This window comes from Cajanus cajan, chromosome 6, assembly GCF_000230855.2.
Source record: "Cajanus cajan strain Asha chromosome 6, NIPB_CcT2T_4, whole genome shotgun sequence".
NCBI lineage: Eukaryota > Viridiplantae > Streptophyta > Magnoliopsida > Fabales > Fabaceae > Cajanus > Cajanus cajan.
This window is the reverse complement of record NC_138522.1, coordinates 42,443,787-42,587,965: the sequence shown is the minus strand read 5'-3', so window position 1 is coordinate 42,587,965 and position 144,179 is coordinate 42,443,787. Positions and strand designations below refer to the sequence as shown.

Sequence of the window (144,179 nt, the reverse complement as noted above, 5' to 3'; positions counted from 1 at the left end):
TTTTCTTCTATTTCCTCTATTCCTTAGGAATTTGTGGAATCTTTTTACAAAGAGATTGAAATCTTCATCATCATCATCATCTTCCTCAATGTTGTCATCTTTTTCATTTTCTTCATGAGAGGATGAAGATGCTTTAAGTGCTATACTTTTCTTCTTTTTGTCACTATTTTCTTTTTGACTTAGTCTCATCAATTCCATTTCATGCTCTTGAAGTTTTCCAAATAGAGATGCAAGAGACATGGTTGTTAGATCTTTTGATTTCGCATTTGCAGTCACTTTCGGTTGCCATTCCCTACTCAAACATCTTAAAATTTTGTTAATAAGATCTTCGTTAGGAAACACTTTTCCTAGAGATGCAAGATGATTAATTACATGTGTAAATCTCTTTTGCATGTCTTGTATGCTTTCATTTTGATTCATTCTAAATAATTCATATTCATGAGTGAGAGTGTTTATCCTAGATCTTTTCACATCATTAGTGCCTTCATGTGTTACTTCAAGTGTATCCCACATTGATGGAAGAGCATGGGCCAAAGGCCCAACCACTAGAGCTATGGCCAGGAGATTACTTGAAGACTTGTCTGCTTCAGAGCTTAGTGGGCCCAATGGGCTTGGTGGGCCTAGGGTGCTTATCACTTGGACCTTGATTGATTAAACACCATGTTTTATTTCATTTTCTTAGTATAGGAAGTTACTTTGATGTTGGTCTTGTATTTTGACCATAGATTAGGGTTTAGGCTTTTTGGGCTTATATTTGGGCTTCATGGGCTTTGGGTTTTTGATACCCAATATTAGGCTCATTCTTCTTCTTATATTTTTTCCTATTCATTGTATTCATTAGACCAATGTATTTCGGTCAATAGCATAGGATTATATGAAGTATACATTAATAGGAGAAATAGGTTTCATTTAAGTATCATTTAGAAGTAATTTGATTTGAATTTGAGTCACATGGATGGCATGGAGTGGATCCGGCCATGTGAGCTTCAAATTCACTCCAAATCACTCCTAAATGACACCTAAATGAAGGTAGCAACCAGATTAAGCTTGTAGGATGCCAAAGTTTGAATTTCGAATTCAAATTTGAAATTCAAACTTGGCGCCAACTTTGCTAGTCTAAGTTGCCGCCAATCTTAACCTAGTTTCCCTCCTATATATGTAACACTTCCCTCCATTGTAAAACACTTTTGATATATGATAATTCTGAATTGATTTCAGCCATCAAGAGTCACCGAAAATTCCAAGAGAGAGAGCCATTAAGAATGCCTTCAAAACCCTTAGGAAATCCTAGTTTCCTTATCTTTGAAGTGTGCAATCCATTGAGTTCTTGAGCTTGGATACTTCCATCCAAGGCTTGAGCCTTATCTTCATCCGTGAATCCTTCATCTTCTTTACTTGAGTTTCGGAGTTCATCTCTTTGAGGAAGATCCGTGCACAAGGAGAGCTAAGGAGAAGAACATCAATCTCTCCTCCTAATCATTCCATCACACATTTCTTTAGCATTTTTACAATTTGAAATTCTAAAATATTCATCAATTCCTAAAGCAGAAGTGATTATATTTTTGGCTTTTAAGTTATATTGAACCTTTCTTCTATCATCTTCATTCCATTGATCTTTGGGCAAATTTTTAATTTCATTGCCTACTACTATAGAGGGAATGAAAGGACCATTTTCAATAGCATCCCATATGTTTAAATCTATGGCTTCTATAAAAATTTGCATCCTAGATTTCCAATAATGATAACCTTCACCATTGAATATAGGGGGGTCTATAAATAGAGTTACCCTCGGGAAATAAAAAATTTGATGAGGCCATTTCAATTCTTGAAGCTTTTAAGCCTTCTACAAGAAACCTGCTCTTGATACCACTTGTTGGATCGAGCGCTTACCACTAGGCCAAAAGCTATAGCTGATAGTCAGGGCGCAACTCTTTTTACTTAAGAGCGTAGGAGCCCAAGCGCCATGATTCGACAGTGACTTGGCCCACCTAGCCTCCGCCACGGGACAATTGATGCAACCCACAACAATTTTAAAAAATTTTAGCTAATAAAAATTATATTTAAGATATATAATTGAGATTATTATTTTAATTAATATAAATATCTTTTTTACTATCCGTACTGTGAAGCCGGGCTCCGACCTCGGTACCACAGCACGAGCCGACCTCGGGCACGCGCTGCGTGACGTCAGCTCGGCACTTAAATAAATCATAACCGATCTCAGGAAATCTCGGTCCAGACGAGATCCTCTACGTAATCAGATCACCACTATTCTCGGGCCCAAGGCCCAACGCAACCCCAATTTACACTAAGGTACGTGCATTATTTATAGGAGATTCATACTCATACAAACCCTAACTTTAGCATCGGAGTCTCTTTTGCAGGTACCACCCTCATCTTGGAGCACCAGCGTACCAGTGAAGGAGGCTCACCGATCTTACCTGGCGGATCATCTCCACAGCAGATCTCCGGTAAGAACATTTGGCGCCCACCATGGGGCCGATCAAGACAGCTCTTATCGGTCACGCTTATGGTTTGCACCAAAAGTCATAGCAGACGCGCAATAGACGACCTAGATCATCCATCTACCATGGATAACGAAGCAGCATTGAGGAGGTTGATCGATCAGGTCGAACAGATGCAGCAACAACACGACGCCGATCTGCAGAATATGCGTGCCAAGCACGATACTGACCTAGCTACAATGCAGACCGCTAATGAGGCTGACCTAGCGGTGCTACGCGCTGAAAACGAGCGGATTCGCGCTCAACTCCCTCGGCGACACTCTGATCATCCTCCTCATACGAGCAACCACAATGAGGAGGAGGAGCACTCAGTCTCTCAACCCCAGACCGCGACTAGGGCATCGACTCAACGACCTTCCACGCACCGGTCTCATGCACCGACGCACAAGTCGGCTCATGAAGTCAGCAAGGCCCCTACTCATGTCACAGGGGATCAGGCAACCTTCCGCCGCCACCCTTTTTTGGATGGCATCATGGAGACACCACTCCCTCATGGGTGGAAGCCTCCCCACCTCGATCGCTATGATGGCACGACGGACCCAGATGAGCACATCGACCTGTATACGACACAGGTTAACCTCTACATTAACAATGACGCTATTTTGTGTAGAGTTTTTCCAACTTCGCTCAAGGGGGTCGTGCTCAACTAGTACACCCAACTACCTGTCGAGTCCATTGACATCTTCGACACCCTAGTCAGAAGGTTCACAGCGCAGTATGCGACGAGCCGACCTTACCATGTCACTTCAGCCGCTCTAGCCAGTCTCAGGCAAAACGACGACGAACCACTACAGGCGTTCATAGAACGATTTGCCACCACCTCGGTTAAGATCAGAAATCTGAACCCCGAGGTTGCCCTGCATGCCATGCTTATGGCACTCAAGCCCGGGCCATTCGTCGACAGCCTATGTCGTGAGTCTCCTCGCGACATGGACGAGCTTCGCGCTCGCGCAACGGGCTACATCCAAATGGAGGAACACTCCGCTTTCTGTGACCAGGTTCGTGGAAAAGGACCAACGAAGCCAGAACAGGGGCACAAGGATAAAATCAAAGTCAACAATGACAGCCAGTTCAAGAAGTCGACTAGGGCAAACAGAGGGGGGAGATATGACTTCTACACTCCCCTGAACGCACCCAAAGTCCACATCCTGGAGGAGGCTAGCAACAACAACCTACTCACCCTTCCATCACCAGGTCACACTCCCAACAGTGCCGACAAGTCCAAGCACTGTCGATACCACAGGAACCACGGTCACACCACTGAGGAGTGTCGCACGCTCCGAGACCGTATTGAAGAACTCATTCAGGCAGGCCACCTCGGCCAATACGTCCAGCGACAGCAGGGTCACCGAGGGGGCTATGGTGGACGAGGATGAGGCAGAGGTCGTGGTTCGGGAGCTCGCACGGACCAACCCTCGGGCTCCCAACAAAATGCCAGCGGCGCAGTACAAGCCGAGATAAGCCAGGAGACAAGATCAGCTCCCTTACGGGGAGTAATCAACACAATTGCAGGTAGTTTTACTGGGGGAGGCGCTAGCAGCTCAGTCCGGAAGAGACACCTGCGAAATATCAACTACGTCCACTCTACCACCTCGGCTTCGCACCAGAGCTCACCGCCGATCTCTTTCGCTGACGAGGACTACGCTGGCGTCAGCCCTAACCAAGATGATCCCATGGTCATCGTCGTGGAAGTAGCCAACTAGGAGGTTCAAAAGACACTTATCGACCAAGGGAGTTCGGCCGACGTCCTGTATTGGCCAACGTTCCTCAAGTTAGACGTTCCTCATTCTCTGATCCAACCTCACACAGAGCCCCTAGTCAGTTTTGCAGGAGAACGAGTGCAAACTTGAGGATACGTGGACCTACTGACCACCTTTGGAACATCCCCAGATACAAGGAGAATCATGGTTCGATACCTCCTTGTGGAGGCCAACACCTCCTATAACATCATCATTGGGAGGCCGACATTGAATCATCTTGGAGCAGTGGTGTCCACTCCACACCTCACCATGAAGTTCCCAAGAGGTGACGGTAAAATCATCTCCGTCAAAGCAAATCAGAAGACGGCTCGGCAGTGCTACACCGAGAGTCTGAAAATCTCCTCGTCCAACAAGCAAAGCAAGGGGGATCCCCCCACCGTGGCTCACATCACCCGCGGGGAGGCCACTGACCTTGGCCCGAGGACCGATCCCCGTAATGAAAGACGGAGCCCCGCTAGCGGGCCTGGAGACAAAGCTCTAGAAGCCTGCGCTCTTCGACTACAAGAACACGGCGAAAAACCAATACAGCGAACTTAGAATGCTACGCACCTCAAGTTTTTTTTCAGCTAAATTTTTGTACGAACGAGCTGTGCACTCTTTTCCCGCCTCAGTCTTTTGTCCCAAGAAATAGAAAAATGGGTTTTGGCTGAGAGAGTTTTTAACGAGGCACACTAACATAATCAATAAAATGACTCATTCGCTTAAATTCACATTCTCTTCGCATTATTTTATGTTTTATGCCAAACCGAGGTCGAGTTCGAACCTCGACATGATCAACTCGAGGTCGAGTTCGAACCTTTACAAGAGTTAAATAACGAAAAACTGAGGTCGAGTTTGAACCTCGACATGATCAACTCGAGGTCGAATTCGAACCTTTACAAGAGTTAAATAACGAAAAACCGAGGTCGAGTTCGAACCTCGACACAATCAACTCGAGGTCGAGTACGAACCTTTACAGTTAAATAACGAAAACCGAGGTCGAGTTCGAACCTCGACACGATCAACTCGAGGTCGAGTTCGAACCTTTACAAGAGTTAAATAACGAAAAATCGAGGTCGAGTTCGAACCTCGACATGATCAACTCGAGGTCGAATTCAAACCTTTACAAGAGTTAAATAACGAAAAATCGAGGTCGAGTTCGAACCTCGACATGATCCACTCGAGGTCAAATTCGAACCTTTACAAGAGTTAAATAACGAAAAACCGAGGTCGAGTTCGAACCTCGACACGATCAACTCAAGGTCGAGTTCGAACCTTTACAAGAGTTAAATAACGAAAAACCGAGGTCGAATACGAACCTCGACATGATCAACTCGAGGAGGTCAAGTTCCAACCTTTACAAGAGTTAAATAACGAAAAACTGAGGTCGAGTTCGAACCTCGACATGATCAACTCGAGGTCGAGTTCGAACCTTTACAAGAGTTAAATAACGAAAAACCGAGGTCGAATTCGAACCTCGACATGATCAACTCGAGGTCGAGTTTGAACCTTTACAAGAGTTAAATAACGAAAAACTGAGGTCAAATTCGAACCTCGACATGATCAACTCAAACGAAAAACCGAGGTCGAGTTCGAACCTTGACATGATCAACTCGAGGTCGAGTTCAAACCTTTACAAGAGTTAAATAACGAAAAATCGAGGTCGAGTTTGAACCTCGACATGATCAACTCGAGGTTGAATTCGAACATTTACAAGAGTTAAATAACGAAAAATCGAGGTCGAGTTCGAACCTCGACATGATCAACTCGAGGTCAAATTCGAACCTTTACAAGAGTTAAATAACGAAAAATCGAGGTCGAGTTCGAACCTTGAAACGATCAACTCAAGGTCGAGTTCGAACCTTTACAAGAGTTAAATAACGAAAAACCAAGGTCAAATTCGAACCTCGACATGATCAACTCGAGGTCGAGTACGAACCTTTACAAGAGTTAAATAACGAAAAACTGAGGTCGAGTTCGAACCTCGACATGGTCAACTCAAGGTCGAGTTCGAACCTTTACAAGAGTTAAATAATGAAAAACTGAGGTCGAATTCGAACCTCGACATGATCAATTCGAAGTCGAGTTCGAACCTTTACTAGAGTTAAATAACGAAAAATCGAGGTCGAATTCGAACCTCGACATGATCAACTCGAGATCGAGTTCGAACCTTTACAAGAGTTAAATAACGAAAAACCGAGGTCGAGTTCGAACCTCGACATGATCAACTCGAGGTCGAATTCGAACCTTTACAAGAGTTAAATAACGAAAAACCGAGGTCGAGTTCGAACTTCGACACGATCAACTCAAGGTCAAATACGAACCTTTACAAGAGTTAAATAACGAAAAACCGAGGTCAAATTCGAACCTCGACATGATCAACTCGAGGTCGAGTACGAACCTTTACAAGAGTTAAATAACGAAAAATCGAGGTCGAGTTCGAACCTCGACATGGTCAACTCGAGGTCGAGTACGAACCTTTACGAGAATCACTTAACAAAAGCCTGAGGTCGAGTACGAACCTCGACATGATTAAATCAAGGTAAAGTATCACCAAGTATAAAAGAATACAACAGACATCGAATGTGTGTCTCACAGCGCAAATAACAAAAATCAAGCCTAAACACAAAGGCAAAGGAAAACGCAAACGCAAATAGACAAAGAAAAATATACATACACAATCAATATTTCCAGAGTTCTACACTTGAATTCCAAATAGAAAAATAAAGCAGGAGAAAAGTTAACTAAGCTACGACAAAATTGGCCTACGCAGAGGCGTTCTCACTAGAGTTGTCCTCGAAGTCGTCCTCCCTTACCAGCTTCCCAAAACAGACTACTTTCTCCACGTGCATGGCAGAGAAGTCGATCCCCGGGCAAGAAGCCTTGCCTGGCGAACTGCCTTGAGGAAACCCTGCTTGTGTTCAACCACGATAGCTCGTTCGATTTCCTCCAGCTTCTTCTCCAGCACCGCCCTCTCCACCTCCTGCCTTGCCAGCTCCACTTTCAAGGCGGCAACCTCCTCCTCTTTTCCGCCAAGGACGACCTCATCACAGAGGCGTTTCTCAACCACAGCCACCAGATCACCCTTCAAGGAGGTCACCTCATCCTCCAGGGAGCAAACTCGACCACGAGAAGACATCACCTCGTCTTCCAAGAAACGCACCCGATCTCGGGAGGCGGCGGCAAGCCCTTACAGCTCGCCCACCTGGGAGGCGTAGTTCTCGTTCAAGCGCAAGGCGATCTCCAGCGACTTCTGCACCCTCGCAAGATCCCCCCTCGCGGCTCGAAGCTTGGTACCCTGCAATTTTGCCTCACCGAGAGCAGCACTAAGGACCTTGTTCTCCTCCTTCAGGACCTTGTTTTCGTCCCTCAGGGGTCGAACTCGGCCCCTTAGTCTAACCAGATCCTCCTACTGCTTGGACCACCTATGCTTCCAGTGATCTATAATGGTCGTAGCCCTATGCAGAAGGACCTGAGCAGCATCAAAGCTCTCCACGGGCCCGACCTCCTCAATCATCTCTTGATCCTCCGAGCTCAGCGAGCCCTTGGGGAAGAACCTCTCGGCGGTCACCCCCTCACTCCACAACGAGTTCATATCGGCGGAGGCACTTACGTGGTCCAGGCACACATCAGAGCGATCCTTCCCGAAGCGGTGAGCAATATATCGGCTCCGGGAGGCCCCCTATAACGGACCTGATGACGGTGCAGAGGCGGTAAGCGTCGCCGTAGGGACCTCGGAACTTGGCCCCTTGCCCCGAACCTCGGCAGTAGCGGACGCGACAGCCGACGCCCCCTACTCAGCAACAGGGGCACCTGCCTCGGGCACCGCCGAGCTCGGAGCTGCCGAGGCCTCAACAGCATCTTCCACCTACAAACGAACAGCATATCAGAGGAGAAAAGAACAACATAAGAAGTACCAGAAAAACGAAAAACGAGGTACTCACCGCGGAGGCCTGGGCGACTTGCTCAGCAGCACGAGCCCCCACCTCGGCAGCTACCCCTGCCTGCAAAGAGCAACAACACCTCAACAAACCAAGCCTAATCAACATAGAAGATAAATTAAAGCAAACAAGACACTTACCTCGGCGGAGGGAACAACTTGCTCGACAATCCCCGCAGCAACCATTTGGGGAACCTCCCCAAGCGAAGGGCTCCCAGTAAGGTCGACGGCGTCGGCATCTGCAGCCTTAGAAGACATCTCCTCCGTGCTGCGAGGGACAGAGGTTCCCCCGACCTCTTTCCCGCCCCTCTTTCCTTTTCGGTTAACCTTAGGGGGGACATCTCCTCCTCCTGAGGCTCGGGAACCTCAAGCTCAGCAACGTTATAGCGATGTTTTAGCTCACGCCACTTACTTTTGCCCATTATGCCTACAAGCACAAAAAACGAAGCACATCAGAAAAAGGAGTTTTCACAAACCCTAACAATCTAAAGAAGACGAAATACTCACTCTCTAGGCCCCGCTCCTTGTACGCCGAATTCGCAAGCGACAAGACGAGCTTGCAATCCAGCGGGCGAGGAAGCGCAGCAAGGTCCTCAATGGCGGCCGTCTCCGCAGCCGTCAATTTCACTTGACCTACCCCATGAAACCTAGACAGTTTGGGGCACTAGTAGAAAGGGAACTTCGGCAAACCGCCGAAGTAAAACGCCCCATCCTCCAAGGGATCAACATCCACAAGGGCGACCCGGAAGAACTCTTGTTTGTAATTTTTGTACGACTGGGAGTAGAGAGTAAATAAACCCCCATCCCTACTCCCACTCAAGGACAGCACGCCATACGGCGGAACGCCTATTTTCAGTTGATAGAAATGAAGAAAGATAGGAAGAGACACCCCTATTCCTAAGACCGAACACAGGACTTGAAAATCCCTCAAGAAACCCCAACTGTTGGGGTGCAACTGGCAAGGAGCCGAGTTGACAAAATTCAAAAAGTCACACTCAAATTGTGTGAAGGGAAGGCAAACACCCAAATCCCTAAAGAAGCATAGGTAAACATAGAAATGGGGAGGGTCAGTAGACTTCCCCATATACACGCCCTCACCGGCCTGACAAGGTTCAAGCCGGATCATCCGGGAAATGGAAGGGTCACAAACCCTGTACGATCTCAATATCGCATTAACTTCAAGAAAGGACCGGAAAACACTTTGGGCCTCCGCCATCTCACACCGAACCCAGTCGTACCCAGGAATGCCTGGAACGAGGTTCGCTGGCGACGTCACCTCCTTCTTTTTCCTGGCGGCGGCCGTGCCGGCAGCCGCCGCCTTGCCCGGCGCCTTACCCTTACCCTTGGAAGGCGCGGAGGAACCAGCACCACTCCCTCCAGCCATGGAAAAAACAAGAAAGACTCGAAGAAGATTGGGGAAGAAGGAGAAACAAAACTGTAGAAAGGAAGTACCTGGTACTCTTCCTCAGAAAACAACTGTAAGACCCCGTTCATATATTCTTTCTCCCTTCTCCCTACTCACTTCACTCTTCTCATTTTCTCCCTCTCAACTCACTTTCTCTCAATTCTCCTTTACTCTATCTTTTCCTTGTTTCCTTTTTCCTCTGATCTTGGGTGGTAGTGGTGATCTTAGGAGCTGAGTAATGGTGTTGGATTGCTAGCTGAACCGTGCGGAGCTCCTCTTCAAGCTTCTTCTTCTCCCTTCTCTTCCCGGAGCTCGGAATCGTCTCACCGAGGTAAGGGAAGTTAGTTTTACTGCGTTTTTGGTTGAAATGAGTCTAGGAACTCATTGTGATTGCTGATGATTGATGGTTCTTGGCTGATTTGGTGAAAAAGGGGTTTTTAGGGAATTTTGGGGTTTGAAGAAATTTTGGGGTTTTTAATGAATTGTGTTTGCATGTTGGAAATGAGGCATTTTTATTGATATTTGATGAGAATGGAAGCTTTTGGATAGTTTGCATGTTGGATTCCTGGTGTTTTCTGCAGGTTTTGATGAGATTTTCGAAGTAGGTAAGGGTTCCTGTTTGAATTTGCGCCGGGCGCAGTTCTTCGCGCCGGGCTCGAATTGAAAAGGGGAATCTCTGGGTGAATCGCGCCGGGCGCGGGTAGAACCACGCTGGGCGCAATAGACATCTGTAGGTCTCTGGTTGGGAATTGCGCCGGGCTCTATTTTTAACGCGCCGGGCGAGCATTTGATTTTCAGAATTTGACTTTATATTCTTCATGAAAGTTGTAGCCTTGGATGTTAGATTTCCAATGGCGCTGGAATCACTCAAAAAGGAGTTTTAGAACTGTAGATATGGCTGTTTTAGTGAAGAGGGGTCGAGCTGCTAGCTTTGTTTATAGTTGTTGCGTTTTTATCATTTGTAACATGGTAGATGAAGGAATTAAAACTTGGTGTCTTCAGGAGAGTTGTAGGAAATTTGATTATCTTTCATATGAGATAAGGATGAGCATGGTAGGAGTAGTATAACTTCTGATGCGCTATTTGCTGTGATAGTTGCCATTTCACATTTAGTGATTTGGTTAAGTTGAAAGTTGTTTTAGATGCTTAGGTGTACTCTTGTTGTTTGGGTGAGTAATTTGACAAGATAGATGAGTTGTAAACAAGATGGTTGGGTCGCATTAGGTGTTGATCATGTTGTTTTAAGCTGTTAGTGATGAATGATTATTGAGCTGAATGATGATATTGATGTGCTGCGCTGAGCGCGGCCTTTGTCGCGCTGGGCGTGAGACTCCTTGGGAGTCTCTGCCTCGAGGGCTCTGGGCGCAATTGGATATTGCACCGGGCGCGAGAGAGCTTTGGACTCTCTGGCTAAGTCTCGTCGGGCGCAGGCACGCTTGCGCTGGGCGCGCTGGCCCCTGAAGCCCTCTGGTTGTGCCACTCCAGGCGCAACCATGAGTGCGCCGGGCGCGTGTGAGGATGTGAAGTTATATGCTGAATTTGATGATAATATTGTTTTATGCTGAACTAAGCCGAAATTGATGAATATGATGTGATGACTAGTTAAAATTGTTGTTTGATGATGTTGAGCTGTGTTAGGTGTATATTGTTGTAAGATGCTTAGATGTGCTGTAAGACGATAGGCTGTGCTATTAAGCTGAGTTGTGTTGTGTGATGCTAATGCTGAACTTTATTGTTTGAGTCGAGCTAAATCATATGCTGATAGTTGTTGAATTATGCTGTAATGGCTGAGCTGAGATGTAATTGATGAATATGTTGTGCTGACTAGATGTAAATGCTGAAAAATGATGTTAAGCTGTAATGGATGTATATCGTTGTGCTGAGCTGGGCTGTTATTTATGATTTAAATGCTGATATATAATATGGTTGTGCTCTAGAATGATGAGCTGAGTTGTGAGTAGTAAGCTGTGCTGAATACTACTTAGCTGTGCTGTATGCTGATTTTATTGTGCTGTTTTGCTGTGCTGTTTATTGCTGAGCTGTATGCTGTGTTTAGCCACTATTGTGGTGCTGTTATAGCCGCTAAGTCAGTGCTGTGCTCCGTGCTGACAGGAGCTGTTGTAGGCCGAAAAGCTGAGCTGTTGTAGGAGATCTCCGAGCTGATATGCGTGACGACGCATTGTGTGTTTACTACTATTTATCGATGTGTACTGTTGTTATTGTTGAATGATGTGAGATGTGTGTTGTTATATATATATATATATATATATATATATATAGCTGATGTTGTTAAGCTAATTGATGTTCTGATAGCTGTAGCTGTTTACTATTCTTAAATTTATGTATATGTATGTTGTTTCTTTCACTAGCTTATCCTTGTTATTTCCATGTGGTTTGGACTGCGATGATCATATACTATGTATGGGAGCAGGCAGGGATAGGTTGGTGGCTTGTGGCAGGTCTGTAGCTGGCAGATAGAGCTTACTTCTTATGGATGTTTTGGTGTTTTTGCTACTTGGTGTAGTAGCTCTAGATGTATTTTTGTACATTTTGAATCTAGTCAGACTTGGACATGTATATATGTATATTCTAGACACTATATGTATACACTTGTTCTTTTCTGTCCGGTTTCAGGTGTACGGTGTGGTGTGTAGTGACCAGCCGGGTCGTTACAACAACCCTAACAGTGACGGGGTTACCGGAAACGGCGACGGAAACTGTGAAAACGAAGACGGGGAACGAACAGAAACGAGAAGGCAAAGAGAACTATCGTACTCAGAAAGCCAAAGTGCGAAAAAAGAGTAAAGTGAAAAGAGGAAGAGGCGCGAGGGAGAGAAAAGGTTTTCTCCCAAATTTAAAACGGTCAGCCACGTGTCAACCAAGGGGCACGTCTGACGACGCATTAATGAAGAACCATTATGACAAACACAAACCATCATTACACAACTGTCACTCCCATCAGCGTGCCACTTGCACGTTTTCGGAAGTGACCGGTTATGACACGTGGCATCTCAGCAAGCAGACGCACGCGAAGAATCACAGCCACTTGACGAGCCCGGTCTTAACTCCTCGACCCACGGTCTTCAGAGCTCGGGGGGCTAGTGTACTATCCGTACTGTGAAGCCGGGCTCCGACCTCGGTACCACAGCATGAGCCGACCTCGGGCACGCGCTGCGTGACGTCAGCTCGGCACTTAAATAGATCATAACCGATCTCAGGAAATCTCGATCCAGACGAGATCCTCTACCTAATCAGATCACCACTATTCTCAGACCCAAGGCCCAACGCAACCCCAATTTACACTAAGGTACGTGCATTATTTATAGGAGATTCGTACTCATACAAACCCTAACTTTAGCATCGGGGTCTTTTTTGCAAGTATCACCCCCATCTTGGAACACCAGCGTACCAGTGAAGGAGGCTCACCGATCTTACCTGGCGGATCATCTCTACAGCAGATCTCCGGTAAGAACATCTTCAATTAAGAAATTTTCACAATATATAAAATGAATACTTTATGGTATAAATAAATAAATTATGTACGAAACGCACACACTAAGATTAAGTCTAGTAAATAATGTAAGATTTTAATATCTTAGCAAGAGACATGTAACTTATTATTAGGAGACTAACAAATAAATAAATAGTTAAAAATTAAATTATAAATAAGTTAAAATGGAATAGTTTTTAAAGGTAATTGTTATTTGGTTAAAGTTAGGGTTTTAAAAAATGTTAATTCAATTCATTTGATTCGACCTAAAAATTTATTTATTTTAAGTGAATTGATTCGATTTATTCTATAAAATTTAATATTTAAAATCTTTTAATTTAGTCCGGCCCATCACGGATTGGTGAACTAAACAGGCCGGTCCACCGACTCACTTATCTTTTTTTAAAAAAGTTCATTTAAAATAATTATAATTTAAAATAAACTTCAATAAAAAATAACCTCTAGTTTAAATTTTAAAAAAATGTATAACTTTAAATAATCAAAATAAAAAAATAAAGAATTCTCGTCATCGGAGTAGTTGTCCATCAATATTAAATTTCGTTGGATGTTTAAGTAGATAAATCTATAATAATTTCATGCTGCTAACATCTACTTTATCTTCTCCTACAAAAAAAATGGTACTTTATTAAAATAATACATATATAACAATATAAATAGTTAAGTGAATCATTGGTAGGTTGTGTTGATAAAATGTGTAAGTGAATTGGGTAAGCAGTTTGACCCACCATTAGTTTAGCCTAGATGAGTTAGGTCAAAAGTAACTCGAATTGAATTTTTTGACTAATTAATTTTTTTTTGACTTTTTTGCCTCGATCTAATCCATTTTTAAAGTAAATCAAGTTAACCCACAAGTTGGAATCCACTTTGATAACTTTAGTTAGAGTAGAGGTTGAAATGAGATAAATAAGATTCCTTTGTTTTTATTTATTATAAAAATATATATTTTTAACTCTAGTCCTAAATAAAAAAATAGAGCCACCATTAAGAATCAAGAAAGTAGAACCACGATTTCTCTAGTCATTAATTAAATTAAAAGATTTAGAGATTTTGTAAAATTATTGTTATGTACATAGAAAAGTACATATTATTTTTTAACATAGTGAGACTCATTTGTTTGAGATCTTTAGAAAATTGTAACTTACAAAAGAATATTAGTTTTATTTTTATTATAGTATTAGTAGAAGTATTTTTTTATTTTGTCGAAACTAATTTCTCTTAAAATCTTATCTATTTAAGATTATCTCTTTTAATATCGTTACTTTATCAAATTTAAAACTTGAATCGAGATTTTTGAAATTTGATGACCAACTATTACAAAATACCGGTTGAACCAATGAAGATTAGTAGAAATTAAATACTAATTTCTTAAAACTGTGTCTAAATTAAGAGGATGATATATGTAGAAAAATGAAAAACAATGCTCGTACAAAGCTTTCAAATAAGTCTTAACACTATCTTTTCCCAATCATATATGTGACTTTTTGGAATAGTGGGGGAGAAAAAAAGCGTATGAAGTGAAAACTTGTGGTTGGTATGAAGTATGAAAGATGAGAGATTTACCAAATTGACCTTATAGACATACGAGTTTCGAATTAGAAAACAAGAACTTTGAAGTGGGAAAGTTGAGGTAGTAAAATAAATTAAGTTAGTGGCTGGAAATGGTTCAGGTTGGCGGTGATATATAGCATAGGGTATAGGGCATAGGTTAGGGTAGGATAAAGAAGACTGATCAGGAGAATCTGTGCAGCAAACACCAGCATGTAAAACAATACGCTGGTTCCCAGAATTTGAGGTACCCTACAAGGCTTGGTTTCTTAAACAAGTCAACAACCCTGCAACCCAACAAGGCTTTTAGCTCATTAATCAAACCAAATTGGTGTAAATTATTTGTAGCGTATGACGCGGTTGGAGTTGCTGGTAGCGTGTTTCGTGGTTCAAGCACATGCAATTAAGCAACTCAGACATGCATTTTCAGTTTTTAATTACACACCAATCTGGATTATCTTCTTGTTTCCATTCGCCTCTGAGACCTTTAGCTGCAGCCGCGTGTTCCAAACAAGACAAAAATCATACATGTCATAAAATTGTGGGAACTATATGTCTATGTGTCTTATATCCATCATTAACAACTTGTAACATAAATATTTAACCTATATAAATAGAACTCCATGGAAATACGTTACAAATTAATGTATGTATCCGCCAGCATGCTTCATCGATCAGGATTTAATTCGAATGCTTAAATTTTACACATGTGATATATCCAACATTTATGCGTGAGTTAGACGCTGTAATTATTTTTTGCATAGTTATCATATCCATGCCAATTATATAATGATTTTTTTTACTTTGGTGATAGTTATTTTAAAAAGTTTTAATTGTTTGACGGTGTAACAACGTTGTTTTCTTCCTCTCTCAAAATCTCAATTTTCATTTTTTAAAAATGATTAATTTATCTGTTAAAAAATTATTAATTTTAATTTTTTTTATTCTTTCAAAATTTCGACTGTTTGTACTCTCAAATTAATTAGATAGTTTCATTTCATCTCTATATCAGATTTCAAAGAATGGTATGATATATTAGTTTATTCTTTGTTCAAGAATAAACATAACTTTTTAATACTATTTTTTCAAAAAAAAATTTGTGTTTTATTATTATGTTGTTACTTATTTTCCGAATTACTATATTATCGGTACGAATTGATTTTATTGACAACTAATTTTTGTAAAAGAATTTAACCTCTCAATTTAGTGAGAGTACTTTTTCTTGTATAAGTTCTATTCATGTATTTTCAATCACAAAATCAAGATAAAATTTTATTTGAGAGATTTGAGTTGAAGTTAAGTCATCAACATCTGGGTAATCCATCAATATATATATATACTTATATACATGTAAGTATAGGTATATACGCGCAAACCATCCAACACAAGATTTCATTGCATTTATATATCATATGAGATCGAAGTACTGAACGAATCGTTGCATGTGACTAGCTTGTAATTTGAAAGGGAACATATATTTTCACGACGAATAAACTCATAATCTTTAAAAGGGATTTGCAATACCTAACATTTCTCATAAAAAAATTTGCCATATATATATATATATATATATATATATATATATATGTATATGTATATATAAAGACAGAAAATATTGCTTTCTTTTAAAAAAAATTATCCGTAAGGAATTACAAGGTTCCAACTTAGTATCACCTATATCTATACTACTCTAACTCTCATCTAGTGGTTCAAAATCCCATTGAATATATTAATTAATTAAAAGAAATCAAAATTAAATTTACTTAATTTTAAAATATAATAACTTGATTAAATTTTTTTTGAAAAACTAAAATACACATCGTCTCAAACACTAAATAGATCAAAAAGTATAATTAATTTTTTTTTATTTGTTATGAGCATTCAATTGGCATGGGACATAGTCAATAAAATAGGTTTTTATTGTACGTGCCAAACGTAAGTTTGATGAAAGTTAATAATATAGTAATTATCCAGCAACTAGTTAACAAAGATGCATCATGCGTTAAAATAAGTATAAATGCATGCATTATTAATATCAAACTAGAAATTAAAAATGAAGCCATGGTACGCTGGCTTGCATAACATGATATTGATTAACATAGTACGAACAATAATTTGGTGAGCATCTAGTCAAATAAGCAATTAATAATAATAATAATAATAATAATAATAATAATAATAATAATAATAATAGTAATAGTATTTAGTGAGCTAGTAGTTGTACATATAGCATATAACTATACCTATATACTAGCAATGGCAGATCTTGATTTGCCTAGTTGTTCTATAGTAAAGAAGTCATCGAATCGCATAATCTACATTTTTTCTGATATATTCAAAGGAATGCCAGCTGGGTTTGGATTTTCTACATTAGATTAATAATTTAAAACTCGAATATCAAAGATTACCAGTGGAACTATATATATTAAACATTGATGGAATGACTGAAAATCTGGTTAGAACGGTAATAAACTAATACTATATGGTGTTAGAGATATTCCGCAGAAGGGAGACCCAAGAAAAAAGGGAAGGAAACCTAGAGAATGTCTATCGGTATGTGGTCAAATGGTTATTAATAGTTTGTGACAGTGTGAAACAAGTATGTCATTATTTGTAGAAATGAAATAAAATAGGATTTATCACCATAACTATTTCCGTATAATGATTTATTATCAAGTATTTTAAAAGCCTAAAATTAATTACAAGTGTTGGCTGATGTTAATATTTGAGATAGGAACTTTAATATGAATTCATGAATAATAGTTACTCTCAAGCTATAGGTTCAAAGTAAAATGGTTCTATATCGATCGGTATGGTAAAAAAATAAATATTATTGTGTTTGAGAAGTTTGGGCTTCGGAGTAGGCAATAGGCAATTCAACCAATCTCTAATCTTTATAAGGAAAAAAAGGCACGATCTCTGTTTTTTCTTAATAAATAATAAAAAAAGAGATCTTTAAAGCATGTGATTATATGATTGAAAGGTGTAGATGAATGAAATTTATACGATAATATAGCAAATGAAAGAATAAGATATAAAAGTAAAATTTGACACAAAATATGTGCTTAAAAATATCATATTTCTTTTATTATAGTTATCGATATCACTAAATTATTGTAGTAGGTAAATAATTTAATATTTATTGTTACTATGGTATAATTTTTATTAAACTAAATGTTGGAGCGTTTTTGTAGATACTCACTTATTTTTCGTGACATTTCATATTAATTAGAGCCAAAATGAACCGAGGATATTTATGATGATTTTACCATAAGGCCTTTAACTTTGGTTGGATGCAAATTCAGTGCAACACACATACCTTATTGGTTAAATAAGTTTGATGTTCCTACATTTAAGCTCCTACAAAATGGATATTGTCTTTATAATAATTTTAACATAGAAGACAATGCAATGTAATCTTGCGTCATTACAAGTGTCAAACGTTAAATAGAAAACAAATCAATATCATGTCAACATATTTACTATCTAAACGTTAGAAAAATTATGTGAGTGTGTGATATTTGCTTAAATTTTCTGGGATGTGACAAAGATATCTCAGTCAAGAATTGAAGAGCAGTAGATTTAATTAGTAAGGAACTAACTCTATAGAGAACCTAGAGAGAACTCAAGAGTGAGAGGTGTGTCAAACAATGAGGGGGAGACTTCTATATATAGGTGAGAGAACTTGAGTGTTGTCCAAAAAAATGCAAAAAAATAAGGAGAAAAATCTATAATTCCTTGATGAAACGTATCTATTTAGAATAAAATTAATCCTTATACATTAAACACGAACTTTTATCTTGTGTAAAAGTATTTTCAGAGAATTTTCTTTAATTAGAGAGTTTTTGAAGTTTTCTTAGTTTCTTATCTAGTTTGACTTTTATTTATTATAACTATTTATAAATTAAGTTTTAATATTTTAAAAATGAATTATCAATAAATAAAAATAATATTATTCTACAATAGAAGTTATTTATCATGATTCTAAAATATAATTTATAAATTTAAAAATATTTATTTATACAAATTTTAAACACGAGTTATATATTCAAACATATTATTTATTTGAAGATATAATTTATTATAAATTTTAATTATATATAATAAATATTTAACATGTATATTACACATGCTAAAATATTAGTATATATTAATTAAAGCAGAAAAAGTAACTAAAAAAATGGTCATAAATCAAATAAGCCTTATTTTAAATCAAATAAATAAAAGTAATTGACAAAATATAAGTTTTTTAGAATTTTTTTTTATGAAAGAGTTTTAAATTTTTTTTTATAATTCAATTTTTATTTATCATAATTATTTATAAATTGAATTTTAATATTTAAAATAAATTATTAATATATAAAATAATATTATGCTAGAATTATTTATCATAAATTTAAAATATAATTTATATGTTGCTGTTAAAAATATATATAATCTACATATTTAAAAATATCTATTTTCTATAACTTAAAATATCTATTTGTACAAGTTTTTTTATTTATATATTCAAATATACCATTTATTTTATATATAATTTATTATGAATTTTGGTTATATACAAATGCTTAGGTTAAAGTACTAGTTTAATATAATAAAAAATAAAACTATTTTTAAATCCCATAATTACACATGCAACGTAACACAAATCAAAGAATTTGCACTAGAACAAACTTATAAGAGTAATTTTGTTGTGCGTGAGCTCACAACTTACTATTTTCCTCTTTAAAAATGTAAAACGCATTTGAGTATAAATACTTATATTTTATTAACTCCAAGTAACATTAGATCTCATTCTTCTGAAATAGTTCGCATATAAGACGAGGGGGGAGTTTGAAAGCATTGCTCTTGAGTCTTGAGAATTAATCTCTCAAAGTTTTGCTTGTTTTACGGCATCCTTTGATTTTGACTGCTTTCAGTTTGCTACTAGCTAGGTCTATGAACTTCCTAGAGCACATACGAAAACATCTATTGTCTTCACCTTTTTCTTAGCCAGGGAAATGTTAAAAGGGGCCTATGGCAAGAGTGCATCTTTGATAATAAGATTGAGCTTGACCCAAAGGAAGGTGTCTTAAAGTAGCATCAATTTCCTACTAAATTCTTGGAGTGTATTCTCTAGCGTAAACACATGGCATCCTTTTTATGATTTCATTATTTATATTATAATTCTATTTAATTTTATAATTTTATCTTTATATCTTAAACTTGTAATATAAATTAGTTAATTACTAAAATTCACAGCAAGTAAGTGCTTTTCCGAATCGAGATACGAAATTAAAAAAAGAAGTAACAAAATTCACGTAAACAATTTATTGACATTGTATTGCATTATTTTGTGTGTTGCCAAATCCATATTCCAAATATTATACTACAATTGAAGTTTAAATATCTACTATTTACATGTAATATTAAAATAAATAAAAAAATAGTAAAACGGAGTACAGGATCATGGGAAAGGGAAAGAGAGAGGAGAATCGTGAGTGTTGATTACAGAAGGGCCCTTTCTGTTGTGTGGTCACATGGATTCCTCTGAACTCTGGAGCTTGTCCTATGCCTGAGCTAGGCTGTTTTTTTGCTGTTCTTTATTTTCATTTTCTCCCGCATTTCTTCTGTTTATGGATCTTTCTCCGAATCTCTGAGTCATCACCAGCTTTTCGTCATCTCTCTTTTTCATGTCCCAGTACCCGACCACATTATTACCAAATGAAACTAATACTGATGCCTCATCACAATACATAATAAAATACTGTATCCATTCCATTAATATTATACTACTTATATTATTATACACCTAATAGTAACGCTAGAGTGTACGTATAGTTAAAGGGAAAAAACAAAAAGAAGAAAAAATCAGTATGTACAAGAAAAATGATGTTACTGAGATTCGAATTGAATAGAAATAGGAAGAGAAATTTTTTGGTAAAGATAGGAAAGATTACAAAGATGGTCACAATGAGGATTGAACCTAGGTCTTCATGTTTTTAACTATCTTAACCCCTCCCCACCCAACTACTAGGCTAACTATAGTGGTCTAAATAGGAAGAGAAATGAATATGAAACGGTGTTTTAGACGATATTTTTTTTATGACATTGTATATTTCATCTTATATTTTTTCATTGTAAAAGACGATATTTTTTTTATGACATTGTATATTTCATCTTATATTTTTTCATTGTAAAAGTTATCGGGAAAAATTAAGAAAAAATAACGTTATTTATTAAACTGGAACAAAGTGAATAGACCACCTTGTCCCTTTGCTTGACCAAATGTATAGATGTCGACGAAGGATATGACCGTCCTCACAGTGAAACCCTGTACTGTTCACGAATTAGGTGTCTAATGTAGTAATATAAATATAAATATACATAGCAATAACATAGTTTTTCTTCCATGTCTTGGCTTGTTTGCAACAACCATTTTTTGTTGTTTCGCAAATGACATTAGAGAATTGGATTACGTGTTGTATTCAGGGATCAGCTGCATATAGTTTGATTTTTTTTTTTCCATATACAATTTAATATGGAGGAATCGCGGATAAGATTACGTTATTCACGAAAGAGATTGAAGTTTTATATTTTATATGATGCACTAACGAATAACGATTATCCATCTTCCAGCATTCCAAAATTTCATTTCCTTAAAATAAAAATAAAAAAAATCCTTAAAACGAAAATTAAGGATTTTTTTCCTTGGAAGGAAAAAAAGAAATTGGGAAGTTGTTGTGAATAATAAAAAGTAAAAACTAAAAAGAGAAGATGTTAGAAACATAGCACATTTATACAGATCGATCACAGTGACACGGCAACATTATATATATTATTTTGTTAATAGTAGTGTACTAATTATTTAGTGGACATAAAGTAATAATAGATGGGTATTATGATTGGAAAATAGAGAATAAAGAAAGCGGGCAGAGAGCAGAGAATCTGTGTGTGTATCTGTGCGTGTGTTGAGTTTACGCGATCAAGGAAGTGGTCTACAAGAAGAACAATGAAACCTCACGTGCAGGATCCTGTAGCTTTTTGTTTGTTTGAATAATGGTGTTGAAAAGGCAACGAGCTTTCTTCGTGATGCGTTGATAAAAGGGCAAGTTTGTTTGGTCCTTTGGGAATGTAATGTAGTAGTGTTTCTTCTTCCTCTCTCTTGGGCCACTACTAAATACTAATAATTAACCTCCATCACTCGCGCGAGTAATGGCACTAGAGGCTGTGGTTTTCCCACAGGATCCATTTGGATATGGTTGTAAGGACTATTTGTACTCCTTGGTTGGAGCAACAGCCAACTACGCTTTCCAAGCGCCAGAACAAGAGAAAGTGGTGTTAGGAATCATCAACAACAACAACAACAACAACAACATACAGCATCATGCAAACTGGGATTCTCATTCTCACTCCTCCCCTGAACCACCTTCTTCCTCCAGCGCCGCCGCCACCAGCACGAGCCGCCGCAAACGACGTCGCACCAAGAGCGCCAAAAACAAGGAGGAAATCGAGAACCAGAGGATGACCCACATTGCAGTGGAACGCAACCGCCGAAAACAGATGAATGAGTACTTGGCCGTGCTTCGCTCCTTGATGCCTTCTTCTTATGTTCAAAGGGTCAGTTAATGGCTAATCATTTTCATTAATTAATTAATAAAGATCCCAAATTCTAATTAATAATTATTAATTAATTTTTGTTTAAAAGCAGGGTGATCAGGCGTCTATAATTGGAGGTGCGATTAACTTTGTGAAGGAGTTGGAGCAGCTTTTGCAGTCGATGGAGGGTCAGAAGAGAAGGAAGGAGGGGCAAGTGCAGGAGGATGTTGGGCCAAATGGGTCACCCTTTGCTGAGTTTTTCACGTTTCCTCAATACACGACGCGTGGCACGCAGCTAGCAGATATTGAAGTCACCATGGTCGATAGCCATGCCAACATCAAAATCCTCTCAAAGAAACAACACGCTCACCTTATGAAGCTCGTTCTTGGTCTTCAGACTCTCAGCCTCAGTATTCTCCACCTTAATGTTACCACTCTCCACGATACGGTCCTTTACTCAATTAGCGTCAAGGTTAATACAAATAACTTCATCTTTTCTTTCTTTCTTTCTTTCTTTCTTTCTTTCTTTTTTTATTAACAAAAATGTTAATTTGTGGTTGATTAATGGAGCAGGTAGAGGAGGGGTGTCAGCTGAACACGGTGGATGAAATTGCGGGTGCAGTGAATCAACTATTACGCACAATCCAACAACTGAATTAAACTTGAAATTAGTTTTGTTTTCATTTGGAAGAGTTTCCTTTCTATATGTCCTTCTCTTGGTTGAGTATTTTGGGATATCTGTGATTGTGTCCATTGCAATTAACAATGTTGCTCTTTATTAATTACTCCACCCTCTAGCTAATATCACAAGTTGTGAAAACCGATCGACTTGAATATCCTTTTTTTAGTTCAAATTAATGCGTAAGGCTGTATGTACATCCAATTGCCTAACAAGTCTAAATGAAATACAAGTCCATTTCAATAAGCTGCTCTCGGACTCATCCTTTACATTATTATTATGCTCTACCACCTATCCTGATTTTCTCACCTTTCTTTCATGAAAATAATACAATTAAAGATTTCTCTCATCCAAAACCGACTTCTCCCACGGCCTATATGGCCCTATGCTTTAGACTACAAACAAAACAAATGTATCCTCTATGTGTAACTCTAATTTTAGCACTTGCCTAACTTTTATCACTAACATGATTGTTATCTCAATCAAGCATGCTTTATGAGTAATGACCACCCTTGTGGGTGATTTTCAACCAACATCTAAACTTTTTGTTGTACACCCTATTTCTTTTATTTCTTTTAAATTGCATTTTCTACCCCCCATGTCTTCTTTTCTTTTTATTCTTTGTCTTTTTATTTATTTATTTTATCTTTCATCCGGTTCACACCTCATAATCGTGTTAAACAAACATTATTATTTCTCAAAATAGTAAGTTGTATGCGTGGGTCCACCTCCTAAGACAAAATTAGGGATGACAACGGGCGGGTACGGGTTTCATGATACCCGTCCTCGTCCCCGCGAGCCAAACTCATCTTCGTCTCCGTACCCGTACCTGTCCGGTATGTAATTTTTATCCCCGTCTCCGTCCCTGTCGGGTATCGGGTATACCCGTACTACCCGTCAATTTTTTTATTTATTATTTTTTTTAATATATAATATTTTTAATTACTTTTTTAATTATATTATAATTATAATTAGGTTATTTCTCTATCTTATATTATAATAAATAATCACACATAAAAAAATACTAAAATTTTTTAATATAATTAAATTGAAAGTAGATATTAAATTAAAAATGGGAACGAGAACGGGTACGGGTACGGGCACGAGCGGGTAAGTATATATCTGTACCCGTACCCGTACACGTACCCGATTTAATATATCAGGTTTTACCCGTACCCGTACCCTGTCAAACCGGGTATTCCCGTCAAAGTCGGGACGGATTCGAGTATTACCCGCGGGTACGGATATATTTGTCATCCCTAAACAAAAGGAACTTTAAGAGTTCATGTTGTAATTGTTTTAATAATAATATTTTTACAAAAACTATTTAAATAAGTTTGAGATAAGAAAGAAAAAAAATTAAAAGAGCAACAAAATGAATTAATTACCGGGTTGAATGGTTATGACTTAATCAATATTTTCAAATTCGAGCCTTGATTATGTAATTATGTTAAATATAATTTTTATCATCTATAATAATTCTATTCAACTTGAGCAAAATTGTTTCTCACACAAAATACCTATAGTCTTATAAAAAGAAAAGATAAAATGTACATTCATCAAAAAGAAAAGATAAAATGTTTACTATGATAAAAAATAGAAAATATTATAATATGATATTATTTAATATATTTGGATTAATGATGTTACATTTGTTACTTTGTGAATATTTTCTGGTAAAGATTACAAAGTATCGTTTATGTGAGACTATTTTTTTGAGTCAAAATTATTAAAGCCAGGAGAAAAAAAATCCTTCAAATATTTAACATAGCTACGAGCTGAGACACTCGAAAACACTTATTGAAGTAAATAAATCTCATATAAGTTGTTTCATATGTGGTTACACTGTGAATATTAAATATTGAAGAAAAAAAACTCTTACCGTAAGAGGTATCTTTATGTTTAAAGGAAATTATTTTCTTATATAGATATTAATTCTTTAAAGTTGGAATCATCAATTACTTGTACAAAAAAATAATCAAATGACTAAAGTTTATCTCCAATCAACGATAAAGATAGGTATACTTTCGTCGCTTCTAATTAATTTGTTTTTTTTTTGTGCGTGTTATTTTTTTCTCCAAGCAATTAGAGTAATTCTTTACATAACTAAGTTTACTCCTAATGCTTTAAAAAGTTAGGATAAAAGTAGTGTTGCTCGGCTTCTCTTTGCACTTTCCACGGCACCAAAATAAAAAAATGCTATGTACCCAAAAAAATAACAATAAAGAAATGCTGCTTGAATTTATTGTTTTTAATATTCATAACAAATCAATGATTATAAATTAATGAGATTAATTATACCTTTACTTAAGTTCAATTTATATTACATTTGTTTTTCAAAACTTTCGTAATCACTATTTTTAACTTCGGAATTATTTTAAAAAAAATTGTAGATTCAGTTTTTTTTTTAAAATCAAATTTTATAATTAACCAGATCTATTTTAATATATATTTAATTATTATTTATTTACTTTTTAATCAATTATTTTAATATTATGTTTTTTTTCTTCTTTTATTTATAAGGATTAAAAAGTAAGCCAAAAGAAATTCAATAAAAAAAACACTAAAAAGAAAATAATACGAAAAGGGAAAAGATTTTACAAGATTTTTATAAGAAAATGGGTAAGAAATGGACATTATTTAAAGATATAAAAATCATTTAAATCTTTTATAAGTGGGATAATGACTTTTTTTTTTGTGTGTGTGCTAATCATACCACTTTTTACATTTAATTATGTTAATCATACCCATCATTCACCTGTTGTTATTTTCAAAATAAAAGACTGAATCGTAAACATATTTCCTCATCGGCTTATTGTGATTTCGAGATAAAAGTCTTTGATGAATGACATAAAGTATGAGTAAAAGAAGAAGAAAAAATCTGGTAAAAATTCATGATTTAACTATATATATATATATATATATATATATATATATATATATATATATATATATATATATATATATATATATATCACTAAAAAAAATTGTATTAGTAGAAAAGAAAAAAAAATAGTGTCGTGACAAAAGTTACTATTTTGAAAATAAATTCTCAGTGAACTTACAGTGCAATCCATAATAATCGGTTTACTTTCTAAGATTTACACAATGTTGTGTTCAAATTTATACACTCGAGATCAAACATATTAGAATCTGACGAATAATGCTCAAAACAACAAAGAATATGAAGAAAAATTTAGAAAATTAGATAATCATATTTCTCTTAAGACTTACTATATAAAAGAAATTATTGTGTTGACAAATAATAAATAAATACTTTTAATACCAATAATAATAAAAATAATTAATATGTCAACGGTAACATTAAGTAATCAACACTTATATGTCATTATTTACACAATTCTCCATTAATGATAGATAAGTGAAAAAGAGATAAAAACAAATTTTGGACAAGGACAGGTTATTGTGATTAAGTGTTAATGTCCATAAGATTGAATCAACACATAGTGTGAGACAACACCTTAGGTCCAAAAAGTGAATTATTTTTGAACTTAATTTTTTTTTAAGATGAAACTCTTATAACACACACTCTTACCTTTAAAAATATGATAACTCTGCAATTAAAATTTTACATAATACTTTTGATATTTATATGTATATTCACCTTAGCTTGCTCGTGAAAACTCTAGAAAGATAGTCAAAGTCTTTCATAGGAGATAACCTATATCTTCACACTTACATAGGTAGATACTTCAAGTGTGTCTCTATAACACTACCCATATCAAAGGTTATGTATCTATTAAGAGTTCATAACTCAACCTCACATCAAGCACTACCACATGTCATAAGGATGAAAAATGTAGTGCATAAGAGTATTCATAAGACTTTGTTTGATCACTAATTGTTTGTCTACTATACTTTCCTCTACTCGTGGCTTTAATCATCCCCTCGACATATCCAAGACAATTTTCCTGGGTAATCTTTTTATGAAAGGATCTACATGATTTTTTTTTTACCTTTCACACACTTGAGTGAAATATCACAATTTTTAATAAAAATTTTGACAACACCATGTCTCAATATGTCTTCTCTTATCATTATAAGCATTATTAGTCACAATAATTACAACTTATTAATCACAATGAAATGATACAAGAGATGTAGATCTCTCCCATAATAGTATATTAACCATTAAACCTCTTTAATTATGTTTATTTACCTGCATGTTCAAGTATTATGAATTTCAATTCCATTTTAAATCATGTCACACGTTTTTGTTTTGTTAATTTCTAAGAAATAGTATCACCTTCTAAAGTGAATATATATTCACTTACCTCGTCATTTTTTGAACTCCAATTTATATTATAAAAAAAAGAACTCTTCTAAAATTGTTGGAAAGTTAATAAACTCTAAAATCCAAGTCATAGTACCTTTAAATACTTTTAAAAGACATAATTTTTTTTAATAATCACCATTTAGATTATTTATTGTACTTAATCAATCTACTTACAACATATGCAATATCAATTATAAAATCAATTTATGATATACATAACATTATCAATTATTTTTGCATATTCAAATTCAGAAACATTGGTTTCCCTTTTAATGACATTGCATCATTTTTTTTATATAAAAATGAATGATACGATCATATGATGCTCTATCACATACAACATTAAAACTATTGGAATTTCTTTAATAACTTTTCAGATATAATAAGTTTGACTTATTGATAAACTATTTTTAAATTTTTTCTTCTGCATTTTAATACCTAAAATACAGAATTTTCTCTCAAGTCTTTCATCCCAAACTAGGCCTTAAAAACTCTTTAATTATGACCACCACTTTGAATTAAACATCTAATAACAACATATCATCGTATGATATCACAATTAGAATAAATCATTTTTTTCATACACACAAGAACAAATAGTGTTTATTGAACTTCTCAACCATTGCTTATGTGTTTGTTTTAAGCCATCCAATCAAAACTTACAAATCTTGTGTTATTGTCTTGATATAAAATAATCTTTTGATTTTCAATGTAACTTTTTTTATTGATCCATAATGCTTGTATTTTTGTTTAACAAATCATTTTGAAGCACTTTATATTCTATTTTAAAACAATGTAACTTTAACAAATATTAATTAAATAGGTAAGAAATAATTTAAGTGAATCGATATAAGTAATTTTGGAAAAATAGTTTAAATATTGACAAATTTAATACTCTTAACAAAATTATAATTTTTCTTAAAGAGTGTAATTTACTTAAAAGTGTCTTATAACAAGTAACATAGGTAATATAAATCATAAATGATGTATCGACACTCTTTTATTAAAAATACTCATTTGTAATAATAAATGAGACCTTAAATAAGTATTGGGTGTGTAACATGTCTTATAATGAAAATTTATAAGAATAAATAATGGTCATTAAATTATTTTTGAAATCAATACTATTGTTGCTTCCAACACTACCATCATCACCACCTCTCAATGTCGTTGTCACCGTCATTATTATTGTTACCATCATTACTATTATGTGGCGAAAATAATAATAGCAATGACAATGAAAGTAGTCACGATGATAATAGTGATGGTGGTATCAATGATCATGACATTATCACTAACACTACTATCATTGTCGCCACAACTATTACCTATTACCACCATTGTCGTCATTGCTGACATGCCATAATTAAAACATTGGTGTTGGTGGTGTTGGTGAGAACAATGAATGATGGTGATGAAGATTATCGTGGAAGTGATACTATAATCATGATTGTGATTATTTATAATTAAATTTTCATCTCAATTATTAATTATTTTTATTTTAATAGTTAATGACTATTATTTAGTCATTTCATATCTCATTATAAGACATTTTCATTGTATACTCTCTCTCTTTTTCTCTCTTTATATATTGGTTCAAGGAAAGTGAGAAAAGAGATCTTTGCAAGAGTGACAATGGTAGAGGGAGGGAATGGTTAGAATTCCTGTGTGATTGAGATGAAGAAAAGAAATAAATTTTATTAGAGGAGAGGAAAAATAAAATTGGAGGGGAAAGTTTTTCTCCCCCTCCATTTTCCTCTAATCAAACAATATATTAATAATTTTATTCATGAACCATCACTTTTTACATACCTATTTAATGTTTTTTTTATCTCTTTATTCTTATCTCAAAATATAAAATTACTAATGCATTATTACTTTTCTATTTTTTGTTTTTTCTCTTTAAGGAGACATTTGTTACACAAAATGTTTTTTTTCCTGAGATATTTAAATTAAAAATATTGATTTTTCATGTTGATAATTATTTTTTAAAAAAAATTCAAGAATATAATTTCTCGAGAATTATTTTTATCTCATTTTCTCTCTCTCTCACTCTTCTTTTTTTTCCTTTTTCCTTCTCCTTTTCTCTCTCCCCCTCTATTTCTATTTCTCGTTCTCCTTCCCCCCCTCTCTCTCCCCTCTCTTTCTCTCTTATATCTCTATTTCTCTTTTTCTTTCTTGTATTTCATTATTTCATGAATCTTTATGAATAACCAAACTTATTTTAGTTATTTTAAAAAATATGATTTCCATAATTTATAATTTTGATGAATTATGATTTTTGTATTTTGAAAATATTTCTCCCTAATCAAGCATGTCTATCAAACATCTCCTAAATGTTGACAGGCACAGGATTGTCCACAAAATATTTTCTGGCTCAGTCCTTATGATTGGCAACTGAAGCAAAGTTGATGACATGCATCCTTTGATTATCCTAGCTAAATTTCCAGGCTGCAATAAGTTCGGATACATGGTGGGTTACGCAAGCACTTCCACTGTACATTTTACTTGGAAAAGGACAAGAAAGAAAATGGAAACAAAAGTAGATTCAGATCTATATTGGGTAATTTATAAATTTCTAAATAATCAAGTACCCTAAAAAATCAATACAAATAGTTGAAAACATTCACCTTTATTGATTCATTAAATGAAATGGTAATTATATGTACACCTTCTTCATTGTCTTTCACGTGTGAATATTCTTTTAACATCTTTTCCCTTTGTCTGCTTCACAATTGCGCAATATAGATTTAAATCTAATGATGCCATGCTTTGGAATTGTTAACAACAGAATGGGAGGGTCGTGTGCTGGAAACAATAGTACAAAATAATGATCTTTTTTCTTGTTCAACTGCCCCTCACATCCGGTGAAAGTAATAGGACATACCCATCAAAGAAACAGAGCCTTGCCCAAAATTCAACGTTTTTGATCATTGTCTTGCGTTTATTACCATCGAATTCGAACCTAAAGTTTCAATAAACACCTCTAGAAATGTAAGTTGATCGAGTTGAGTCGAGTGGGGTGTAAATGAATCACTTATTCAATTAGAATAAAATTTAATGGATTAGATAAGATTAAGTTTGTATATTTTTTTTATTCAATGCAAAAATTTATCTCAATTACGAACATATATTGAATTAGATTAATTCAATCATATCAATATAATTAAATTTATGTATTATAAAAATTTAAATATTTTATAATAGATATGAACCATTTGATATCTAGATGTAATGTTATTAACGGATGAAATAAATAATGTTACAAACTAAATTTCAAAGTAAATTTTTTTATTTTTTACATTGTTATCATCTTCAACAACTAACATTAATACAAAATAAAAATTAAAATAAATATGTTGGATTATTAAAATGTTATCAATCCAAAGATACAATATCTATTATTGAGTAAAAGTAATAGAGATTATTGTTTTGAACAAGTAATTAATGGTCACATTAATTTATTATTTTTATTATATTATTATTATCATTATATATTTTTTTTGGTATTATATATGATTGAGTGGGTTGGATTACTGGTCAAAAACACAAACCCATTATTACGTAATCAAAACAGTATCAAATTTTGATTGAGTTGGGTGAAGTTTGACTCAAATACTAAAAAAAAACGATTCATATTTATTGGATTAGTTTAAATCGATTCAAGTTCGTAAGTTATCTATATCCGCATAAATCTTTAAGTATCGGATGACGTGACATATATATATATATATATATATATATATATATATATATATATTTAATGTTAATTAGGCTAAAAACCTAATTTAGTCCCTTATTATAATTATTTGTTTCAATTTAGTCTCACTTTAATTTTTGGTCTCAATTTGGTCCCTAATAAATTAAATTGTTGCAATGTCGGACTTCCGTCCAAATTATTTAAGCGGAGTTAACTGTTGGCCACGTGGATGCCACGTAGATGTATAGGTGGATGTCAAATTTCATTAATGCATCTGAAACAAGAACGGCCCGTTCTGGTTGCACATGTTGTGTGTTAATTTTAAATTTAGAACGGGCCGTTCCAGATGCAAAATTAACACACCACGAGTGCAGCAGAACGGGTCGTTCTGAATCCAGAACGGGCCATTCTGAAACCAGAACGGGCCGTTCTGGTTTTAGAACGGGCCGTTCCAAAATGCCAACTACATACATACGTTCAACAAAATACCGCAATGTGATTCAAAAATTAAAAATAAAAATTCATAACATATCATAAATTCAAAGACAAAAATATGGTTCAGAGACTGAAAACAAAAATTCATAACATAACATAACATATACTAAAAAAGTTTAAAGAAATTATTGAGAAGGGAAATCATCTGGATAACGCTGAAGGTGTCAATAATACATCTTATCCATCATATAACATTGAATGGCTGATAGGATATCAGCATTATATACCTGTACATGTAGTTGTGTGGTGAAATGTTAGTCCTGTGTATCTTCTTCCTTTACTTCAGGTTGTACCTTCTCAAGAACAGATTGTTGTTGTTGGGGTACATCGGTCAATGACTTCAAGAGGAAATACCATGTCGTTTCATCCTTGACTGTATAGTGTCAATTTGGTAGTAAGTAGTTCACTCCAGTTTGACCAACAATGAAGTAAAACTTGCTACCATTGTCCTTAGTGATACACTGCATTGTCCTTAATGATATACTGTATAGCCCAAATATTTAGCAATTGAAGTTATCAATCCCCATTGACAATATTACCAAATCAAGTGTTTGAAATGCTTTGTACCTTGGGTCTTTTTCCTTTCACGATTCACAACCGTTAACTATAATCATCGATCGTTTGTGTTTGACATTCTGGAACTAGAACGGGCCGTTCTGGTTTCAGAACGGGTCGTTCTGATTTCAGATGCATTAATAAAATTTGGCATCCACCTATGCATCTACGTGACATCCACGTGATCAACTGTTAATTTCATTTAAATAATTTGGATGGAAGTCCGACATTGCAACAATTTAATTTATTAGGGATCAAATTGAGACTAAAAATTAAAGTGAGACTAAACTGAAACAAACAATTATAATAAAAGACCAAATTAGGTTTTTAGTCATGTTAATTATCTATTTTAAATATATGATAATTTTCTTTTTACTAATAATCTCGCCTAATTGGGAAACCCCAAGCGTGTGGTTCAGCGGTAGGGGTTGATCCACGCTTAAGCAAGGTCAGGGGTTCGAATCCTGCCTTGTGTATGCAGCCGCGTTAAATCTTGGGGCCAGCTATCCCACCCTTTGAGGTGCCTCCAACGTAGCGAGGAGATTAGTCACTGCTGTCGGCGGTGGATACTCCAGGAACGAACCTAAAAAAAAAAAATCTCGCCTAATTGGGTAGACTAGAGAGACGCCCCAATTGTTCCGAAAATTTGTTACTTTTTAAGTTTGTATAGTTGTACCTTCAATTCGTCATCAACTTTTCTCCCATAACACATTCACCTAAATAGATAGTTCATCGCTTCACACGCTATTTCGTAAATCATCAAATTTATAACATGTTTTATTCATTAGAATCTTTAAAGCGAAAAACTACATGTCAGTGCAGCAGTGCTTTTGGTTGCAATTAACTTGCAATTTTTAGAGACCAATTCATGACCCGTTAAATAAAAATAAAAGAATGCTATAGATTATAAATATCTCAGTTCATCAATTATATCGCCATATGAGAAATATGGCTTCAATATTCAATCGAAAGAAACCAAAATTTCTTACCTAATAGTTTAGGAATGATGACCATTTCTGAAAGGTTCCACGGCGCGAGGATTGGTATTTGCATGATTTGCTAAGTATAGAACGTGTGGGTATACGTCCATTTCCACAAATTAAGATTTTGGATCGTTTTCTTTCATTTTCAGTGTGATATACAATGTGCTCCTCTATGCCCATAGATACAAATATATATAGCTAGAGTACTGTACATATGTAATGCTAATGTGACATGCAGAGAATGTGTCCTCGATTGCTGCTGCGGACAATTTGGATATGTGTAGACAAATCATGGTCAATAAGTCAGAAGAGGATCATTTGCAAATTTATATTTATCATTTGTGGTAAATCATGTTACGTATATTGTCTCTACGTTTTTCTTACATATGCTTTGTCCACAAAAACCACACGTGTCAAATGGTGATGTTTATAGCCAAATTAATATATAAACTTTCACATCCAAGTCATGAATGATCCATTATATTTTGTTGTCACTTTAGGGAAAAAGGAAAGAGCTATAAAGGAAGGCCTAGCGTGCCTTAAGAAGCTTTCCAAAAGGCATATATACATATATTTTCTTGTCTCATAATATATTATCCATTCCAATTCAATAATACACCACCTTTTTCTAATTGAAGCTTTATGCGCAAGCTTATTAATGGTGTACTGGTGATTTACTTCTGAATGCTCCTTTATAATATGTCAAGTAATATCATGGATAATTTCTTTTTTATTTTTAGCAACTATTATAATTAATGCATGAAAATTTAATTTCTCTAATTATTTTTTATTTTTACGATACTACATTTGAATAAAATAATTCAAGTTTATTTTAAATTATTGTTGTAATGATCCGCTCTGAGCGTCACACTAAATGGAATCATTACTAATAGCAACGAAAACTAATTTTACTAGAATTATAAAGTTTAACCAACATATATATACATAGAATATGAATATAAAAGTGTCATCATCGTACTGGTATAAGTCACATACATGTATATACAATAATCCCAAAGATATACTATATAATCTAGTGTCAATCAAATATACCTATACAAGCTACGTAGAGTATGTTAAATATATTGTAAATATATTACTGAAACAAGATAAATAGTTTCCTATTTCATAGCCTTCCGTTATAGCATATATTTGATTGCCTTCTGTTATGGCATAATTGCCTTCTGTTATGGTGCGAACCATAGTTTTTCTTCGACTGTCCAGATTTGGCAGTGTGTGAGGACCCATCATCAGTCGAAGTGGTGAGCATAGCAGACTCAGTGGCTGCTTCCTTTGCCAAACCAGCCTCCTCAAGAGTGAGCATGGACCGAGCCTTGTAAAAAGGAGGTAGAGGGTTGCTTTGGCGGATCAACGTTCCCACACCACGGTACGGAGGTGCAAGACCCCCAACCAGTTGCAATACCAAACGACTTTCAGACACCGGAGCCCCAACGTTCTTCAGCTGATCTGCTATTGATTTGAGACGTTGACAATAAGAGGAGACATTTGAGTAATTCTCCATAGAAGTGGCAGAGAATTCTTGCTCCAAGGCAACAGCACGAGAATGTTGATTATCCTGGAATATATCACGCAATCTATCCCAAGCTTCCATAGCCGTTGAATCGGGTTCGATAATGGTGTGCAGTAAGTCACTAGAAATGGTAGCATAAATCCACGAAAGAACCGTGGCGTCCAAAGTGGACCAAAGCTCCTTCTCTTCGGCAGTAGAAGGAGCCGGCGTCGTGCTGTTGGCCGGAGGAAGGATATGATCAAGCACCTTGGTTGATCGTGCGTGAATCTTGAAGAGTTCAGCCCACGTGGAATATTGAACATTTTCCATTTCAAGAATAATGGAAACATGATTCTTGATGTTTGATACAGCAAGAGCAGGATGAAAGGAGGATGTGGTGGAAGCCATGACGATAGAGAAAAGAGAGAAGGAGGGAATAAAAAAAAAACGTGGGCAAGGAACAACAGAGTTAGGGCCTGCGGAAGGAAGAGGATGATTGCGGTGGACGGCGCAATCATGGGGGTGGTCGCAAGAATGGAGGCGGAAGGTCCTCCACTGGCAGTAAAGGCGGTGGTCGGGGGCAGTTTTCTGGTGGCCAAGGACGCTTCATTTCTCCGCATTGGCAGCAGCATGACCAAAGTGGCAACCGTCCTCCGCAATGGCAGCAGCAACAACCTGTTCCATGGGGCTGGTATAATCCTACCCGGCCTATTCCTCCTTGTCCCTTTCCAACTCAAGGCTGGGCTCGCCCCAATACTCCTCCACCTCGCCAAGTCGGTATCCTTGGTCCACGACCACCTCAACAGGCTTATGTGCATCCTGCCGCATCCCCTGCACCTCTTGAGCAGTCTACTTTGTCTGCTCCCACCGATATTGAGACAGCAATGCACACTATGTCCCTTCAACAACCAGATCAGTCTTGGTACATGGACACCGGTGCTACATCTCACATGACGTCTTCTATCGGTAATCTCTCGTCTTATTTTAATTTGAGCAATCATCCACATAATCACATTATTGTTGGTAATGGTCACACGATTCCAATTCATGGATATGGTCACACGAACTTGTCTTCTCCATGTCAATCCCTCTCCCTTATAAATGTTCTTCATGCTCCTAAACTGATTAAAAATCTTGTTTCTGTTCGAAAGTTTACAAAAGATAATTCAGTGTCTGTGGAGTTTGATCCTTTTGGTTTTTCTGTGAAGGATTATCAGACTGGGATGTCAATAATGAGATGTAATAGCAGCGGCGATCTGTATCCTATGTCCTCTTCTCCCAACATTCAAGCTTCCTCCTCTACCTTTGCCGCCATCACCCCTAAGCTTTGGCATGATCGTTTGGGTCACCCAGGATCTCCTATCTTGGATGTGCTGCGAAAGAATAAAAGCATTGATTGTAATAAACTTTCTAGTTCTAGCCTTTGTGGGTCATGTGTTCTTGGGAAACATATTAAGTTGCCTTTTGTTAATTCCTCTTCCAATACTACTATGCCATTTGATATTTTACACAGTGATCTTTGGACCTCTCCAATTTTGAGTTCTTTGGGACATAAATATTACATTTTATTTCTTGATGATTTTTCAAAATATTTATGGACTTTTCCTTTGGGTCGGAAATCTGATGTGTATGAAATTTTTTTGGCGTTCAAAACTCATATTTCTACTCAATTTGAGTGTAATATAAAAAATGTGCAATGTGATAATGGTGGGGAATTTGCTAACAAGTCTTTTGGGCAGTTTTGTCAAAAACATGGCATGTCATTCCGGATGTCGTGTCCACACACTTCTTCTCAAAATGGGAAAGCCGAACGCAAGATTCGAACTATAAACAATATGTCTCGTACTCTTCTTGCTCATGCATCTCTTCCTCCATCTTTTGGCATCATGCTCTCCAAATGGCAACCTATCTTCTTAATGTACTCCCAAGTAAATTGTTGGGTAATAAGTCTCCACTAGAGGTTCTTTACAAAAAGGTTCCGTCTTATGATCATATCCGGGTTTTTGGGTGTTTGTGTTACCCCCTCATTCCATCCACCACTATTAATAAGTTACAACCACGGTCTACTCCTTGCGTCTTCCTCGGGTATCCAACCCAACATCGTGGCTACAAGTGTTATGATTTCTCCTCTGGAAAAATAATTCTTTGTCGCCATGTATTGTTTGACGAACATACTTTTCCTTTTCGTAGTATACATTCCCTCAAACCCCATACATATGATTTCCTTGACACAGGTTACTCTCCTTATGTCATTCACCATCTTCAACAATGTACTCCCACTCCTACGACTCCGCCCAACGTGCCACGTGAGCCTGTTTCCCCCATCATGCTAGGTGACTCTCATTCACCTTCCGAGTCCAATTCCTCACCTCCTGCCCAAACACATATTAATCCATCTCCTCCTAATAGTCCTATCCAACCGCATAGAGTTGTGACCCGTAGCCAGCATGGGATATATAAACCCAATCACAAATATTCCCTGCATACTACGTTTAAGAGGTCTCCGTTGCCTCGCAATCCGATTGAGGCACTTCGTGATCATAATTGGAAAATGGCCATGGATGATGAATATGATGCTCTTATTAAAAATAAGACGTGGGAGTTGGTGCCCCGTCCTCCACATGTTAATGTCATTCGTTCCATGTGGATTTTCACTCATAAAGTCAAATCTAATGGTGTTTTTGAGAGGCATAAAGCCCTTCTTGTAGGTGATGGGAAAACACAACAGGTTGGCTTTGATTGTGGTGAGACTTTTAGTCCCGTGGTGAAGCCTGCTACGATCCGAACTGTTCTTAGCCTTTCACTTTCGAAGGCATGGCCTATTCACCAATTGGATGTCAAAAATGCTTTCCTTCATGGGGAGTTAAAGGAAACAGTGTATATGCATCAACCATTGGGTTACAGGGACCGTCATCATCCAGATTATGTTTGTCTCTTACGTAAGTCATTGTATGGTCTCAAACAGGCACCCCGCGCTTGGTATAAGCGTTTTGCTGATTATGTTTTCTCTATTGGGTTCGTTAATAGCAAATGTGATACTTCTTTATTCATTTACCACAAAGGGTCGGCTGTGGCTTATATTTTATTATATGTTGATGACATTATTCTAACTGCTTCTTCTGATACACTGCGATGCTCTATCATGGATCTTCTTAGTTCTGAATTTGCTATGAAGGATCTTGGCCCTCTAAATTACTTTCTTGGCATTACGGTCACTCGCAATACAAGTGGTATGTTCCTTTCCCAGCACAAGTATGCCAAAGAAATCATCTCACGGGCAGGGATGACTTCGTGTAAGCCATCTAAAACACCAGTTGACACAAAATCCAAGGTTAGTGCTACATCTGGGTCTCCTTTTGATGATCCTACTCTCTATCGGAGTCTCGCCGGGGCTCTACAATATCTCACTTTTACACGGCCAGATATCTCTTATGCCGTGCAACAGGTGTGTCTCCATATGCATGATCCACGGATTGATCATATGTCAGCTCTCAAAAGGATTATTCGCTATGTTCAGGGTACATTGGATTACGGTCTTCATTTATATTCATCACCTACTTCTACTCTAGTCTCTTACACTGATGCAGATTGGGGTGGGTGCCCTGACACGCGACGCTCTACGTCCGGTTACTGTGTATTTTTGGGTGATAACTTGATTTCTTGGTCGTCAAAACGACAACCTACATTATCTCGTTCTAGCGCTGAGGCCGAGTATCGTGGTGTGGCGAATGTGGTCTCCGAATCATGTTGGATTCGGAACTTACTATTGGAGTTACAGTGTCCAGTTCACCAAGCCACTCTTGTGTATTGCGATAATGTGAGTGCTATTTATTTATCACGGAATCCAGTTCAACATCAACGTACCAAGCATATCGAAATGGATATCCATTTTGTTCGTGAGAAGGTTGCCCGCGGACAAGTACGAGTGCTTCATGTGCCATCACGCTATCAGATCGCGGACATTTTTACTAAAGGTCTTCCGCTAATTTTATTTGAAGATTTTCGAGCCAGTCTCAGCGTCCAAAAGCCTCCCGCTTCGACTGTGGGGGTGTGTTAAATATATTGTAAATATATTACTGAAACAAGATAAATAGTTTCCTATTTCATAGCCTTCCGTTATAGCATATATTTGATTGCCTTCTGTTATGGCATAATTGCCTTCTGTTATGGCATATGTTTAGTATATTGTTTCCTAGATTGTAGCCTAACGTGAAGGCATTTACATTGTATATATTCTGACCAAATCAATGAGAATGAGAAGAAAAAAACATTACTAATTCTAATAGAGTAGCATTGCCACCAACAAAAGATCACACTACCTGCCAGCAACAGCTCCTCATGCCTAGTCTTAATTTGCTCTCATACAATGTATGATAGTTTAAATCACAATGGAAACAGAAGGATAAATTAGAGTTCGAAAACATGTAAGTATAGAAAATAATTATATAACCTACAACATCATAGCAACACATACATGAAAGTCAAACACCCCAAAGAAAACATGTATCTCATCCACACCATGTCAAGCAAGACATTCAACAATGCACATGATCACCCCATGACTAACATACATACATCATATGCAAACATCTCAACCAATATGTTATCACACATTTACTTACATAGATCTCCTACCAAGATGAACAGTCTAAGTGACTTCACCTTACCGAACCAACCTAATCATTTTTGCACCCAAAGCGTCGACTCAACCACAGCAAAATAGGATATCAATTCCTTCTTTGCAGGTTTCTTAGGTCTTGTCACTTATACTAGGAAAGTCTAGTTTTACCGTTATGAATAGTACAATTAGGTATAGACTTACCACAACTTTGACATGCATTACCAAGTTACATATGAAATTTGAGCATTGATTATCCCCAAGAAAGCACACAACCTTTCAAAGTGCTTGATTAATGGTTTTAGCCCTCGATCTCCTACCTTACTCAACCACCAACTAAGGACTTGGAGGAGATATCAACACACCTCAAAACCCATTCCAAGAGACACATTTACTAAGGAGGGTTTTCCAAAAGTGGCCTACCCAATCACCACTCCTAGGTCCCCTATGTGGTATCTTTAGTTTTCAAAACATTTTTCTCTCTTTAAGTCCTAAGTTAACCAACATGCTTTAAAGCCATACCACATTCTTAGCATTCACACCTCAACACACATCATCTACATGCATCACATCCAATTAATACCCATAGAGATCAACAACATCATATATATATACAACATACATATGCTCATCGTCATCCAACACCACACAGACATTTACATATGCCATATCCAAGCAACATATATAAAACAATCCTCAAACAACATGCAACATGCAATAGAATAACAAAATCTACTCATGTTCACCATACAAGTTCACCAAAACACCAACATATCATCTAGGCATCCCGCATTAGACGCAACATACCACATGCCCGGTGCCATCGTGGTAGGGAGCTACCTCACTCATGTTTGGTGCCATCCAAATCGAAATTGACATGATTGAGGTGGAAATCCCCTGGGGCCTCACGCTCAGTGTGGAAAAATCCACATTCGATCTCTTATAAAGCAGAAAGTCTTTGCTTGACTCACGTTTGACATTACCTCAATGGCACCCAATAATGCCAAGTTAAAGACTTCCCACACTTTTATGTCCAATGCTATTCTAGCCATGTCCAACACCATCCCAACTTGAGACGAGTCTCTCTCCTCACATTCGATGCGACCAATCCTACGCTCGGCATGACCGAGGCAAAGCTCTTTGGTTGAAACTAGGATCGATGTCACAAAAGCAAGCTCGACGTGATTGTAATTTCTACATAATGCAGATCACAAAAATCACCCTTAACTCCTGAAGAATAGAAGATTCAAGACATGCAAAATATTATATCACACAATTACAACACCCATAACTCAGATATTAGAAACCACATGTAACCACAAATAAAAGAAATCACTCATTCCCATCTTCACGAACCTAACCACTCAAGTTCAACATAACCAACCCCAAAATCATGCAACTTCAACTTCTAAAAGCATGCAATTCACAACTTGTTCAATGCATTCAACTCAACCATTCATTAACACACTTCCTAACTTCCCTTACCTCCAAACACCAGCCACTCGAATGAAGAAAAGAGGGAAAGGGAAGAAGAAGTAATTCCAAGAAAACCTCGCACCCTCACAAATCCTCAACTATAGCTACGAATCACCACTTTGAGTTTTAAAGAAGCCTATCTTTCTCTCTCTCTCACACACACACACAAATCGGAATGTAAAAAGGTGTGGAAAAGAAGTAAAGTAAAAGAGGGAGGGTGGGGTGAAATAGATAAAAAAGAGATAGAGAAGAAGTGGACAAAAGAGGGAGAGAGAGAAAGGTGAAAGAAAAAAAAAAAAGGAGAGAATGAAAAGGGGGAAGGAGATATTGATGAAAGAGAAGTGTATGTAGGGATGGTAACGAAGCGATGCGGGTACGAGTTTCATTATCCTTGTTTTTGTCCCTATCCTCGTTCTTGTAACTTATACCCATCTTTGTCCTCATACTTAGTGGGTATGAAATTTGTGTCCCTATCTCTATCCCCGTTGGGTATCAAATATACTCGTACCTGTCTCATGCCTATCCAAAAATTAATTGAATATTTTAAAAAAAAAATTAAAAAAAAACAAGAATTTCAACATAGAGTAACAATTAAAAAAAAAAGGAGAGAAGGAAAAGGGGGAGGGAGAAATCGATGAAAGAAAAGTGTATGTAGGGATGGCAACGCAGCAATGCGCGTACGAGTTTCATTATCCTTATCTTTGTCCCTATCCTAAATCCCGTAGCTTATACCCATCTCCGTCCTCATACCCAATGGGTATGAAATTTGTATCTCTATCCCTATCCCCGTTGTGTATCAGATATATTCGTACATGTCTCGTATTCGTCTAAAAATTAATTAAATATTTAAAATTAAATAGAAAAAACAAGAATTTCAACACAGAGTAACAATTAAAAAGTTAAAATAAATAGGTTTTATTTGACATAAATTTAAAATAGAGTAAGAATTATATGAATGTTAAGTAATTTTTAAAAAATAAATAAATAAAGTTTTTAAAAATTTTAAAAAAATACGGTATGGAATGGGTACGTGTATCTTCATCATCATCCCATATCCAATTTAATAAATCAAGTATTATTCATACTCGTATTCGATTAAACGATATTCTCCATCAAAGTTGAAGCGAATTCAAATATATTATTTACAAATACGAGTTTACTTATCATTCGTAAAGGTATGTGAAGAAGAAGTGAGGAGAGAGAGAACTATAAAAGAGTACTAACAAATTAAAGTTTAGATAATTAACAATGAAATTATTATTATTTTTTTCATTTGAACTACGATTTAAAATTCTTTCTCTTTACTTAATAATAATAATAATAATAATAATAATAATAATAATAATAATAACTCCTTTAAAGTGCTCATTTTTTTTATAGAAGTATCTTATATTTAATATCCAAACAAATTATTTCAATATGTGATATTTTAAATTAAGCTAAAATTAAATTTCTCTCTCACCATTCAACTTTCAAACACGTAATGGTATGGATTTCTTTCCTTGTAAAGTTGGTTTCTTTAATTTGTTGAAGTGAATGGCAATACTTGCCTATAAATGGAGTGAATAATGACATTGGTGATTGCTGTGTGGAGATGATTGTGTAGAGAAATGAATAATACAGTACTATTTTTGGCATACATTATATTGATGAATGTATAAAATAGTTATATTATACTATTGCGTAGACACGAGTTATATTATTTACAAATACTTTTATACACTATTTTTATAATACTAATTTATTATCGCCCTTCTTCCCATCATTTTCTTTTCTATTTTCTTGTCTTTTCTTAAAACAAATGAAATACCCTACAGTTCACAATTTCGTTATTTAAAATTTGTTAAATTTTATTATCTAAGATTATTTTAACATTTAATAAAATTAATAAAAAAAAAGTCCACATTAATGTAGTTCTCTTCAATACTCTCTCTCTCTCTCTCATCTAAATAAAAGGGTATCTAAATTTTTTTAATTGAAATATAAATATATTTTTTAATGTTATTATATTAAAAGTTACTTTGAAGTTAAATTTGATTACTATTTTTAATATGTACCATTAGGGATAGTTTAAGATTTAAAGTTTAATTTTTATATAAAATAAAATAAAGTTAACTAATGTAAATTTAGATTTTTTTTATATACATAATTCTATAGGAAGCACTACTGTTTATAAAATTTCATACACAAATAAACGGGCATTTCATTTTGTGGTCATACATGTATGCGGCTGTCATGTGTAAAACGCTGTGACTGCAAGATTCTTTTACTTTAACATGGACGTGAGGACAGCTTTGCGACTTAACATCAAAGAAGTTTCGCAAAGGAAATGATTGAAATTCCAAATGATTAAGAAATTGAAATGGAAGGAGAACATCCTCAAGGGAATTAGTAGTACGATATCCGCAACTTTGATTTTGCTACTGAAATGACACAAAGTTAATTCTTTTAAGAGCAGAACGTTCTACGGAGATTTTCATAAGATAATGTGCCAACGTAGATCACTTTCCCTTCTAGCATGGGAAATAAACGCTAATTAGAGGAGATTATAATTTTTTTTATTTGATGTGAAGAATAGGAGTTATTGCAGCATAAATTTCACGACTTTTGAACTACAGATGAACAAGTTTCCTCCCACTTTTGGTCCAATATGCGTCTAAAGTTAGACGACTTTTACAGGCCCGTTGTTTGGTGGGCCTTTCTTCATCACGACCTGTTAATGTTATTTGGTTTTCTCAACAAATAAACCCTTTTCATTCGGGCATTGGGCCGCGAGAATCACCGTAATTAGTAAAACGGCATGATGTAATGAATGTATATTAAAGAGGAATATAATGAGATGAATTTTAGGGCAGTCAACTTGAATAGGTATCCACTACGTTCAACGATTAGTATATGTTATATGAAAATAAGGTCCATATTAATAATATAGATTCTCAATACTAGATTATTATTTCCTACTTACTTCATCTGATCATATAGTTAGCCAACTTTATCGACTATTATATTTGTCACCATCACCACTAACGCAATCATTATTAAGACTACCATGAGATTAAGAATAAATATATTAGAGATCAAGCGGATACATGAATTTGAATATGAAGAGGGAAAAAGGTGACGGTTCTCATTGTCCACAACTGTGTCATGTATTAATTGCAGTGTTGCGATTAGCACCCACACCTACATTGTTCATCTATTATGCCATTTGGCCTCATACATCCACTGCAATCTGCACTTGTGTCTCTGCGTCACCGTCTACCCTTGTGTATCTATGTCTTTGTTCACCTTGCACCTCTATTGTGGTTCGCAATCGCATGGTCCACACCTATGGTGTCTTTGAGCAGCTCAATATTTTGTAGTCCCCCCACCTATGTTGCACGTGGTCTGTACTCAAGCACCTTCACTGCTACGGGTAGTCCCACTCACACATCTTTATCATTATGAGTTGTTTGCTTCTCATCTTTCATTACTAGAATTTTTCTTATTACATGTGATTTTTATGCAAATTTTGTATAAAAATTCACAGCAAATATTATTCCTACAAATTTTTTTACGAAATTTTATCCTCAAATAATACCTTTGTGGATAATATGTTTTTTCAAATTTTAAAATTATTGGTGTAGATGATTTAAAATTATTGGTATAGATGATGATTCTACATTTGCATTTTTGCAAGTAAACCGTGAGAATGAGTCATGTTGACAATTGTTGAGTATGTGAAATTGGTGAGCATGCAACTTCTCCATGTTATCTTCTTTCATGTCCTTCTTTTTCCCTTTATTTTTTAGAGTTTAAGTAATATTTCCTATACTTAGCATAATGTAGTTTTTATAACCATCATACATGATATCATTTCATATTGCCTTTTCAGTTTTTCTCAATTCAATTATGTAAGTCTTACTTGTTTGATTTGGATTTGGAAGCATGAACCCATTAACACGGAGTGTTTTGTCACTTGTTGCCAAAGTCAAGTCTCTTAAGAAAGATAAGGAGCATCTAAAAACTAACCTTCACAAAGCCGAGAAGGAGGTAACTTTGATTGGTCCCCATTTTTTTTTTGGAACATTTCGTTTATTTTTGCATTATTTAGTTGAATAATTTCTAACATTGCATGGCATGCCTAGGTCAAATTATTGTTTGATGAAAATAAAGCATTGGAAACGGAGAAGAAAAGGTTATTAAGGCGGTTGAAGGAAAGGAACCATCCTGATGCTAGGGGCAAACATACCAACAACCCATCAACCAAGGTGAGTTAGTTTTAAGATTTAAAAGAAAAGCAAGTGACGTGTTCCTACACCATGTGCATGCCATTTCTAACTTATTTATTTTCTTTTTCATTATTGATGATATAATTATATACCCGTCTAGGTTGCCCAGTAGTTAATATGTATCTTCTCTACTTCATCTCTACTTGAAAATTATCATATTTGTATTTTTGTGTATATGGGTCTTGCAATCAAACAAGAGAAAGTGTGGTCCCGGATCAGGTAGCCCAATTCAGAGGAAGATTCATTTTGACAATCAAGATTTCGCAAGACAACCGTTATCACCCTTACGACATAACTCCCCAGATCGTAGAATGCATAATAAGTAACTTGATAAACTTTTTTTTTTTTTATAATCCAAATAATTGAAAATAAAGGAAGTACAAGGGGTACTCCAACCCATTACAAAATACCACATGTGAACTAAAAATATCGTTCCACAACTAGGAACCTAAGTTAGACCATCACATTCAGCCCACAACATTGGAATAAAAATTACAGAATCAGATTTCTCTAATAGACTCGTTTACCACCTGAATACATTTACCTAGGTGAGGCAAGCTGCTGGATTCATGGACCAAGAAGCAAAGTCGTACCTAAAAACTTTATGCCTTGTCCTTAACCAGTTCCAGGTTCTAATTTTAACCAAATCTACCATCTCCATTGCAGATATTTGAGTGGAAGAAAAGACCACTTCATTCCTAGCCAACTACACTGTCCATATGATGGCTAACCAAATAAATATCCAACAATTATTATGGATAACTGTGCTAACACCTAACCAGTTAAAACATTCCATCCAAACTCGATAAGATTCATGACACTCAAAAAACATATGTGATCTAGTCTCCATGTGGCCCGTGCAGCGAGAGCACTCAACCTGTGAACTGTTCAAGATGTCTCTAATAAACAAATTGTGTTTAGTAGCAACTCAGTTAAGAATTACCTTCCAAGCGAAAGCTGTAACCTTTGTTGGAACTACTTGCGACCATACTTTTGAAAATATTTTATTGGATGCAAAAATCCTTTCATTTCTAATCTCCTTATATGCAGACTTGACAGAGTAAATGCCACTAGGATCAGTAGTCCAACTCCAACAGTCTTCTACTTCAGCCTTCAGATTTAGCTCATTGATTTCTGTTGTAATAAAATTCAATAGATCTTCTTCCCACTGAAATAACGCTCTACGCCATCTCCATCACCACTCAGGGCCTCCATTCCTCCAAACTACCAAATCTGAGATTTTAGCTTTCTTATTTTCTGCGATGAGATACAATCTATTATACCTTTTTGTGACAACCTACCTCCTTGCAACCAATCTTCCTCCCAGAAATATGTATTTTTCCCATTCCCAACCACCTTTCTACACCTATTTGTCATCCAATTGTTGGTAACCATATTGTCATTCTCAATGCTACACAAGTCAGCCCACCATCTAGAACCTTTCACCCTTGACCCACTTGAAAGGAATAAATGGTCTCCATACAAGGAATTAATAACCTTTACCCACAAACTATTAGTCTCCACTAACATCCTCCATTTCCACTTTCCCAGTAATGCCAAATTGAAAGCAGTTAGATCCTTGATCCCTAAACCTCCTTTATTCTTCTCTCTACATACGTCATCCCATGCTACCCGATGTATTTTTTTATGATCAGCATCCCCTCCCCATAAAAAAGATTTAAATAAAGATTCAAGTTGAGAAATTATTCCTCTTGGAGCCTTGAAGAAGGAGAGGAAGTAAATCGGAATTGAATGTAGTATAGACTTTAAGAGAGTAATTCTGCCACCAAAGGACAGGGAATCAAGCTTCCATCTAGATAATCTCTTTTGGATTTTCTCAATTACAGGTTGCCACGTATCTAATCATCTCGGATTGGCGCCGATTGGTAGCCCAAGATAAGTAAAAGGTAGACTCCCTATCCGACAATGCAAAAACATTGCCATTGATTGTAGTCAAAGAGTATCCACATGGAATCCGAGTAATTGACTTTTAAAAAAATTGATTTTTAACCCAGATGCAAGTTCAAAAAGTCTTAAGATGGATTTGATAGCCCAAATGTTTGACTCTTTTGCTTTTGCCAAGATGATAGTGTCATCTGCATACTGTAGAACATCCACCTGTTGGTTTCTCTCGACTTCATATCCCGTGAAAGTGCCCAACTGACTAGCTTTTTTGAAGAGCCCATTCAATCCTTCGGCAACAACCATGATTTGCATTGATAAACTAATAGTGTGATTAGTTTGAAGTTGAAAATTGTCACACAACCATGATTTGCGTTGGAATGTGTGCTAACGGGCGATGAGTTTTGATGATTATGCGGTTAGTTCTAACATTTTTTTCTCGATTTACATATGTGTTGAATGGTTGATCATTATTCGTATTTGTTGCTCCTAAGAACCACCATTGATCATTATTTGATTGCATGGAAGCATCTCTTTATTTTTTAGTATTTAAATTTGATTATAAAAATATTGATTTGATTTACAACCCAATGGGAGTGGTACCAGTGAGGGATGGTTTGAGTAAGTTGTTAAACAAAATCTGTATGAGACGTGAAGTTGTCTATACTTGATTTGACAACGATAGGTCAAGTGTTATAATTTAGTAGGATTTAGCCACTTAAATTAATCACTTTTGTTGTAGGAAATCTTTTTAGTTAATATGCGTGACAACACATTAGTTGTATGATGATAATGTTGTTGAGATGAAGTTGTTAAGTTACTTTATGTTGTAAGTTGCATGATGAAGTTGATGTTGTTCATGTTGACATTGATGTTGTGCTTGCATGTTGTTTTTATTTCACACACTTACCTTATTTTTTCCTTGTGATTGAAACTGTAATGGTCATACTTAATATAGGAACAGGATAAGATTAACAAGTCTGCTTAGGTTAGTTGGCAACGAATCATACTTAGAGATGACTCCCGTTTGTGTTGTTCTTTTTGTGGTGGTTAGGTCTTGTACAGTCACTTGATCGATGAGTACAATTATTTATATATTTTTGTATATTTTGTATGTAGATTGGATATGTTTATAGGTTGTGCTTTTATATCTTCTACCTTGTACATATATATCAATGTACATGATAACCTTAAGCTAGTTGTATGTTATTTTACTTCTCTGCAACTTAGTAGTCATATTATAGTAAGGGTAGTTGATGGAATCATGCTTTGGAGTGCAAGAGGTGACATACTCAAAGATCCAAGAGGAGTTGGCTAGACATGAAGGTTTGGGCCAGTCAGGGCCCAATGGGCCTTATGGGCCTGGGAAGGCCCAAGTTGAACTTTTCATGGGCCATAGTTTGTTATAGCTATTTTCATATGTTTTGTATACATCATGTTAGTATAGGTATCATATATTTTGGTCTTGTATTTTGGACCACATAGAGTACCATTTTAGGTTTTAGGCTAGTTGGGCCTAGTTTTGGGCTTCATGGGCCTTTGGGCTTTTGGTACCCAATATTGGGCTCATTTTCATTCTTGTAATTTTTCCTTTCCATTGTAATTGTTTGACCAATGTAATTAGGTCATTAGAATAGGAAAATACAAGGAATACTAAAGTATGCTAATTAGGTTAAATTAGGTTTAATTTGGAAGTCATTTAAGTTACATTTGAGTCACATGTTTAGCACCATGGGTGGCTGAACATGTGCCACTCAAATTAACCCTAAATGACTCTCAAATCACACCTAAATGCACCTTGGTACCTAAATTTTCGGACTTACACATGTGCACCAAAGTTTGAATTCAAAATTCAAATTTGAATTCAAACTTTAGGCGCCATTTTGTGAGGCTTTAGTTTAGGCACCTATGGGTCACAATTCCGTGCATACTTAAGCCATTCTTTCACCTTTTGTATTCACTTTGAATGATTAATGAAATTTGTGAGCCATAGTGCCGAGTTTCCCTCTCAAAGTCTCCCTAGAGTTCATCTTCAAAACCTTAGGATTTCACCTTAGAATCCTCCTCTTTGAAGTGTGCTCTCCATTGATGCTTCAGCTTGGATGCTTCCCTCCTAGTTCTAGGTTGAGTTCATCCGTAAGTTTTTAGTTTCTAAGTGTTCTTGAGTTGAAGAATCAAGTCTCCATTGAAGAAGATCCGGCCTAAGCAAATCCGTGGAGAAGATCATCCATCACTTCTCCTAAGTTTGCTATCAGTAGTGACCTTTCGAGTCATTACACTAGTCGCATTTGGCAGGTATATATACTTGTTATTAGTTATCGACAAATTTCCCTAATTCAAATTTTTTTTCCACCTTTCCTTTTTATTAAAGACTTGCTCTTTATTGATATTTGTTTCGTTTGTTCAACTAGTATTATAGTTGATCCTCAAACTTTAAGATTTTGAGCTCAAGTCTTAGATTTGATAAAAAAAAATGATGCAGGAGGAATAATCCTAATATAGTCAAAGCTTCAAAGAAGACTAATTTATAACAAAATTAGTAGATACTTCTCTTAATACTATAATAAAAAAATAATTTTTCTCATATGATTGCACCATAAAAAATAGAAAGGAAAAAAAAAAAGAGTAACACAATATTCAAATGAAAAGCATATAATTTGTGAAATCCACACAAGTGCTTAATTGGAAATTCATCCAAATGCATGTATAAGGTAAAAACGATGTCAAATTGAATGGAATATGTTGAAACGATGACTTCTCAACTCTAACGGACATTCGTGAACCTTGTGAAAATGTGCAAACAAATAAATTGCAAAAAAATATTTATATTTATTTATTTATTTATTTAATATTTTACACATTTTAATTAATATTAATAATTTTTTGGCATATATTCCTATTAACCACAATTATTCTCAATGATACTAAGTAAAAGTATTAGAAAATTATGAATTAAATATTATAGAAATTAAAAAAGTAATTTAAGCAAATTATTTGTCAAGAAACATTTTTGGATAGTTTGATTGATGAGAAGTGAGAAGTGAGAAGTGAGAAGTGAGAAGTGAGAAGATAGGCGAAACGTTGTCGTTTTATTGATGAAGGTGGCCTTATCCACTGGGCGTCTTCACCTGGCAACACCCCAAAGCAGTGTCTGCTTCAATACTCATAAATCATAATGAGAAGAATAGGCCTGTCTTTGTGAATGAATGAATGAATGATGGCGCTACTACGTCTTGCCTGCTTAACTTCACCCCATTCCCAATCCACCCCTTTCCCTTTCCTTGGGAGCACACCCATTTCCCAATCCATCAATACCAACTCTTACTTCCGCTTTCCGCGCCTATCCCTCGTTACAACCAAACAAACCCTTAACCCCATTCTCCCACTCGCCACCGATTCCCAACAACAAACCCACGAAACCGCTCAACAAGAATTCTCTCCAACCAGGTTGCTCGCTCAGAACGTGCCCTGGACAAGCACCCCCGAAGACATTCGCTCCTTGTTCGAGAAACATGGCAAAGTCCTCGAAGTCCAGGTTTGTTTTTTCCCCCTCTTCTTTACGCTTCTCTTCCTTTCAGCTTCCTCTTTTTCTCACTAGCCTTTGCCTTGCTTAAGCTTTCAATGTATAAGAAAAACAGAAACCGGGGTTTGGCCTTCGTCGAAATGGCTTCCCCCCAAGAGGCTCTTGCGGCGCTCAATAACCTCGAATCGTATGTAAGCCTCAGACCCCTGTCTTTCTCTCTTCTTCTACTCATTTTATTATTTATCTACTTTTTCCTCCTTTTAGTCTAATTTTGCTCCCAATTATTTTTATTATAAATTCCGTCTCTTACTTTTTTTAAAATTACCAATGTTGAATACAAGTGGCCAAGTGCTCACTATACAACTTACATTTTGTTAGTCAATTAGGAAATCAATAGTATTAAAATAAAAATACAACATAATATATTGGTAATAAAAAATAATATTCTTTCTTACATAGAAATTAGCTGTGGCTAAGTAATTACATCTAGTATCTCTCATGGGAAATCATCATTTTCTGCTTAATTTTGAGTGGAACATTCATAATGGATTAACATTGTTTATTTCTGAATGTCACGGAATCAAATTTGTAACGAAAAAGTTTGGGGACTGAAATTAAATGTTTGTTAAATTATTGAGATTAAAAGTGGATTTAAGTCATATATAATAGATGCACATGCACACCTTGATAAATAATATTTGTCGTGTTTTTTTTTTTTCCTTTCCTTGAATGGTGCTTATTAGGAGTTTGAGGGACGTGTGATGAAAGTGAATTATGCACGACCAAAAAAGATCAAAACACCGCCGCCTGTGAAACCAAAGCTTCCGGTGACATTTAACTTGTTTGTTGCAAACTTGTCCTATGAAGCGAGGTCCAAAGATCTCAGGGAGTTTTTTAATTCGGGAACTGGTAAAGTTGTTTCTGCTGAAGTTGTGTTTAATGAGAATCCTAGGAAGCCCTCAGGTTATGGATTTGTGTCCTTCAAGTCCAAGAAAGAAGCTGAAGCTGCTCTTTCTGAGTTCCAAGGAAAGGTAACTCGGGGTTTCTCAATTTGTTTGTGTGGATAATGTTATTCTCACTGATTTTAATTTATATGCAATGACTAGTGTTTGGAACACTGTTTTTAGTTGGGGTGACTCCGTGGAAACTGTTCTTCTGCAGGAATTTATGGGAAGGCCAATCAGGGTGGATCGCAGTCGGCGATTTGCTCAACAACTAGTGGCGAGGAGTGCAAAGTCTGAAGATACATCTCCTGAGTTGAGTGGGAGTGCAAAGTCTGAAGATACATCTTCTGAGTTGAGTGGGAGTGCCACGTCTGAAGATGCATCTCCTGAGTTGAGCGTGAATGGGGCAGAAGCTGACAAAGCTGATTGATATAATTTTTTCCCTGCATATCAATATTTTGATGCAGTATGTCCTTGCTTCAGACATTTTGATTGTTTCTTCATTCTTGCTGATTATTCATGGTCTTTGATCGGTTTACATTGTGTGTTTTACAGGCGTTTGCACCTTTATAAACCAGAGGCTCATGAGATACAAGGAACGAATAGGTTTAAGCACAAGCATTTCCGTGATTCAAGAAGGAATATTAGTATTAAATGAATGGTAACATCTCCATGGAATCAAGATATCTTCATTACTTAATTTAACAATTGTCCGGGTATGCTACTATATCTTAGGAAAGCGAGAAAATATGTATATCAATGGTGGTGGCGTTTGCATCTTTGCTGGTTAGTGGTTACTTCCCAATGACATGTATTGTGGATGTGGTCCAATATTTTTGTCTTCAATATAATGAGTAGTTTAATAATATTGGTTCAAAATTTACCAGTTGATTATATATATATATATATATATATATATAATTTAAAAGTTTAGATGAGTTGAATCTTGGAGTTAATTAAGGTCGGAAAAGGTCACAAGACTATAAGAGTTTATAGAAATACTTACAAGTTATTCACCAATAACATCCTCGCATTGAAAAGAATCAAACTCATGTCCTTTTGAGATATTGATTAGTTCCTTACCAAATGAATAAACTTTTGTTGGGAAAAACTCATATAATGCATGTAATATAACAAAATATTAACCATTTCAATTAGTAATACTGAACACTTGTTTTGTGGATTTTGTCAGAGTAACTCAAAATCAGTTATTTGGTTTTGTTTTGTTTTAACTCAGCAATAACATTGCTTTGCTATAAGACGAAAGACTTGTCTTATAATATATGAATGAGGTCCGATAACTGTGGTAAGTAGAGATGTTTTACGAGTTTTGGAAATTTTACTAGACTACATAGCATCAAGATATGACACAACTGTCTGAACCTTCAGTAGTATCCGTTACTCACAATTTTAACAAACAGTAAAGGAAGCAAATGCACATGGAGCTTAGAAAGCTCAAGAGTCGTGGTGCATTGGTCTGTCATCTCCACCTCAAACTCATGTTGCACTTCTTCAACTCTTGTATCTCTGTGTCTACAAGTTGAAGCAGTGGTTCTAACTCGTGCAATTATAGATGTACATGCTCCATTAGTGTCTTTTCTGTTAGTCTTTTTGAGAATTGAGTCATCTATGACACTTAATCAACTATTGCTCTTTTACAAGCAAATAGGAATGAAAGTTCAAGAAAAATTAATAAAAATATAAGAGTTTAAAATAAATATATTTTTAATACACAATAGGAACATGTTTCAGTTGTGCAATTAGGTTTGAGGACAAAAATATATTTTTGTTGTGTAATGTACAACACTTCATCTACCAATACAAAGAAGAAAAAAGTGAAAAGAAAATAAGTTTGGGAGAGGAGTATGACGGAAACGGGTAAAAGGTTCGAATATGGAAGAGAGACGACGAATAGAGGTGACAGCAATTTTTAGAAGGGAGAGGGTGGGGAAAGGTTGGAGTTTAATTTGGTCTTCTAAAAGAAAAAAGAGAATGAGAATAGGAAAAAGGGGAGTGCAAATATCAATGGCTTATGATTCGAATCAATTATTTACTTTTAAACCATCAACTCACGAGGCTGTTAACCCCAAGTGACATTGGGCCTAATGAAATGCAAACACATGGTTTGCGTGTTTCGACTTGACGAGCAATTTCTTTTAGCAGTTTTATTATTTGAGTATTAAATTAACATCGACAATAACATTACGTACTATTATCATTTTTTTTTTGTATATATGTTTATATAAAATAATTTAATTTTGATTTATTGTCATTTTAAAGATTTTTATATTATCAAATAATTAAAATATTTTAAATATAAGTATTTATTATGAAAATAAAAAAATTTATCATACATGATAATTTATCATTGGATAATAATATAAAAACATAATGTAAATGCATTTACATTATTAGCATGCTCTAATTAAATTCCAAAAAATATACTTTGAAATCAAAACAAATAATTTGTTGTCCTAAATCCTAATTTTGGGTTATATAACGTTTTGCTTTTTCTTTTTTTCTTTTTTTCCTTTCAACCAGGTGTTAAAGTTAAAATCTTTTTACTGACAGGAACTTCTTTTCCTGTGCGACTGGAAGAAGAACGTAGCCTATGACGTGTGAAAGAGCAAAATAGTTTCTTGAATTGAGAAGCTAAAGATCACAGACACAAAAAAAAAATCATTAAAACCGACCTTGTGGTACAGGTCGAAGTAGTATTTACAAGATTTTAAATTCAAATCCAAATATTTCCTTTGTTATTCCTATGACATTAAAAAAAATGGTATTTTACTCAAACCAATAGATAAAGGACTCACCTGGAGAGATGTGAGCAAATCTAGCAGCTACATGAAAGAAGTATTCACTTCAAGATGCTTGGTAATCTTGGGAAACATGAACTTTTCAATTAAAATTTTTATAAGGAAAAAATGTATGATCTAATAAATTTATACAAATTCTATTTTCCATGACGTAGCAAATTCAAACGGGGGACAATAAGGTGAAGAACAAAGTTGTCTAACGTCAGCAACATCTGTTGATGACCATGTTATTATCCTAACATGGTGATATTTTTAGCAAGCCAACTTTTGTTTGTTCCACTTCATCTCATGCTATTCTACATATCAATAGCGTCTTGATTCAAGTTATTGAATGGGTTTTGATCTTACGTCAAATTTCAAGAGAGTGCTACACTGCGTAATTATGATAAAGTTCATCTGAATAGCTGGAAAGTAGAAACTCTTTAATTCTGATGATTGTTCCCTTGACATTAACTAAAAGTACAATAGTAGTTGGGCAAAGACTTAGGGACCCAACGGCCCTAACCATTGCAGCCTTTTTCTACGTAATGGGTTCGTCAGCCCATGAAGAGCCCACGAGAGAAGGTTTCAGACTTTCAATTATTACTAATAAACTAAATTAATTCCTAAAATTGAGTATAAGTCGACTTAATTCATGAAATTAAAAAAATGTCATTTCAATTATTAGTAATTGAAGTTTAACCGGTTACTTATCATGATTCTGGAGACTAATTTAACATGTTACTCAGCTTTAATTAGTGATGGTGTTTGGTAAGCTGTTAGGATCAAGATTTAAGATGTCACATTCTTTCCCAAACCCCATCTTTTGTCGCCACAGAGAAATTCTACTCTCGGTTGCCACGTTCACCATATCTTTTTTTCTCATGCTGACTTCCTCCATTTTACTTCCTTCCAAAGGAATCTCAACAAACCAAACTACTGTAATATTTTGCGTCACAGTACCTGAACCTTCCATTGCATGACTTGAAGTTTTAGTTCACTCCTTTGTTAAAAGTTTGGAAGTAAAAATAACAATTTCCTACATTGCCCCTTTAGTTAATCCAAATTTTAAGTTGTAAAACTATATCCTAATATTTAAATGTAATCTATTTTCACCCGGTTGAGAATAATTTTAAATATCGTATTTACGGGATAACAGCCTCAGTATCAAATATTCAAATTAATCTCAATCTTGACGGGTGTAATTTTTTTTTTATTTTTTAAGAATATAGATGTTTCTTTTTTTTAAAGATAGGAAAGATTATAAAGATAATCGCAATGAGAATTGAACTCATACTTTTAACTATACCAACCACTAAGCTAATCCTAGTAGTTAGAATATAAATGTTTATTATGTCGTGCAATTATTAATTTTACTTTTTCTAAAATGTTTCAATCTAACTGGAAAGTAGAAGCTTTACATACATTTCCATTCATTTAGAATGGCCATACAGAACAACGCAATGATATCCTCCATACAGACGTTGATATGTAAGATTTTATATATTTATGAACGGTACCTTTTTAGCATGCCAATATATATTATTTCGTGTTGGGAACTTATTGGTCATGCTTAAAATGTTTCGCGTATATTATATATAACGCGTTAGGAGTTGAACCAGAATGAGTAGGTTCTAAGCAAGCATATTCATTTTCAAACGATGATCATGTTTATATAATTATGCACGGTATTGAGTTGAGGGACCCTCTTCCAATATAGTTAACAAGTGTTCCTTCGAGGCATCAACACAACTTTCCCAACCGTATTTGGTCGGAACATACAGCTCCAAAATTGGAACTAAGCATTTCCATAAAAATACAATATTAGAGTTTAATATTGGGCTAGCAAAGGTGCATGATATATATAATCTCCCTTCATTTTTCTTCATTGGCAATCCATCATAACCGTTCATGTTAAGTTAAACTACTACAACAGATGAGTTCCTATTGGCAGGTTTAGTCAAAATGCATTATGATTGCAACAGAATAATTCAACTCAACCACTATTTTTTACCTCATAATGTGAGTTGGAAAGAACACACCATCTTTTGTGGGTGTTAGGTATGAAGTGCAACTCAAGTCATCCATCCTCATGCAAAATGCCACAAACTGGGCCTAACTCTTAACAACTCCCATCCCCTTCTTTCAGTAATATAAAGCAAACCCATTCTCCAACTTCTTCTTCAGAGCCTCCTTTGTTTTCTATCTCATCCAAATCATGGCATTCTCTAGTGCTTTGGTTTTGGGCTCACTGATAGCAATCAACATGGCCCTGCCAACCCTTGCAACCGTCTACACCGTGGGAGATACTTCAGGTTGGGCAATTGGTGCTGATTATAGCACATGGACTGGTGACAAAACCTTTGCAGTGGGTGATAGTCTCGGTAAGTAACAACTAGGAAACGAACTTTTTGTAGTAATATATGCTCCCCCATTACATTTTATATAATAGGACCATGTTCAAATTTTGTTTCTATCATTCTATTATAACATACTATGTTCGATAAGAAGAGAAATAAGATGTGACCATATCAGCACTAAAGTACTTGATTCCATCATAACTCCACAGTTAAATGTGTTTTTAGTGAAAATAGTACCAAGATTTTGAATATTATAGGCTGTTCAAAAATGTTGTACTAAACTTATATTATAGTCTCCAAAATTAAAATTAGAAAGTGACTACAAATCATGCATTTATTTGTGACAGTGTTCAATTATGGAGCTGGGCACACAGTGGATGAAGTTAAGGAGAGTGACTACAAATCATGCACAACAGGGAACTCAATTAGTACAGACAGCAGTGGTGCCACCACCATTGCCCTTAAGACTGCAGGAACACATTACTTCATATGTTCTGTTCCTGGACACTGCTCTGGTGGCATGAAACTTGCTGTCACTGTGAAAGCAGGAAAAGCCACTGCTCCTTCAACCGGGAAGGCTTCACCTTCTGATAGCACCGCCACACCCACCACCACTACTTCCACCACTGCGGCTAAATCAAATTCTTCTTCAGCTTCTAGTCTCTCACCCATTGTTGCCATGTTGATTGTTTCGTGGATCTCTTACTGTGTTTTGCGTCTGGTTTAAGTTTGTCCACTCAGCCAGGACAGAGGCAGTGCTTTCTTTCCTTATATTATTATTATTATCACTCTGTTTTTTTGTTTGATTTATTCAGATTTATCTATGAGTACTAATCCAGGTCTTGTAGTATTAGTTATCTAGGAAATCTCTAATGTTTGTCTTTCATTCTTTTTTTTTAATATATAGAGTACCCAACTTTATATATGCTTTTTTTTTTAATGCATAATGATTTATGGTGAAGAAAGACTTCTCTTGTTTTAAATAAGGGTGAATGATAAGGTTAGAGTAATATACATGTCTTATGGTCTTACGGATAAAAAATATGCTTAAGTGATTTGGATAAATATAAAAATAAAATATTTAGGAGTAAATTAAAAAAAAAAAAAAAAATCTTTCAACTTCATGTAATTTGAAGTTAATCTCCCAATTTTATTTTACTTTTATAATACCTGTTAGATCTAGCCTAGATAGATCATCGGTGTGAAATAAAATTTTGTAAACAATATGCACATGGAGAAATTCTCAGAGTGTTCTTTTAAGAAAAATGCCGAATTTAACATTGAAATTGCTCAATATTTGTTTATATACAACCGAAAATTTAGAATAGATTAAGTTATTTTATGAGTCTTTATAATTGTACTGAATTAAGATATAAGCTGTTTCAAACAAAAAAAATCACGGTAAACATACATTAGGCCATTTGGTGGTCGAACAGTTATGAGCAAATAAGTATTTATTTAAAAGAAAATATAAAAGTCATGCTAAAAACTTTTTGAATTATAAAGAATTATTTAAAATTCAATAAAATCAGAATAAATTTAACCATTAAAACATTTAGTGTGTTTTTGGTATCCGATAAAAAAATTATGAATCCACTTTTAATAGAAAAGACATAGAGTTACTTCTCCATTTAATATACTAGAAAATATAAACTCTTATTTACATTATTAAGAATGTGTTTCAAACAGATATAGAATAAGTATTTGTTTGGTATTATATTTTTGATCCACGTTTTTTTACATTTTCACGTCATAATATATTAAAAATAATTATCGTTAAATCACGTTCAAGTTAACAGAGAATGAAAGCACAACACATTAAAAGTCATTTACCTTCAATTATCACAAATTTTGATGACTTACAAAGCAAGGAAGACTTTGCACCTGCTAACCAAACTAAAGCAAACACTATCCTGACCTTTTGCGTTTCTTTAAACAGCAATAGCTTTACTCTATTTCCAATGCATGTTTTTGGTAGAAGTAGAATTGAGAAACAAAAAAGAGGATGTACTGGAAAATCAAAATCCTTCTCCCTTTAGAAAGATTCGTTTATCCACGACTAAAAACAATGCTTAGTCAACTAACAATATTTTTGACGTAGGTTACATTTGAATATTTTTGTAACATTTTTTCTATGGTCGTTTTTTTTTTTGTAAATCCTGTTAAATAAAAAAAATTTGTTAAACAGATGCTATATAATCCACATCGTTTAGTATACTCACAAAAATTTTAACAGTTAATAATGCATTATTCTGTATATTCACTGGTGGCATTCTAAAGTACCAAAATGAAGAAGCATGAGTCTAATGGATTGAAATGAACCTATATTTGTCTACTGCAAATGAAAAAACAAACACACTATATAATCCTTCATTCATTTCAAATTATCTACTATTTTGAAATATTTAATTAATTTAGAATATTTGTTACTTTGAAAATATCTAGAAAATATTTTTTAAAAAAAAACCTTATTTATTAGTAGTATCTTACTTAATTGGCACAAATAATAAAATCAAAAATAAAAAAAAAAACGTAAAACATCTTATAAAAAGAATGTATTGTAGACAAATAAACCTAAAGAATGTTACAACAAGTCTTATATATATATATATATATATATATATATATATATATATATATATATATATATATATATATATATATATAGTACTAACAAAATCACGTAGAAGACAATGTATTTTTATCAATAACTGTAAAATTAAAATATAAATATACTATTTAAGTTTCTATAAATGAAAAAAAAGAAGAAGATAGTGAGTACAAGAGATATGTAATATTTTTAGAAACTTGTTAATATAATAATTTTAATTGGACATAAAATCAAATAAGAAATATTATGTTATGACATATTTAAAATATATGTAAATTTTTATGAGTAAATATAATAGTACATGCACGAAGAGTGTAAAGGATTTTAACATTATTAAGTGTTCTAATAAAAAATGGACTTACATGATATATTTTTTTAGTTTTTACAATAATTATTTTAAAAGTAAATTTTAGATGGTTCTTAATTTATTGACGAAGTAAAGATCTTTTATATTATTTTTATCAGGAGAAAAAGTTACAAAAATGACAATATTTGGAAAGGGAGTAATGGGTTTTGGGTAGAAGCGTGCTTGACACCCAAGTTCAAAACTTTTAATTCATAAAAATTAATTATAAAAATATAATTAAATGTAATATTAAAATGTTACAACAGTAATTTTACGTGAAGAATTAAATACAAATTTATGGAGACTTATCAATAATTGAAATTAACTACTGTATTACTAAACAATTTAGTTTTAAAAATAGAATGCATTAATTTCAGTAATTAAAACTACTCATTAAACAATTAGATGCAAATTATGAAAAGTCTATCATTTGAAATACACATTAAATAATTGTTGAGAATAGAATATATTAGTATGAAGACCTTTTTAGTTTTTAATGGCCGATCAAACAATAAAATTTAGGTAACCATAATTGGTAAATGCATTAAATTATTAAATGTTCAAAATATACTAACACAATTTATTAAAGAAATAATAAAATAATTAAGAGATGTCTAAAATACTTCTAGCTTAAGCGTAAAAAAAATGCGTCAGAAGTAAAATTTAACTTATGTTGTTTAGTATATGAAATTTATTTGTAATTAAGTTACTAGCATTTTTAATCACACCTAAAATCTTTCAATATAGTTAGTAAATAACTAGGTTCTTTAAATATATTGATATAGGAGTTTGATTCTTTAACCAATAACCACATGTAGATAAAAAAAAAAAATTGTTATTAACAAAGACAATTTTCTTAAATGATCTTTTGTATTTGAATGGGAGTAATTTCCAACTATTAGTTGGAGATATGATTCCATCTCAGAAAATAAAAATAATTCTAATCATATTTATAGCAAATACAAGAAGTACGCGTAAGGTTATAGGCTCGAACTATGAACTTCTATAGATCAAAAGAAAAATTGCAAATACAAGATGAATCAAGTTACCATTGCAATTTATATCCTCTGTGCTTTCAAGAAATTGCGATGAAGTATTTTTTATTCAATACAATACAACTTTCTTGAATGTGCTATTTGATAGAAATAAAGAAGAAGAAAAATACAACTTTCTCGTGAAGGCTCCGTAAACTCGTATCGTAAACTCATCTCGTAAACTCGTAAGAGATTACTCAATAAACAAAATTATAAAAATAATTAAAAATTATATAATAATTAAACATTTTAACTTTATATTAAAGAGTAAAATAACAAATTATATTAATAATAAAATAATTTATTAAATATAGTAGGATTACACTATTCTAATTTATTTATATATATATATATATAAATATTAGATAATTTATAATACAAATAATTAATAATATACATATAAAAATAAAAATATAACTATTTATACATTAAATATTTTTAATAATAAAAATTTATAGTAGCTAAACAAAATAAAAAAATTAAGAAAACAAAATATTTAAGGTCTTATATTAAATTTTGTATTACTTAAAATATGATCTAAATTATAATAATAATAATTAATAATTAATAAAGAGAGGTTACTTTCTAAAAAAAATAATGAAGTAAAAACCCTCTTAACCAAATCAAAACAAAAAATAAAACTTGGCCCATTCGGCCCATATTCCAACCCTAATTATTTTTCCTGCAATGCAACCCTTCCTCAAGCCGTCGCCGCTGCCTTCCCTCTTAGAAGAAGACAGATCTGCAGATGCCGGGGAAGACAGAGCCACTGTCAGAGAGGATAGATCGGCGGAGATTCGCCGGAGAGGAGAGGAGACTCGCGGAGGTGTCGCGCGAAGAGGAGAGGAGACGTGCGGAGGTGTCGCGCGAAGGAGGTGAGGCGCGAAGGAGGTGAGGCGCGAAGGAGGAGAGCCGTGGAAGAGGCGCTGCGGAGGTCTGGAGTGGAGAGGAGAGTAGGAGATGAAAGTGCCCTAACACACAACACAAAACGTGCGTTTTGTGTAAGTGAAAAAAAAAACGGTGATCTCTTAATATCGGAGATAGTCTCGCGAGTTTACACGAGTTTACCCGAGTTCACCGAGATTGCTCCGAGTTCACTAAAAAACGATTTTACCTCCGAGTTGTACAGGTAAGCTCTTGTAAACTCGTAAACTCGTACGAGAGTTTACGAGTTGTCACTAGAGATTGACAACATGTATGTGAGGCGAAGCACCTGCGTCCGTAACACGTGAAAGTCCCTTAACAGGTGTTAGCATGTGACACCTGTTAAAGCCAACCCCACTTTTTTCCCCATCCAACCACATCAAGACCAGACGTAGTACCTTTTTCCAAGTCCAACACTTGTATTTTAGATTTTAGTACTACACCGAAAAAACACTTCAATTAAAAACGACAACCCTCCCATGAAACCACTTTCCTCGCTCGCGAACAAAACCACCCATGACTTGTAATAATATAAACTCGATATGTATCTTGGAGTTAATATTCTAAAAGCCAAATCCAAGAAACCAGTAGAAAAATAGAAGCTAAAAAAACAATATAAAATTCCAAGTCGAGTAGTTTTATATACAATAGCCAAAATCTATAAACGGAGGCAACAATTTAAGCATATGGAATGGCGAGAAAAAAAAAAGTATTAAGGAAAGGAAAAATAGTAATAATAAATAATAATAAGTAATGGTAGTGTGGGTGGAAGGAAAGGGTAATGAAGTCAGTGTGAAGATGGTAGTGGAGTAGTGATGACAATGGTGATAAGAAAAAGAAAAGTTGGTGTCTCTCTAAGTCGAACTCGAAGCCAAGGAACAGAGTCTTGTAATACTAATAATGTGTTAAAATGAAACCCTAAACCATACACAACTAGGGATCTACATCATGAGGGCAGCCGCGGTGGCCAAGGCGCCCAGGTAGCCGGCGGCGGGGACTCTGCGGAGGTCGGCGCGGCTGCTGGGAGCGACGGAGGCGGGGGCGTCGGCGGGGCCGTCGCTGACGACGCCGGAAGCGGTGGGGGAGAGTGGGGAGAGGGCGGGAGCATCGGGAGCGGGGGGGGAGTCGAGGGGGGACTCGGCCGGAGAGGTGGTGCTGGTGGTGGGGGCGGAGGAGGGGCTGGTGGTGGGAGAGGAGGAGGAAGGGGAGGGCGGGGAGGAGAGCGTGGCGGCGCTAGGAGTGGGGGAGGCAGCGGTGGTGGGTGGGGTGGTGGTGGTTGGAGGCGTGGCGGCAGGAGTGGCGGTGGGAGAGGCGGCTGAGGCTTTAGCGGGCGCGGGTGTGGCTGAGGCTGAGGCTGAGGCTGAGGCTGAGGGAGTGGCGGCGGGGGTGGCGGAGGGTGACTGAGCCTGAGAGAGAGCGGAGGAGGCAAGGAAGAGGAAGAGGAAGAGGAAGAAGGGTGTTGTGGCCATGGTTGGTTTGGGGTTTGAGGGAATGAGTGGTTTTTGTTTGATGAGAATGAGAGTTATTATTATGAGCGTAATGAAAGGTGGTATATATATAAATGAAACGAAGGGTGATTTGATTCAGAGGTGAAGAGAATGGTTCGCGAATATGTGTCTTAATCGGTCATGCCGAGTCAACCGCGCCAAACCAAGCGTACGTTCTCATATCTATATTCATTCATAATCACTAGCTTTCTTCACCTTTTCAACTATCGTCTCCGATTTCCTCTCCTCTCCTCTCCACGAAACCTTTCACTTCACTTTTTTCTTTTTTTCAACCAATAATTACTGTTTCACTTTAATTATTTTTATTTTCTTCTTTCTCACTTTAATCACTTACATATTAGGCTTTTTGACCTGAGTAAATAAAAATAAATAAAAATAGGCGAATTAAATTAAAAAAAATTATTTATCTAAATAGGTAGTTTTGGACACGCAGGCGCCAACGTGGCAGTGAAAACGCCTGGGGATGGGCGTTTTTTAGAAAATTCCTCCCCCCAAGGCGCCTTCTTTTGGTGATGTGGCATGGGTACGTGTAAACGAAAAACGCATGAGGGGGAGGCGCTTTGTTGACATGGCAGGTGTGAGGAGAAAACGCCCTCCCTGGGCGCCATGTACACGTGGCATGTGTGGGGAGAAAACACCCCCCTTGGGCGCCTTGTACACTTGGTAGGAGTGAGGAGAAAACGCCCCCCCCCCCCCCCCGGGCGCCTTGTACACTTGGCAGGTGTGAGGAGAAAACGCCCCCCCTGGGCGCCTTGTACACTTGGCAGTCCTTCACTGACGGAGCCTGTGGGGTAGGCGTTTTCAAGATAACACCTCCCCCTGATTGCAACTTGGTGCGTACTCGTTGTTTACAAAACGCCTCAGTCCCAGGTGCTATCAAATTCAGAGTAGTTAAATGTATTGGGTTGCACAAAATTCATTTGTTCGATTTGTGGTCCAGCTCATTTTTTATTTGGTGGTCCAGGTGCAAGTAAGTAATATATTTAAATTTTTGTAATTTTAAATTTTATTTTTATAATATGTTGTATGTTTGTATCATTGTTGATTTTGTAAAGTAGAGTGGTGTAAAAATTTTAATTTTAATTTTTTTTAAATATGAAGTTGAAGACGTAAGTTATAAACGTGGAACGGGCCGTTCTGAAAAAGCACGTATTCAAAACGGGTCGTTCCGATTTTTAAAGAAAGGTTGTTAATTTATGTTTTGGAACGGCCCGTTCTCCTTTTAGAATAAGCCGTTCCAGAACAAAAATTAACCTCTGATGAGCTCTTTGAGAACGGGTCATTCTGGGTTCATAGATCAAACACCTTTGTTGCAATGAGAACGACCCGTTCTGAAATTAGAAAGGGCCGTTCCAGTGCCCCAATTAATATTTTTTTAAATGAAAAAGTTATATAATTTGATTTTTATAATTGAATATATGTATTTATTGCAATGTTAAAAATTGTGATATTATACTGAATATTTGAAATTTTAAAATTTGAGACACAATATTAATGAAATATTTATTTTGATTTGTATTTTATCAGGAATGTCTCGTAGAGGTATTGATTACGTACCTGATAGTGACGAAGAAGTAGACATTGTTCCATCAAATGAAGTACGGACAGATGAACAATTTTTTGCGTCAATGAGAAGTGCAATGGCAGCTAGACAGGCTGAAGAAGCTCGAGAACAAGAGTCATTGTCTCCGTTGTCACCCCCTACACCAAAACTTGGGGATGATGACGAAGAGACATCTAGTACACGTGACATTGGCCGTGTTATTCCTGGACCAACTGGTTTGGTCCAAGCTACAATGAGGAACAGGGAATCTGAAAATCCCTTGCCAACACAAGAGTTTTTGGCTGATCTTAACGGACCTGCGATGTTGGTGTTCAACTCTAACCCGTGGCGCTATGCTATGGATTATGTGAAATCTAGAGGTTTGTTTAGCATATTAAGTTTCATGTGTGTAAATTTAATGATGCAAATAATGTTAACTATAATTTTTATTTTTTTAACAATAGGTCTACCTGAAGTGACAACATTGATTAATATCAACCACAATTTAGAAAGAGTCCCAACAGTTGTTGCTTTTGTGGAGTCTATGATCCCAACTGGACAGGGAAATTATACTATTAATTTAAAGGTATGGTTAGTGAATTTGTTATACATTAAAAGAAATTGTTTTGTAATTAATTGTAAATATTTATTTCAGGACCCAACTGCAGCGATTGGTGCAAGCTTACATTACAAAGTTAAGCAACACCGACAATATGGGGAAGACATTGTTGTGGGGTGTGTTAATTCTGAAACAGGTAAAATTTGTTGTATAAATTTAAATTATATGTTATTTATGTGTTGAATTGAATTTGTTTTTTTTTTCTTCAGGTTGTCGTGTTTGCCCCCAGGCGTTTCCGTGGTCCATACTTGCTTAATATAACTAAAAATAATGTAAAACGGGTGAGTAGTGTTAGTTAAATATAATTTATTTTGTAAGTAATATTGTTTAACAAATGTATGTTACATTTTTTGCAGGTTATTCCGAAGGATATCTGATTTGATGAGAAAAAATATTTGTAATTTAGTTTTAGGTTTATTGTTAATTCGGATGGTTGTAATGTAAATTTTATTGTGGATTGTAATATTTAAATTTGGATAATATTATTATTAAATATTCGTAAAATTATGCACTTTAGTTATATGTATTTGTTGTTGTTGTTTTTTAATTTTGTAATGAAAAAAAAAAATTGTTAAATTATGTACTTCATATTATTTTATTATTTTAGTTTGGGTCCATTTGCCTATAAATATAAGTGTGTGTGTGTGTGTTTTATGTTCAGACACTTTCTCTTCAACTTAAGATAGAAATATTGTAGTAGTGATTTCGAAGAATGGGTTCAGCAACAGTGTTTGCTCTTGTGTTTCAAAATGTTCAGATATTTGAAACTCAGTACGGTCTTGATTATGCCATACAAATGCCATCTAGTGGAAGAGTTATCAAACTTAACGAAGACATGACACTTGTTAATTTGTTGAATGAGGTACATAAGAGGTTGATCAAAGGGGATAGCAAACACATAAGTCAAGTTCATTATCGTTGTCCAGTTAGATATGAAGATGGAGGAAAGCAATATACTCCATATCCTTTAACCTGTGATGAAGATGTGTCATTCATGTTTCACAAATTTGCAGAAGACCCGAATGAATTGCTACTGAATTTGTTTGTTACTTTTGAAGATCTGGAGCCTCAACAATTGCAGATGTGGAACATGGTCAATTCATTTGAAAGACAACTAAACTTCATGTAGGTTACCGTATACGTTAACAATCAATGTTTTCTTGTTTGTATCGTTGTTTATTTTGTAAACAGTCAATGTTTACTTTGTTAACTTCATGTTATTGTTGTCGTTGTTGTTAAACAATAGTTAAGTGTTTGTTGAAGTTTAAAAGTATTATCTTAATTTGAATGTAGTACTAAAGTGTTGAAGTATGAATAATATTTACGTGTGTGATTAAGAAATGTCATATTATTTTCCTTACAATGAAAAATAACAATCGAAAATGTAAAGCATAAAGTAGGTTAAACGAACGGTCCTGATCGCACCGATAGAATCAACGGTGTAGATCATCTCGAATTTAAATTCGTCACTGTTCATGGGTCAGAAGTGTTGTCTCGTAGTAGCAGGGGAAACGAACGGCCCTGATCGCACCGACAGAATCAACGGTGTAGATCATCTCGAATTTAAATCTCACTATTCATGGGTGAGATGTGTTGTCTCCTAGTAGCAGGGGAAACGAACGGCCCTGATCGCACCGACAGAATCAACGGTGTAGATCATCTCTAATTTAAATCCGTCACTGTTCATGGGTCAGATGTGTTGTCTCCTAGTAGCAGGGGAAACGAACGGCCCTGATAGCACCGACAGAATCAACGGTGTAGATCATCTCGAATTTAAATTCGTCACTGTTCATGGGTCAGATGTGTTGTCTCCTAGTAGCTAGGGAAACGAACGGCCCTGATCGCACCGACAAAATCAACGATGTAGATCATCTCGAATTTAAATTCGTCACTGTTCATGGGTCAGAAGTGTTGTCTCGTAGTAACAGGAGAAACAAACGGCCCTGATCGCACTAACAGAATCAACGGTGTAGATCATCTCGAATTTAAATCCCTCACTGTTCATGGGTCAGAAGTGTTGTCTCGTAGTAGCAGGGGAAACGAACGGCCCTGATCGCACCGAAAGAATCAACGGTGTAGATCATCTCGAATTTAAATCCGTCACTGTTCATGGGTCAGAAGTGTTGTCTCGTAGTAGTAGGGGAAACGAACGGCCCTGATCGCACCGACAGAATCAACGGTGTAGATCATCTCGAATTTATATCCGTCACTGTTCATGGGTCAGATGTGTTGTCTCCTAATAGCAGAGGAAATGAACGACTATGATCGCACCGACAGAATCAACGGTGTAGATCATGTATTTTTTTAGACAAATGCATTGTTCATGGGTCTATAAATATACGAATTCCATTGAAAATATTTCACCATCCAACTTATTTGGCTTTTGTTTGTTTTGTTATCTGATTTGTTGCATAGCTGTTGTGTTTGTTATTTAGTATCTGTTAAATTTCGTTTAAATCATGTCTTTCATTTGTGTAGTGTATTACAATGGTACAATTAACCAAACTGCTGAGGGTTGTTCATTCGTGGGTAGTCATAAAACAATACGTATTAGTCGTGGTATTGATGTTGAATATTTAAAGAATAAAATTCATGGAAAGTTACATGTTAATGCTAATCAATTTATCTCCAACATACAATGTAGATATTTACGTTCTCTTGATCCTGTATCATATGAAAGTGTTGATGTATGTGATGATGAAGATCTTGAGTGTATGTTTGATAGCTTTGAGAGACAATATAAAATGAATATGATTGAATTGTATGTTCATGTAGATGTGGTTGTGCCATCTTCAATTCATGTTAATGAAACTCAGGCAACCACTAGTCATCATGAATTTGAACAAACAACATCTTATCCGGCAAGTAACATCCCTAATTTACAACCCAAAAATGTTCCAATCTCACCACCAATAAATCATCCTGACTCAAACATTGATTTTGAGACAAACTTGAGTGATGATGATATCAATCTGGGACAAGGTGATGAAGCCGACGATTTGAATTCATCTAATACAGAGGATGAAGATGTCAATGCAAACAACAATGTGAGGGTGCAATCACCATATGAAGTTGAACCTCCCCAGCCAACTGAATCAGGTTTATTTGAAGTTCTATTAGTTTGATAAATAATATGGGTACTTACTTAACATTTTTTTCCCAACTACGACCTTCAAATAATCCATTTTGGACAGAAACTCCACATTACAGTTATATTGACTGGAGTCATCCAGATCAAGAGAGTTGGTATCGTGGTTTAGATGTCCCTAATTCTTGGAGAGTTGGCGACGAGCTGTATATCGGGCTTCGTTTTCACACAAAAAATGATGTACAGATGGCTGTTAAACATTATTCTATGAATGCACATCAAACTTTTGTTGTTGTTGAGTCTGGCCAAAGGGTTTTCTCTGTCAAATGCCCTAATAGCAATGAAGGTTGTCCTTGGAAACTAAGGGCAATTATGTCTAGTAAATTGAACAACAAATGGGTCATCAAGAAATGGGGCACGACACACACATGTATTAACCCCATGCTATCTCAACATCACAACAAATTGGACTCTGAGTTCATATGTTGTTGTATATTAGGTAAGTGCATATTTAACTTTGCAGTTAAAACTGATCATATCACTTTTTCTAACATGGTTAGCATTTATTTGTAGGTATGGTTAGGGAAGATGCTTCCATTTCGATTTCTCTAATTCAAGAAAGAATTAGTGGACAATTCAACTATAAGGTGTCGTATCGGAAGGCATGGAAAGCCAAACAAAAGGCAATTGAGAGGGTTTATGGTGACTGGAGTCACTCATATGATCTTCTACCAAGGTGGTTGGACAGGATGGTTGAATGTTGTCTTGGGTCTGTGTATAAACTTGAAACCACTGAGTACTTGTCAAACAATATAGTGGATCCAAATTTCTGTCAATTTCGTCGAGTCTTTTGGACATTTAAACCAGCATGTGATGCCTTCAACTACACTAAACCCATTATACAAATAGATGGGACATTTTTGTATGGAAAGTACCGAGGCACACTACTAATCGCTACGACACAAGATAGAAATGCTTGTGTATTACCACTTGCATTTGCAATAGTAGAAGGAGAAACACTAAGCGATTGGTCATGGTTTTTGTCTAACATTCGTCGGTATGTTACGAGAAAATAAGGTATTTGTTTAATAAGTGATCGACACCAAAGCATAAAGTCAACAGTGGCAAATGCCCAAGGGTGGCAACCACCTCAAGCATATCATGTATATTGCATTCGACACATTGCTAGCAACTTCAACCACCGATTCAAGAATACTAAACTTAAAGAAGAATTGATTAACATAGGTACTAAATGATTTATTGTTTTTTATATGGTGTACTATTAACTTTAATTTTATAAATATTAATACATAAACTTCTTATATGGCAGGGTACACAACCAACAAGCATAGATTTGAAAAAAGGTTGGAAAGGTTTCGTGAGGTGAGCCCTGAAATTTGTCGTTGGATTGATGGCATTTCCCTTGAAGAATGGGCAATCGCACACGACGAAGAAGGACGTCGATGTGGACACATGACAACAAATTTGTCCGAGGCAGTCAACAAAATCCTTAAGGGTGCACGAAACTTGCCTATAACTGCGCTAGTTAAATGCACGTATGCTAGGTTGGTGGAGTATTTTATTCAAAGATTAGGTCAGGCAAACGCTTACCTTGCTCTGGGTAAACATTACTGTCAGAAGTTAATGGATGCTATGGAAACAAATCAACAACAAGCAACCTCTCATTTCGTTCGCAGGTATGATTATGAGTGTACAAGATTTGAAGTTGAAGAAATCTTCAATGCAGTCACACAACGAGGTGGGAAGGTTTTCAATGTTATTTTAAATGAAAAAAAATGTGAGTGTGGTGCTTTTCAGGCGTATAGATATCCATGTTCACATGCAATAGCAGCTTGTGCACACATTCGTATAGATCCATTAACTTTTGTTGATGCCGCATATACTAACGAATACATCAAAGCGGCATATTCAGGTCAATGGTTCCCACTTGGAAGTGAAGAAAATATTGAACCTAATAATGAACCTCGTATACTCCCAGATGAGACAATCATACGTACAAAGGGACACCCAAAATCCACCCGCATTAGAAATGAAATGGATTGGACTGAATCCCAAAGGAGGCAACGATGTGGACATTGTAGGCGTGAAGGGCATAATAGAACCAATTGCCCTGTGCTGGCTGAAGATGTAATCAATAACGCATGACAAGTTTGTATGTTGTTGTGTATTTAAAGAATAAAATTCCTCCAAAGTTAAATCATATGTCAATTCTAATTCAATTAAACTGTTCTATTATACAATAAAATAATTACAACAACGTTTACAGTAAGTATTAAAAGAAATACAAATTACTTCTTCAACGTATTATCGTATTTCTGGAGCATGTAACCAGCGTGGTCTGGTGGCATATCAACTGTAAAAAAAAGTTAATATTAGTAAAGTAAACATTTAGGTAAATAAATAAATATAGAACGATCAATTACGTTTAAGTACTAACAACTTATTATTCAAATTACCTATTCATTTCTCCGCATGTGCTGCTCATGGGGACTTAGGATACATTGCCGTTATTTATGGCGAGCACCACGATCTAGGTTCCTCCGAACTAACTCATCACCATCTCCCTCAGGGCTTCCAACTTCCGCTGCTAATGCTGTATTCAAATCATGCCCTAAACCTGGATGATGGGAAGACGAACCCCCACCTTAAAATCCTCCTACCATAAATGAGGGCTGTCCAAAATGATAATCTCGATAATTCATCATAGGTGCTGATGGAGAGATCATGTTTGGAACATATGGAGAAGGTGTAAACTGGAACATACTACCACCCGACATACTCGGGACATGACCCATCGACTCCGATGCCGGGAAATTACCTGCACCAGACACTCCTGCTGTGTCAAACCCAAAAGATGTGTCTTGTGCAGTACCATACACATATTGTGTCACATCTACATCCGTGGTCAATGTAGTCGGATAATATGTCCCAGTTAGTGGCTCAGTCGGAGGAACTGGCATCTGTAAACCCTGGTGTTCAACTCGCATTCATCGACGACTTAGTCCCTTTCCTTCTCGTCGACCCGCCCCAATGTGCTCCACCTGAACTGCGTCTGGTTGTGGTAATGTTGCAGTTGGAGCCGGTGTAAAAGGGAAACTCACCCTGCTCACCTCGTCTCGCAACTGCAAGCAGTAACCGATCCTATCATGCATCATGGTAAAATCAAAGGAATCCCTATGTTCTTCACTGGTGCCATGATACATGTGTTCCAGAACATCGGTCTACAAATAACATAATAAATATCATCAGAACACTACATTTGTAAATATGTCACAAGTAATTATTTAAATACATGCGTAGATTTGTACTCACCACATATCCTTCCTTTGCACTAGAAGGAGAAATTCATCGCCTTGTATGTTTCCTATACCACACCATGTATTCTGAGCTATTGCTCAAGTGTGGTGTATCACACGCAGGTTGTGTCCATACACGATGATGTCGTGACTGCCACTCCTGCACAAATTGAACGTGCATGCGTGACCAGTCCGTGTTATCCTTGCCTCTCAACGAAAGATCATGCAATTTCTCCGGATGAATAGGAGGCACAGGAATGTGTTAGACCATCCCAAATTGTCGCATGACACGATCTGCATAATGATACTCGACGATGTGGAAATTAATCAATGGGACAGTTGAGTTCCATACTTGTGAGTCCTCAAAACAGTAAGGAGGTAATGTAGGTAGTAACTCCAAGTATGATTGCCATACAAACTGCAAAATAACAAAACAATTAAGTACTTAAGAATTATCATTTATAATCATAATTTTTTAACCTAAATCTTCAATATAATATTATAATTTAAAACTTACATCCTCTCTTTTTAAACGGTCAAAATACTCTCTATACTTCACAATTTTTTCTTTTGTTTCCTCTCTAGGTTTATGCAAGGCATAATTCCACCTGTTATAAAAACAAAAAAACCATTAATTCTTCAATTTCCAAATTAATTCTAAATATAGTTATTCTTAAATCGATCACAAGTAATATAGTTACTAACCTTGCCCCTAGAGGAACATGAAATGTAGATAAAGGTGGATGAGGTGGTGCAATAGAAACCGATACCATGCTCATAATTGCAGTAAAATACCTGACCCAACAATTTCCTTGTGATCATAATTCGTCGCCACGCACAACTCCCTGTACATATTTGCAAGGACGCATGACCCCCAACTCATTTGACCACAAACATCTAGGTCTTCGAGGAAACTCAGGTATCTGAGGGATACAAACGAGCTAGAGTGATCAATTAATAAATATCCCCCGATCATGCGTAAAATGAACGCTCTAGTATAGCGTTCCAACTGTTCCTGGCTATGTATATGCTCAGAAACATCTGAAAAGTGCCGGTCAATCCAGCTCATCCTCAATCGACCGCCAGCAAGCATTGCCTCAGGGGTTGTCATGCCAAGAAGGCGCTGCACAAGAGCTCCCCAATCCATACTTGCGTATCCAGTAATGGGTGCCCCAGAGATCTTCAACCCAAGTAAAATTGCAACATCCTCCAACGTGATAGTACACTCGCCGAAGGGCATGTGAAACGTGTGGGTCTCTGGTATCCATCGCTCAACTAACGCAGATATTAAATGATTATCCACAGGAAAGTAACTAATTTGCGCCATCCCCATAAAACTAGCCCTTTGTAGAAGATCCTGAACAGCAGCTGGAATGTCACCACCACGCAACTCTGATTGTTTTGCACTCCTAACCTTCAGAACCCTATCCTCAGCTCCATTCCATATATGCTCAGATATATGGAATGGTTGAAGCCTTAATAATGAATCATCGATAGGTCCTACATGAATCATCTGTCTAGACATCCTGATATAATTCAACAAACAAATAAATTAAATATTAAACTCAAACAACTAATTAATTATAAATTTTATAAATGCCTAAATACCTAATTTAATCCCTCATAATAATTCAAAATTTTCAATTGAAATCCTTCATTCTCATTGCACAAAAAGTGTCTAAATTTGGGTTTTGGAACGGGCCATTCTGAAAGCAGAACGACCCGTTCTGACCCCTTCCATTTTTCACTAAATGAAACAACCAGAACGGCCCCACAACGACCCGTTCTACTTTCAAAACGGCCCGTTCTGAAAGTAGAACGGGCAGTTCTGATTTCACAACAGCTCGTTCCAGATCCAAAATAACACCCATTTAGTTCAATCAGAACGGCCCGTTCCAAAAATAGAACGGGTCGTTCCACACCCAGAAACCAGTAACGAATAGCCCTAAACATTTTGTATTTAAATTTTTTTCTAAATTTAAAATAAATAAACTAAAAGACATACCTGATAACTGTAACGTAGAAAAAAAAATGAAATGAAAAAAATGATCCAGTAGCCAGAACGGGCCGTTCCCAAATTGGAACGGGCCGTTCCAAACTATTGTTTTGGCCTTACTAAAATGAAGGAGAACCGGCCGTTCCGGAAGGAGAACGGGCCGTTCTGGAAAGGAGAACGGGCCGTTCCGGATGGAGAACGGGCCGTTCTGGATGAGTCCCGGAACGGGCCGTTCTGATTCCAGAACGGGCCGTTCTGGGCGTGGATTTTGTGCGTGATTTGGGAGTTCGGAACGGGCTGTTCCGAACTCGGTACGGGCCGTTCTGGGGCAATCCGAAAGTCTATAAATAGGGGTTGGGGCCTTCAGGAAAATGTGAGTTTTTAGAGAGAAGGTTTAGAGAGAAGGTCTCTGAGTTAGTGAACTCCTTTCTCTCTCAAATTTCTCTGTTTGACTCATTTTCTCCTCTAGATCACTAACTCCTTCTGACTTTTCTTGAAATTTAGATTAGAAAGCTTGCTTTGGGAGGTTTGAAGTTCCGGGTTGAGCTTTGGAAAAGAATTTTATTTCGTCGCAGTTATTTGCTATTCTGAGCCAACCTTTAGGTAAGGGAAGCTAGAATGTTTGTTATTTAAGTTGCATGTGAGTTGGAAACTCAATTGATGCATGAAAGATGAGGATCCATGGCTGGATCGGAGATTTCGCTCATTTTTCGGGGTTTTGGGAAAAATGGGTTTTTGGGTGGAATTGATGCATCTGATGGGTGCATGTAGATTTGGAGTTTGTTTTTGTGTTGTATAGAGCCTATGCATTGTGTTTTTGTGTTTGCATGTGGCTGGATTTGTTGAGTTGGATGAGAGTTTCTGAACTCTCTGACTGGGATTAGGCTAGGCGCAAGTTGAGCGCGCCAGGCGTGGAAGAGCTTAGGGCTCTCGGGTTGGATGTTGGGCCAGACATGATTTGGTTGCGTCAGGCGTGGATACTTTTAGGAGTCTCTGTTTCAAGGACACCGAGCGTGAGTTGAACGCGCCGGGTGTGGACGAGTTTTAGGACTCTCAGGTTGGGATTAGGCTGGGCGAGCTCAGGCTGCGCCGAGCGCGAATATGTTTATAAATAATTGATGTTTATGAATGTTTAAAGTTAAAGATTTGGATCATGTATGTATGATATATGATGTATGGTGAGGTGTGATTCATATGTATGCATAGTGATGATATATATGAATGTTTGAATATGATATGACATGTGTATATGTTCATATGGTATGTTTATTGATCATAATGGTGGTAGACCATGTATGATGTATGATGCATTATTGCATGTGATGTCTTATGACATGTGTATGATTGTTGATCATTATGGTGGGAAGACCATATATGATGTATGATGCATGATTGCATGTGATGTTTTATGGCATGAGTCTAGCCTAGGACTTGGGGAGAGGAAAAATATTTTCGAACTGGAAGAGCTCACATAGAGTCTCTTGAGAGTGGTGCTTGGATAGGCCACTGATATATGAGAATGGTGCTCTGGGAGGCCACTGGATTTGGGAGAGTGGTGCTCAGATAGGCCACTGGGTTGGGTAAGTCTCCTCTAAGTCCTTAGCTAGTGTTGGAGCGGGGTATGAGGTCGAGCGTTATTCCCTTAACCAAGTACTCGGGAAGGTGCGTGGATCCTTGCGGATAGTCGGTGGGCGAACTCCACAATTGACTTGGTTAATGCATGCCAAGGTCGTGGTAAGCCCGTACCCAGCTGTGCTATACCTGACGGTGGATCTGGACTTCCAAGTGTGTAAGTGACATCATCCGAGTAAACCCGAGTGAGGATTATATATCCTGTTTAGCTGTGACCGAGCGGGCGCATTGGGCATGAAAACGGTTGGGGTGGTTTCGATAGGATGGAATGTCACTTATACAGCTCTATTGTTGTGGAGATCTCCTAGGTGTATGCGTGACGACGCATTTGATGATTGATATGCATTGATATCTGTCATGAGATGCATTTATTGCATGATTATTAATATGATGAAGTGTGGTGTTTGACTTCATGATTGGTGCATTGTATGTTATGCATGAGTAGTATTGGATAGAGTGTATGGTGAGACTCTATGAATATGATTGATGGTTAGATGATTGTGTAATATAGATTATTGTTCTATACTTGTATGATTGATTTGTGAATTCTAGCTTACCCTTCTGTTTCCATGTGGTTGAACTGCGATGATCATACTTGGTATGGGAGCAGGTCAGGGCTAGCTTGGAGTTGAGGTGTCCGCTGCGAGACGGGGAGTTTTGATCCTCGTGTTGGAGTTACCATTTTGGGTAACGGTTTTGTCTGTGGTTGACCGGCACTAGGGAATATTATTTTTGGGATGACTGTACATATATGTAGATTTATTTTATAACAAATTTATTTAATTTGTTTTTATTTTGTACATGTATGTATGAGTTATCCAGCTTAATATTTCTTAGTTCACTAGTAGTAGTGCGATTCCACTAAGTGTAGAGACCATGGCGGGTCGTTACAATAACAACGTGCAAATATACTTTTGTGGGCAATCAAATTTTTTAAGACCACTAGTAAAACCGTTTTCTCAGAGCGTCGGGACTTCAAGCGTTTTCTCAATATCTTGTGTTGTGGCCCTTTACTCTTCCGGACACCATTTAAACACAAAATGGGGGAGGACCCCTGCCACGTGTAACAGATGGCGCCTAGGGGGGAGGAGCTTTCAGCTCAAGTGTGCCATGTAAGCAAAACGCCTGGGGGGGAGGCGCCTTCAGTGTATGCCACATCAGCCTACAAGGCGCCTGGGGGGAGGCGCCTTCAGTGTGTGCCACATCAGCACACATGGCGCCTGGGGGGGAGGCGCCTTCAGCTCATTCGTGCCACGTGTATAAAATGCCTGCCCCCTCCAGCGCTTTCAGTTCACCCTGCCACATCAGCATACAAGGCGCCTGGGGGGAGGAGTTTTCTAAAAAACGCCCACCCCCAGGCGTTTTCACTGCCACGTTGGCACTTGCGTGTCCAAAACTACCTATTTGGATAAATAGTTTTTTTTAAAATTTATTTCGTGTATTTTTTTATTTTTTTTTATTTACACAAGTCAAAAAGCCTACATATTAACACATGTACTTTCACATTCATATTCACATTTAAAACACAGCTTAACATACATTTATATTCTTTATTAAGGATAGAGATTCAGTTTCTAACATTTGATTTCTGACTTGAATATGAATTCATAATAGCAGATATCACTTTCCTTATTCCTACAGGAATCATCTTAGTAAAAATAAATTATAAAAAAAATCAACACAATTCATAAATAATTAGATTATTTATCAGATTCAGCAACTAAGAAAAACCCCATCTCTATAGTTTGTGTTGTACAAGTGTTAATTTATAATGTACGTAGTATGTTTTTGTAATGTTATAACTTTTTAATGTATTTTGATTTTAATAATCAAAATTTAAATAAATCAAATTCTTATCAAAATATTTATGATTAAAATTCTTTTATTTCTCTGTATAAATTATTATAACTATCCTTTTTTCTTCACATAATTATTTTAACTAAAGTATTTTTAACTATTTTTATTAAAATAAAGTGATTTTATCAAAATATCATATTATTGTGTTGCAATAATACAATATGCAACATCAACAATAATACTCCATAAGTACTACACTATAAGGACTATTTTTTTATATATAAAAAAAATTATAACGGCAAAAGATGAGAAAACAAAGAATTTACAAGATGAAAAGTTAAAAAGAAAAAAACTACACTAGAAAAAAATACATATTTGGAAGCTCTAATAAATATGTATTAAATGTAATGTATAAATTTAATAAAATTAATATAAAATGAACTTATATAACAAAATTCGTGTATTCTCTCATTAAAGATAATATACTTAAGCTTAGTTTTTATTAATCTAAAAACCCTATATAACTTCTATTACAATTCATTAACATTAAAATTAATTACTAATAATTAATTTAGTGGTTTTGGATGGCTAAAGTAGAACTAGTTTAGTAATAATCATTTCATGTCAATAATGGTCCATACATTATATACACGTGTATTTCAAAAATATAGGTAGCAGGTAGTAATTATCTATAGAAAAAATGGTTAATCCTTGGTAATATCTCTTAGAATTTTGACTTTAAATATAATTAAACCCTACAAAGATGAGAGCTATCTAAGTTTTACTTGAATCATATAATTTATAATTGTGAGATCAAATTATCATCTTGAAGTTGTGATTACAATAACCTATAAAAAGATCACAATTGAGACATATTGCGATTAATAATTGTTAAGAAGAGAAATGATCACTACTAGAATTTTTCTTATTACATGTGATTTTTCCTGTGAATTTTTTTATAAAAATTCGTAGAAATGTTGTTCCTGCAAATTTTCCTGCGAAATTTTATCTGCAGGTAATACCTTCGTGGATAATATTTTTTTGCGAATTTTAAAATTCGCAGGAAATTTTCCTGCAAAATTTCTTGCGAAAAAAATTAAAGAAATTATTATAAATTCTAATAATTTTTTTACTTTCAAATGCTCACAATGAATTCATCCGAAGCATTTATTTCCATGCCTCCAACATGTGATACATAATCTTTTAAATTCTAAGATTGTAAATTATAAGCCTAACATTCAACCATATAAATCAACTTGTAAGGTAAGTGTTGCCCCCAACTTATATACTCTTTAATTGCTTTATTTTCAATCGATGTGGGACTTGAATTTTTTTAAAATATTAAACTTATAAATTGAAATATATTTTTTTATTTTTCCTGCGGATTAAAATTTGCAAGAAAATTCACAGGAAAAGTTATTTGCAAAATTTTTCTACCATTTAGTAAACATTACTTGCGAATTTATTTTTGCAAGAAACAAAATAAAATTCTTACAATATTTTTTGCAAATTTTTACCATAAAAAAAATTCTATGATTATTAAAATTGTAGCAAAATTTATAAGAAATATCTATAAATTATTTTTCGCAAAAAATTTCTGCAAATATTTTTTTGCAGGAAAATTCGTAAAAAATTTATGCGAATATTTTTGCAAAAAAATTCGCAAAATATTTCTGCGAATATTTTTTTGCAGGAAAATTTACAAGAAAATTACACTTTTTAGTAGTGGACGTATAATGAATGAGAAAACATAAAATACTTATGTGTTAAATAAAAACAATTATAAATATAAGATGAGAGAAAAATTAATTATGAAAAAAAGTTATTTAATTTTAAATTAATTTTATTTATTAAATTTAAAGCTTAAATATTTATTTGTATATACACATATCTCTTTTTAGTTCATGTAATTTTATCTGTATTTCAGTAAATGCATTATCTTTTGTCATGTTTAACATAATATATTGTGCTCATATGAGATATAATGACGTGCCACAAATAATGTAACATTTTATCGACATGATAGATGATGATGTAATCATAATTTTATCTTTTATAACATGATAATATTATAAAGGTTAAAACTCTTATTTGATCCTTTATAATATTTTTTTGTTTTAATTTAGTTCTACTTTAATTTTTTGTTTTAATTTGGTTCCCAATAATTTAAATTATTGTAATTTGGGACTTCCGTCCAAATGATTTAAACGAAGTTAACTGTTAGTCACGTGAATGTCAGGTAGATGCCACGTAGATGCATAGGTGGATGCCAAATTTCATAAATACACCTGGAACCAGAACGGCCCGTTCTGAAACCAAAACGGCTCGTTCTGCTTGCACATGTTATGTGTTAATTTTGCAACTAGAACGGGCCGTTCCAAATACAAATTTAACACACCATGAGTGTAGTAGAATGGCCCGTTCTGAAACCAGAATGGTCCATTTTGGTTTTAGAACGGGCCGTTCTGGATTCAGAACGGCCCGTTCCAGAACGTCAACTTCATGCATACGTTGACTAAAATGCCGCAATGTGATTCAAAAATAAAAAATAAAAATTTATAATATATCATAAATTCAAAGACAGAAATTACTAAAAAAGTTCAAAGAAATTACTGAGAAAGGAAATCATCTGGGTAACGCTGAAGAGAAACTCTAAATCACAAAAATTCAGGTTGTACCTCCTCAAGCACAGGTTGTTATTGTTGGGGTACATCGTCAATGACTTCAAGGGGAAACACCGTTTCGTTTCATCCTTGACTGTATAGTGTCAATTTGGTAGAAAGTGGTTCACTCCAGTTTGACTAACAATGAAATAAAACCTGCTACTATTGTCCTTAGTGATACACTGCATCGTCCTTAATGATACACTGTATAGCCCAAATGTTTAGCAATTGAAGTTATCAATCTCCATTGACAATATTATCAAATCTAGTATTTGAAATGCTTTATACCTTGGGTCTTTTTTCTTGCACGACCAGAACGGCCTGTTCTGAAACCAGAACGGCCTGTTCTGGTTACACTATTGGTGTGTTAATTTTGCATATGGAATGACCCGTTTCAGGTACAAAATTAACACACCAAGAGTGCAAACAGAATGAGCCGTTCTGGTTTCAGAACGGACCGTTCTAGTTCCAGGTATATTCAAGAAATTTGTCATCCACTTGCGCATCTACGTGACATCTACCTGGCATTCACGTGACCAACAATTAACTCCGTTTAAATCATTTGGACAGAAGTTCCAAATTGTAATAATTTAAATTATTGGGGACCAAATTAAAACCAAAAATTAAAGTAAAACTAAATTTAAAAAAAAAATATGAGACAAATAAGGGCTTTCACTAGGGATGGCAGATATACCCGTACCCGTGGGTAATACCCGAACCCGTCCCAACTTTGACGGGGAATACCCGGTTTGACCAGGTACGGGTACGGGTATGTACTTACCCGCCCCGTACCCGTACCCGTACCTGTCCCCATCCCCATTTTTAATTTAATACCCACTTTCAATTTAATTTTATTAAAGAATTTTAATATTTTTTATGTGTGATTATTTATTATAATATGAGATAAAGAAATAACCTAATTATAATTATAATATAATTAAAAAAATAAATTAAAAAATATTATATTTAAAAAAAAAATAAAAAATAAAAATTTGACGAGTACGGGTACGGGTATACACGATACCCGACGGAGACAAGGATGAAGATGAAAATCATATACCCGACGAGTACGGATACGAGAACGGAGATGAATTTGGCTCGCAAAGACAGGAACGAGTATCATGAAACCCGTACCCACCCATCCTGCTGCCATCCCTAGCTTAAACCTATTATAAATTACTGACATTTTTTAACTACGAACCAGTGTTTTAAAACTCGGTTCGGACCGGCCGGTCGAACCGGTCGAACCGGAAACCGGTGGTTGGACCGAGTCGAACCAGTGATCAGACCAGATATGCAGTTGACTCGGTTTGACTTGGTGTGACCCGGCTAAAAACCCGGTTGAACCAGCGACTCGCGGGTCTTGAGCCAAACCGGTTCATCACTTTTTTTGTAAAAAAAATAATGAAACGGCGTCGTTTTTCTAATATAAAAAATAAAACCTTCAATTTTGAAATATCTCTGCCATTTGCTGCACGCTGCGCGGTTCCTCTTTTAGAAACCCTAAATTTGTTTTCAGAGTTTCACGAACCCAACCCTTTTGCACCGTCGCTCCGTCGCTCGTCGCTCCGTCGCTTTGTTGCACAGCTTGGGAAGAGCGTCTCAATTCTTCCTGGGTAATGGCATTCGGCAATTACAAGCTTCAATTTTAAAATTCATCGTTTCTGCACTCTGCTCTTTAATCTGTAATAATGGCTTCAACAGGAACACTTGGAAAGCAAAGTCGGGCCACCGCACCGCTGCACCGCCGCCGCCGCCTCGTCGCACCACCGCGTCGTTGCTTCAAGTTATAAGGTTCATTAAATTATAATATCACAAGAAAATGTGTGATTTTTTGATTCTTTAAGATGTTGGTAGCATTTTTTAAAATATTAAGATAATTATAAAAAAAAAAGAATTAAAAGAAATAAATAGAAGATTTTCTGCAGAGGACCCTACTCTGTTTATATCTTGGTGTTAAATTTTTTACGCGATAAGATTACACTTGATTCATTTTCCCACTTTTGCATGTCAATTTCCTAAAAAATGTGAACACATTCACACTGGCAGGCACAACTTTCTTTTATATTATTAATATAGTATTAAATTCAAACCATCCAACAAAAATATCCAAAAACTTAAATGTTGATTAATTTGATTACACTTTGACATTATGTTAGCTCTTATTTGAATTTATAATTTGGTTGTTTTTAACATTATATTATTGTTAGCTACTCTTTAATTTGCTCATTATTATATTGATTTTGGTTGATTTAATTTAGAATAATTTTTTTGTTGGTTGTTATTGAATGATATTTTGATATTAGGCATGACAACTGGTGAATCGCCATCATCACAAGAGGGTTCTACTCAAAACTCTTTCCAAAAGAATATTAGAGGGAAAACTGATATAGCTTGGGGGCATTGTAAATTGCTTAATGAAAATGAAAAATCTATTATATTATGCATATACTGTGATAAAGTTATTCGGGGAGGTGGAATTAATAGGTTTAAGAGTCACTTGGCTGGTGAGAAAGGTCAAGTTGAACAATGTAAGAAGGTTCCCGCAGATATTCGTTTTCAAATGAAACAAAACATTGATGAATGCAAGAGCAAGAAAAGAAAAATTCAAGAAGAAAATAATGATAGTTACTCTTTCCCACCTATTGAAGAAGGTGAAGTGCCAGAAGTGGAACAATCAACATCAACATTTTTAAAAGGCAAGAACCGCATTGGTAACTTTTTTATGCCTAGAACAACTCCTGGAGCTCAACCTACCTTAAAAAGTGTGTTGCAAAGCAAAGAAGTGATAGAAAAATGTGACCTTGCTATTGCCAAATGGTTCATTGATGCATCAGTTCCATTCAATGCAGCTAATTCAGCATATTTTTAGCCTATGGTTGATGCTTTATGTAGTATGAGTCCAGGGTACAAGGTTCCAAGTATGCATACTATTCGTGGTCATTTGTTAAATAGGTGGGTTGATGATGTAAAGAAGCTTGTAGAAGATTATCGTTTAATTTGGAAGAAAACAGGTTGTACTCTTATGGCGGATGGGTGGACTGATCGGTGTAGGCGAACTTTGATCAACTTTTTAGTTTATTGTCCTAAATGAACTATTTTTCTTAAATCTGTTGATGCTTCTCATGCTTCTAAAACTGCTGATATGTTGTATAAGCTTTTCAGAGAGGTGGTGTTTAGGCATGGCAACGGGGCGGGGCGGGGGCGGGTTTTACGTTCCCCGCCCCCGCCCCCGCAAATTTAAACCGCCCCCGCCCCCGCCCCCGATACCCGCCGGGGGTAAAATCTAGGTCCCCATCCCCGCCCCCGGCGGGGTTCGGGTTTCCCCGCCCCGTCCCCGCCCCCGCTCCTATTTTTTTTCTTTTTTTTTCTTCTATTTTTCTTTTAAATAAATATGAATAATTTTAAAAAAATAAAAGAAAAGAAAAATAATATAAATTTTTACATATAAATATTTTTAATTTTGGTTTATATATATATAAAAATAATTTTTTAATTATATTATTAAGTGGGGCGGGGGCGGGGGCGAGTATGGGTGCGGGGGCGGGGGCGAGTATGGGTGCGGGGGCGGGGTGGGTATTAACATCCTCGTCCCCGCCCCCCCGCCCCCGATTTTATCAATCGGGGAAAACCCGAACCCGAACCCGAACCCGATAAACACGGGTTTTCCCCGTCCAAATCGGGGCGGGTACCCACGGGGGCGGGTTTGGGCCAGAAAACATTGTTCACATGGTGACAGACAATGCTGCCAATTATGTTGCCGCTGGTAGGTTATTGGAAGCAGAGTTTCCTAAATTATTTTGGTCTCCTTGTGCAACACATTGCATTAATTTGATGTTGCAAGACATGGGAAAGTTAGAGGAAGTAAGTATAGCTGTGTCACATGCCTCAAATATTACTAAATATGTGTACAATCATTGTTATGCATTGTATTTGATGAGAAAGCACACAGGTGGAAAAGAAATACTTCGTCCTGCTCCAACTCGGTTTGCAACTAATTTTATTGCTTTGCAAAGTATTTTGGCTCAAAAAAATGCACTAAGAGCCATGGTAACATCTAAGGAATGGACAAGCTCAGCTTATGCCAAAGAAGCAAAAGCAAAGAAATTTGTGGAACAAGTCTTAGACTCTGGGTTTTGGACTAAATGTGCTGATATAGTAAAACTCACAGAACCACTTGTACGTGTGTTGCGTATTGTTGATAGTGAAGATAAACCTGCCATGGGTTTTCTTTACCAAGCTATACATAAAGCTAGAGAAGAGATATTGAGAAGGTTTAGAAGAAATAAGATGAAAGTGGAACCTTACTTGAAGATCATAGATAACCGTTGGGATTCATAGCTTCGTAGAAATCTTCATGCTGCTGGTTATTGGTTGAATCCAGCTTGTAGATTTAATGATGAAGAATTTGAACAACATTTTTCCACAACATCTGGACTTTTAGATGTGATTGAAAAGTATTCTCATGGAGATCCTGAACTACGAAACAAATTGACTACTGAGATGAGAATATACAAAGATGCTGAGTTGGATTTTGGAAGGCAATCTGCTTTGTATGAAAGAAATACAGTTATGCCAGGTAACTTCATAACTTGTGACTTTGTGATCCTTAATGTTTATTTAAGTTTAATACATATACTGATTTATTTCATGCAATATTCTAGATCAATGGTGGGAATCTTATGGGTGTGGTGCACCAAATCTACAAAAGTTAGCTATTCGTGTTTTAAGTCAAACTTGTAGTGCTTCGGGTTGTGAGCGCAATTGGAGTGTATTTGAGCATATTCATTCAAAGAAAAGAAATAGGTTGGAGCATCAAAAGCTTAATGATCTAGTTTTTGTTCGTTACAACTTGAGGTTACAACATAGGTATTATTATGTTTCTTTCTTTTTTTGTGTCATTTTATTTCTAAATACATGTGCTTAGATTTAAATACATTACATATTTACATGTGCTTAGGAAAAAAAGACATCAAAGTTATGATCCTATTAATCTTGAAACGCTTGATGACCATTCTAATTGGGTAATGGAGGATTCCCCACCATTTTTAACCAATGAGGAAGTGGATGCACTACGTAATGACCTTGCAAATATGACCATCCAACCAATTTCAAGTGACATTGGTATTTTTTTTATATTGTTATTTCATTATTTTGTATTTGTTATCACTAAATTTGAATTTGTAATTACTAACTTATTTCTAAATTATTGTCATAGATCAATTAAATTTGGATGAGGATGATGATGATGATGTACAAGCACAAGATGATACTATGGAAAACATGAATTTAAATGAAAGCAATATTGAAGAAGTTATTGGAGAAGGATTTGAGATTTTTGATGAAAGAGTGGTGGCCACAACTTTTACTCCTTGGACATAAATAGTTTATATAGATTTGTTTAAATCTTGTAGTTCAATTATTTTTAAATGTTATTTGTAGCTTTGTTATGCGACTTGTTATATGTTTGAACTTACAAGTTAGCTTGGAACTTATGTGTGTTTTTTACTTGTTTGAAACTCATATTTAGAACTTGTTTTGTTTGCTTAAAACTCATGAATGACATTATAAAATTATGTTAAAATGTGTTTGTAATTTTTGTGGAGTTTATTTTAAGGTATGATGTGATTTTTTTTTTGAAATTTATAAGTATGAAATATGTATAACAAATATTTTTTTAAAAAAAATAAACCGGGTCATACCGTTTAATAGGTGACCCACCGATCTAACCAGTGAACCATTGACCCAGTACTCTCACCGGTTCAATGACCGGTTTGGTTTTTAAAACACTGCTCTTATATCTTACAAAGATATTTTTGAAAGAAAAAGCAAATTATATTTAATTTAAGCGGTATTCCCAATTTGTATACCTATCTGACTAGTCACACAATTCAGAAGAAGTATTTATTTGAAGAAAAAATGGTTATTGTTCCTCTTCCTTCTCAAGTTTCATCATGCTCGAAACCAACACTAAAATGGCCAAACATCTTCCTCACCCTTCTCGCCGGCCATTGCCGGTGTTACCAGACGAACTCATCTCTGAGATCCTCCTTAGGGTTCCGGTGAGATCCCTCGTTCAATTCAGATGTGTCTGCAAATCATGGAATTCCCAATTCTCCAATCCCCAATTCGCCAAGGACCACCTTCGCACCTCAACCACCACCACCACCACTCATCCAAACCAACGATTGGTCTCTTCCATCATCGGCGACCCCAAAATCATATCTTTCTCCGTCCAATCGCTCTTCCAAAACCCTTCAACCCCCGCCAGAGCCCGTCGCTTCAGAATGAGCGACAAGTACCACATTCTAGGTTCCTGCAACGGCTTGCTCTGTTTATGCGATATTCACCAACGTTGCATCAGATTGTGGAACCCTTCAATCAGATTCAGATCCCAAAGATTCCCAACCGGGGTTACCCTTGACGCCGGTATTACCCACCATGGTTTTGGCTACGATCACGTGAGTGACACCTACAAGTTGCTGGTAGCTGTGGAAGATCTTCATGAAAAAGTCACTAAAGTTTACACCTTTGGTGAAAATTCTTGGAGGGTGATTCCGAATTTCCCGTGTCGCCCCACTAGGTGGCTGGGAAAATTTGTGAGTGGCACTCTCAATTGGATTGCTAAGGGAGGTGCAAGTGACGATCAATGGGTGATTCTTAACTTTGATTTGGGAAGTGAGACTTATGGTGAAGTGTTGCTGCCTAAGGGAGGGGACAGTGACAAGATTTGCAACCCTGTGCTGAATGTTTTGCGTGGCTGTCTCTGTGTTTGTTTTTATGACTCTAAGGAAGCTCGTTGGGTCGTGTGGCTGATGACGGAGTATGGGGTTCAACATTCTTGGACTAAATTGGTGATGATCCCTCACTTTATTCAAGATCCTTGGATTGAATTTCAGCACAGTATGTTTAGATGGTATCACTCGCTGGAACCGTTGGGCATTTCAGAGAATGGTGTTGTTATATTGAAAACTAATTTCTCCAAAGTAGTTATCTATAATTCGAATGATGGTAGGTTGGATTATCCTAGGATTACAGGTGAACGTGGGTTGCATGATCTGCATAGTTACCATGAAAGTTTGGTTTCACTACCATGTTAAATTCACGCTACCATCTCTTATTATATGTTAGTGATGGTTAAAGTGGAAGTCTGTTTAATAAGAATTCAACTGATATTTATAGTCTTCTTTCTCTTTTATTCTGAAAATGTATTAGTGAGTTGTACTTTTACATGCAGAAATACCGGAACAGTTAAGCAATCCTAGTGTTGCAATAGTGGACTCAAATAATTTTATGTATACTTGTGTTTTTGAGGTGAACAATCTTACATTGTAATGTATCTATTTTTTAGCATGAATAATGCTGTCTGGATGAACAATCTCCCGTGGATGATTCTCAGTTGTATGACTATACTTGAAAGTGAGAAAATATTTTTACCGGCCAATCCCCATGTTTCAGGGAATGATGGCCATGCATTACATTCATGATTTGCCTAAGAGCCAACTATCCATTATTACCTGTTAACTCTGGCGTTCCTCAGCTTTTTATTCATTTCTTTTATTGTTTGATCTGTTAGTCCTGTCATGGTTTTTTTTTTCCTGCTTGAATTTGTGTATGAGGAGGATTTTACCGGTTGTTTTATCTCTATTACAAAAATCAGTGATAATGGGTGTTTCTCCGTCCTCATATTTATCTTAACTTTTGATCAAACATTTCAATTAGTTGGGGTTTCACATACATGACTGTTTCTCCTATTAAAGGAAGAATTCAGCAATAGTTTTTTTTTTTTTTAAATTATTATTTGCAGTTTGTCGTGTTGCTTATTCTTCATGACCCTGGAACTGTTTTTCAATTTACTAAGAAGGGGATGCGAACTTGTCACGTCTTATCAGTTTTATTTACTCGCAGGTTAATTCAGTTGTTAAATTGAGAAATTAATTCATCTAAAATTCTATACCAAGTTACTAACCTTGCAGTACGCTATATAGCCTACAGCAGCAATTGTCAGTTGTCACTTTCGAATTCCAATTGGATTGGCAAAATGAAAACATTTTTCGTATTGAACAATTTGCGTTGGTTTGATATTGTATGTGTAGCACTAATATTCTGTTTTGCAATAGAAATAATTCATAATTCATGCTTAACATTATTAAATAACTCATGCCGATAAATAGTTTATTGAATTTTGTGTAAAGCACAAGTTATTTATGAGAAAATACCTGGAAGCCTACAGGTACCCCCACCAGCAAAAATCCATCATAACTATTATGCCACGCCACGACCTGTCTCTATCTCTGTACACTAAAAAGAAAGGAGAAGGGGGAAAGCTATGTTGTTAACCAACAAGGTTTATGAAACCGGATCAATGATGTAAATGAAAATGAAGCACCCTCTGCCTAACTTCTAAGCTGTGATGGCATCCTTTCCATGGTGGCAATGGCCATCACCAAATGTGACCAGATCAAATTTTATTAGCCACACTTTGGTGGAGAGATTTTATATCTGACTGTGTTATAGCAGCAAGAGTATGTCATGTTCTTCAACCGGAAGTTCTACATTTATTTGCACTGGTGAGACCCCTAAAGGAAATGCTTCAGAGTTTTGAACCCTGTCACACTTCATCACATGCTCTATGGGATAAACTGCACAACCATGAGAAACAAGGTCGGAGAACTCAACAACATAGGGTGCATATTTGTAATTTAGTCTGTATTTTCCTCCATTGTTTCTCCAATCAAATGTTTCCCGTACGGTGGCATGCAAAGTCACTGGCTTTGAGGGTAGATCCTCCCATAGATCTTGGTTGCTTAACTTCTCTAATAGGAACATTATGTATATAAAATCTGCAAAAGGAAAAAACAGGAATGAATAATTAGGAAACCAATTAAACTATAAATAATTGTCAAATTTAACATTAAAGGTAAATCCAAAATAATTTTCTCACATCTTCCATATACAAGAGACGTGCCAGACCCACTTGGTAACTATTTTTTTTTGTTCGTCCATGGAGTATCCACCGTCGATAACAGTGACTAATCTCTTAGTTACGTTGAAGGCACCTCAAAGGGTAAGATAGCTAGTCTCAAGATTTAACGCGGCTGCATACACAAGGCAGGATTCGAATCCACTTGGTAACAAGGCAGGATTCGAATCCACTTGGTAACTATTGTAACTAAGGAATGAATATTTGATTTCTAATTCATGAATTGAGAGAAAAGTAGTTTTGCAACTAATAAGTTTTATTAAGACTCCAAAAACTGAGAATTTATTGTCACATCCCACCAAATTTGTATCCTGTGGGAATCAATGCATAAGTTGTACAGGGTTATCCCATAAAAAGGAAGGAAAAAAAAAAGATTTTGATAAAACTGGGGACGGTAAACAGTAAATCAAACGTACAGAAACAATCGAACAAAACCCCACCAATCAAGTAACTAAAGCCATCAAATTACAACTGTCAATAAGGACTAAAAATAACTGCAACAAAAACTATGGTTTTTGCCTTCCTTTATTAGTTTTTATTATTATATTATATATTATGATAGAGCTGATTCAGCTGAGTCTTGCAGTGCATTACATCTCTGTCAAAGGCTGGAAAAAGACTTGACACTTGTCCTGCTAACTTGCTTTAATCTTACAAAACTATATTATTTTTTTTTTCCTACATTGATGTTTGTGTATATAAAATGTAGTCACAGACTATCCATTCCAGCGTGTTCGCAGTTCTTTCCACCTAGCTTAACTCAGCAGCCTTTGTCTGCATTAATGTTTTATAATACTGGTCATGCAGGGAGCTGAACTTATGAAAGACAAGAAAAAATTGAAACAGGTGATAGGCTTTCAAAATCTAGCTTATTTGTTTGTTGTCAACGAGCTTTCGGATGGAGGGAATACTTGGCAATAGTTGATAATGTAATTATGTAACACTGAAAATTTAGTTACAGGGATTTGTACAAGAGCAAAGACAATGAGTCCATTACTTGTTCTCAAAATTCTAATTTTAACATACAAGTTCAGAAGAATTTTAAAAAAATTTCTTATTAAAAAAGTACTATATTTTTAATAAAAAAAGCTCTCGATAGCCTTTCTAAATTAAATCAAAACATGAAAGAATTTTTAATAATTTTTATATTAATTTTTTTTAATTTTCGATAAATAAAAAAAAAACTCTCAACAGTCTAAAGCTTTAATTTGTTCGAGAGCATGAAAGATTGAACCGTATGCTATTTTGTCAACCAGACTACCTGACCTAGTTGAATTTTTATAGGTTCTGTAACAGCTTTAACAATACAAATCTGCATAATTTACCAAATTGCTTAAATAAATAGCATTTTTCTGGGTATGTGAATATAAATTTTGTATATTTCTATGTAATATCCTCCAACTTGTTAATTTTGTCAAAAATATCTCACTGAACAGACAGGGATTAACTTTATTTTACCTACAATCTTCTAAAAAATAGTATGGCAGGAACTACATGGCATGTTTATTTGGATCACCTTGGATTGGTATCCCACATGTTTTTCTTTGGTGTTGAATGGTCATGCCCTTTGTTAAAAGATTTAAATGCAACTAGACTGAATGCATTAAATTTGATGCAGATATTCAAAGGAAACTTGATTGATTTGTTTCTGTGTAGCTAACTTGGTTGATCTTGAACTCATGAAACTCGTGTGGTGAGTATGAAATGTTAAATGATATTTCTTCATGCAATCAGGCACACTTCCTGCTTGACTTAATTTTACTAACGAGAAAGTGCGAAGAGGTCTGGGTTTCTTAAATATACCTTTAATTATTGATAAAAAAAAATACCTTTAATTCATCTGTAGCTCTATTACCAGAGTTGTATCCTTGTACTATATAGATTAATAAGTTTTTGTTAAAATATATTTTTTATCTTTTATTGAATTGTGAAAAATTGTTTTGGTATTTTATTCTTTAAAAGATTCATTTTAGTCTTCTAATTATTTAAATTTGTTGAAGAATTCACATTGAATAGTATTATAATTATAATAGTTTATATAAGTAAAGAACAATCATTTTATAAATAAATTTTATAAAATTAAGGAATACTTATATTTTACTTTTTAAAATAATATTATAACATATATTCTAACAATTATTGACCATTATTAGGCTTATCATATCACCCACTATCGTTATCAAACTGCTTGCAAAATCCAGTTTTACAAATTGCTTGCTTGAAAATGTCAAGCCCTTGACATGAAGAGGTATCGGAAATTTTGCATTGACTAATAGTATGACTATAATAGTTTAGATAAATGAAGAGCAATCTTTATCTTATATTTTGTAATATTGAATTAAATTTCAATCCACTTTCTCAATAAAATTAAAGTTAATAATATCCTTTTAAAATAATGATCCTTTCAAGTTTAGAACATGATTTTTAAATTTTTTTTTTATTAATTTAAAATGTGAAACTTCTTTCATTATATTACTTATATAAAAATTATAGAATCCAAATAATATTTAGTGTTAGTGATACACTCTTTAAGTTTAATACACTCATCATGATATATTTTTTTTATTGGTTAAAATTTATTAAAAAATATAAAATTATTTAAGTTTCATTAATTGAGTGTGAAACCTTAAGTTTTATAATTTTCAATATGATTATATTAGAATATGTACCTAATATCTCTCATTTTGATCGGTGTCAAAACCAAAAAAAAAAAGTTTTTAAAAAAAAAAAGACAATGATAAATATATTTTAAAAAAATGCTTGAAAAGTAAGTCTCAATACAGTGATATACGATTAGAAAAAAAAATTAATAGTAAATTTCTCAGTTTATTTTTTCTAAACTCACTTTGCACGGTGTTTATGTTTCTTTAGAGGGACAAATTTCACATTTTTATAAAAAAAAATATTTCAAAATTAAGTGTCATAATAAAAATTGATAATTATTTTAGAAAAATAATATTAACTTAATTAAAAAATAAATGATCAAAATAAATATTATAAAAGATAAATGACTAAATCAAAATTTTACACTAAAATAAAGGAAAATATATATTATATTCAATAGCATTTCATCTTCATTTATTTTTTTCTGTGTAGGATCTTAGATGGACCCCAGGACTGAACTAAGGGGCATCGATTTCACAGCAGCATGGTGATTGTTCATCCAAAATATTCCAATGATGTCTTTCCCAGTCAACTAACACTGAGGATATACTTATAGTTACTCTACCTTAAATCTTGCGAATCCAGTCCCTAAATCAGATTCATATAAAAAATAAAATCGAAAGGAAATATGTTTCTATTTCATAACTTCAACTTATTTTTCTCATTACCAAGAGAAAGATAAAAACAGCACATTCTGCATTTTCCGATGTAATAAATTAAGTAGTATTTTTATTTTAAAATAGGTTAAAATATTTTTTTTAATATTTATAATTTTACTTATTTTATCTTTTAGATTAAGAGAGTCTTGATTGATTGAGTATGGTGCATAAATGTTGTACACTCTCTAGATACCTGTTTAATTTTCATGAATAAAAAAATTACTTTTTAACCTTTATAGTTTAAGATTGATTTTTTTTAGTCCTTATAATAATTTTTTTAGTTCCTTTTGATAATTTTTTTTAATGTTGTCTCTTTTGTGTTGACAAGACAAAGGTCTTAATTTAATTTTATACGTATATATCAAATTTATTTTACTAAAATTATCTTAAATTAGATGTTTCAAAACTTCATATCTCTAAATATTATTTAACTCTTAACAAAAATGATTGGATATTCAGTCTATATCAACGATAACAAAATAATGATATATATTTATGTTAGTTTTGATGTCAATTATTGTTTATTATATTTGTTAGTGTCAATCTATAACATGTTGTACAAGTATCATTTTCTGAAGTAATAGATTAAGTAGCATTATTATTTTAAAATATAACGATTATGTTAAACATTTGTAAATCATTTTAAATATTAGTAAATCATTTTAATATTAAAAAAATATTTCGAGAGATATTTACGTTTATTTAACTCTTACGGGAGATCACTAGTCATTTGGTCTATACTAATGATAACAAAATAATGATATGCGTTTATGTTAATTTTGATGTCTATTCCTATTTTTTATATTTATCGGTGAAAATCTATAATGTGTCATACAACTACCATTTTTAAAGTAATAGATTATTTTTTTTTTTATAAGCAAACAATATTTAAATTATTGAGAGTAGAAAGGGTATTTCAACCTGTTACAATAGAGTTCAAAATCAAAGTAAAAATTATGAGAAACACAAACCTGAATTATCATACTAACTAATGTAACTAAAAGAACAACTGGGACAGAACTAGTAATCCACTTCTAAAACTAGTAATAGATTAAGTTGTATTGTTTTGTTTTTTTTAAATATATGATTATGTTAAATATTTGTTAATTATTACGGTTACATTAAATATTAATAAGTTATTTTAACACTTAAGAAAATAGTTGAAGAAATACTTACATTTATTTAATTATCTCAGTGATGACTCATGAACATTTAGATTAACAAGGTAATTTTGAGTTCAAGTATCGAGTATTTGTGTTAAGTATTTGAAGAGAGAATTTACTATCCATAATAGTCTTATATTCAAAGAAAAAACTTTACTACTTGTGTTCTAAAAAGTCCTATCTCAACGAAATACACAAAATAAAACAAACCAAAAGTGATACAATAACTCTTTACTGTACGTTTATTTAATTATCTCGACAGAATACACACGTACAAGAAAAAACTATCTTCGGAAAGGGATGCAATAACTATTTACTATATACATTCATATAATTATCTTAACGGAAAATGATGAATATGTAATCTCAAGTTTGAGTATGAATACGTAATTATGTAAAATAGTTATAGGAGAGTTTTACTATCCATTATAATCCTATTTGACTTGAAGAAAGCTTTGTTGCATGATCTATAAATAAATAAAAAATACTATCTTCGTTATTATTTATAAAATCTAAATTAGAACAATTGTCTATTTTTTTTTATATCAATTCATATTATTTTATATATTAATTATTTTTTTAATTAAAATACCCCTAACTAAAGTGTGTTATCTTAACTTGATAAAATATATTAATTATAATTTTTTTTAAATATCCACTTTAATTAATTATAAGAAAAGTAAGTGTTAATTAAAAAAGATAAATAGTATAAGACATGTACAATTAGAAAATACTAATATATAAGTATGTATTAATTAATAATAAGAAATAGTATAAAGATGATTTTAGAAAAAAAAATATAAATGAGATAATTTTATTGTTATTTAAAATTTATAAATATATATTAATTAAAAAAGAGAAATAGTAAACTAACACCGAAGAGATATTTATAGTTACTCTACCTTAAATCTTGCCAATCCGGTCTCTAAATCAAAATTATATAAAAAAAATTGAAAGGAAATATATTTTTATTTCACAATTTCTACTTATTATTCTCATTACCAAGATAGAGATAGAACATCACATTCTGCATTTTCCGAAGTACTAAATTAAGTTCTATTTTTATTTTAAAATATAATAATTATGTTAAATATTTGTATATCATTTTAAATATTAGTAAATCATTTTAATACTAAATAATAGTTGGATGTATATACATATAACGTTAATTTTGATGTCTATCCCTATTTATTATATTTATTTATGTTAGTCTATAACGTGTTATACTACAATGCAAGTATTATTTTCTAAAGTAATAAAATAAGTTGTATTATTATTTTAAAATATATCGATTATGTTAAATATTTGCAAATTATTTTAAATATTAGTAAATCATTTCAATATTAAAAAAATAGTTGTAAAGGTATTTATATTTATTTAATTCTTAGTAGAGATTACTATACATATGGTCTATGTCAACTATAATAAAGAAATAATATACATTTATGTTAATTTTGATGTTTATCTTTATTTATTATATTTACTAGTGACAGTTTACAATGTCTTGGATAAGTACCATTTTTCAAAGTAATAAATAAAATTGTATTACTTTAAAATATAATGATTATGTTAAATATTTATAAATTATTTTAAATATTAATAAATCATTTTAATATTAAAAAAATAGTTGGAGAAGTATCCACGTTTATTTAGCTCCTAGCGGAAATTACTAGACATTTCATCTATATTGATTGTAACAAAATAAAGATATATACTTCTTTCCTTTTTTTCATAGTCGTTTTTGTCAGATTTTATTATTTTTTTTCATTATCACTTTTTTAAAATCAATGACTTATTAATTTTCTTTTTTATTTTTATCCTTAATAATTAATGCATATTTACTAAATAATGTGTGTATTCATTTTCTAATGTACCTATTTCTTCTCTAACCACCTAAAGGTATAACATAAAAATATGTAATAAATACTTTAAAAAACTAAAATATCAATCATTATCTTAATTCTTGTACATAATCTTAAAGACAATGAAAAAAAAAAGGAAGAGTATATATTTCCGTTGATTTATCACTATTTATTATATTTTTTAGTGACCGTTTATAATGTGTTGTACAAGTACCATTTTTCAAAGTAATAAATTAAGTTATATTATTATTTTAAAATGTAACAATTATGTTAAATATTTGTAAATCATTGTTAATAAAGGTTGGTCAGTTGATAAGAAATGGATTCGTATTCTAAGAAGTCGTAAATTTAATTCTTATCAATTTGCAGACCTTAGGTGAACAATATGTAAATACCTCTATAAGCACTCATATAAATGACTTACATACAAATGGATATGAATAGGTGAATTAACGAGGTAATCTTGAGTTTAAATACAAAGTATTTATGTTAAAAATTTGAAGGGAGATTTTACCATTCAAGGAAAACCCAATCATTGGGTTCCTTTTTACACAGCATCCAATCATTGCCTTCCTTACCAAACGATTTCATGATGAGTTCCCTTGTTCAATTCAGATGCATCTCCAAATCATGGGATCCCCAATATGCAAAGGGCACCTACAAGTTGCTACTAGTTGTGAAAGGTCTAGATGAAAAAGTGACCAAAGTTTTCACCTTTGGTGCAAATTCATGGAAAGTAATTCCAAGTTTCCTGTGTCATCGCTTCATTTATTTTCTCATCTGTCTTCCTGAGTTCTGACCCAGTTCTATCTACTACTAGAAGGAACCTTCCTTTTTTTCCATATTGGTCTAAAATACGTTATGTAAACTCGGTCTTCGTGGCATTTAAGAATATTTTCAATTTTCAGTGTGCAGGATCTAAACACATAGATGGACCTCAGGACTGGGGTAAGGGGCATCGATTTCAATTTTCACAGCAGCGTTGTGTTTGTTCATCCAAAATATTCCAATGAAAATACTTATAGTTACACTATCTTATAGTTTCTCACTCAAATCTTTCAAATCCAGTTTCCAAATCAGAAAAGAAGAAAAATAATAATTGAAAAGGAATTATAATTATATCCCATAATTTAAACTTATTATTCTGAATACCAAAAAGGAGAAAGAACAGCTCATTCTGCAATCTGCATCAATAATTGACTAACACCAATATCTAAAATTCATTTGCAATAAATAAGAGGCTCAACACATAATTGGCATCACTAGCAACCACGCTCAAAATAGAAACGGAATTATAACTTTATTCCATAAGTTCATATTGGTATTGTCAAATTACACAAACAAAAGCAGAACAGTACATTCTGCACCAGGCCCCCTTGCAACAATAGTAATAACAACCAACACATACCAAAAATCAGAAGCCAAGAAAAGCAAAGAAATAACAAGTTAATAATAGATTTTGCTAACTGCACAAGATGACCCTGGTGAGAGCAAGAGAGAAGCAAGCCAAAGAGAAGAAGAACAAGGAAACAAAGTCCCTTGAAGACCATTTCCTAACCTCTTTGGCCTCAACCCTCAAACTCTTGGCTCTCCTCAAAGCATCAACCTCCTTCAACAAATCAAACTCCAACCCTTTCTTCTTGAGCTCCTCCACGCACTTCCCCAGCAACCCTTTATCCTCCTTCTCCCTCAGCAGCATCTTCTCCATGTGAACCTCCACGTCGCTCTTGTAACGCAGGGCCCATATCATGCCCAGCGAGAACAGCAGAGAGCACAGCGAAGGGACCCATGATCTGTGACAGGAAGATGGTGATGATGACGAAGAGTTGAAGAGGAGCATGAGGGTGGTGGAGTGGAAGAGGAAGAAGAAGATGTAGAGCATGGTGATCTCTTTGCGCGTTGAGTCTATTTGGGTCTCCTTCAGGGCTATGCGGCTATTGATGAGTTCCTCTTCTTTCAGCCATTGCTTAAGGAGGAGCTTGTGGGTCGGTGTTTCCGCGATTTGGTGAAGTGGGTGCATGTGTTTCCACTCCATGATCGATGTTCTCGTTGGGTTGTGCTGTTGTTGTTCTTCAGTGTTGTTGGCCATGGAGCGTTGGAGAGAGAGAGAGAGAGAGAGAGAGAGAGAGAGAAAGGTGGGATCCAGAAATGGAGAGAGGAACAGTTATATATAAAAGGGTATTTTGATGTGGTTTTTTTGAATTTGTGCAACGGTCGAATTTGGTGAGTTTCCAGAAATGCCCCTTTCTACGTTTTTATAAGTCTATGGTTCCATTTTTCTAATATTTAAAACGGGACAGATGACTTCAAACTTGGGTTTCAGAATCTTTATCTTTCATAGTTTTTTTTTTTTTTTTTTTTTTTAAAAAAGAAAGTTTTTATCTTTATTTATTATTAAACTGAAAAAGAGTATTATTGTGTCTAATACAATGTTATATACTTGTAAAAGAATAAGGAAAATTAAAAATAATTACAGGTATAAATCTAAACAAAAAAAATTCTAAAATTAAACTAAAATGACATATTATGTATAAAGACTTTCCGAGAGATATATTATAAAATCATAACGTATATTTTTTTTGTTTGCTCAATAAACACTTATCATTTTTATGTTTAAAATTGACGTTAACAAAGACATTTTAGGGAAAATGTTAACATCAATTCCTAGGGTTAATTTTTCAAATATAAAATTTGTAAGTTTTTATTGAAAACAAATATTATCAAACTAATATATTGAATTAGATAAATGCTTCTTCTTTTAACGAAAAAAAAAATAACTCAGTTAAAGATGCTTAAAATCAACTGACTGATACTAAAAAAAACTATTTTTTTAAATGAACTGTTAATTACGATTTATGTATTTAACATCAATATGTTGGGTAAAATTTCAGGCCTTTTTTTGTATTAATATAACAAATTAATCTAATAAATTTATATTTTATTGTCTTAAACCCTGATTCATTTTTCTTCAATCATGAATGGCATATGGCAGAAGGACTAATCCTGTAATCCATCAGATCATCACTACCTTTCACACTACATTCTATCCATAAACGATCAAATTTTAACTGATTAATGATAAAGAGAGAGAGAGAGAGAGAGAAGAAAATCAATGTCTAAAGAATAGTATTTTTTTATTCATGTCTTGGAAATTATGCAAAAAAAAATGAACTTAAAAGATTTCTTTAGATAGAACTTTGAGACTTAATTTTCTTCATAAAAAGAAGAAATTGAACTCAACATATGTTAAAACCATGAAAGGGAATTATTAAATTTTGACTATTCAATATAAATTAATGACATTTATTCGATTCAAGCCAAGTTTACAATATAAACTATATATAGAATATTGATGATAACAGCATTTATTACACTCAAATCAAATTTACAATAGAAGTATAGATAAAGTAGTAATGATTAGTCAAATTCGGAAGAACAGCCTCAAGTAGCTTGTAAGCTGACTATGCCCTGCTCCATTCTGGAAATGATATGATTTCAGATTTTCCTCTACCACTTTTGTTCCCCTTGACCCGTAGCAGAACTACCACCTACCATACATTTTTTTAGCAGATGCAGTTATCTTTTGTGCTAAGCTATAACTTCAGCCAGCTGCATTGAAAACCAAATAATAAACATTGCATCCGAGATACGTGCGTATAACAGCCTCTCTTTTTCTTTATGGATACGTGTATGTAACAACTTCTGCAATTAAAACTTCGCCTCAAGAAGAATGGAGGAGTATGGAGCTATATTGTATGTGTTTCCTGTGCCAGGGACACCATCAAAGACAAAGTCATCTGGAGATTTGAGATTAGTATCCACCTGCATGTGTCCAAAATTCAAATTAAATAGAAAAATTTATAGGGAACATTGAATGATAAAATGGCTCTTACAAGTGGATGGAAGTGCCAAATAAACTTCCTCATAAAATCTTATTGCTCGTCAGAAGAACATAAAGTGGCAGCCATGGAATCCAATCACACCATGGTCTGAGAAAAAGCCGATTGACACAAGTACTCTTAGAATCAAGTCAACCATAGACGTCCAACACGATGGCCCAGGACATATTTGTTTTCGTGCTTTTTTTAGGGCTGGCCGGGGAAATGTTTGGATTTTTTTTTAATAATTAGGTTAGAAGAAAAAAAAGTTATGCTCCTCAACCCTTAGTGGGTATATTCTAGTAAAATTTGCTCCTCTATTCCTTTGTCACCCAACCCAAAACTGATCAGCTCTCTCTAATGCCACATGTTTGGCTAATTAGGTTGAGGTTTTAACAAACATAGTAATGCCACATAGCCATCATTCTTGCTCTGTTCAGTCAGTCAGTCGAATTGGGCGGATTGCAAATTCTGTAGGGTGGGCAAGGTAATTTTCTTTTTTCCCTCCGTACAAGATATTGGAGGAGGTGAGGAATTGGGGGAAGGGGTGAAGTTGCCATAAATAGTGCTCTATGCATTGTAGTTATGTATACAAGTGAAAAGAAGGTATTTTTGGATATGCACCAAGAATGGAAAAACTTACAACACGGAACCACTTCCGCTTTTTTGGAGGTGTCGGCAGCTGAACTTTGACAAAGTAATCATGAGCATTAAATGCCAAATAGATATCTCCCTCGCTCCTGTCACGAAGCCTGCATGCACATGCATAAACACAAGCACAACGGGGAAAGCAAGTGCTGTCAAGTCGGTCTCAGTTAACTCCAATAGTGAGCAATGGATATTCACTAATTAAAATGTTTCAAAGAAGCAAAGAAAAAAAAAAAAAACACTTTTTTTCGTTATATTTAAGCATTAAGCATAAAGTATGGTTCAAGATCAAGATGATATTTCAAGGTAATGTTCAGGTGGTGCTCCGATGTGTGAAAGCAATACTAAACAATGACGTTTCTATCTCAAATCTCAATTAAAGATATGTATATATTCTTACGTGAATGCAAGAAATTTACTGTCAAGATTGTCCCAATTGTCTTCATGCCATGTTATGTCATTCTGCAAAAAATAAACTGTTGCATCAGCATAAATGGCAGTGAATGTTTGTTTTAATAGAAATATAACAATGTTTACTGTATTAAACATGCTTATAAAAAAAGCCCATTAATATGTGAAGCAAAATATATTACCTTGCTTAGGAAATTTTCATGACTGAATACTTCATGTGTATTCCGGTACTTTATCACCTCCGAGAAGAACCTGAAGTGATCCCTCTTCCGTGCATCCAACTATAGGGCAGAAAGATAATGCCTTAAGAAATAGTCTCTGGGAAGTGGTCAAAAGGAATGTCACAAACTTGCCTGATCCCACAAAAAATTATTAATGGCGGTATCATGCCCATAACTATTGTTATTTCCATTGCGAGTATGGCCATATTCATCCCCCATTAGCATCATTGGTGTACCCTGGTCATTCATTAGAAAACATTAAATCACCATTCTGGTTTCAATGGTCGCATAATGCAAAACAATTGAAAATTGTAAATTCGTGTCATCTAGTTTTCTTTAAAAAGGAAAATTAATTGAAAACACAGTATAAATATCTAAATTGTATATTATATATACAAAAAAAAGAGGTTAAAATGCAAATATTTCCCCTTCTAGTTTGTCCTTGCACATAGCTGTGGTTTTAAATTTAAATTTGTCAATTAAGTACTTTCAACATATTAGCCAGTAGCCACTACAAAGCATTAAGAAGTGAAGGGAAGTGTGTAAATCAGATCAATTGAGTATATAATTTTATTAAAACTTTGATTTAACAAGTGTGTTACTCGATTACTGCTGTGATTATGAGAAACTTTATTTCAAACCAAGTTTCAACATTTGTGCAGTTTCACTTTCAAAAAGTTATTTGCCTTTGCAATATGTTGAAACTTGAAATTTTAAGCACATTAACTGCCAAGTTGAAAACATATGCAGCGCTTTGTCAAAGAGCCAAAGTCAAGGATAATTTGCATATTAACCCAAAAATAGCTGCAAAGGCAAATTAAATTAGCCAAAAATCGATAGATGCAAGATGGAAAGACAGAGTCTGGATTCCAAAACACAATTTTCTGCTAAAATACAAATGAAGCATGCCATAATGTATTCCAAATATGTACCTGAGATATCATTAAAGCCAAATGAAAATTTTTCATTTGCCGTGATCGCAAAGCTCTTATATTAGCATCATCAGTTTCCCCTGTCAAACAAAATACAGACTAATAAATTTCAGGGAGAGCTTCTGAGAAGAATATTTGTAAAAATGAATTCAACCCCCAAAACTGCTTTACAATGAGTATTTATGAGACAAGTTAGAGACTCTAAGCTCTAACTAAGAAAGTTAGTTAGAGATCACAACATTCAGGACAAAGGCTACTTAACTACTGCTGTAAAAAGAGTCGAAAAACAAAATAATTAGTGTAAAGTAAAACTATACCCGATAATAAACAGTTTTCAGTAAAAAGAAAATAAATTTCAATCTCTGCCTAACAAAGAAACATTGGTAAAGGTCATAATTGTATTTGTAGCTATTTTCTATTGAGTAAGTTTTCTTTTTATCAGTGTTTAATATTGAGCAAGTTAAACATAGATATAATGTTGTAAGGTCCGCGTTCCCAAAAAAGCAAACCCAAACATTGCAACCTGTCAAACCTCATTAGTTTCCTTCTAAAAACTATCTCCACCAAATAAGAAAGAAAGAAAAAAAAAAAACAGGAGGAGAAGGCCAAAAAAACCTCATGGACACAGATTTTACATCAATCCATGTCATTTTTTACTATTTACATTATTTTTCAATTAGTGTACATAAGTGAATTAGTTTAAAGGAGAACAGGTTGTTGCTAAACAGGCATGGCTAAACAGTAGAGAGCAAATAAAGCATTGCAATTTGGAAACTACCTTCAAAACCACAATTCCAACTAAAATTATCATTGCTTCCATCATTTCCACCTTCTCCATTGGCTTCATTGTGCTACAAAACCAAGAATCAAGAAAGATACTAGGTTTTGATAAACAATGACAAATTGAAGAAGGGAATTAAGACGAGGTACCTTGAAATTGTATGAAACAAGATCATGCAAAGTGAATCCATCATGTGCAATAACAAAGTTAATACCATGATATGGCCTACGCTTGTTCACCTGTAAGATAAAAGAACAAAGGCAGGAAGCCATCATTATAGAATTATTTATATAGCAGAGTATAGCAATTCATGAAACTAAGGTAAACACCAGCTACAATATATCTTAGACCCATATTCTATACATTAACTGAGTAGGACAGATATAACATGCCTATTGTTGCTTTGGAAAAGTAGGTTAACCTCAACATAATGGAGATTGGAGACTATCCAAGGAGGAATAAAATAAGATAGTTCTATTGAACTGTTTCCATGAACTAGTTTTCTTGATAACACCGAGGAAGGCCAAAAAAATAAAAACTCAAGTTCGATGACATATCTTTAGCAGCTGGAGTGCTGGACACATTGTATTTTGACTGCATAATAATAATAATAAATTAATAACCCATCTTTAATCTCACAGAGATGCAATTAAGTGAAGGTACTACTTTGAGCCTACAGTTGGAAAAAGGCATGAATGGTGCATTTTGCTTCATGGGTGCCAGAAAGACCTTATATTCTGATTGACCCTTATAGTTATGAGGAAATCAGGAAAATGTGAGAAAAGTCGACCTTGTGTCACATATGTATGATAGATGTGAAGGATAAAATGCTGTGACTTGAGAATAATTTACAGAAGTTTAATCTAATATGCTTGCTCCAAAAGTTCAATTTCATAGTTGTTCGAGCATAAAGCCATTCCCAGGCCTCTACTTAACAACTTAAACTTTAGGAGAGTGTTATGAACCTTCGTGCAAGATCAGGTCATAGGCCTAGACATGGAATAATTATTCCTGCAACCTATGGTGAAAGCAAGAAGCAGTCTCTTCCTTGACAGCCCCTCCCAGACTAACACAAGTTTTTTCTAAAAATTATTTTTCCTTGATAGTATTCCAATCAAGTCTGCCCGTACAAAAGCCTAAAAAGATATCCTAATTAATAGGATCATAACAAACAATTATCCTAATTGATAAAATAAAAATAAAGAGATCCCTAATTAGAAGAATCATATCTAACAATTGTCCTAATTAATAAAATCAGGATTCTGATATCCAGATCTTATCAAGATAGGAAAAGATAAAGAAATAAGACAAATTGAAATAAATCAAGATTTAAAAAATAGATATGACAATCCTAATTACTGGTTCACATCAAAGAGTTGATATCTTTGATATCAAATCCATAAGGTTAACAAACATAAATATCTATAAGTAGCATACTCTGTAAAGATCAGAAGACCCAGCAACACGAGTAGCAAAGCTCCCCTTCACGCCATAATCACCCTAGAACATGTTTTTCAAAGGAAACGACAAAGAAGAAATAAATTAAATAAATCACAGATCAAATCATAGCATCTTGCAAAGCCAGATAAATTTTCCATCTGAATTTCTTACTCCCTATACAACATAATATTCGTATGAGACAGTTGATTTCTATTTTCCTTTTACAAGCATGCCAGCTACCTTATGCAAATTATACTACTTAACAAGCCAAAAGAGAGTTACCTTAATAAATTTCCTTACATCATCACGATATTTCCCATTCCATTCAGCCCACCTACATCAAACACAAATCATTAATGAAGGAAACATGCTTTCTATTTTAACAATAAATTAACTTCACAGAAAAACTAATTTCCAGTACTGGAGTTAATGTCCTTGAAATCATCATATCAGCATTAAAAATAAAATGATATTGCTGCAGTTCATATGTTGACCATTGGCACATAAGTATATCACATCATGTCGGAGTGACCATTTCATGTTGAGGAGCTAAAAACAAGTCAACAACCATAAGGAATTCTCTTAGAATTTGGGCTTAGTACCTAATAACCTGACAAAATTGGCTTTTAAGGTGAGAACTAAGTAAGCCTTATAAGAACTACATTAGCCATATCTCTAGTTGATGTGGGATCTCAACCCACTAAGAACTGTCCTGGTGGCTTCACACTACAACACTTCATTTAGCTTTTCTGGTTAGCCCCTTTGTATGTAGCCCTTTCCAAGAAACTTGTGGCCTAAGACTGACTGCAATTAAGGCAGCTTTCCAGCAAATTCAATAGCAGAATTAGAATCGCCAAGTGAACTTTGTGTGGATTTTTATGTTATACAACTTGTGGTTTTCTTTAATAAATAATCACCAGCAAAGTTGCTAGTCATGAAGGTTGCAAATAGGGATGAGAATAGTTCAAACCAAACTTTGAATACACAAGCCAAACATGTTCTATGAAATTAAAGCTTAAACCTAACATATTATCTATCATAGACTTTTTTTTATAGACATGGCCTAACATGACTTATTAGCCTATTTAAAAGTCTATTTTGCATTAACAACGTTAAATAGGTTAATAAACTTAATTTTAAATAAGCTAACAATTATATTTTTAATTACATGTTCGGGTCTATTTTTAATTTGTATGATAAAAAAATAGTTTACTCCATTATTATTTAAATTTAGAGTTTAAAATAAAAATAAAAAAACTAACTGAATGACAACTCATGCATACACATGTATGCTCACGCACAAGATGTAATGAAAGAAGATAATCTTATAAAAATATTAAAAAAAAACTTTCAAAACATTTCCTATATTCCATTTAAAGTATTATAAATAATCAACTATGAAGATAAAGGAAAATAGCAGGTGAAGATGTGGCTACTAGAATTTTTATTTTCGATTTCTTGATTTCGTATGAATAAGGAAGGTAAAACGTTTAAGTATAGTGAAAATGTAAAATATATTGATAATTTGATTTTTTGTATTACAAATTTATTTATTTAATTATAGTTAAAAATGTAATATGTATATTATTTTTTTATTATATCATAAATACATAAACTGACTTACCAGGCTTAACAGGTTTTTTATAAGCTTAAGCCCAACCTTTTTAAATAAATAGGCTTTTGTGAAAGCCTAGACCTCACTTTTTTATTAAATAGGTCAGGTCAAATCAGACTTTAAATAAGCCAAGCCATAAGTCCCTGTCTAAAATTTGGCCTATTCCCATTTCTAGTTGCAAACACAAAAAACAAGGAATGATACAATCGTGATAGCAAGCCACAGAAATCAAGAATTAAACAAGTAACCTATATACTAACAAAATCACGAAGATCATGAAGTCTACATGGGTGAAATTGTTTGCTTATGACCAGGCATAAAGCTCATCAAATTTCATGATGTATAGGATTATAAAAAATATTATTCATAAAATAATAATATTTACTTAAAATTAGAAACATTAATAACAAAAAATTACCGATCCCAATTTGGAAAACTCCCAACAAGATAGAGACCTCCACAGTCCCAAGGCTCTGCAATAATTTTACATCTTGATAATACTTCATCTTTAGCAATTGCCTACAAAAGTAAATAAATATTAGTTGACTAAAACATCAAAATTTTTACATTCTCAATTTTCTAGCAGCGGGATAAAATTACTACTCAATTATTGACTTCCAATTATAAATTGTAAGTGCATTTAAATGACTCAAGTTACATAAAACCAAATAAACCAAATCGTATCAAAAACCAAATAAACCAAAATTACCAAAAACCAAATAAACTCAAATTCAGGTTTTGATTGCCTGTAAATTTTTATGAAGTTGTTCAGCTCCTTTTAGCTTGCAATTTCTAATTAGGATAGATCTGATGTGAAGGTCATCTTTCCTTTCCTTTTCAAGGATTGGAGGGTTAAAAAAAGATAAAATGCCATGGAATTGTGCCCTTTTAGCCCATTTTAGTTTCTGAATGCAAAAAGCAAGAATTTTTATTCAGCATTTTCTTCCTTTATCTCGTTTGCAGGACAGGCTTGTTTTCAAATCCTGTAATTGGTTTCAATCTTTCAGCTCACATATATTTGAGATCAGTTCCTTTGTCTATTTCACAAAGGGGCAAATACGCCCATCTGAGCATCAATTTGGCCAAATAATTCATTTCACAACTTTATATATTGTAGACTATAGTTTTATTTGCTTCCTGTTTGATCAAATGAGTCATCTTCATATTTTAGTTTTTCATGTCAAAAACCTACTCCCAGATTCTGTTAACCCCCTTATCTGTCTCAATGTCACCACTATTTATCTATCCGTCTAACAAATGCTATGCATGCCTCCACCACTCCAACCCAATCTCAGTAGCAGATTGCAAATAGGTAAAAAGCAGCAAATTTGCAGATTCTAAATTAAGTTGCTCAAACTCTCCCTGGATGAATTGCTTGGAATGTTATTAACATCCTGTAATAAAATTTGGAATCTAATTTATTTCTTTAAACCACTGAAAGCTGTAAGAACTATATGTCTAAAACCCAACCAATAAATTGAGTGCTTTCAGTTTGTTCAGTTCAACACAACATACAGGTTCAGTTTTATTAACAACCTGTGATAAAATTTGGATTATTTATTTAGACTACTGAAAGCTGTAGGAGGTTTTTATACATCTGTCTGGAGCTAAAAGCCATGGACACTAACAGAAAATGTGTTGTGAAAATCTAAAATGTCTAGAATATCTTGTATTGATGTAGAGCTATCAAAATAGGTTCCGGCCCATGGGCCAACCCCGCCCACCTTGAAAATGGGCCGGGGCGGGCTAAAAAAAAATTCATAATGGGTCAAAAAAATGTAACCCGGCTCACTTTCAACCCAACCCACCCGGGTTGAACCCGTGGTGGGCCAGGCTGCCCACCTAACCCACTTACACTCCCATCAACCCAACCCACTAACAACCCACTTAACCCATTTATTATTATATATGTATTATTTTAACAAGATACCATTTTTTTTTTGTAGATAAAGATAAAGTTAATGTTAAACAACATGAAATTATTATAAATTTATCTATTCAAGCCTCCAATGAAGTTTAATATTGATGAATAACCACTCATGAAAGGATTTTTATTTTTTTGTTTTGATTATTTAAAGTTGTACACTTTTTAATTTAAGTTTAATGTTGTATGCATGATACTTAGTTTAACAATTTTTACTTTAGATTAGAGATTATTCTATATTAGAGTTTATTTTAAATTAATTTAAAAAAAAAATTGGGTGGGTTGGTGGACCGACCCATTTAGCCCACCAACCCGTGGTGGGTAGGCCAGGTTAAAAAATTTTGGGCATTGGGGTCAGTGGGTCAGGGCGGGTTAACCCAGTTAAAAAGTGGGTTGAGGTAGGTTGGGCCAAATGGACTGGACCGGCCCGTTTTGACTCATGTCAGTCAAGAATGTCCAACTCATGTCTGGCAGTATTTTTGGATGATTTCTGATCCCAAATGGCTGAACTAACTGATAAGCACCGTACCGAGTGTTCTAGAAAATGAGAGCTGAATTCAATAAATATAGCTTGTGTATATTAAATATTTACCCTAATGAGCGGGGGGGCATTAAGGGGGGAGCCATCAACTCCTCGACACAGGACACTCGCAAGGTCAAATCGAAATCCATCCACATGATATTCAGTGACCCTACAATAAAGTTAAAAATATTATTAAAAAACAAAATAGTGCTTCAATAATTAGGATCTTAAAAGAAAATGATTGCTTTAGTTCGGAACTGTAGGTACTTCCAATGCTAAAAGATGATTCATTTCATTTCAAAAAGTTAATAACAACTGTCATACATTACCGGACCCTCAAGCAAACTAGCCAATGTTAATTGGTTACAGAGTATAACAGAATCACAGAAAAAGAGGGAAAACATATACAGAAATCTTAACAATGTGGAGAGCTTCATGAACATGTATCAGTTTACAAAACCATAAAATTAAAATTTTGATGTATCAATTCTATGAGATACAAACAAACATGGAGAAGCTGGCATTCAATGAATTCGAATTTTCATGAAACAAATTGAGACATATCAAGACATATACAAATCAGAATCATAAAAATGACATTTATATAAGTAGTCCATATACCAGTGTCTTAGGCTGTCAATAATTAGCTCCATGACCACAGGATGATTACAATTCAATGTATTTCCTGAGGATAAACATCCACTCCAAGTGAACAGACTTTAATATTTAGATCAACATACTGAAATTTGTTAGTGATAATTGAAATAAAATATTATCTCTTAATTTTCAAAATAGTCACAAACAGAAAGTTTTGCATATTAAATGTTCTCAAAAGAGAAAAAAGCGCAGCTCCACATGATGGAGCTGTTACTGTATGTTGTGAAAAACAAAAAAATCTAAGTTATTCATAGAATTTAAGAATACCCTGATGTTGCACAAGTAAGGTTCGATTGAAAGTTAATAAGGAAATGCATTACTACATAGCTTCAGGTCTCTGACTTTCAGCATGTTTGTGTGCTGGTGGAAGTGAAGATACATCTAATACTTTGAACATTTACAAAAATTTATCCAACTTTGTTAAAATTGTGGTTCCTTTCATGTTGATTTCTTGCCATTACAATTGTGCAAATTCTGGAGTTTGAAAATCTAGATGCTTAGTGGGCTTAGCCAGACATGCCTAGGCTCAAGCCTAGCTTTTGGCCTAGACCATTTTAAAGGCAAGCCTAGGCTTGACATAGGCTAACCCAAAAGCCCAACCCATCAATATATTTACAAAACTATGTAGATATTTATGATCTCTCTTCTCTTCATTTTTTTTTTCCTTAGCCTTTGTCTCTCATGCCAGTTTTCTCTAAAACTGTATTATTTCTTCTGTAAGAGTAGGCATGATAAAAATGTGATTATTAATATTTAGGATGAAAATACCCTTGTTTACAAAAATAGTATTAATTTTGAAATGCATTAGTTCTTTTGCTCTTTGTTTTTTTCTTCAAAAGAAGTTTCATTTGTAATTTGCACCAAATCTCTTCAAACTTTCCCTTAAACAAAAAAGTGCAATTTGTAAGGATTTATGGACTATTCACAGACTTAGTACCAAGGCTGACCCTTAGCAACGGCCCAAAGAAAACTTGGATTTAGGTGCCTTAGACTGGGGCCCAGTCTGACTGACAGCCCACGGACAACATCAGATGCTATCTATTACAGCCGTATGGCTATTCATGTACTATTGTTGATCCTACTAGCAAATATTTCTGTTGCATCCTTGTTTTGATATATCAATGTACCTTGTTTTAAACAATACCATATGAACGCTGCCTATTCTGTTTGTAGAACAGTTTTTGAAATTCATGGTTGGCTGATTATCTATTCAGAAAGGGAGAGCAAGTGCCAATACAGGCACATACAATATCAAATTAATATAAAAAACCAATAAAATTAACAAAATATATTCTATAGTATAACTTAAGAATAGGTATATGCAAATGTAGATTTACATGAATAAAGCTGCAAGTATAGAATCTTAATGATATGACAAAAATACAAAATTACCACAGCCAGAGAAGTTCAGCAATTGCCCTTTATTGTCCAGCATGTAATAAACCTGAAGAAATAAGGAAATTTTTCATAAAGAAAACCAAATCATTTTTCAACATTCTATATAACTAATATCACAGAAAAAAAATGCTAGTGAATAGATGAGCCCAAAGCTAAATACAGTGTTTCCGGTAACAGGTGAACATCTTGAGAAGAAACTCACCCCAAATTGTTTTTAATTGTTGTAGAATTATAAAATGAGAAAGTTGGCATTATACTTCTAAATTTTTTGAGGAGACTGAATTATCTATCACTTTTAAGATATTCATCAGTATATATAATCATCTCCTTCTAGATTACTGGTCTTTTTTTACCTCACTTTGTATTTAACCGATATACGTAGCTTATGTTATGACATTGGTATTTGGTAGTCTTATCAGTTATCATTAACTGAAAAAATAATATCTCTGACGTCTTTTCCACACCCAAGGTACAGTAAACTGTATATATAAGACTAACTAATCTATAAGAAAATTAAAATAGAATGTAAGAGTTAAAGGTGTACTGCAAGTATTTTAACATACAAGTAACAGTCTGTCAAAAAAATAATTGCAAAATTGAAATTACCTTATTATCTATGCCACGAAATGAAGTAGTGTAAGGATTGGCGTCATCAGCCTCATTAGTATGATTGTAGACAACATCCAAAATAACCTGTATATGAATAATATTTATTGAATGAATCAAATAAGACATTAGATAATATTAAATAAGACAGAACCAGGCAATCAGAGTGTAAAGCATACTTCCACACCTCTATACCAGCAGAATGTAAGGCTTTAACCATTTGCTTGAACTCTCGGGAAGCGTTAACTGATCCTCCACCAGCACTAGCATAGCGACTCATAGGGGAAAAGAAATTTATTGTTGAATAACCCCATGTATTAATCTTGGAAAGCAAAACAAAGCCATTAGTGTCACGCAACGGTAATTTACATACACCAATCTCTTCAATCATCAAAGGAAAATAAATATCACAACCATACTTGTATTTTCAGATTTGCACATTAATTCTGAAAATAAAAACATTGTTGTGCTTCCTATATGTATTCAAATATCATGCACTAACTTTCTTCAGAATTCATGTGTAAACAGCAGGACAGAAGCCCTTTACTTTTATTTATTTATTGGGAATACACAGTACATAAGGAAAAGCTTTCATGTGAAACCTTGATAAAATCAAGGCATAATACTTTTTTAGTTTACCATGTGATCTCTGGGATTTGGACGCCTCTGGAATTCCAACTCATCAAACTCGAAGACAGGCAGCAATTCTACTGCATTGATACCAAGCTCTAGAAGGTGTGGAATCTAATAGGCAAACAACAAATTAATTTTATATAAAGAAAGGCAATAAATAATAAGTATGAAGCATATAATAATAAATAAGCAGCTATATTTCGTAAAATTGAAGATGGTGTGTAGCCACTAAAGCATTGTATACATATACTCCCTCTTGATGATAGCATAATTTTGTGGGAAAAGACTCTGTATTAACACTTTCTATCTTCTAGTAGTTGTATCTGACAAGATTACTGCAAGAATATCTTTTCCAACTAACTAACAAGAACATAAAAAGCTTCTTTTGAACATATGGCATTAATATGGTATCTAAGAGTGTTAGGAGCCACAGGTTTGGGTAGATCTATGCTCGAAGAAATAGGCAAAATAGGGGTGTATAGGCCCAGTTGTAAATAATTCTGATATAGAATAGGTTGAGAAGGGAAGCAGTTAGTTAGGGAGGAAGACTTTTGGTGAAAAAAGTAGTTGTAGAGGCAAAAACAGGAGTGTAGCAGAAAGGAGAGTAGTTAGATTTGATCATTTTGGTTAGTTCAGGAGAGAGTGAGGGCTCTACAATTCAATCATCTGGGGGAGTTCCTTTGTTGTATCTTCTTCCCCAAATTCTAGGGTTTCTAGCACCTTGATAGGGATCCCAATTCAATAATACTTCCTTATTCTTCCTAACTGATGCCTAACAAAGAACTACTGGATTTATGAACTTTGTATGTACTTTACCACAGAACAAATTGAATACAAAAATACCTGACAGAATGAAATTTGCTAGCTATGACTATGAGTCCCTTCACAATTCTGTGTGCAAGAAGAAGAAAATGACTTTTTCTCATCTTCTGTTACGATCAGAGTCATTATTAACATGCATAAATTTTGCATGTGTGGTGTATAAAGATTTGTTGAGTCATCTATTATGAGATATCAGGGAAATATTCTAAAAGCCCAATATATCAGGGAAATATTCTAAAAGCCCAAAATAATATTCAAGAGACTGAAACTTTCCTGCCTACTGATTTTGGACTCTTCTAAATGAGACACATGAAAATCAGTTCCCTTCTGGTGGTGGGAGAAGGAGACACCTATTACTTTCGGCATAAAGCCTATATTTTATTCCATCAAGGGTTTGAAACTGGTACAGAACTTCAACATTACATTACAAAATTAACATCATCCCAATATTCAAATCCCCATCCTTGTCTGTGTAACATTTTTTTTCTTCTCATTTGTCTATATTTTAATGGTTGAACTTCTGTTGAACCCAAAGGAAAATTTGGTTCAATCCATTTCATAATATTTTAACACAACAATTTCATTAGGTCAAACCTGCAGCAATTTGATAGATTTTGGACAAACACTTGACAGGGAAATGTAACTTTTAAAACTTTATACTCACGATGCATATAAGCAGTGATGCATCATATTTGTCTAAATCATAACACAAATATTACCTTTTCAATCACACCAAGATAGCTGCCACGGATGTTGCTATCCAAACCACTAGATACATCATTTGTAAATGCACGGACATTCATCTCATATATAACAAGATCTTTCTGCATTTACAGCAACAAAAATATTAAAATAATGAAAAAGGAAGCAGACATTAGACTTCATTCAACCAGAAACATATTCTCGGTCAAAAGAAGACTAGACATCAGGTGTAATAGCATACAAAGCAAAGGCAGAATGCTAGCCACAGACATAGTTATAATTATATGCATAAATAGCTTGCCTGAAGCCTTGATCTAGTGAAAATATTGAAATAAATATCACTTACAAGCAATAACACCCATTTGTGCAGGAAAAATACCTCAGGAATATTTGGAAGCTTGTAATTTTCTCCCCAGTCGAAAGGCAAACTCTCAAAATCATATGTGCCAAGAAACTTAGACAACTTCATGCTAATATCCCCAAAATATCTTCGGCCTTCAACTAGTTTTGCATAGGGATCAACAAGCACAATGCTGCTGTCAAATCGATGCCCCTTACCCCAGTCTCGAGGCCCATCTATGCGATATCCATACAGAACATTGCTTCGAGGAAGATCCTGCACATTGAAAGTTGAAAATACTTGAATGCTGCTAAGAAAGACCAAGTTTTGATAAGCTATTTTAGGAGTAGATTTCTGATAGAACTGGGTCACAACAGAGAAGAAAATAAAGAGAATAGATGAAGTGATAGAAATGTGTATTATTCTCTAGTACAAGTGTACAACTCTCTAGTAATAGAGCTAGACATAAATTACAGTAGTACTCAGGTATTCAAGAGACCCTGACCTCTCCCCACTCTCTAAAGGTCCACTCGTTTCGAAATGACAAGATACATATCTCCCAACCTCTCTTTTTATTTTATAGGAAACATGCCTTATTTCTTATAATTATCCCAACCCCACTAACTCTCTCACTATCAGATGCTAACATATATCTAAAATTAATTGACACAGACTGAAAGGAACAGAGTAATTCTGTAATCTGAACAATTGAAATTGGATAAAATGGAAGAAATATAAACGTAAGCCAGTGAGTTTGTACCTCAATTAGTTCCAGTACTAGTCCTTCAAAGAAATAAGGGAATTATCTACAATTTGTACTTGGTAAAATAAGAACAGCTAGATGTACATTTATTTAACCATATAGTTCCCACCATGCTGATAATAATATTTAGAAGAAAGTTAATAATTTTTGTCCATTCAATGAGACATTTCTGACACAAAAGTAACAAGCTGTAAGATATTGCATAGAAACATACAAACTTTGTACTCAAATAACCTGAAAAGTATAGGAAAAATAAAGTTAATACTTGTCAGTTCAATGCGACATTTATGACACAAGATGGAAGATATTGCACAGAAATATACAAATTTCATACACAAATACTCAGAAAAATGTTATTTATTTAAACAAATTGGAAATCTACTCAGGCAATTGTGCAGATTTTGTATTTTTAAAGCTGTTACAGAACCTATAACAACTTCAACTGAAGACCAAAGTCTACGCAATCTAATAGAAGATACCTCAATACATATGTGCCAAATGTCCCCAGTTTTGTTCAAATCAGGGTCCAAAACCATTTCTATCATGCCACCATCCAATGTGTCAATACTTCCCCTAAAAATATTATAACAAAATAAGTGTGCAAAACAAAATGGAAACCAATAATTTTTTTACATTAACTTCAAAAAAAGAAAGAGTCAAAGCATAAAATTTAATGGCCAGATAATTAAGACAATATTGCAGTCAAGAAAACATATCTTATCAAAACAAAGTACATTTATGTTGCGAAATCACTTTGCTCCTTCTCCAAAAACAAAAACCCAACATATAGTCATGTCACAGAAGAGTACTCCAATTAATTGAAGCATTATTGCATGCAAAAAATCTGTTGGTCTTAAAAATGACCAGTAGTATGAAATATTAGAAAGAAGCAGAGTCTGCATCCTATTTAAAAATTTTCAGGACCTTAAATGACAGAAAATCCTCAAAAATTGTTTTTGTACAAACAACATGGGGCTAAAGCTTTAATTTGACTGAGAACAAGAGAGATTGAACTGCAAGCCAATTAATGGTTATTATAAATATATAACCTTAACACCCATAACCAAAGCTACAATAAACTGATAGTGTAGTTACACTTCCCTAGCATGAATAATATCCCAAGTTTTTTAGTATTTATTTAAGTTGCTCCAGTACCAAGAGGCCATGCCAAAAGAAACCCAATCAATATACCGATGTAAGACTGTTCATAACACATAAATCTTGAGCCCAAATATTTGAAGCTTTCTAAATTCACCTCAAAATCGATGCAAATATTGAATCCCTGTTAATAAAGCTCTCACTTCATGTATCACAGTTGAGAAAATGTACAAAACATTAAAAAATATCAATGTTCGAAACTACAGACTTGTGACAAGAAAGCTAGCATGTGGCTAAAATCAAATTGAAGAAAATACATCTTTCAAATATATATTTTTTAATTCAATAAAATATTTTAATGTTTGAACTAATCTAATCTAAAAGAATGTCTAAATTTACCTCTCAGTCTCAGGAAGGACTAAACAAAGTGTGACAGCAGTTGCATGCTGTGAAAATATAGCAAAATTGATGCCATTGTCAACTTCTGATACACCCAATGGAAATGCCTGCCCCGGAAAAAATTTCCATGATGATTTGCTCTCCATCACTTTGGAGGACTCTTCCTGGAATTGCAAACAATAAGACATTACAAGACAAATAGGTAAAAGTATTTGATATTGTTCTGGTATGCCTAAAAGTCTAAACATCCTTCCTTCTTAACCCACTGAGGCGTCTTTTCAAGGATAAAACTGTGACGGCTCAACGAGCACCAAAGAAACAACATCTCCTATGTGTTAGACTGTCACAATTTTATCCTTTAAAAGACGTCTTAGCAGGTTAAAGAGGAAGGGTGTTTATAAACTACCCATAGCCTCGATTCGTAAATGATGTGAGACTTTTAGCATACCGAAACAAGCCTCCCAGTCGAGGCTAAGGGGAAAGAGTGGCCTAGACCCTCCTTCTAGTGCCAATGTATGTCCCGATATGCCTAAAAGTCTCATATTGTTTAGGAATCGAGATTTAGGGTAGTTTATAAATATTGTTCCTCCTTAACCCACTGAGGCGTCTTTTCAAAGATAAAATCGTGACGACCCAATGAGTTTCAAAGTAAGCAATACCTCGAACACGATGACCTTAACCATGACAACGAACTTACATTGGAACATTGGTACTGGAAGGAGGGCCTAGGCCACTCTTGCCTCTTACCCTCGACTGAGAGGTTTGTTCTTGTATGTCTAGAAGTCTCACATCGTTTAGGAATTGAGACTAAGAATAATTTATAAACATTCTCCCTCCTTAACCCATCAAGACCCCTTTTAAAGGACAAATAGTTTATAAACCCTAAACTACAAGCAAAGTATCTGGCTGTGGTTTAATCCTGGTAGATTAAATAAGCCTCAAACAGATTAAGTGCCACATGAGTTAAGTCACTTAAGTGATGCCAGGATAATATTTTGAAATTTTGGTAATGATGTCTTTCTCAATAAGCTAACAGTGAAACAAAAAAAAAAAAAAATAACAGCCCAGTGTTCTTAATCTTACAAGATTGGAGCTACCATTCCCATCATTAAATTACTCATTTTTAGTAAGGGGGTTTAACATTAACAAAAAACTACTATAATACCAAAGCTTGATGTGCTATAGTACTTGCACTCCAATTGTTAGATAATAAACAAGTGATTCTTTGAAAAGCACCATCATTGCATTTTATGAACATGACTTTAAATTGCACTAATTGCAGCCCCACTAGAACAATAGGCAGAAAAGTGACATAATTGGAAATAATTACAAAATAAAAAAAAGTTCACTGGTTCTAGGGAAGAAAATAACTTAAAAATCTTAAATTAACCGCATAGCCTCAAGAGCAACAAAATTAACAAATATCCAAATTCCTTTCCCTCTCAGGTCTGAAGTTGGAAAAACAGTTATTTGTTTGATTTATTACATACACTTTTTGAGTAAACTTCATCAATCATACATAGTGAACTAAACAGTCTTTCTGTCTTTAATTACATGTACTTTTTTTCTAGCTTTATCTTTAAAGAATCCAAAGGAATGACACATTATTCAGGTTAACTAGAATATGTAATAGACTTGACCAGCAAGCCTTCACTACAGCGAGATGCATTAATGTTTGCTAGCAAATTAAGATTTCACGTGACAGAAAAACATTTTTTTATTAGATAAATAAATCCAACCAAGTGATCTATTTAGACCAGCAACTAAACCTATGAAAAATACAGTACCCTGTAAGATTCTTAAGTTGAACTATAACGACATTTAATTGCCCCCCTTTTCATTTGCTTTCACAATTGAAATTTGAACTTTCAAGGTCATCCTAGAAGCAATGAGACTAACATCAAAATTCAAAAAGGTTTCTTATCCACGAATCTTGTTATTTTTTATTTCATGTAGACAGATCATAGATTACATTCAAACTCAATATTGAGTTGCATTACCTATTCCAGTTGTTCTACAATCATGCTCTCTATAATTGTAAGAACCAGAGTTTTCATCTTAAAGCGAATGACGCACATAAACGACATAAATACCTCAAGAACCTCTTCTTGAGCACGACCACCATAAGCATTAGTTGTCCAATGCCTGGTACAATCCACTGTCTAACCAATGCCAAAATTCTCAATCAAAATTTGCAATAGCTATGAGAAACCACTCGAAATACTTGAGAGTGCATTACGATCACGCACCTCACTAAAAACTTCATGTTCATTGTTCGATTTGCTTCCCGATGCTTGCCTCATAAGCTTCAACCTAATATAGCAAGATCAAATGTCAATTCGTGAAATCACTTGCAATTTCTAGTAACCTAATATTATTGCGAGTCACAAGCAGTGGATGCAAATTTGAGAGAGAAGTACCTCACGTGACGGACGGACGAATTTCCGTTAAATGAACAACGTCCGGCGTTGTTTCCAGCGGAAGAAAGCGAAGCGAAGAGCGTGGAGTGAGTGGCGATTCTTGAACCGCAAAGTGAAGGCTGGTGGAGCATCGCGAATGGAGTGAGAGCAAAGGATATGCAATCATGCAAAGATTTTATACTGAGAATGAGGAGAAGGAAGCGAAGTGTAGCGGTGGTGGCAATGAGATTGAGCCAAGCGGCGTTGTTGTTATTTCTGGGGAAGCATGGAAGCAAGCAATGCGATTTTCATGCTTGACACGTGAACGATAGTTTGGGAATAGAGACGAGAACGTGACAGTGGAGTGGAGTCCGGTTTTATATGTACCATAGCCAGCTGCATTCTTGTTACCTCAAAATATCTCACTCTTTTGCTCATCAGATCTTACGGGATTATTCTATTTTTATTTTAATGTTATACATTTTAGTACATAATTAATTTTATTTTTATTAATTTAAATTTAGTCTGTCAAAAAAAAAATTTAAATTTTCTCTTTTCTAAATGATTTTCACACACAAATAATGAGTCAGAATAATTTTTTTAAAATTTATGATGTGTATGTTTTTATCTTTAAATTTAAACTACATTATATTTTATTTTAAAATATAAATATTATTCTAATTAAAAAATTATGCTAATTTATATTAATTCTAATTATGAGTACTTTATTATCTTCAAATTATAATTTATTTTAAGTTCTAGCAAATTTTATTTTATTATTATCTTTAAATTTAATTTAAAATAGGTGTCATTCTTATATTTTATATTAATTTAATGAAATAAGAAATTAAAGTGTTTTAACTTATATAATTAAATGATTATATATAAGAAATGTTAAAATACTAGTTATAATGTAACTTATGATAACATTTAATCATAAGCTGTCTATCTGCGATGAAGGATAGGATTTTTAACTTGATAAAAATTATATTAAAGTTAGTATATATAAAATTTGTTTATAAAGTAATAATTGGCTCCTCACCTTGTAAGTATCGATCTGTATGTTAAACATATAGCAAATAAATATCTCATTTTCATTTTGGCAGTCATTTTGGATTTTTAGTAGTCATTTTTTTTTTCTTATCGTATTCTAAATGATAGAATATTGTAAAACTTAGAAACTATAGTGAAAATAAGTTTGTATATATTAAAAGACTAAAAAATGATCGGATATTTTTTTTTATCCTTATTATAAGAAAATTTTAATTAGTTATACTAGTTGATTTTATTGATTTTATAAAACAAAATTATAAGGTATCAGTTTTATATTTTTATTTATCATTAAATTTTTATGAGAAAGGTAAAAATGAAAATTTAAATTAATATTTTATAAAAATTGTAAAGTGTTTCGTAAAAAATATCATTATTCCTTTCTAATTTGTACCTTATAATAATGATCATAATAGTGATAGGTACTATTATGACAAAGGTTTATAAAGTGGGAGATCAAAATAGTGATAACAATAATAATAATAGTAGTGACGATAACAATAATAATGATAGTGATAACAATAATAATAAAGAAAAAAATGGTGGCTTGCAACAATGGTAGATGGTGGTAGTGTTAATGTGCAGTTGTGTCAATAATGGTAAATGATAAAAGACAATGATTTAACATCAATTGTAATAGATTAAGGAAAATTTCTTTATAAACCCTTTTAAATAAGGGGTTATGATACCCCTCGTGATATTCACCAATGAGTGTATGTCACATGTATTAATGGTACATGTCATCTTTCATTTTAAAATATTGACTGATTTATTTTGTTGAACTTGAATTTATGAATATGGACAATGATTAAAAAAAATCCCAACCATCTTCTACTACTTGGATCACTCTGATTTCTTCTTCCTCCTTGTCCTATCTTATGGTCCTAAAAAATCAGCACTCAATTAGTGAAAAATCCACTAACATTTGTTACACTCTTGTGATCGAACCTTGACATTGGCCAGAGGACTCTGTGTTGAGTGGAGTTCTAGATCGATATCGTCATTGATAGACAGAGGAAGAACTCGTCCTCCTCCTCGTCGATGATGAATAACATGAGGGTCTTCAGAGATCCAAACCTCAACCATTTTGTAGAGAGATTCAAGCCTCAACCTCTCTTGGTGATATGCCATTGAAAATGACAATGAGGATAAGTTCCTCCTCTGCCTATATGTGGCAGCATCAGTCTAAAATTCCACCCAGCGTGATATCCTCCCTTAGCGTTGAGGCTCCATCGTAAGAACTCGATGAAAACGCCAATGTACTCATTGACAAAACACTACTTTTTAAGGACCATAAGCATACACTCATGGATGAATAACATGAGAGGCACCAAAAATCTATTTAAAAGGGGTTTCAAAGGATTTTCTTAGCTTATAACAAAATCTAACATGACCTATTACGATATATGGTTCACAGTGCATCATATTTATTTTTAATATGTACCATTAGATTTGAATGTTCTACCAGATTCAATAATGTTCTTTCCACACCAAATATTTTTCTTCTATTTTTCTTTCTAATTTTATTTTCTCTCCCTCCTCCATCCTTAATGCCATTATATCTCATTGTGAGTGCTAAGTAACAATTGTTCTTCTCCCTCCACAGCCCCGCCCCCTCCTTTCCACTCAACCTTCCACAACTCCTTCTCTCATAGTTGCACAATAACAATAGAATCAAATATTTTGATTATTGTGTGTTTGTAGAAATTTTAAACAATCAGATTTGGTATGGAGAAAACTCAAGTAAATGAGTATGATGATAATTAACAAAATGCGATTTGGGGCTTCAATCTTTGCACTATTCAACACATCATCTTCCTCACGCTTGTGTTTCAAATGAAGGCACTAGACTCAGGGTGTGTTTGTATTATTGTCACGTTCCGTTTAACACCAAAACATTGTGTGAGAGAAGTTATGATCAACGTGCTTTGAAATTCGATAATCGAATAAAACAAACATGCATTCAATGGTAGAGACACTATGGAAGGAGTTATGAAGCTTTGACGAGGGTAAGATTTTAGGGAGATGATAATATGTGAAAAGATTGAATATAATCTCATGTACCTATTTAATCTAGCAGTGCAAAAATTGTAAGTCTTAAATCTTAAACTATCTGTAAGAGAAATGTTATTGCTTTTAAAATAGAGAATTAATCACCTATACACTGTACTGTCAGTGTAAAAAAAATTTACACTGACAACTAATTATATCTTTTAATTGTGTCATGTCACTGTTAAAAGTAAATGTGTTTATAGTGACATGATACAATTAAAAGATATAATTGGTTGCCAATGTAAAAAAACTTTACATCGGCAGTGTATATGTGATTAACTTTTAAAATAACACCCATTTATGAATCGTTAAAAAATTATTTTAAATTATAAAATATTTAATTAAAGAATTATTTTATAATATTATTATTAAGAGGTGTCAAATTTTTAAATGTCAGCGGCTGTTTTGGAGGATATGGCAATCCTCATCTATAAAGGTGACCTACCCTAATTTTCCTCGTAAATTAACAGTGGTGTATGTTTTTGCCTTTTACGTATTTTATATTTAACACAAAAATTGTCTGATAATTTTTCTGATCCATAGGAAATATTAAAATCAAGTTTTTTTTTAGTCATTTTTCATTTAATTTGTCATGTAACATCTATTTTGTAAACAAAATGTAAAACACTTCTATATGGCTAACCAATACCAAAATTTATAGCAAATCAAACAATTTCATATTATATATATATATATATATATATATTATTTATATTTATATTTATATGAGAGACAAATTCTATAGGTGTGCTCATAGAACAATATCCCAAAGGCTCTAAGTTTTATAACATGTTAAAATATTATAGATTAAAATAAATTTTTGGATCCATAACTTCTAATTACCTAATTGATGAAAAAAAATCTTATTGTAATCACAAACTCGAAGAAAAGGGGTTGGACTTATAATTTGTCCTGATGTTTATTGATTCCTCGACAAGTCCTTTGCAAACTCGAGTTTTAACTGTAAAAAACTATGGATACACACTCTTTAATATTAATAAAATTATTAATCCGAATAATACTAAATTTGATTTCTTTAATAATATAATTATAAAACAAAACACATTATTTAATACGGTAAAGAGTAAAAAGAAATATTTTATATAAATAGTAAAATATACTATAAAGAAAGACCACTATTTTTTTTTAATTATAATTTTATCACATTTTTACATTAAAAATTAATTATTTTAACTCAAAACCCTAATCATAAATTAATGTAAAGTAAGAAGGAAAAAATAAAAAAGAAATTGTAGTTGCGAAAGAATGATGCAACTTCTCATGACGAAAAAAAGTGAATATTGTAGTAAATAATATGATGCAGTAATTATTTTGATAATTAATTTTAAGATAAATTATGTTATTCTCTCATAAAAAACGAGTATTACAATGTCCTTTCTTTTTAAAATATTTAAGTTAATGTAAATTAGATTCTTATAAAATATAAATATTATTATTCATCCTCTAAATGTTAAAATATTAAATATATTATATTTTTAACCCTTAAGAATATAAATACTATATTATCGTTATTTTATTATATTAATTTAACATCCTTAAACATTACTCATTATAAGATTTTAAATAAATATTTTAATTTAATTATTTATCAAAATATATTTTTAATTTCATTAGAAAAATATATTTTAATTAAAATATATTTTTGAAATATTTTAAATTCATATAAATATGTTTAGGGTTTAAATTAGCTATTAGAATAATAAATACAATAAAACTATAAAATAAATTATATATGTACACGAGTTATTTACTCAAATAATACTATTTAAAAAAAATTATTCAAATAGCAACTGTGCAAATTTATTTTCCCAACTAGCATCATTCATTGTTCATGTTCAGAATGAACCGTTCTGATTTTAGAACGGGTCGTTTCGGATTAAAAAATAACACATGACAAATGAATCAGAACGGGCCGTTCCGGATTCAAAATTAGCACATAAAATGTGGAACTAGAACGGGCCGTTCCGGCCTAAAAATAAAAAAAATTGTTTGATTTTTATTTATCAAATCCAAAACTCAGAAACTAACATCAAATAATTAAATTTATTGAATATTAACATTATAAATATAACTAAATAAATTTATTAAAATTCAATACAACAATAAAGATCAATGGTGGCGGAAAACTAATTATATTATTCTCTAATGCTCATCTCAATTTTAATCCTGCTGGACTTTGGCCGACCCGCTGGGAAACTTGCCGCAATCACACTACATTACATTTAGTCTTACTGTAAATCTCCCAGCAGGTCATGCGAGCAAAGAATATGAACTTTTTGGAACTTGTCGCAATCACACCACATTACATTTAGTAAATCTCTTAGCGAGTCATGCGAGCAAGGGATATGAACTTTCTGGAACTTGTCGCAATCATACCACATTTCATTTAACCTTATTGTAAATGTCCCAACGGGTCATGCGAGCAACATAATCAGTTTCTGCCAACATAATCAGTTTCTTAGCGGGTCGGCCAAAGTCCAGCAGGATTAGAGAACAACATAATCAGTTTTCCGCCACAATTGATCTTTATTATTGTATTAAATTTTAATAAATTTATTTAGTTATATTTATAATGTTAATATTCAATAAATTTAATTATTTGATGTTAGTTTCTGAGTTTTAGTATTTGATAAGTGAAAATCGAACAATTTTTTTATTTATTTATAGGCCAGAACGACCCATTTTGGATTCAGAACGACTCGTTCTGGTTTCACATTTTATATGATGATTTTGAATCCGAAACGGCCCGTTCTGAAATCAGAACGGCCCATTCTGAACGTGAACAGTGAATGGTGCTAGTTGGGGAAATAAATTTGCACAGTTGCTACTTGGGTAATTTTTTTTAAAATACTATTATTTGAGTAAAAAATTACATGTATACACCAAAATACATAATATAAATTAATATATATATATATATATATATATATATATATATATATATATATATATAAAGTTATTGAGCGGTGGAACACTTAATAAAAGTTATACCGGTGTCGTTTGAATCTTCCTCGTGTATATATATATGTATATATATAACTATCAAATTTTGTAATAGTTATATTTTATTTAATAATAAATTTTTAATATAAATATATTTATTTAAAAATTATATATTTAACATACATATTTTAACATTACATTAATTAAATATAATAAATAATACTTTATCATAAAATACTAATTTATTTAAATATTATATTAATAATATTAATTAAATAATATCTTAATATTTCTATATTATTTTCAATATATATAATTAATACTATGTCATAAAATTACTATTTTATTTAAATATTTATAAAAATATTGTATTAATTTCATTGATTTAATATTATTTTGAAAATTTTATTTGATATTTTTTATTAATATATTTAAAATATTTTATAAAAATAATAATGAAAAATATTTTTTAAGATATATAGTTAATTTTAATAAAATTTATAATATATATATATATATATATATATATATATTTAAATAGTAATTAAATATGTAAAATAAAAGATAAATTGTCAAAAGTTCAATAAATTTAAATCTTGCTAAAGAAAAGTGGTGTAACATTTTTACATGTAAAAAGATGTTAATGTGTAAAGATGGTTTACATAATATTTTTTTAATGAAAGTTAATTTAATTTTAATGAAAAATTTAAAAATAAATAATATGTAATATATTAAAATGTGTTGAAGAGGAAGAAAGTAATTTTTAATAGAAAAGATGGAAGACAAAGGAAGAAAATGTAATTTAATTTAAATTTTATGGTTATTAAAATTAGGTTTAAATATATTTTTAATTCCTTAAATTTAAGATAAATTTATTTTGGTTCTTCAAATTTAAAATTATTATTTTTAATTTTTATAATTTTGAAAGTACTAAACTAAAATAGTTATGCAATATCAACTTTATTTAATATGATAATTTTATTAATAGAGATATTAATAAGTATATTTTATATAATAATATTTAGTAGATTTTTTAAAAAGATTTAAATATAAAATTAAAATAAGATTTTTTAAAATTATAAAGATTAAAAACAATAATTTTAAAATTAAATAATAAAAAATAAATATATGTTAAATTTAAGAGTAAACCTTAAAATTAAAATCGTAGGATAAGTTGTTGGGTGTGAGGGTAAAGGGAGAGCGAAGACGTAGTGTAACAGGAAAGTTGTTGGTCAAGGCCAAGGGCGGGTCGGGAGCATGTTTCGAGGGCTGAGCTTGGAGGCTCCCATGACTTGGTCTCCGTGTTTCAAACCAACATTTAAACCAAACATTACAAATAAGGTGCCACTGCCACACCCTCGCAGCCGCCAAGGTAACCTTTTCTTTGCATTAGTCTAACCTACTTCATTCGCTGCATCTCCTTCTCCTTCTCCTCGTTCCTTGTTACACTAAACACTTTCTTTTTAGATTCCTCATTCTCCATCTTATCCCAGGACATACTAGTGCGCACCGCTCCCGCACCGCTTCAGAAACAAACGCGATGGCGCTTACGTTTGAGGTTCACCTTCCGATTCTAATGCTGCCGCATTGTTTCACTTTTTATTGAACTGTTTGTGGATGTGGATACAATGACATATTTTTCCTAGATGAGGACTGAGAATCACTGTCCACGTGTTTCTCATGCTCGCTCGCGCCTGTTCTTTTAACTCTATTCTTAGGACTCTGCTCTGTTTATTTTCTCAGGTTCTTGGCAGATTCAACCGTGCTCGCGCTGCTCGGTTGACACTCCCTCATTTTGTGTGCCAGACTCCTTTGTTTATGCCTGTGGGCACACAAGGTCAAAGTTCATTTTCAGATTCTTCGTCATTTGGTTCCTGCAACAGATGAAATTTTCCTAGTGCTTTTAGTTATACTGCTTAATACTTTGCATAAGAAAATAAAACCCATCTTTTTAAATGAGTTACCAAGTTGTTTCTGTTTTGATTGGAGCAAATGACCGAAGAAATACTTCATCACATTTTGAAGTGAATTATTTTCCAATGGGCATTATTGGTTATTGCCTGTCTATAGAATTCACAATACTGAATGTTGGTGTTTGCACTGTTTGATTTGATTTTCTCGGTTTGTTGGGAATTTATTGGATTGCTTAATAGTTGTGGTTCACTTGGGATGCTGCAATTTATAGGGATTTTTGAATGATCAGGAACAATAAAAGGATTGACAAATAGCCAGCTTGAGGACATTGGTTGCCAAATTATACTTGGAAATACATATCACTTGGCCCTTCGACCTACTTCTGAGCTTCTCGATGAAGTTGGTGGTCTTCATAATTTTATGAATTGGCAACGGGCTCTGCTTACAGACTCTGGTGGCTTTCAAATGGTAATTAATTTATGGCCTCATGTATACCATTGCATGTACTGTTGTGATTTCCAGCATTCTTGCAACTGTGCTATTATCTTTCATCCTGTGAATAGTTTTGCATGTTAATTTTACATGGTGGTAAATTGATATTTGTTCATGCCACATAGCCTATGCCAAGAACGATAAATAAGAAAAACTTATTTTCATGATTTTTTATTGTTAATACACTGCATGAAAATTGCATAATAATGAAGAAAACAGAAAGTTGATACATTTCGAGTGTGGCATAACATAAGTTGTCCCTCCCTCCCCCTTTCCTTTTCACTTTTTAGATAGTAATAAATAAATTAGTGTAATGTTTTATGTCATTTATTTTTTAACCTTACAAAATGAAGAATCATATTTAACTCTTTTAAGAGAAGTGATAAAAGTAACCCGTTGTCAGGAGTGAACTGTGAGAATAGGCTTAACAAATTAACAACAAAGATATGCTTTGTGAAGTGGACCAATATTATACGTTTGTTGTTTGATAATAATGTTCAGAATCCTTGTTAAATGAAATCATTTTTATTTCATGGATGTTTTTAGGTTTCACTGTTGCATCTTGCTGATATCACAGAAAAAGGCGTGACTTTTCAGGTAATTTGTTTCCTTTCAAGATATAGACTAGATTTCAAAGGTGTGTTCTGCTTCACTCTTGATCAGTGTTCTCAAATCTGGTTTGTGACCATGCCTTCCAAACTGCCAACTTGACTGCATACCAGTTTGATTAAACCCTAAACCATCTTACCATTTCAATCTCCCAAAACAGTGAAAACTGGTTAAAGTTAAACTGTCCAAAACTGGAGAGTTGAACTAGTTTTGACTTGTAACAAATTTGCCTAGTTCTCTGCCAAACTGAAAATTAGTCTTAACTGGATCAAACATGGACTGAGTTAGCAATTTTTCCGATGTCTATATTGATTTCAGGTTACATAGAACAAAATTGTTAAAAAATGCTAGAGAAATTGAAAAAAAAAAAATGCATCAAATATATGTTTAACTTTACATATTTAGTCTCATACTTTTGGACACTCACACATTAATATACATATAATTATAATTATATATTACACAAGAATGGATAAAGTTACTCCAATAGTAACTTTAAAAGAATTACTCCTCATCTTAACCCTTCATTTTCTTTTAATCTAACAATCAAAGATGAATTACTCATTAAAACTGTTAGATTAAAAGAAAATGAAAAGTGAGGAGGATTCAGAATAAGTCTTTTAAAGTTACTCTTGGAATAACTTAATCCTAACTCTATATTATTTTGGTCCTTTAGTTGAACCACAAACCACCATGCTCCCTGGTTCTCTGAGCAAACAATTGTTTTTTTAAAATAGTGCAATGATAATAATGACATTGTTGAATCTTGAATGGGATTAAGAATTCATTTCCTTTCTTTGTAGTTTTTATTGACTTCATTAGCTGGCTGGACATTTTACTGATATTTGATAGAATATTTTATGATGCGTGGAAGAACACAAGAAGGAGGGTTGAATTGTGTTCTTAAAAACTTTTAGTACTTTTTTCATTTATTAATTCATTTAAAGAAGTTGTCTGTCATAAGACAATGTGCTTTGTCTTATTTATGAAAACAAAGTTATTTGACTGTTTTAAAACATTTGGTCTGTTGATATAACCTTATTTCCCTTTTATGATTTTTAAATTCACAAATATTTGTAGATATTCAGGGATACCTATTAACGGTCTGGATACCCTTTAATATAAATGGGGATGGATACAGGGGAAACTATACCTGCGCTCCCACCCACCAATTGGCATCCCTTGTGGATGCATGATATGATAATATTAAAATTTGAAGTGCATGTTTTTCTCGTTAATGGTATAATGGCTGTCATTTTACCCTCAACAAGTTTTGTACTTATTTAAATACTTTTTCAGTAAAAGAATTTATATTTAGTAAAGTTTTATGGAATTAATGTTATGAAGTACAATGCCATCTTTTGTTATTTGTAACAAAACTTTATTCTCTTGCTGCAGTCACCAGTAGATGGAAAACCAATGCTTCTAACACCTGAGGAATCAATTCAAATCCAAGTAAGAACATTAAGCTTTTCTCCATATTTTTATTTTAATTTTAACTGGGTGCTTTCTTTTTGCTATGTTGCATTTAAAATGTATAGGAAATTACAGGAGTCTGCTTAATGTGATTTGCTTTTAAATAAAATATTTCCTTGTTTTAAATTAGTTATATCTACTGTATTTCTGAACTGAGGGAGGGTTGATCTTTCTATATAACTTCCATTAACATTTGGACTTTATCTCTTATAAAAAGGTTTTATCCTTCATATTTGCTTCCCTTCCCCCCTTATAGCAAGATTTTGATGTTCTCTACTCTTGATTCAACTTTATCCCAATTAGTTTATAGAAAGCAATTGCAAACGGAATTCAAGAAAACTTGTAGTACTCTTCAGTATACTAGCAATGGAATATGACTAATTCTTAGTCATTCTCAGTTTTGTGTATTTTCTTAAGATATTTTTTTTTTCTTCTCTTTCTATACATGGAAAATGTCCCCAGTCCCCACTTAGTCCATTAATAGTCTATATATAGAAGTTCTACACTAGTACTGTACAATCGATAAATGTCACTTAAACAATGACATCCTTTCTCCTTCTATATTTGGTTCTCTTTCTGTCTAAATTCAACAGTTAAGATATTCATTTATTGTTGTGACAATTTTTCCCCCTGCATCATTTTGAAAGATATGATGCTCTATTGTTTTACATGCTTTCATATTTTTTCCATACAAATACAGAATAGAATTGGAGCAGATATCATTATGGCTCTCGATGATGTTGTAAAGACCACCATTACTGGTCCACGAATTGAGGAAGCTATGTATCGAACACTTAGATGGATAGACAGATGTATAGCAGGTAAATGTTGAAATATGGCTCAAAGAGTTGAAAGAAAGAGAGTTGAATTATGTCCCTTGACGAACTTTAGCCTAACCTTCACAACTGATATTCTTCTTCAGATTTGTTTTTGCTCAAGATGTTTTATTGGCTCATAGATGATATTTAGAAGAAAGGAAATGATATTCAAAATCATTGATATATGCTTAGTAGATATAAAATGATTGTACATAGATGTTTAGAAGCAAGATAATATTAATCAGTGTCAAAAGTGGTGCGTTTGGAGGTTATCCAAAAGCTGATTTCACAAACCAAAAGACTTTGATTGTGCTTCTGAATGTGAAAAACAAAACAATTTTAAATCAAACTTCCCCGAATTGATAATTAACTAATATAAAAAAAATTTCTGTATAAGACAATGTTTTGTTGTAAATGATATGTTTAGAACATAGTTTTAAAAACCGGACCGGTCATCAAACCGGTTAGGGTACTGGGTCAGTGGGTCAAAGGTTGAACTGGTAGGTCACTAATTGAACTGCATGACCCGGTTTTTATTAATTTTTTTAAAAAAAATATTCATGTTAAATATATTTTATACTTATAAATTTTAATAAATTTATATTCTATTTTAAATTTCAATTTTCATCTTATTTAAAATTATCTTTATTTTTATTTTGTATAAAGAAATACATAAAAAAATTACATGTTAAACTGTATATTAATATAAATTAAAAATATAAATAATATGTACATATATAATATGCTTGTAACCCTTTGTTAAAGAAGGGAGAATCCCCATCTACTCAGTTCATGCAGATGGAAACATAGTTTATACTGACCGGATCAACGGTCATTTCATTTGGGATGTTAACCCAGAAATGTGCGATCCTGAGTGTGATTGTTGGATGCATTCAGAAGATACCAGTGAGGAAGAAGATAGTGAATCAGATAGTGATGATGAGGGATGGACTACACCCTGCAAGTCACCTCCTCGTTATATTATTAAATATATAATTTAAAATTAATAATATGCTATAAAAGTTATTTAAATTACATATACTACAAATAAATACATTAGAATAAGTAGTTATTGTTATGTTTAATAAGACTCTTTGTTCTTCCATTAAAAGATTCAATTCTTATTGTTATTTTTGTAGTTTGTGGTCCCTTAAAAAAAAAAAATTATGGTTGAACCGGTTTGACCTACCGGTTCACTGGTCGGACCGGCTAGACCACCGGTTCCCGGTTCAACTGATCCGACTGGCCGGTTCGATCCAGTTTTTAAACACTGATTTAGAAGCTAGATGATGGCAGTATAACTGCAAAAACTAGGACAAGGGTAGGAGGATACTGCATAGAAGATTTTAATAATCATTCACCCACAAATCACTTGGGTTACGTCTGGTCTCTACCTCAATAGTTTTTCTCATTGTAATCACTCCTAAATTACAAACATTCTTTCTTACAAGCCACCTCATGCTTCTTAACACTACAATTTTTTTCCAAGCTTCTTCAGGCTCAACACCACAGCTCAACCAATTGTCCACTAACTTTCCTAGTTAGCTTGGTACCACAGTCCATTAGTATTAATCCTCATTAATCAGCCTTCTTAGAAGCTCAATCTTCTTAAAAAAAAATACAAGACTATGATTTTCTGCTCTTTTAACACTCAATGAGTGGATGCACAGTATAACAAAAGCTCACAAACACTCTTTAAAATATTACAAACGATTAAGTACTAGAGGGATTGACTAGGAAGGGGCCTCTTTAGAAGATACTTTCTCTCTCCTTAGAAGCATGAATTTTGCCAATGTGTTACATTTCCTTCTCTTGATGAGTTTTGCAAGTAGCTTCCTTAAACAAACCGTTTATAGCTGTTAAATCAGTCAAACTTGTTTAGAAATTGCTTATCAATCATTTTCATTGCAATATCTTTTTGATTGAGTTTTGACCATTTCTGATTTTGGAACCTTTTTCTTCTAATGGTTTAAAACATTCCTTCTGAAAATCATTTCTTATAACTTATAAGGATGATAGCTTGTTGAGTTGTGGGATTTTCTTGAAAAAGATAGAATTGCGAAAGACAATAGAAGGGAAAGTTTATTTAGTTTGCCATTCTTGAGTTTCTTTTATTCAATCACTAGCAAATTAGATACTTCGTTGTAGAATAGAGAGAGTAAAAGTGATTTATGTTTTTCTCTTAGCATGTGCTATGTATAAAGTTATGGTCTCATGTAAAGCATGGTCTGTTTGTAAAAGGTTTGATATTTATTTTATAATGAATGTTGAATTGAAATGGTAGGCCATATTTTTTAATCCTACTCATAGTTTTCTAGCACTGCCTGCTTTGCATGCTGAATATCAATGCATGTTGCCTTATGTTAACAGCTCACAAGAGACCTCATGATCAGAATTTGTTTGGTATTGTGCAAGGTGGTTTAGATCCTGTATTGAGGTGAGTTTCAGCACAAAGCATAACCTTCTTGTTATTTGCTGTGAATTATATTCAGTTTCCCGATTATTGTTTTACCAGTTTGGTAGTTGTATATTGCTTATAAATATGATATTTTGTAATCAGGGATATCTGTGTCAAAGGTATGGTGGAGCGCAATTTGCCTGGGTAGGTGTAAATTCTTGTCAACATGCAAACTGTGCATGTCTTTTCAAATAATTTTTATATTTTTTGGATGCACTTTGTGAACTAAACTATAGTGTACTGGGCATGTTGGCCGGTTTGGCTAGCCTGGTTTTGGGTACATTGCCTTCCTTAACTGGACTTGGTCAATTATTCATAAATAATCTGTACAATGTCTTTATTTCCTTTTTAAGAGATATGTTTTAAGCTTAAAAATAAATTTCCATTGTTAAATGCATTTAATTTGTTATTTGACTATTATTTACCTCTGATTTATATGCATTATGCAAATTTCTATTTTTGGGTAGGAGGGGGACCCCAAACTTGTGGCCTTACTGCTGTATTTGTCTAATCCGATTTTTAACACATTGGACTTAATTGCTAGTGTCTACTGATAGATGATTAGTCTATTGGAGGACAAAAAGAGTTTTTTTTTTTTTTGAAGGATGTAAAATTGATGTATTCTTCATGTGATTAAATCATTTCCATTTATCCCATATTTGATGGTTTGGACTTTGGACATATGAGAAAACCAATATAAGTCCCTCCTGTCGGTAGTGTTGATCAAATTTCGGATAGCTCACTAATAGAGGTATAGGAAAACCAAGAAAACTCTAATTGAAATCAATTAAAATACTTAGATTTACATTCTCTCTAAATAAAAATATTTTTGATCCATGTATTCTGACTCAGTCTAGTGGGAAAAAACCCCTATGGTGGTTGTTATTTACCCCAAATTTAGTAACATCCATGGATGTCTGGAAACTAAATACTTATTGGAGAATTTGTTTTAGTATATAACTATATATGATATTTAGAAAATGTGCATAAATATTTTCTTCTATGAATTTACACAAATTAGAATGAACCTTACAGACCATCCCTCACAATCTGCACTGGAAGGCATGCATTATTTACATGGTCATGTTTGGATAATTTTACTTGCATATGGCGTTTTTTAGCCCAGCAAAGAATGTAATTTTCATATAGACATCACTTGCTTTTAATATATGAACGCCAGCAGAAGACTCTTGACACTAATAGTTTTTTCAGTAGTGATGTGGAGTTATTCTTTTGTCACAGCTATGCTATTGGTGGTCTTTCAGGCGGTGAAGATAAAAATTCATTTTGGCGAGTTGTTGCTCAGTGCACTGCTGCCTTGCCAGAGGATAAACCACGATATGTTATGGTCAGAATGACTTCATATCAACCTTTTTTATCCAAAAAAAAGTCAATATAATGTCTCACATTTTGCATGAACTTTCAGGGAGTTGGTTATCCACTTGATATTGTTGTCTGTAGTGCTTTGGGTGCTGACATGTATGACTGTGTGTATCCTACCCGTACAGCACGCTTTGGCACTGCTCTCGTTCCTGAGGTGATCATTTTTATTTTATTCTTTTTATTGATAATTTCTAACATTCTTTCTTCACACATACATAACAGTCATGTACATATATCCATCATTGTGTTTATCCTACCCGTACAACGTGTTACAAATAATTTTACAATCACCAAGGCACTGGTAAGAAAGTGGCAATCATTTTGTGCATCTGACAAAAATTGAAATAAAAAACTCTAGTTTGATGGCTCGTGATGTTGTCTCCCTAATCCCTATTGGGCTCTAGTGATTCAACTTTTTGGTTGCACTTATTTTAATATATTTGGAATAGTGCTAATTTTAAAGAAGTCGCTAAATCCCACATATTCACACAATTTCTTTTGAACCTTTTTTCCTTTAACTTTGTAGGGAGTATTGAAACTAAAACATAGACAAATGGCTGATGACACTCGTCCAATTGATCCTACTTGCCCTTGTATGGTATGTTTGTAAGAGGTCAATTTTTTACTTGATAAAACTGTTTGCAGAAATCAGCATGTGTTTTAGTTTATTTCTTCTGTCACAGGTTTGCAAGACCTACAGCAGGGCTTACATCCATTGCCTTGTGACAAAAGATGCAATGGGGTCTCAACTTTTGTCATATCATAATTTATACTACATGATGCAGGTACAAGCAATATCATCTTGTAAAAATACTCTTAAAACTATTTTGTTGTGCATTTGCGTATAAGTAAGATTAAAGTCATTGTATTTTCAAAATTTGCAGCTCAGTAGGAATCTACACTCTTCAATAGTTGAAGGGAGGTTCCCAGAGTATGTTCACACTTAATTATTCTCTCCTTCATTTTATATCATGATCTGAATTGATACTTTCCATTCGGCAATTTCCTTCCTTCTTTATATGCCACTAATCATATATTTTTTTTGTTTTGGCTTTTTGTAGGTTTGTATGTGACTTTCTGCGCAAAATGGTATGCTAGAGAAAATTACATCAACCTTTCTCGAATTTTGGGCACATTACATTGACATGTGTTTATTTTTATTTTTATTATTATTTGTAATATTCTTTGTATATTATTAATATTTCTTTATGTATACACAGCACAAAAATCAGTACCTCCTTGAGAAGACATGTTTTTTATTTGTTTGTCATCATTTCCTGTATCACAAATAACTGGATGATTACTTACATCTTCATATTGCAGTTCCCAAAAGGTGATGTTCCTGAATGGGTCTGCGATGCCATGAAGGTTGCTGGAATTGATATTTCTTCCTGTTGTGCTCAGTTTTCATCATGCCAAGAATATGATTCCAAAAATATGGTGGAAGAAGAAGAGGTTGTTAGTTTAATGAGGTAAAAATGATAGACAGACAAACAGAAATCGAAGTTACACCGAAGAGATACACATGATTTATTGCGGCATAAATTTTGTATCCTGCTTATGTCGCTTCCGTAACAGTTATGAAAAAGTTAGGATTTTTTCTGGGGTAGGGGGAATTCCTTCTTGGTTCTTATTAATTTATTATCACACTCATCAGAAGATTCGTCTTATATTCTAGAAGAATGTAAGATGATGGATAGGTTAGTCTTGAATGAATGTAGGTTCAGGTATTGTTTTCATAGTACACTTGGTGAGAGTGAAGCGAAGCTTAAATATATCTTACATGCACAAGTTTGACAACATTACATATATGATATTCATTTTAGTTCAGATGTTTAAACTCAAGACAGAAGAACTATTACAGCAATTCTGCATGCAAGAACTCTTGTAATACTAAGTACATTTCATAGAGTTTTTATGTAACTTATTTATTAGATAAAATTTTGTTAAACATTTGATTAAACTGCTTACATGATTGCATTTTGAAATTTCTTCAGAATCATTGCCTTCATTATTTACCACATTATGATACTTCTAGGTAGTTGGAACTTGTTCTCAATACCAGATCTCTATTTATGAAAGTTAATGTAAACATATATTCATGTTTAGTTTGTTTTATGTTATTTATTTTTGTTTTTAATTTGAATTTAACTAGTGATATTATGTTGCAAGAAAATTAAGGACGACTACTTGTCTGTTCAATGAACCTTTAGGATCAATTATTCTTATCGCAATGTAAGTTAAAATGTAAAATTTATGATAGAAGGTGGTTAACATTTGAAAATTAATTTTATTAAAGGTAATTTTTGTTAATTTAAAAAAGGTTTTTTTATTCCGTCCGATGATGCTTTGCTTTTCTTGACCCCTCGAATCATGAAAGTATTTTAATGGAATTTTAATAAATGAATTTCATAAATTTTTATAGGTAAAGAAATTACAATGATCGCAGTGAATTTCATTTGATGCAAGAGTAGTACATCTTAACGATAATAATAGGTACAGGTTCTTATTTTACCTATATAATTCTTAACAAGAATTTTGATACTCCGTGTGTAATTTTAACGTAAAAGGGCAAATTATTGAAAAGGAAAGCGATAATTACTCATTTAATTAAGATAGGTGAATTTTTTTCTTATTGGATATTGTATCCATATCATGGACCTAGCTTTAACAAGAACATTCATTTTGAACAAGAATGTTTTTTAACCTGATTTTTTTTTCTTCGTTCAAATTATACAAGATTGACTCGAGAATATTACTGCTCAATGAAGGACCATAGTCAAGAAAATTACAATAATGTTTAAATATATCTTATATATTTCTAATTACTTCAAATGATATGTATTACATTTTTGTTTTTTAATACAATAACGATTTTCTTATATATACACATATAAAAATTCTTACTTTTATATTGTTCATGAATGCTTCTAAAACAATAATAATTTTTAGAAATATTCTACGCTCATTTATTAAATTATATTGTTTTTAATTCCTTAAATTAAAAATATTCTTTGTCTTATAATTTTAAATTTTTTATATTCAAATTTTATTAAAAAAATTCATTAAATATTATTATATAAAATATATTTATTAATATCTTTATTAATAAAAAATATTATATTAAATTTAATTAATATATATAACGATTTCAATTTATCACTTTAAATATATATTATTAGTAACAACAAAGATTAAAATAAAATTATTAAAAATTATAAGATTAAAAAAACTATTTTTAAGTTTAAAAACAAAAATAAACTTGTCCTAACTTGAAGAGAGTAAAAATATATTCAAAAGATTTATATTTTTTCATCCTTCAACTTCAACCCTAAAACCCTCACGGTGTCACTCGCCACTGTGTTTCTTGTTTCTCACTTCCACCGATAATTTTTCATATCACTTATAGCCGTCGACGGTTCCAAACCCAATTTGTTATCTCTCTGCGACTTCCAGGTACGCTACTCTCTCCATGTTTTCACGCTTGGTTCTGTCTTCATTTTCCATTTTTGTTCACTATTTGTAGTTGAACGAAGAAACCTACCTTCATATGTGTAAAGCTTTTTGAGGTTAGCTAATTTATATTGTATCTAGCAACGGAAGCATAGAGCGAGTGATTTCAATTTCATGTTTGGAACCCACCTGTTAGTGCCTGGTACCAATACAGTGTTGTTAAATACGGCTGCGATCAGGGTTGAAGTGCTTCGATTTCATTTAAGTTATTATAAATCTCAATGAAACTGAAATCCTGGTAACAGAGCTTTGATCTCAGACAACTAGGAGATTGGGGGTTATGATGACTAATTGTAGCTCTAGGAAATGAACATGATTACTCATTGGCAAATGTCAAGAAGCTCTGCTCTGCCTGCTTAACATTAAGTAGTCTGTGATATTGTTGCTGGTATAAGTGCCAAAACATTGTTTGTGTATGAGTTATTAGATGATCCTCCTTCTATGGTACACTCCTTTTAGTGGAATCACCGGGATTGGCCTAGTGATGAGAGGTTCGGGTAAGATATACAAAGTCTTAAATTTGAACTTTGTTCTTGTCATGGTAATTCGTGTAGATAAAAAAGTAAAAATAAAAAAAAGTCCTATTCGTGAGATTACTGTAGGTGATATTTTAAGTATACTTTTACCTGTCCTTAAAGATCTCAAATTTATCACGACATTCTAACTGATATTGGAATTACATATCTTTACTAACCCAAGAAAGGATGATTTGAAATCAAATCATGCCTCTCCCAAGTAAAGACAAACCCCTTTCCGTAATATTCATTTCCTCAAATCAACCCCAGTTCAGATGCCTTTCCTTGAATCCTCTGTTTGGAAATCTACAGGCTTTCTGTTTCACCTTCATCAATTTCCAATGGCAAGTGCATAATGTAGTTTTTATGCAGAAAATTTTCTACTTTTGATTATGTATTGTTACTGTTTTTATTTGTGTTTGTGTATGTTATTCCTTGGTTGTGATGTGACATAAGTGTTTGGTTTTGATGATTATTGATTTGTTTTGTCTCTTGCAGGAAAAGATGCCGTTGGGGATCATTTTAGGAATAGCAAGGACATTTCGAAGGAAGCGGACATCTTCCCTTGACATTCTTTCACCAAAACGTGCGCCTAGTGGATATTACAAGGGAAAGAATTGCAAACCTACTGGTTTCCACACTCGCAAAGGTTTGTTTCTTCAATTTAAGTTGTGGTTTTAATCTATGTTTGTTTGTTTAAGAAGCACTTATCTTGAACTAGAATACACTTCTGTCGTCTAATCTGACTTTGATTATATCTTGAGCCTTGTCAACTGCTTGATTGCATACATACTTTGTTTTCTTTAATACAAATGGGGCATATTTATTAGTTTGCTAATGGTAATATCTTCTTAATTGTGGTAAACTAGAATAAGCTGTATGATTAATGTTTCTTTCAAAACTTGTGTCTTTTTCAATTCTAGTAAAAAAACTTATGACTTCTTAAATCTTATTCTAGTTTCACTGTACTGACTTTGATTGACGAGGATTGTTGGGTGTGAAAGATGCTCACTTGTTTTCACTTGATCTTTACGAGGGCTGATCTTTACATATCTATTATTTGGGTTGGTTGACTGAAATTACTTGCATTTCTACATCCAGCTCTAAAAATTGAGAAAATTACATTGACACTCCCTAAAGTTCTACGAAATTGCACCAACACCCCCTACTTTTTTAAGGTTTACAGTAACATCCTTATAGGAGGTCACAATGTAATGTTTTTAAATAATTGAGGGGGGTTAAAGTAATGATGTATAGGAAGTGCTAGTGTAATATTTTTAAAACAATTAAGGGGGGTTATTGTAGGGGTAGAAAAAGTAGGAGATATTTATGCAATTTCTCAAAACTTCAGGAAGTGTCTGTGTTCTTTATTCTTAAAAATTTGTGGCCTTGGTAATATTTTGGTTGTTTCTTTATATCCTAAATGTCTACAGTTAGTAAATGTGGTTTTCTAAAACTCGGTATTCATTACTGAGGTTGTATTTATAATTTTGTATGTTGTAATAAAATAATTTATCTAGCTACATACATATTATATTAATGTATTTTTTTTCTGTACTTTCAAATTAAATGTAAATTTCCGTATTGTTGCAGGTGGGTATGTAGTGTTGCAAGAAAAATTGCCAAATTATGTAGTTCCTGATTTGACTGATTTCAAGGTTTGCATCTTCCACTCAATCTTATCACTATTGTTTTTTGTTCACCTGTTTTTCTTCCACACGTTTACTGTGCTGAAGTTAATGATAACTTACGGCTTCATGAATGACTAGGGGTCAAGAATTTCTGTGAATTTAACACGATTATGGATTTAGTATTTCTCATGCACTGTTAGTGGCAACTGATTCATATAATTCCTTCTTTTATGCAGCTCAAACCGTATGTATCTCAGTGTCCTTTAGAAGTCAATGCCTCTGAGGCTTCCCAAACGGCTAAACAAACAAAATTAGTGTAAGACTCTTTCTTTGTAACTGCAGATATTTTTCCATGAAGAGGAGTTGGCAGGCCCTTCATTTTGTTGTTTGTTCTCACTCGTTTTGAACTATAACATCTTGAGTAATTATTGACCGGCACAAATATTTGATATTTTGATTGGATATTAACCTATCAATCAATATCATTCATATATGTAATGCGATGAATGATTTGGACTATCAAAATTATCAATAAATTTTACCTGTTATGCCCCAATTATTTTGGTTATGTTTGGATGATGGAGTTGTTAATAATTGAGTGGAATTGTAAAAATTGAGAAGACCTTAAACCATTGTTTGGGAATTTTTCATTAATGAAAAGAGATGATCAAAGGGGATTTGCATTACTCAAATTTGCCAAATTTCAAATCCCCCGACATTTTGGGGGTTATCTCTGAGTTATTTACAGTATTAACCATAACCATTCCTTATTTTTTTTTTAATTTTATTTCCGTAGCATATTATATTCAGGCACCGTAACCCAGTTAAACACCCTCTCCTTCCGTAGGGGTGTCGATGTTTTGGAAGTATTTTAACAAATAAAAATTATAATTATTAGCATACTATTTTTAAAAGTACAGTAAGTGATATTAAAGCATATACCGACATACGTACCCAGACGGAATCGTAATAACTAAAATTGGAAGTGCAATATTGGAACTAAAATTTGTGATTTTTTCTACTTCATGAATTACCAGTGACTTTCGAACCTTGGAGAGCAACTTCCCTTAAAAAATTTTAAACAAAAATTAATAACTTTGACACTTTTTTACGCAACCGTGGTTTCAATTTTCAAACCATTCGATAAAACTACCATACCCCATTGTTTTCGAAACTCGCAAGCGAATTGGTTACATACAATAAAGAGAAAATGAGAAATGCTGAACAAGATAAGTTGCATGAAAATTATACTTAGGTGCGTGTTTTCTATGAATTATTTTGATATATATATATATTAAATCATCTCGTGAAGTTATAAAAATGTTTATAATAAAAAAAAAAAAGTTGATCTGCACTAGCCTAAATAACTCAACTTCATGTTATAGCATGCAAGGTTTCATGTTTAACCCTATTATGCGCGTAAGTGGAAGCTAAAATTTATAGCTAGATCTAACATCAGTAACAACGTAACATGATTTCATGAAACAATGTCCATACTTGAAGCTAAACCAAACGCACTTCTTGGAAGTAATTCAATCCAGTGTTATCTCCCCAAGTTTTGGTGAGAAGGGAGTCACATGTAAGAATGATTCATATCCGGTAACACTACCCCTAATTACACTTTATTTATATATAGTGCTTTGCTTCTAGCCAAGTGGTGTCATTCTTACCTGCAACGAAATCATATGCCATTTCCCACCTTACGTGATTTTTAGGGACTATTTCCTATAGTATTTCATAATTATGATACAGTATCTCGCTAGTCGCTAGTGTATGAAGTGACCATAGAGATGTGGAAGTGTATCATTGAACTCAAGCATGAGGGAATTATGATACAGGATCAATGAATGGGAGGAATTCAATAAGTTGAATTTCCTGATTGGTAAGCTGAAGTATAGGGCACCATTGCCCTATAACATGATCATCACCTCTGGCATAATTACTTTGGATGACGAATACTCCAGTATGCTATCTACAAGATATATCATTGACGTGCGTTCTAGAAACTATGTCAAGTTATTTTAGGATGTCACCTTTTTTTTGTGTGGTTATTCAAGGTTAAGGACAATATTCATTGGCCTGTGTTTTTCACATTATCACATAAAGAATGATGAAGGCCAAGAGGAAGTTTGGTTGTGACTTTCCCTATGCAGTAACGACATCGATCTTTGACATATGTGAAAATTTGGTGTCATTCTACTTGAGTCAAGTCTTAGAGAGAACTGTGAATCATAATGCTTCAATTTGTGATATATTTCCGCTTTGAGAGTGGTTAATAGCCTTCATTTGCTTGTTTATAAATCTAGAGTGAATTTCTCTTAAGAGACCTTCGGTATATAGAATTTTTTTTTTTTAGAGTTTTAAATTGAAAATTTTTGTTTCTTATATCTGATAATTATTTAAAAAAAAACGAAAAATATAATTTTCTGGAAATCATTTTTATCTCACTCTCTTTAAAAAAATAAATTCATTGGCGAGTGGGGATCAAACTTTTGTGAGTGAGGAAAAGTTTTATATAAATTAATTTGTATAGAAACCCGCCCTTTGACCTTGAAACTGCATTTCAAGAAGAGAAAAAGATACTCTGTATGGGTGAAGCTGAATGAATGAGTGAATCCGATTCCAATTGATTCATTGACCAACCAAAGTACAGTTAAGAATGAAATACACGAAGAGACAGAGTTTGAACTTTGAAGGCATGGCAAAGTACCATTGGTTGTACTCACAAAGATTCCACACATCACACGTGCCACCCAGGACCACTGTTCTATGCGGCCTTCCTAGTTCCCAACCAAGCCACATAATAAAAAATATATATATTAACAAAAATTTTATTTTAATTCTTAAATAATTTCTTCATTAATCTTTGCCAAAAAAATAATAATACACTTGAACTCCAACATATACAACCCTGAAAAAGTAAAGCATTAGAAAAACATTTTTTATTGATTAAAGTTTATTAAAAAAAAATATAAAAGTATTAGCAATAAAAAATGTGCTTCAAAAATTAAATTAAATAAAAAATTTCTATCTAAATTATATAATAATTTTCACGTGACACACATAATTGGATTAAATTAATTTTTCATAAATTAAAAATTGTATTATATATTATATAAATATCAATTGAGACTATAAACACTAATAATCACATCTCATATCTTATAATAATTTCTTGTGTTTTTCTAGTAAACATTTTGTGTGAGAACTAAGGACATTTTTAATTAATTGATATATAGTTTTATTTTTTATCCAAAAAAGAACACTTTATCGGTAATTTATGGTAAAGAAATTGTAATTTGCTTTGATGGACCCAAAATAGCAATACAAAAGGGTCACGTTTGATGATTTTTTACCATGTCACGGTTGGTTTGATTTTGTCGACGCCAACCTTGTTCTAAAATTAGAGATTTTCCACGCCGCCCCACAATTCAGAAACCAAAAAGCTTTGGCCTTTTCCACAAACTGAGACCATCAAAGCCACATGCCTCAATCACAGTCGTCCATTTTAACCCTTCACACAAGTCCAAGTCATATTTTTCAACTTGTGTACAAATACCGTCAAAAAGACCATTTTGAGGAAACACCCATGAACTATCACGGAAACTGAAACACACCCTCACCCCCACCTTCATCTTCTATATATCAACCAACTTTCTCACAATGCACCCTTCAAAATGGCAAGCCTAATAAGACCCTCCAAGGACAAGGGCATTGTTGGAAGGTTCAACCCTCATGGCCGTTGCAAGAAGCACCCCAAACACCGTCAATCACCTGGCGTGTGTTCCCTTTGTTTGAGGGACAAGCTTTCTCAACTATCCACACCTTCTTCTTCTTCCTCTTCTTCACGTAAAATAACCTCACTTTCTTCTTCTTCTTCTTCTTTGTCCTCCTATGACTCCTCTTCTGTCTCTTCTTGTGCCTCTCCATCAACGCTTCCTTTCCCTCTTGAGCCAACAAAGAGTGCTTCCAACTCGGTTTCCATCTTTCTCTTGAGTGCCAAAAACGGTGGAGTCCTCAAAAGTAAGTCAATGAGCGTTGTTGCCACGAGGAGAAGAAAAACAAGAGAAGGTGATGATGATGATAATGATGGTGGTGGTGGTAATATGAAGAGTGTCAAGAAAAGTGGGTTTTGGTCCAAGTTGCTTCATCCTAAAACCAAGAGATCAATGGAGGGAAAGATCAAGGGCAATAGCACTAAGCAGCTAGTTCATACTAGGTCTCTTTTACAAACTGTGACATAGTCATATCATAAACTATTCATTTCTAATTAATATTAGTCATTCATTCTTTTTTTCTTAATTTTTTTCTCCCACCTCTTTAATTTTTGAGTGGATTAATTATATATTGTGCTGTTGGATATTAATTAGTTCGTCTTTCAGATTTCCTTTCCGCAAAAGCAGGGTAGAAAAATAGAGATCGACCTTCTTGTATTGCAATTTAATTATGCTTGTGTTTTGTACATAAATTAACGCTTTTTGGATCGTTAATGGAGAGGGAGAAAAGGCAAATATATGAATATGTATAAGTAGATGTACGTATATATATTAAATTTTGCACGGATCAATATGGCAGAGATTATTCTTTTTAGATTTGATTCTTTCAATATTTGTTATATATATATATAGATGTAATTTACAAGAGGAGAGGTCGGGTCGGAGAATACTTATTGAGTTGAACATGTATGGCTAGAGAGACATACATTGCTGGCATGACTTGGCAATATGGTAGCTGTAATTGAGGCTGTTCAATTCTCGTAAATTTATGGACAAAACATACCTTCAGCTTCTTAAGTGCTAAAAATTGAAGTTTCATTTCAGTAATTCCAATTTTATTATATGAAATACTGAGATGAAATTCCAATTTCATCTAAGTTTAATTTTATTTTAAATTTATAAAGATAGATTGATTATACGCTGCATTTGAGAAATAATGACATGTCTAATTAATTAATTTAAAAAGCGAAAAAATACTAATACTTCTCAATGAATATCCTAAACATTTAGGAATTTAAAAATAAAAAAATGTAATGAAAATACAATATTCCATGCATAAAAATTGAATTTTTACTTTTTATTAAATATTTTATTTTCAAGGCCTTGGTTGACAAGTTTCTGGGAACACTCATTAGCACGGTCATGAAAAAGAAAGAAATAATATATATATATATATATATATATATATATATATATATATATATATATATATATATATCGTAATTAGAGAGAAAGATCATTTTAATTTTACTTAATTATTTCACTTAATAATATAAAATGTCTTTGTTGCGGATGACGATCGTTCATTTTTATATATAATAAATTGCTAATGTTTATACTGTCTGGTTATTGTTATCATTACTCACTTTTGAGTGGTCGATAATTTAATATGTACTATACCAACAGTTACTAATTTACTACGCATCTCTCATTAGTAATAGTCATTACGTGACTAATAATAATTGTTATCCATATTTAATGGTTAACGATAAGTATTGAGTGATTAGTAGTCTAATAATTGCTGTTAATTTGCTAATACTTATATTTGATTGATTGATATTATCTATATGTATAAATATGTTTTTTTTAATGGTGACATATACACAAAGATCAGATCTATGACTTCATGCATGTTATACAAATCTCCACCACTACAGCGATATTAGTGGGGTGGTTATATACGAAGAATATTGTGCATTAATAAACATATGTTTTACTATCTTTTTATAATTGTATTTTTTTTAATTTAAGTCAATACTTGCTTTAAAGAGTGAGTTATTTACAAGTATAATATTATTTTTAGTAAACAAATTGTATCGTCCCAGACTTATAGCGAGATGGTCTACAATAAAGAGCCTTCTTATCCTATAGGTTCAAGGCTGTGGGACAACTGTACCGTCCCGAAATTATGCTGACATGGTTTATCCATGGACATTTAACCGATATGAATTACCAATATGACAAATCGAGATGAAATACCTAGAGAATCGAGGGACGAGAGCTTTGGTTACCACTCATGAGCATCAACTCGATTGCATTCCGATATAGCTTTACTGGGGACTTAGAGACGAGAACTTTAGCCTAGCATGCAGCATATCAGGGACAAAATCTCATTAATGATAATCAAATATTCGGAACATAAAAACGGCCAAGAAAAATCACGAATTACTGACGAGATTACGAGGTTCACAAGGAGTAGCTATAAAACCTTGAACCTTAAACCTAATGAGACACATTTTACTCTTGAATGTTCTGGCTTAGGAGGATTGACCTAGGAGAAGAACCATAGACGCCTCTTTAGTCGGAACACAAATCAATAACTCAAAATGTGTTAAAGGGTGTACTAGAAAGATTA

General features: G+C 33.9%; 13 protein-coding genes across 16 annotated transcripts; 10 read left to right on the top strand and 3 right to left on the bottom strand.

Moving 5' to 3' along the window:
* The first annotated feature begins 21,556 nt into the window (after window positions 1-21,556).
* Window positions 21,557-23,451, top strand: LOC109787931 (basic helix-loop-helix (bHLH) DNA-binding superfamily protein). The gene is made up of 3 exons (XM_020346532.3): window positions 21,557-22,264; window positions 22,356-22,715; window positions 22,817-23,451. Exons 1-3 carry the CDS (start codon window positions 21,860-21,862, stop codon window positions 22,901-22,903), a joined length of 852 nt encoding a protein of 283 aa, XP_020202121.1. The 5' UTR covers window positions 21,557-21,859; the 3' UTR covers window positions 22,904-23,451.
* A 9,953-nt stretch (window positions 23,452-33,404) lies between these two features.
* LOC145958867 (uncharacterized) lies at window positions 33,405-34,901 on the bottom strand. Its single transcript, XM_083076403.1, has one exon. It carries the CDS (start codon window positions 34,868-34,870, stop codon window positions 34,079-34,081), a length of 792 nt encoding a protein of 263 aa, XP_082932529.1. The 5' UTR covers window positions 34,871-34,901; the 3' UTR covers window positions 33,405-34,078.
* An 8,856-nt stretch (window positions 34,902-43,757) lies between these two features.
* LOC145958706 (uncharacterized) lies at window positions 43,758-48,801 on the top strand. Its single transcript, XM_083076220.1, is given in 5 exon segments — window positions 43,758-43,971; window positions 44,206-44,284; window positions 44,483-44,588; window positions 44,684-44,804; window positions 45,014-48,801. Coding segments are annotated over 5 exon segments (660 nt in total). The 3' UTR covers window positions 45,154-48,801.
* A 1,051-nt stretch (window positions 48,802-49,852) lies between these two features.
* On the top strand, window positions 49,853-52,062 carry LOC109787928 (RNA-binding (RRM/RBD/RNP motifs) family protein). Its single transcript, XM_020346529.3, has 5 exons — window positions 49,853-50,264; window positions 50,345-50,443; window positions 50,996-51,283; window positions 51,414-51,662; window positions 51,752-52,062. The coding sequence occupies exons 1-4, from the start codon at window positions 49,944-49,946 to the stop codon at window positions 51,624-51,626; spliced, it is 921 nt and encodes a 306-aa protein (XP_020202118.1). The 5' UTR covers window positions 49,853-49,943; the 3' UTR covers window positions 51,627-51,662; window positions 51,752-52,062.
* Window positions 52,063-56,105: 4,043 nt separating this feature from the next.
* LOC109787930 (blue copper protein) lies at window positions 56,106-57,294 on the top strand. The gene is made up of 2 exons (XM_020346531.3): window positions 56,106-56,378; window positions 56,702-57,294. Exons 1-2 carry the CDS (start codon window positions 56,213-56,215, stop codon window positions 57,079-57,081), a joined length of 546 nt encoding a protein of 181 aa, XP_020202120.1. The 5' UTR covers window positions 56,106-56,212; the 3' UTR covers window positions 57,082-57,294.
* A 5,489-nt stretch (window positions 57,295-62,783) lies between these two features.
* Window positions 62,784-66,785, top strand: LOC145959076 (uncharacterized). 2 transcript variants are annotated; one of them, XM_083077126.1, is made up of 7 exons: window positions 62,784-62,925; window positions 63,211-63,747; window positions 64,305-64,700; window positions 64,785-64,906; window positions 64,976-65,075; window positions 65,149-65,220; window positions 65,296-66,785. In XM_083077126.1, exons 3-6 carry the CDS (start codon window positions 64,307-64,309, stop codon window positions 65,193-65,195), a joined length of 663 nt encoding a protein of 220 aa, XP_082933252.1. In that variant the 5' UTR covers window positions 62,784-62,925; window positions 63,211-63,747; window positions 64,305-64,306; the 3' UTR covers window positions 65,196-65,220; window positions 65,296-66,785. The 2 variants fall into 2 exon arrangements, with proteins under 2 accessions (XP_082933252.1, XP_082933251.1); XM_083077125.1 differs by having other exon boundaries at window positions 64,785-65,075.
* Window positions 66,786-83,161: 16,376 nt separating this feature from the next.
* LOC145958705 (uncharacterized) lies at window positions 83,162-84,365 on the top strand. The gene is made up of 4 exons (XM_083076219.1): window positions 83,162-83,706; window positions 83,824-84,011; window positions 84,097-84,272; window positions 84,360-84,365. The coding sequence occupies exons 1-4, from the start codon at window positions 83,162-83,164 to the stop codon at window positions 84,363-84,365; spliced, it is 915 nt and encodes a 304-aa protein (XP_082932345.1).
* Window positions 84,366-85,307: 942 nt separating this feature from the next.
* LOC109787929 (F-box/kelch-repeat protein At3g23880) lies at window positions 85,308-86,844 on the top strand. Its single transcript, XM_020346530.3, has one exon. The coding sequence runs from the start codon at window positions 85,387-85,389 to the stop codon at window positions 86,530-86,532; it is 1,146 nt and encodes a 381-aa protein (XP_020202119.2). The 5' UTR covers window positions 85,308-85,386; the 3' UTR covers window positions 86,533-86,844.
* Window positions 86,845-96,044: 9,200 nt separating this feature from the next.
* On the bottom strand, window positions 96,045-96,914 carry LOC109787934 (uncharacterized). The gene has a single exon (XM_020346536.3). It carries the CDS (start codon window positions 96,850-96,852, stop codon window positions 96,226-96,228), a length of 627 nt encoding a protein of 208 aa, XP_020202125.1. The 5' UTR covers window positions 96,853-96,914; the 3' UTR covers window positions 96,045-96,225.
* A 1,093-nt stretch (window positions 96,915-98,007) lies between these two features.
* Window positions 98,008-117,270, bottom strand: ISA3 (isoamylase 3). Of its 2 annotated transcripts, XM_020346525.3 has the most exons (24): window positions 116,975-117,270; window positions 116,804-116,867; window positions 116,648-116,716; window positions 114,555-114,718; window positions 113,537-113,630; window positions 112,334-112,570; window positions 111,972-112,076; window positions 110,437-110,541; window positions 109,985-110,119; window positions 109,798-109,884; window positions 109,186-109,237; window positions 107,758-107,821; window positions 107,206-107,305; window positions 105,108-105,208; window positions 103,357-103,408; window positions 103,072-103,134; window positions 101,784-101,873; window positions 101,632-101,704; window positions 100,854-100,933; window positions 100,054-100,158; window positions 99,883-99,981; window positions 99,690-99,751; window positions 99,285-99,393; window positions 98,008-98,585 (listed from the first exon to the last, which is right to left on the bottom strand). In XM_020346525.3, the coding sequence occupies exons 1-24, from the start codon at window positions 117,103-117,105 to the stop codon at window positions 98,472-98,474; spliced, it is 2,355 nt and encodes a 784-aa protein (XP_020202114.1). In that variant the 5' UTR covers window positions 117,106-117,270; the 3' UTR covers window positions 98,008-98,471. The 2 variants fall into 2 exon arrangements, with proteins under 2 accessions (XP_020202114.1, XP_020202117.1); XM_020346528.3 differs by lacking the exon at window positions 116,648-116,716.
* A 6,931-nt stretch (window positions 117,271-124,201) lies between these two features.
* On the top strand, window positions 124,202-134,132 carry LOC109787925 (uncharacterized). Of its 2 annotated transcripts, none has more exons than XM_020346523.3 (16): window positions 124,202-124,391; window positions 124,513-124,577; window positions 124,763-124,856; window positions 125,223-125,401; window positions 125,972-126,022; window positions 127,433-127,489; window positions 128,211-128,331; window positions 130,699-130,765; window positions 130,889-130,930; window positions 132,029-132,134; window positions 132,213-132,323; window positions 132,696-132,767; window positions 132,853-132,954; window positions 133,054-133,100; window positions 133,231-133,258; window positions 133,493-134,132. In XM_020346523.3, the coding sequence occupies exons 1-16, from the start codon at window positions 124,277-124,279 to the stop codon at window positions 133,643-133,645; spliced, it is 1,410 nt and encodes a 469-aa protein (XP_020202112.1). In that variant the 5' UTR covers window positions 124,202-124,276; the 3' UTR covers window positions 133,646-134,132. The 2 variants fall into 2 exon arrangements, with proteins under 2 accessions (XP_020202112.1, XP_020202113.1); XM_020346524.3 differs by having other exon boundaries at window positions 124,487-124,577.
* A 1,336-nt stretch (window positions 134,133-135,468) lies between these two features.
* On the top strand, window positions 135,469-138,384 carry LOC109787932 (uncharacterized). Its single transcript, XM_020346533.2, has 4 exons — window positions 135,469-135,625; window positions 136,696-136,846; window positions 137,791-137,855; window positions 138,065-138,384. Exons 2-4 carry the CDS (start codon window positions 136,702-136,704, stop codon window positions 138,146-138,148), a joined length of 294 nt encoding a protein of 97 aa, XP_020202122.1. The 5' UTR covers window positions 135,469-135,625; window positions 136,696-136,701; the 3' UTR covers window positions 138,149-138,384.
* A 3,057-nt stretch (window positions 138,385-141,441) lies between these two features.
* On the top strand, window positions 141,442-142,130 carry LOC109787933 (uncharacterized). Its single transcript, XM_020346534.3, has one exon. It carries the CDS (start codon window positions 141,506-141,508, stop codon window positions 142,070-142,072), a length of 567 nt encoding a protein of 188 aa, XP_020202123.1. The 5' UTR covers window positions 141,442-141,505; the 3' UTR covers window positions 142,073-142,130.
* Window positions 142,131-144,179: the final 2,049 nt, after the last annotated feature.

What these genes read in the sequence shown, in the direction of transcription:
- LOC109787931 (XM_020346532.3), top strand. Translation starts at nt 21,860, where the DNA reads ATGGCACTAGAGGCTGTGGTTTTCCCACAGGATCCATTTGGATATGGT. An exon ending in CTTCTTCTTATGTTCAAAGG is followed by an intron (nt 22,265 to 22,355) that starts GTCAGTTAATGG and finishes GTTTAAAAGCAG; the next exon opens with GGTGATCAGGCGTCTATAAT. An exon ending in TTTACTCAATTAGCGTCAAG is followed by an intron (nt 22,716 to 22,816) that starts GTTAATACAAAT and finishes TTAATGGAGCAG; the next exon opens with GTAGAGGAGGGGTGTCAGCT.
- LOC145958867 (XM_083076403.1), bottom strand. Translation starts at nt 34,870, where the DNA reads ATGGCTTCCACCACATCCTCCTTTCATCCTGCTCTTGCTGTATCAAAC.
- LOC109787928 (XM_020346529.3), top strand. Translation starts at nt 49,944, where the DNA reads ATGATGGCGCTACTACGTCTTGCCTGCTTAACTTCACCCCATTCCCAA. An exon ending in TCAATAACCTCGAATCGTAT is followed by an intron (nt 50,444 to 50,995) that starts GTAAGCCTCAGA and finishes GGTGCTTATTAG; the next exon opens with GAGTTTGAGGGACGTGTGAT. An exon ending in TTTCTGAGTTCCAAGGAAAG is followed by an intron (nt 51,284 to 51,413) that starts GTAACTCGGGGT and finishes GTTCTTCTGCAG; the next exon opens with GAATTTATGGGAAGGCCAAT.
- LOC109787930 (XM_020346531.3), top strand. Translation starts at nt 56,213, where the DNA reads ATGGCATTCTCTAGTGCTTTGGTTTTGGGCTCACTGATAGCAATCAAC. An exon ending in TGCAGTGGGTGATAGTCTCG is followed by an intron (nt 56,379 to 56,701) that starts GTAAGTAACAAC and finishes TATTTGTGACAG; the next exon opens with TGTTCAATTATGGAGCTGGG.
- LOC145959076 (XM_083077125.1), top strand. Translation starts at nt 64,307, where the DNA reads ATGTCTCGTAGAGGTATTGATTACGTACCTGATAGTGACGAAGAAGTA. An exon ending in GGATTATGTGAAATCTAGAG is followed by an intron (nt 64,701 to 64,784) that starts GTTTGTTTAGCA and finishes TTTTAACAATAG; the next exon opens with GTCTACCTGAAGTGACAACA. An exon ending in GTGTGTTAATTCTGAAACAG is followed by an intron (nt 65,076 to 65,148) that starts GTAAAATTTGTT and finishes TTTTTTCTTCAG; the next exon opens with GTTGTCGTGTTTGCCCCCAG.
- LOC145958705 (XM_083076219.1), top strand. Translation starts at nt 83,162, where the DNA reads ATGGTGACAGACAATGCTGCCAATTATGTTGCCGCTGGTAGGTTATTG. An exon ending in AGAGAAGAGATATTGAGAAG is followed by an intron (nt 83,707 to 83,823) that starts GTTTAGAAGAAA and finishes TCCAGCTTGTAG; the next exon opens with ATTTAATGATGAAGAATTTG. An exon ending in AAGAAATACAGTTATGCCAG is followed by an intron (nt 84,012 to 84,096) that starts GTAACTTCATAA and finishes GCAATATTCTAG; the next exon opens with ATCAATGGTGGGAATCTTAT.
- LOC109787929 (XM_020346530.3), top strand. Translation starts at nt 85,387, where the DNA reads ATGCTCGAAACCAACACTAAAATGGCCAAACATCTTCCTCACCCTTCT.
- LOC109787934 (XM_020346536.3), bottom strand. Translation starts at nt 96,852, where the DNA reads ATGGCCAACAACACTGAAGAACAACAACAGCACAACCCAACGAGAACA.
- ISA3 (XM_020346525.3), bottom strand. Translation starts at nt 117,105, where the DNA reads ATGCTCCACCAGCCTTCACTTTGCGGTTCAAGAATCGCCACTCACTCC. An exon ending in TGGCTTTAATGATATCTCAG is followed by an intron (nt 100,159 to 100,853) that starts GTACATATTTGG and finishes ATGAATGACCAG; the next exon opens with GGTACACCAATGATGCTAAT. An exon ending in ATAATTTTTTGTGGGATCAG is followed by an intron (nt 99,982 to 100,053) that starts GCAAGTTTGTGA and finishes TCTGCCCTATAG; the next exon opens with TTGGATGCACGGAAGAGGGA.
- LOC109787925 (XM_020346523.3), top strand. Translation starts at nt 124,277, where the DNA reads ATGTTTCGAGGGCTGAGCTTGGAGGCTCCCATGACTTGGTCTCCGTGT. An exon ending in GTTGAAGGGAGGTTCCCAGA is followed by an intron (nt 133,101 to 133,230) that starts GTATGTTCACAC and finishes GGCTTTTTGTAG; the next exon opens with GTTTGTATGTGACTTTCTGC. An exon ending in GTGACTTTCTGCGCAAAATG is followed by an intron (nt 133,259 to 133,492) that starts GTATGCTAGAGA and finishes TTCATATTGCAG; the next exon opens with TTCCCAAAAGGTGATGTTCC.
- LOC109787932 (XM_020346533.2), top strand. Translation starts at nt 136,702, where the DNA reads ATGCCGTTGGGGATCATTTTAGGAATAGCAAGGACATTTCGAAGGAAG. An exon ending in TGGTTTCCACACTCGCAAAG is followed by an intron (nt 136,847 to 137,790) that starts GTTTGTTTCTTC and finishes GTATTGTTGCAG; the next exon opens with GTGGGTATGTAGTGTTGCAA. An exon ending in CTGATTTGACTGATTTCAAG is followed by an intron (nt 137,856 to 138,064) that starts GTTTGCATCTTC and finishes TCTTTTATGCAG; the next exon opens with CTCAAACCGTATGTATCTCA.
- LOC109787933 (XM_020346534.3), top strand. Translation starts at nt 141,506, where the DNA reads ATGGCAAGCCTAATAAGACCCTCCAAGGACAAGGGCATTGTTGGAAGG.